At 39.1% G+C, this 134,757-nt stretch overlaps 2 protein-coding genes across 4 annotated transcripts; one reads left to right on the forward strand and one right to left on the reverse strand.

Moving 5' to 3' along the window:
* Positions 1-60,042: 60,042 nt before the first annotated feature.
* VWDE (von Willebrand factor D and EGF domains) lies at positions 60,043-104,771 on the forward strand. 2 transcript variants are annotated; one of them, XM_055806724.1, is made up of 31 exons: positions 60,043-60,175; positions 65,453-65,637; positions 68,463-68,694; positions 70,687-70,752; positions 71,462-71,721; positions 73,210-73,299; positions 74,630-74,774; positions 75,423-75,637; positions 75,968-76,041; positions 78,043-78,316; positions 79,726-79,934; positions 80,377-81,362; positions 82,571-82,707; positions 85,623-85,778; positions 86,372-86,476; positions 86,837-86,951; positions 90,582-90,832; positions 90,950-91,169; positions 91,712-91,849; positions 92,447-92,509; positions 94,028-94,708; positions 95,036-95,131; positions 95,230-95,325; positions 95,852-95,947; positions 98,100-98,195; positions 98,520-98,615; positions 99,052-99,147; positions 99,247-99,342; positions 100,613-100,708; positions 101,258-101,361; positions 102,887-104,771. In XM_055806724.1, the coding sequence occupies exons 1-31, from the start codon at positions 60,088-60,090 to the stop codon at positions 102,905-102,907; spliced, it is 5,583 nt and encodes a 1,860-aa protein (XP_055662699.1). In that variant the 5' UTR covers positions 60,043-60,087; the 3' UTR covers positions 102,908-104,771. The 2 variants fall into 2 exon arrangements, with proteins under 2 accessions (XP_055662699.1, XP_055662698.1); XM_055806723.1 differs by lacking the exons at positions 60,043-60,175; positions 65,453-65,637 and having other exon boundaries at positions 66,637-68,694.
* Positions 104,772-108,470: 3,699 nt separating this feature from the next.
* Positions 108,471-121,481, reverse strand: LOC101915474 (von Willebrand factor D and EGF domain-containing protein-like). Of its 2 annotated transcripts, none has more exons than XM_005228837.4 (5): positions 118,079-121,481; positions 114,417-114,512; positions 111,224-111,328; positions 110,723-110,818; positions 108,471-108,911 (listed from the first exon to the last, which is right to left on the reverse strand). In XM_005228837.4, the coding sequence occupies exons 1-5, from the start codon at positions 118,227-118,229 to the stop codon at positions 108,802-108,804; spliced, it is 558 nt and encodes a 185-aa protein (XP_005228894.1). In that variant the 5' UTR covers positions 118,230-121,481; the 3' UTR covers positions 108,471-108,801. The 2 variants fall into 2 exon arrangements, with proteins under 2 accessions (XP_005228894.1, XP_055662726.1); XM_055806751.1 differs by lacking the exon at positions 118,079-121,481 and adding an exon at positions 117,300-117,599.
* Between the last annotated feature and the right edge of the window lie 13,276 nt (positions 121,482-134,757).

The following is a 134,757-nucleotide window of genomic DNA, read 5'->3' on the forward strand; positions in this document are numbered from 1 at the left end:
TCAAGAGATCTACAGAAAGATCTATTTTAAATCAAAGCTTGGGACTAATTCCTGTTTCAAGACTGAGACATACTTACTGGAAAAGGACCCAAGCTCTGTTTTCTGATTAGCACTATGCATAGAAAGCATGGAGGTGCCCCAACATTGAAAGCTGTACTGCCAATGTAACATTTATTTCAAAGTTGATTTCATAAATCTGAGTGACAAGGAAAGATGCAGAGCAATATTTTGTTAGGGTTTTTTACCAATCATCAAGAGCAAGTTTTTTTTGTGAGTCTGTCTGAAGAACCCACATTTCATATCAACTGAAGTCTGATTAGCAAATCATATAACTCCCTCAGCCCTAGACTCCAAAGCAAAAATTAATCTTATGGGAGTCTAAGGTTTTTTAGTGTCTTTTTTTAAGGAGCCTATTATTCAGAGAAGGCATATCCTCAGGGACACAAGTGTATTATTATCTTTGCAGACCCTGTTCCCTTGACTCCTTTTCCAGTTTGTCTACTGACAAAGGGCAGATACCAGATAAAGTGTGAGGTAAAATGTATAATTGATGTGAGACAGCGAAGTGCACAGATTATTCACACACCCTCAAGCCCAGCTAGCATTAGGCATAGTTCCCAGAAAAATTAATCCTCTGACTGTAAAAAAAAAGAGCTACTTTCTCCAATATTTATCATCGCCTCATTTTCTTCATGTTGATAATAATGTATATACGTGTGCTCTCAAACAACTACAGCATTCACTCCTTCCAGAATAAAACAGTTGTACAGCTATAAAGCACCCTTTAGCTTCTCCCCCTAAATCAGTAGTTTAGGTACCTCTTTTGCCTGGGTCTCCAGTTTATCCTGCTAACATAAACTCCATCCCACCATCCTGGTGCTACGCTCTGAGGTCTCTGGCACTCTCCTGTCCCATGCTTCCAAGCCGTGCTCCTGAGCCTTCTTGACTAGATCTGACTAGAAGCCAAACAGAAATGTTATCTCTATCCCAACCATTCCCTCTTCCTATATGACTTCTGTGAGTTCATTTCCTAAATTTTTAACTTTAAAAATAAAATCCTGAACTGCACCACAAAAGACTGGGGGATGCCTGCTTTTACAGAACCTAAAATGTTGTGAAACTGATAAACTGTTTGGTGCCAGAAAAAAAAAAAAATCAAAACCCAAGAAACCCCCAGTGCAATAAAGTCAATACATTTATTTATAAATTTCATGCTCTTTTTTCTTCAAAGACACAGCAACACAGCACTATGTGCATGGACTGTGTGCTTGAAATTCCAGATCTGGAAGTGACTTAAGGCTTTGTCCAACTCTTCCTGTATTCAAGAGAAGCATTTTACTTGCTCAATGCAAGGTAGCCAACATTATGTGATTACACAGCCCCTGTGTGCTTGGGCTCATGTTTCACACAGGGCATGCCAGCCAGCTTTTAAAGACAAGATCAGAGGGAAGGGTGTATATTGATATATTATTTTAAAATATGCCAGGCCATTATATTCCCTTTCCTTCCTTGGCTTTTTCATAAGGTCAGAAGATTTCCACTATTGGAAAAAGAAAAATCCCTTTGGTATCCTTTGACTTTCTCTATTTCTAGCTATTTTCACTAGTAACAATGTTTGTTATTTACTTTAAAAGGTACATAACCATCAACAAGAACAATTAGCCTCTCAGGAAAACACGTACAGGAATACATCTGTTTATGGCTCCATGTTTCGACTTTCCACTGGCTGCCAGGTGATTGCTGTTTTCCTATCCATCTCTTCAGATGAATATTCAAGAAATATCATCACTACTTAGCAACTGTCTTCTTCAGCTGTGTAGGAAGCAAGTGGAAATAAACTGTTTCTCTTTACAAAGTACAAGATAGGTAGTCAGCTGAGGAACATGCTATTACAGATACATTTATTGTGCTAAGTATAATTTTAGTACGACCTACATGACAAGCACTTCCTTGTTTTATTTTTCCAACTAAGAAAAGGCCACTGTGGAGGAAAAGTAGCACTTCAATGTTTATAAAGCTTTATGTTTCGTACAGTTACAGAACAGACCTTGTGTGTTTCACACACTGCCTGTTGGTTTGTAACTTGAGGAAATCCCTTAGTACTAAAACTAAACTGACTCTTTATTAAAAGAGCCATGTACAGGCATTCTGCAGTGACAGCAGTCTTTCCAGCTGTATGCTTCCCACTGCCCCCTATGAAGCCCTCTCCTCATGGCTCCCCCTAACCCCCTTCTCTCTGGTCTCGCCTCTACTTTTGTCCTTTGCCATGGTGTGCACAAAATTCACCCGGAACATTTGCAGCACTTCCTGAGCTGTTACAGCAGTTGGTGGCAAACTAAAAGAGGGTATTAGTCTGATCTAAATGAAAAGAGGCATGCCAGAACATTTTTCATTTAGGCTTCACTCCTTTATCTAGTATGACACAGCTGTCCTAGGTGCCTTTGTGGATGCAATTAATGCCTTTTTAAAAAGTATCTTATTTAAAACAAACTATTATTTTTCTTCCTTACATGAGCTAAACAGCACAGTGCTAGCTAACTGCAGTTGTGTTATTAAGGTAATAAAATTACCCTACTGTTATCACCATAACATGATAAGGTATAATGAAATGCTCAAAGCAATGTTTAATGGAGCAGAGAAGTATCTGGCAGAAAATTATTCTTTAAATTTTTTCCAGTATGCTAATTTTAATTGTGGGCAATATGAGGTATTTTTTATTGCAAACAAATCTGTTCTCTTTACTAACTTTTGTAAATCAGGTCTCAGAAAGACCTTAATAAATTAATCGTAATTCTTTAAACTTTAGATTGCTAGTCTTTTTTTAGTCAGGTTGATTGTTTCATGTCTTTTTAATGATTGTGTTCCACAGGAAAGGCATGAAATTTGGTATTTCAAAGGCTTAGCGTGACAAGGATATTAACACTTTCAGCATGACCAGTATGATCCTGGGATCATTTACAGTCCCTAAAATTTCCTGACCAACTGAGTACTCCATGTGTATATGCTTTATATTTCAAATGTACAGGTTTGTGATGGAGGGAGGATATAGGGAAGTGTCTTTTAGTTGAACTTGCACATAAATTCATGGCAAATAAAATATTAAAAAAGTAATCGAAATGTTGACAGAGCTTAGATTAGAATTAGGAGTCCTGTGTATGATTCAAACACTGGTTTTAATCTGCGTCATTATCATTCACGTTAGTAGGATCTCAGTTCAAGAAATTACAGGACACATGGCTAAATCTAGCCCAAAGTACAGATAACATTGAGTTTGAAGTATATGGGGGAGTGGGAAAGCAAAGGAGATCCTAAACAGAGAGCTTGAAATCTTCCTGTCTGTTTTATAATAAAGATATGTAGGATAAGTTCTATACATATGCGAAACATTGGTATTAATAATTTTCAGAATCTAATGATTGTCTTCATAGAGTCGGTATGCATGGATGGCAGATCTGAATATACCTTTGTGTAACACTTGCATCTTCTGGTCATTTATGAGATCACAGTATTTACAGTTAACCTGTAAGCCTGCTTCTTTTACAGAAAGTATCCACATTCAGTCTCTGCATTTATATAAGCTGTAGAGGTTTTCATAAAGCAATTCTAAAGGAAAAACAGTGCTTCCTAAAACAAAAGAATTCATCTCTATAAGCCTTTCCCAAAGTATACCAAAGTCAATGGAAAAATACTGACTGACTGGAACAGATTTTAGATCAGTGTTGTTTTGGGTAACGGATACTGGTCATTTCTCATATGCTGGGCTAAGAGGTGTCCATGCCACAGTTGACTGTGTGCCCAATGGCTGACATAGCTGTCAGCAAGATTTACAGTGCATTTGTACCCCAACAATGAGAATGCAAAAGTAAAAAGGATGAAGAGATTTTGCATATATCTCCAACTGCTGAGGCATGATAACACCACTTTAGCTAGTCCTTGATACAAAAACCACACTCTGCCTTCTCTGAAGTTTAAGAGCTTTGTAAAGCATGTCATAGGAGATGGAGAACATCCTGAACAGCAAATATGTCTGAGGGGGAATCTCAGGCCCGTTGGATTCTGAAAGAACTCGAATGTGCAACAGAGGGACAAGGAGATACTAAGCTGGGGCCAGCATGAAAAGCTGCCACAGTACTCTGCCTGGGTGCTGTGCTTCTTCCATATTCACTTCCAAACATTGCCATGGGCAATGGTACACAGAGACACAACAAAAGGCCAGTGACACTGCACTTCTGCTGGGCTCTGCTGGATGCTGGAGTGCACCAAGCCAACATTGCAGCAGAGGCAGAACTGCTTTCCAGGGAGCACCTGTACCTCCATATTGTATGGCACCATCGCCAGCTCCTTCAGATTAAGCCACTGCATTGTACTGCTAAGCCTGGCAAGGTAACAGGGGCTTCTAGCTGCACAGCTGGCCAGCAGTGCTATGTCTACCTTTCACAAAACAGCTGGGTGTCACATCCCTGTGGGAATTTGGAAGGAAGATATCTGTCCTGTCAGTAGCAGTAATGCTCTTTAAGCTACTTCCTAGCAAGGCTGTAGTGTTGGAGAAAAAGAAAAGTTCATGCTTCTTCAAATTTTTCTTAACAGGAACAGTTTTTTCCTTACGTATATTTATTGCATATGGTATATGTATATAGTATATGTAACAATTATATCAAAGGAGGTGAACAAACTAAGCCAGCATTTTCAAGGAACTCTTACATTCACAACTCTTAGTTTAGATTCTTATGATATCTCTTACTGTGTACTTGGCAGTAAATCCATGCACAGATTTATTGCAGGTACCTTAGTTTCCTTAATAGCCTTTGTACCCCAGAGGTTTTAGCAACTTGCACTCTCCTCACTGCAGAGCAGCCTCGTGGCTTTTCCTTGGCTCCTCTAATGAAAGAGTGAAGTTGCCCAACCCAGGAAATGAGTGTCTGTAACATGCCTGTGTGTCTCACTTCCCACTGCAAGGAAGCACAAGGGGCTACCCCCATCATGTGGGTCAGAATAAAGATATACCTCTATCACCTACATTTTTAAAGATGAGGTGTCATGCTCAGAGGTTAAAGACAAGTTCATTTCTCTTTTCCTCAGGAACACTAAAAATGCTTCCACATATAAGAGATCAAGTTTACCTGTGGGAGTTTGCCTGAAACCAACTCTTCCCTCAGGCTTCTGGGGCAAATAATTTATCTGCTCTGTGCCTCTTTCTTCACATCTGTAAAAAGACAAAGTCAATATCTTTCCTTCAAAGGACTGCTGCGTGCATTACTTCATTACACCATCACCCCTATTACTATGGGAAGGCCCAGCTAAAATTTTATCATTATCCATTATTAGCATAGATACAATGCTATTATATTATGATTATGTCTAACAAAAACCAGTCCAGATCTTGACAACCTCTGAAACTGAATTTGTCCTGTCTTTCATTTGCCATGCACAGAGAAAGCATCATTTTCTGGGCTGGATTTGCCTGGCATTCAGAAAACTGGAAATTTCCGGGCAGACTTGGGACTTTATTCTTTCCAAACCCAAATTTGGGGAACCTCAAGTTTCAAACAAGTGTCTGGAGATGCAATTCAATTGCTCCCTGACTGGTAGGAAGCTCTCTTTAACAAAAAATACTACTTTTTTTAGTGTTAGCATCTTAGACACTTTTTCTTTTCACTAAGGGTTGCATTTGGGAAATCCTAGAGAAATGCTGAGCTCCACAGCAGTACACACTGAGCTATGAGATCATTGCGTAAGGCATTTTTACGAGTGTCCCAAGATTTCCACAGTGGTGTGTAGCTCACTGACTTTTGGAAAGGGCAAAACAATCCAATATGCAATTTTCTTATGCTAAATCACTATCTGGGGTGCATTTGTAATGCAGTTTACTTACAATTTAAATGTAGAGATTGGAGTTCAAATCTAGCTCTGGATATGCCTCCAAAGCCCTCAGCAATGCAGACTGTGACTAAAAAGTGCTGTTACACTCAGCACTCCCACTCACTGTTTCTAAAAGGAATTGAAACTACCTGACTGTGTTTGAGCTTTCAGCAGTGAATCCCTGGTAATTAGATTCAAGAACAAAGCAGCTGTTCCTATCAAAGGAAGAGGAAGTGTGAGAGGGTTCATATTGGCACAGTCTGCTGATCACCAGCTCTTGGATGGAGAAGACAGGGAGTTTCCAAAGTAAGCTCATGAAGACACTCAGCCTCTCTAGTTCCCAGGAGTGTGATGGACTATGCCATTTCTTTTACCTCCAGATGACTGAGGGGCTGGTTACAGAAAAGAATTAATGAATTGGAAGAGTCAGTGAGTAACTTTTAGCAATACACAGAGATACATATATATAGAGAGGAATTTGTTAATAGAAAGAGATAATAATGCTGTCTTCCATGTTATTTCAGCAATCAGGACCTCAGGGAAGGAGGTCAAATACTCACTAATAAACCAGACAAAGCACATTTAGTGTGTTTCTGTTCCATGCTGGTATTTACATTTAAAAAAAGGTATTTTGCTAAAATATTTGAACATCATTGATAAAGGGGGCTCTCTGTGCCAGGTTTCGTACTATTTGAAGGATCTAGGCCTTCATTGTTACAGTGGGCCAAGGCTCTGTGAAAGCTCATACCTGAACTTGCAGAATATACACAAGACATAGTTCAGGACCACTAGTGTCTTCCACACATGTGTCAATGAACACATTTCTTGGGACCAGAAGGCTGGTACATTAGTGTGGATAATAGTGTGGAGTTCCTATCACATTGCTTTCTCCTCAGCACCATGCTGTTTAGGCTGGGGTTTCTGTGAAAGGAAAAATATTGTCATTTAAATACAGTCATCATCCTATAAGGACACATCGGGCTAGTATCAAACATGATGGGAGAAAATGCAGTTTTATAGCAAACTGGTTTAATTAGTGAGAAGATCAAGATTTTCCCCCATGAGAAGTGTGTTCTAGACAAGATGGAAGCAGAAAATGGTGTACTTCATGGACTTTTTTATCTTCTTCCTGGGACTTTGGCAGCCAGGCATGGAAACTGTTGTAGGGCACTGTAAAGTGTCATCAGCCCAGTAACACTGAAGGATAGGCATGTGGGAAGCTTAAAAAATGGATCCCACAGTCCTACTTTCTACCTGCCTTAGAAAGCCACCCACCAGGACCCTGTGCTGAGAGGGGGTTGCTCCTCAAGAGTAATCTCTTTCAAGAGATTTGACAAGTGGAAATACAGATCCTGGCTGTAGCAGCAGAGGACTCTGCTCAGACGAGTGCGTTATTCCAAGAAGCACAAGCTATTCCAGCTAAGGTCGGTGTTGTTACCAGGACATTTTCATTGCTTCATCTCACTCAGATTATCAACACTGCAACTCAGACTCTGAGACAATACTACATTGTCTGCATGGATTCACTGGGCCCATGTAAGCCAGGGTCATCCTGGATGTTGCAAGGATCTCACCTGATAGTAACCTTTCACTAGTACAAGCTAGCATGAGGAAAGGCCAGCCAAGCCATCTGCATTTTTTTGTGCTGGACTCAAAGAAAGGCTTGGGTCTATTCAGTTTAATTGGGTTTCACTGTCCTCCTGACCCTCCCAAACCAATGGAATTACGGCTTCTGCCAGCACCTGTTCATACTTTCTCATCTAAGACCACAGGAAAGCACTCTGGATGAGACTAGATCCAGCGTCCCTCCTCTAGCAGAATGAACACTCATATCTCTGCCTGCATCTCCTTGTTGCAGCCGGCGCAGATTTCCCACCGCACGATCCAAGAATGCAGTGTGAGCACCATGCTGCCGTCTGTGCCTCTGAGAGCAGAGGAAGAAAGGTACATCAGAGCTACAAAATGAAACAGGAGTGGCTGTCATGAGAATGATCTTTGACAGGTTCATCAAAGAACTCATTCTCAGATGTGTTTCAGACTTGAATCAGAGCACAACATGTTGGAATGCCTAGAGGCATTTGTGTTCAGCCAATTCATGTGTTTTACAAATCTGCATATTGACTTGCCACTATTCAGTAGTTATGTTCACAACACGGAATCTGTCATCACCTACACCAGTTCCCTAAACAATTTCTTTTCCCCTCGACCCACTATTAGCTAATCTTCAGTTACATTAATGGGAGATGTTTAATAATGAAAATAGAAACATTCTCTTTTTGGAGATCTCTACATTTAAGTGTTTGTATGTGTGTGTATATATATGTATATATACATAAACCATCAAAGCATCCACCCAGTATCTGCACATTCTGAAATACTCTGTGTCTTCAAACAGTCTAATATAGACATCTCAATTCCTACAAATGAATTGCCATGTGCAGTGCTGTATAATTTTCTGCTAAAGGCTGAAATAAGAACATGTTCCCCAAAAGATTATCTTTCCAGATTCCATCAAAGTCAACAAGAACTGGAAAAAGAATTATATTCTTGAAAAGCTAAAGGAAATTGGTGGTCTATGTCCCTAGATCTCCAATACACTGACACTTCCCTTAGGACAGGCCAGCTGTCCCCTCATGTTCAGCTACTGCATGATCCAAAACACTGAAATCAATGTAATTCAGAAGTAGTAGTAGTAGTAGTAATAGTAGTGGCAACAATAATAATAATAATGTAATTGGTAAAAGCTTTTGATGCAGAGAAAGCAGGAAGTTGTCTTTTAATCTGACTAACTGTAAATGAAGCAGATTTAGGTGGCCAGGGATTCTTTGGCAGTAGCAGCTGTAGATCCTATTTGCTTTCACAAGGCTTGTGTGTAAGAAATCTGTCAGAGTCCTTTTGCTTTCCTTCCAGTGGTTCAAGTGCAGGATCTGAAAACATTAAGCAAAGAGTATTTACAAGTTATAGGAAAAACTGTTTGGACTCTAGGATGTGAAAAGCTATGTTTATTGTTAATCAGATAGGATTCAAAAAAGAAGCACCCAGACATACATGGTAAAGATTATAACCAAAAAAAATATTCTGCCCATGGCCTTACTGTGAATATAAAAAGAAAGTAGTGTTTTACCCTAGATGGTAGGTATGTGTGTGTGCTGTAACTAATGTGTAGTTTATTTTAAATAAGCTATCCTTATAAGAGGTGTAGCTATAGAAACCACACTAAAGGGCCGACATCCCACTGTGGACTATCCACCACAGTAGGAATGCAGATATGGACTATCGTATCCACAATGTGGAGAGCAGACATTGGACTTGATTCAGTTGCCTGGGAATAAACCACCATTACAAGGATGAAATTGCAGTCTTATCAGCAAATCTACATTGGCAAGCAGGTTTTTAAGATAATAATCCTGTTGGTGTCAGATATCCTTAAAACTGAGTGTCTTTGCATGAGTGAACTAGTGTATTTTCTGTGATCTGAGTCTCTTATTTAGAGCAGACTTTAGGAAGCAGACTTTCTCTGATACTGGTTAGGGGAAAACATTGCTGTTTGGTCTTCAAGCTTCATCTGAGGCCACTTAAGGAAGCTACATGGCAGGAGAGGGGTTCTATGCTCTTACTCCTGCTCTCTACTGTTCACGTACTGATTCCTAATTTCTTTAACAAAATGAACGTGCATGTTGTCAAGGATTTACCTATGTTTAAAAGTTGTAATTTTAACTTCAGATTTAAAGGGTCTCTGGAGTACCTTGTCACAGTTATTTGGTAAATTAACTTCATACTGCACTTAAAAAGGAAAATACATTGTAACATCAGATAAGCCATCCTGCCAAGAACCAAGAAGGTCGAACAGTAGAGTAAACTTTACATGTTGGATCTAGGTAAGGTAAAAAATATACTTGTAACATTGCTGTTCAAAAAAATGCAAGATTTAGGAGAGTTAATTGACTGTTATTTAACTCACTAACAAGTCAAGCTGTTGAGCTGACCGGTTACTGGTTTCCATTACCCTAAAGTTCTTTATTGACACAGCTCCTATCACCATAGTCCTGATCTCAAGGGAGTCCAGTGGCCTCCTGTTACAAGACAGATGACGAATAACAACAGAAACAGAACACTCTTCTAGAGAAAGGAGCCGTGATACTAAAAACACAGGGGACACATTTTTTTGCAAATAAATATGTTGCATACTTTGGAGTTATTTGCATTATTTTTCAAACCTTTCCAGTGACTTTAATTAATCATTAACATACCCTGCAGCCATCTGCATTACAATAAACTTAAGAGCTTTCTGTTGCTGGGGCACTTATGAGAGAGCTAAAAGGAAGGCTGAAACAAGGGGGTCATTTAACATTTATGACATTTTTAGATATGTATTGTCATTGTTCGGCAGCAAAAGTGATTTTGCATTCAAAGTGGATAGGATTATAAATAACTGGAAATGCTTTCTGCCAGTTGCAAAAAGAAATTGTGAGTTTGGCTGCTGGTAGTGCTGCTTTTCACCAAACCACATTTTGCAGAATCAGGTAAGTGTAGGACCAGATACAACACCATCACATTGGTCTTAAAATCTTTCTGAGACAAGGCGTCTTAAAAAAAGGGGTGAGTTTGTTCCATCAGCCTCTTGAAAAGCAATTTGCTGATTCATGTAGGTCACTTATTAGATTACATTGCTATGTACACAGATTCGACTGACAATTTTCCCTGGCCTTCACAGATTGAAATAGGTATCACAAAACAGTTGTTTTCTTGTGAGTTACAACGTAGGAAATTGATAGCCATGATGTTCTGGGAGGTATCAGTATCATCTGTATGAATAGGAAGATATATTTCTTTGATTAATTGAACAATATAAAATCAAAATTGTGGGATTATGCAGCAGGATGAGTACCCTCTGAAATCAGGGAACATAAATGGTGCATGAAATTACATACTGAAACTTGATGGTAATGCATGTTTAACTATGGATTGATGGGTATGATGCACATCAGCAGTGTATAGGACAGAATGCCAAAAGGAGAAGGAAACACTCTATGCTAGTAATTTACATATCTTACTTGTTGCCTTTCTCTTAATACACCCCTTTTTCTAATTTTTTTCTGACATGGTTCTGATTTCCATTTAAGGAAGCATTTCCCATTGGCCTGAATCATGAAAAAGGGACTCCACACCAAAGTGAATATAGGAATTGCCCCTTTTTCTGTGTGTAAGATCAAGTCTATACTTAAAGAATTTTGGACACTGAGCAGCTAGTCCTTCGGTACATTTTTTATTTAGAGATCTTGCACTGAGAATGCTCATTCCTTTTAAACTCCTGACAATATATCATTAACGGTTCTCCCCAGGGGACATTTTAGTGGAGAAAAAAAAAGAAAAATTAGTAAAATTCCATGTAGAGGCAAGCCCTTAGGTCTATTGAATTTGCATCACTGTACAGCCTACAGCCTGCTAGAACTAAGTAGCCTGAAGTTTCAGCTGGCTGAAAAGTCAATGATATGTCAAAGCAATTAGACAATATGCACTATTTTCCTCCAGACCTCAGAGTGAATATCCCTTCTACCTCTGGACCAAGTCCTGAACAGAGTCTGAGAACATTTTGTTGCTATCAGGAACTTAATCAGGAATTTTTGATTGCAACTTGCTTTTTTGCTTTTTCCTTATTTCTTTTCAGATATGCTGACTTGTAATTACTTGTTTCACTCAGGTAGAATTTCACCAAAGAAAGCTATTGGTCCTGAGATTAGAGCACTGACTGGTGACACAGAAGTTTCCAAAGTGCCTGATTCACAACAAGGACCTGAAATCTGATTTCACACTCATGGCTAAATACCTTGGTCATGTAGTTATCAGACATTCTGCAAGGAATTAGCTTTTGGAGCCAGTCAAATTATTAAAGCATAGTTTTTTTCCTGATATAGAATAGGGAAGGTTCCGAAACCTTGAGAACATTTCCTAAGATACAGACGCTATCGGTTATCTTGCTATAGTCAGGCCCTCTGAAGTGGTCACTTTAGACAGCACAACATTAGAGCTGCAGGACAAGCATGCTTTTTTTTTTTCCCCTTCCCCTTCCCCTGGTTTTGTAAATCTACATTGCTGGTCAAGACTTGAGAAAAAAATAAGATGCATTTACTTAAAGAGAAAGCTTTTGTTTAGCAAGTTTTAAGAGAAATTAGCATTTCATTACTATTATGGAAACCTGACCATCTTGAAATAAAGAATATTATTGGACAAATTTCTTCTGGCTGTAATAGCTAACTAGACATTTGCTTTTAATTACCTTAGGTAAACTCAAAAACAGGGAAGTTAAATTCCTGCTGTAGCAGCTTGGTAAATAAATGAAGACATGATTTATACTCTCATGAAAACAGAAGAAGGAAAAAAATATTGTTTTCCATGGAAAAGTAACATTGGCTATACACCATTTATGTGGTTCTTCAATAAACTACGTGTCTAGTTATGAATGTTTGCTTTACAGAACAGAAGGGGGTTTGTTTACTGTCTCAGTTTTGTTTCTTGTTTTCAAAATAGTAAGTTTGTTGAATTGTTCTTTGGACAAGATTCTTCAGAGTTCAGAGGAGAGGAGATAGGAAAATTTCTACTTAAAAATCAATTGAATATGGATATAATACTGAATCTTAATACAAGATTATTCTTCTCTCTGATTTTATGATATCTGATTTTAAAATATATTTAAAACAAACAAACATACTCACAAACAACCCCACCAAAAAAAACCAAACCAAAGAATGAGTCCCTGAAATAAAAACAAAAAAAAAAAATCAAAAAAAATCTGAACAAAATCAATTTAGAATTTCTCTTTCTTATTATTTTTAATGTTAAGCACACTGATTTTGGGGGAATGCACTGAGACCAGTTGAATCTTGGATTTCTTAATTTTCCTTGCAACTTTTTGTACATAATTTGCTTTTCAACTGTTGTGAAAAAAAGGGCAGTTTCTTGCTGTACATTATGAACAACAGCTAGCTAGCACCATGAGATGCTGGTCTCAGGGCTGCTAAGTGGAAAAATACTTCCATCCAGCATGTTCAAGCAATTCAGCTGCTAGCTATTAATCTGGGGAAAGCAAGAAGTACAGGCAGATGTGTCACAGAGAGCAGTGTAAAAATGAACTGATGAGCTCTGATGTCCTAACTTCAATCTGCTCTGCCAAAATGAAAACCATCTTGTCAGCAACAAAGCACATTAAAACACAGAGCTCCAAACTTGTACTCATCAGTATTCACTATGGAAATCTTTTTGGCAAATAATGCATGACTGCAACAGAGTTATCTATCAAAGTTAGATCCCAACTGTAGTACTAACTGCTTTTCCGGTTTTGGGGGATTTTTTTTTGGCTAGTGAGGCTGCCATCTAGTGGCTTCATTTACTGATCCCCAGGCATCCTCTATTTCAGCGTGTTTGCTTTATAAAGTGTGGGAGCCAGACGTTTTACCTGCCTATAATCATGAGGTTTAGGATCTTCATACACACCAGTCTTATAGCTGCCATTCTTCACAAACAGGATTTTTGAGCTGATCCGCGGAAAATGACTGACAAGCTGAGGCGAGACCTTTTTCTTTTCTGAGAGAGGAAGGAGGCTGGATCTAAGCCTGGAAAGGTGTTGCATGACTATGGACTCAGAGGTCGTTTTTGGCTTCAGTTCCCCTTTTCCCTTCCTTTGTGGTTTCTGAGACGGGTTGGACGATCTGTAGAGCCAGTAGCTAAAATCAGGAGGCAGCTTCAGCCATACATCTGTATCGGCCAGGAGAAAGACCAATCAAGGATCACAGAAAATTTGGTTTGACTTTGAAATAAAAATTGTCTCTTGTCTTGGTGGAGGGTGAACATAATGGTCTGATTTTTTCTTCTCAGGTATTGTAATTCCTGGCAAAAAGTAAAAGGAAAACACCCAACACACACACATAGACAACAGAACTTCCATTACTGATACTTGCAGTCTGGCTAGCCCTGTCTGTATAACCTAGTAAATTCATTGAAGATAAATGTGTATTTATATTTTAATGTTATTTTGTACCTGTGGTTAGATAAAGAACTATTGCTTCTTGATTCCCTCTTTCTCTCAGTTCTGTAAAGTAACTTCAAGAAGCAAACTCCTAACCCTAGAGAAGGCCCTTCTGAAGCCAAAAGCATGGATGTTCAGGAATCTACACAGCCTGCAGGAACAGGAGCTCTGACTTTTATTTTGCCTGAAATACCCATCACTAAATAGGAATATAAATGCATCCTCTCCACATTTTTATTCTTGTCTTATTAAACAGTATGTCCTTGAAGGGAGACTAAATCTGTGCACATGCAGCAACAGCACAGTGGGGATTTGGTGTTAGCTGGGCAGTGCTGGATGCACACTAGCCTCGCTTTGCACAAGTAAGAGTGACAAAGCAAAACTCAAATCAGGGAAACATTGAATCTCCAGTCTGTGCCGTTCCTAATGCATTTTCATGTTTCTTCACATTCCTGGGCCCACCCAGAGCTGCCCCATTGCCCAGGTGTTATGTCCTGCCATGGGCTATCTCATCAGTCAGTGCCACTCGAGCTTCACTTTTTTGCCCAGAGGCAGAGGGAGGCCCTTTCGTATACCCAAGGATGCCTCTGGGCAGGGTGAATGACCACTGGAGCAGCATTAACACCCTAACAGGCAGTAAAATATTTAGCTCTGTGCACGAGCTAGGTACTATGCTGTCTCTGTTCCGTCTCTTGCTGATCTTAAAGACACTCCCAGACTCTGTTACCTTTCTTCCACTAGATCTGTCACAGCAGCCTTAAAGAGCTCCTTATATGTCCTGCAAAATCCAAAAGATGTAGATCATAAGGGTATTGCAACAGGCCTCAACACAATACAAACCATTGTTTCCTACTTCCTTAAATATTCACCCCATAGGAAACCTTAAGGAAAGCTATAACCTTACAGCTTTCTCTTCTTTGTACTTATTCATTCTGAGAACAGGATGTTTTATTTCTAAGAGAAGATGGTGGTCCATTGAAGGATAAGGGCAAGTGAAAATATGTCCTTACCAAGAAAACTTTTTCTGAACGAGAATTTTACTGCAGATAAACTCTTTTTGGAAGGTCACATTTCTGTGCTCTCTTTTTCAGATAATTTTGCTTCCCAAGCCGTGCTCAGCTATGCTGTGCTGTCAAGCCAGGCTTCTTCCAGTCCAGGACCCCATTAGCTGGAGCACTCCCAGCTGCAGTAGGGCCCCGCTGCAGGACAGCCTCTAGGAAGAGGCCAAAACTCACAGTCTGCACTCCACGGATTATTCTCAGGCTATCCAAACACTGAAGCACAGCCTGGCCCTGTTCCTGCTTGGGAGGCGGTGTAAGGGTGGGCACTCAGCTTTTGTCCTCTAAGGCGGTCCAGGCTTCCTATCAAGTGTGTGTGCGGGAGGCAGTCTACAGGCAAGCCAGCTGTCCCACCACGATAAACTGCTGTGTTTATCTGATCATTTAATAAACTGGGGAGATTTTTTTTTGCTTATTTTTAAATTTAAAGCACCCTTTGCAATTAAACAGAGATACTGGCAGACTCACCAGGCCAACTTTAGGTATGGGTAAAATAGGGAGATGCCAAGGTCAGCTGGATAAATAGCAAAGGCACTTCTGCTTTTCTAGTCTGTGCCAAAACTGTAATAAATTAGACTTTGCATTGCTGCTGCTGTTGCCATGATGAAAAGACTACATATACACTTGCTCCTCCACAGGTGTCAGGAACAGAAATGTTCAGCTCTGAGGAGCTGTGCATCCTTCTCTGTCCCCCTCACTCTTCCTAGCACTCCTCCCTCTCCATGGCAATGTCAGTCCCACAGTCTGGAGGCAGCAAAATTCAGATTTTGCCTATATTGCCAAGTCTCAAAGCTGAGCAGTCCTTTTCAGACACTGTGTTGAAAGGGCAATTCTTCTCTGTTTCATATACTGGGTAACATACGCCACTAATTTACTAGCCATGTGAATACCAATTTCCTTATCTCTCAGGTTTCCATCTATTTTCTTCAGCTCCAGTTTTCTTCCTAAACCCGAGGTTTTGCATCCATAGGAAGTTTCTAAAGTGGTGCAATTCTATGATTCTCCATTAATTACACCAAAGCAAAAAGTCTGTGTATATTCAGACGTCCCACCTCTACCAGTTTTGTTACCATTGATTTTCCATGCATGTGTTTGTATCCTAGAAACTGAAACTCACTGATCCAAAGTACCTACAGATCCATATGCACAGTGATTAATAAGGACTGCAAAGAGATGCAGTAAACAGAAAAGAGAGAGATACTACTCACCACTCTGCAAAAACAGGGACGTCCTGACAATCCTGATTTGCTGTATCACAGAAGGCTTCTCTTCCCTCTCTTCTAGGGGAAGTTAAGCAAAAGGATGAACTTGCAGCACACTCTTATTCAGGGAATTGTTTATTCTTCCATTGTCAGAAAAGAGCTGGAATATACAGTCTACCCATCTGTGTTGCTAAGAAACAGGGCGCTGTTGCCTTGGGACTTGATTCAGAATTCAAACCCGAAAATAGTGTCTCAGTAGACTGCATAAATGCAGCTTGAAACCTAGCAACAGGGCCACAAGTTCAATGTGTTTCTCTTACATGTTAGAAAACAAGGGTATTAGAAGGAAAATACGACTGAAGAAAAGGAAACAGTAATCTGAAAACAAAACAGAGCTATTGTATCACCAATTATCCTAAGGGATGGAACTATCTTTTGCTAAACATACTTTTATGACCTGTAACATCTGATGCTTTGCTACCCTGTGCTTTAGGCAGGTTTATATTTACTATAACAAGTAAATGCAAAGCAGCATCAGTATTTACATCAGCATTTTCTGAATATTCAGCTTGTGCAGTATAAGTGACAACACAAGATTCAAGATAGCAGAATTAATTTCCAGTTTGTATTCGAGTTTTCAAGCACTCTGCCAACAGAAGAATTCAATAGTTGCTACACATGCCTTGAAATGATCAGTCTTAAAATGGCATGGATTGTATAACCGGCAGCATTTACTTAACCACACACGCTATACTTGTTTATGTGCAAATGAGGTATAAATAACAACACAGCACACATATAAAATTATAAATACATTACAGTGCCCTTCCACCTTAACAAACAGTCATTATGTGCTGTTGGAAATTACATTACTTCAATCAGCTATTTCATTGTAAAATCTCTTCCCCCTGGTTGCAGAACTTCATTACACAGCTGAAACTTTGGCTGGCTCTCCAGCAGAGGAGGCCAAGTTTGAACTGAGTTATAGATCTCAGCTGAGTAAACAGAGCTTAGTTGTTTGTTTTTTTGTCTTTTGATGTTTCGTCATAAAATCATAAAGAGGTATTCTTCAGCTATGTGATATGACTGTGTACATAGTAGCTTTAACTGGAGATGAGGGAGGAAGCAAAATTCAGTGGTGATGAATCACCTAGAGCCACCTGAACAGTTTTCACATCAATTTTTCCTTGTTTTTCTTTTTATAAGTATGCTACTTCCAAAACAAAGAAAAGAAAAAAAGCTTTCTACTTTAAATGTTTCTAACTTTGCAGCACCTCCGTGCAGTTCCTTCAACATTTATATTGTTGCAATTTCTCAAGAGTCAGGGCCAAAAGAGGTTCTGGGAAAATACCTTTGCTTTTTGTTTGTTTGGTTTTGATTGACATTCAGAACACTTTGAGAGGGTACACTGTACACCAATACAATACATTTTTCTGTATTTTTAAGCAAATTAACATTTCTTCAGGCTTTCAGCTGAAAAGGATGTTGGCGGTTGTAGCTGAGATTTGTAAAAGGACTTAGTGTTAGTTCAATTAAATTATAAGTAAATGATAAGACAAAATTAGATGATCCTTTGCAAATTTATGTTGCTGAGATACCTACAGTTTTACTGAAGAGAAAATATCATCAAACAAAATTCCATAAAACCACTTGAAGAAATAAAATAATTTTGCGTTGCCAGGAGATGGCAGCATGTTACTTACTTTACAACATAAATGTGTTTTAAACCCCAGGAAAGCTAAGGAGTAAGTCTTTTTGCTCTACTGCAGCGTAGCAAGAGAGCTTGAAAATTTCCTACACAAAGCCACCTCATGTTTTTAGCTAAATATAAGCCCTTTGTAGACTTAAATAAGATTATGGAGACCTTAAGAGTACAAGCTGGAAAAAGCAGCAAAGCTTGTCAGGATCCTAGTCTGAGCTGCAGAATCTTCTTAGGGAACAAGCAAGCACAGATGGAATATCACACCCAGACTGAACCTTGAAAACAGTAGCCAATGGTATCTATACTTTCTACCTTGAAAGAAGGTACTTCAGGGGAAAAAATAAAAAGAAAAAAAAATAAAAAGAAAACCTGCCCACTCATTATTTATAAATAGTAAAGAAGAGGGATGAAAAATATTTTCTTCAATCACCATATCATACAAAAGCATAATCAGTCAAAACCCAGACTATGAGAAAAACATATCATCTGGCAGGAATATTAGCATAACCTTTTGAGCATGTTGTCATGTTGTGTTCTTAGTATTTTTTAGGTTTTTTTTAATTTTTTCTATGCTGTATTGATACTGGAGAGTCAAAAAAAAAAAGAAAAAAAAAAGATTTATTTTTTATTTTGAAAACAGACAACGATTCTTATCACCAGTTTCCAGCTTCTGTTAGAAATAAAATCTTTCCTTTCCTTAGGCCCTCAGCTTTTTGGGATAGTGACCTTAGTTTTTCCTGTATTTTTGTGGCATCTAACCCAAATAGGTTCAAGGGTCTTAATTGGGGTATATCATAGCAATGTTCCATTGATAACTCAAGAAAATCAAGAAGTTGTCACTAGCTATTTGTAGTTCTGATGTAGTTCTGACATTTATGCAGAATCTGAGTATGTCCACTGAAGTCAGTGTAAAAGCAGTGTGAATCAGAATTAACTATTTTAAGCCATCGCTGAAGCAATGGAAAAAAAGATTAAATTATAGAAGTTTGCATTACTATGTAAAAGGCTGATCAGTATGTGATAACCAGGTAATCTTTAATTTTTCTTTAACTAGTTTATAGAGTGATGTTTGTGGGCAAATGGTGGCTTAGTGTTCCCTTGCTGTAACTCATGTAAGTAAGGAACAAGCCTACAGATTTCATAAGTTCACTTCTGAAATCATATTACAGACTGAGTAGAATGAATCCTGGTTTACACTAAAATAACTATTTAATTTCCCTTATGCTGGGTAGTTGTCCATCAAGCACAGGAATTAGAGGCATGTCTACCCCATGCAGTGCATCTCTGAAATATCCCAGCTAACTCCAGGATCAATGCCTACAGGTCCAGGTCAAGGTGACACATCCATTGCCACTAATTAGTCTTTGTATTCAGCCTCACATGAACAGAACTCTATTGCATTCAAGTGCTGGAGTTAAGAAATGAAAGCCAGCTCAGCTGTTTTAGGCTTCTCTGCACTACACAAGGAGTTTTGAGGATAATTCCTTATCATTGTTCCTTCCACAGAGGTGTAGAAAAAAAAGAGAACATCATCAAAGACTAGGTAGGGGCAATTCGTATTTCTTAATAATGCAATAGAGAGGAAAACCAACTGGGATACCTAGAATAACAAAACAAGCAAAACCCTAAGCTAAAACCTAAACCTAAACCATAAAACTAGCTCCCACACTTGTCAAATTTGAGCCCTTAAGAATGTCTCCTTTTATCCGTTATGCCTTCAAACACCTCCATTATACTTTAAGATATTGTATGACACAAAACTAAAAGCCTCACCTGTTTTACCTGTGAGAATTACCACAAAATTATGTTTAATGGAAATTTAGAAAGTGTCTGATTAAAAATAAAATCATAAGAAAAATTATTTTGTCTTTTCTCATCCATTCTGACAGCAGTCTTTCATTCTGCTGTTTCAAAACCAAATAGAACTGAAGAGAAGATAAACACACAACAAAGAGTAGTCATCAGCAGAAATTGTAGCACAAAGCTCTCTTATGATTTGCAATGTCTTTCTAAAGTAAAATTAAGCCAGATAGCAATTTTCTGCCCCTCATATGTCTTCTTTTCCAGTAAGACACAAATGTAAGTGTGCATACGTGTATAAAATCAGCTTGTAAATATTTGATATTCTTACACCTTAAAATAGTTATCACCCCATAGTCTCGATTTAAGCCAAGTTAAGGCCTTAGCCTTTATCACCAAGCTGTAAATCCCTCACTAACAGGATTTAATTTACCCAAATTGCTGACATAACTAAAACAGGGAATCTACATTGCTGTGGATTTGAGTCATTACATCAGTTGCTGAAGTAATGATGTTCTCTTTTCCATGTTTGAGTCCAGTGGGATTGGGTTCCCTGGATTTTCAACTAATCAAAACCTAGAAACTATAACAGATAGCCACAGTGGCCCAATCTATATAGATTACATTTATTTGGTTAAATGTTTCAACATTTCTCGTTGAAATGAGCTAGTGTCATGAACAAGTAATTTAGGTTAAGTCACTTAACGAATCACCATCAAAGATATGAGCAAAAATGTTTTAACTGGAATTTGTGGGAGTTTGACTTCACAAAGTTTGATAGCAAGGTTCACTCTATTACTTAGTCCACAGAAAAAATACACAAAGAAGAATCAAATTAAAATTACCCTGGAATGATCTACACAGAGACTAAAAATGTAAAAAGGTAAGGATATCTTCCCATTGAGTCACAAGGTTGAGAGTGGACCCCTTACTTTCTAAACTGTTGATAGACCTTAGGTGTGGCTAGATCCAGTCTTAGTCTTAGACTTGGTCAAAGGTTTATATCTAAAGAAATAGGAGTCAGGGATAATATTAATGAGGTTCAGAATGGACCCCCTTGCCTTCTAAATTCTAAATAGACTTTAGGTGTGGCTAGATCCAGTCTTAATCTCAGATTTGGTCAATGTCTAAAGGGTATAAGGAATATTCACAGTTTAAGGCTGATCATAAGATTTTAGCAGCACTTAATCATTGACTGCTTTGTCATCTACAAAGTGAAACAAATAGGATTTACTTGAATTATAAAAGTGGCTTAACTATGGAATAACTATAATACTTATACTACACTTATTATGAAACTACTGAAGCAATTCATACACACATACACACAGACACGAAGGAATAGAAGTATAGAGATATACGTACAAAGGTATATCTGTTAAAAGTTCCCCTCGAGTTCAGTGAAATGTGTCGAATGCCTTTGCATTTCTCAATGGGTGAAGTATTGAGTCTCGAGAAGTAGGAAAATCAGCCCAGGCCCCATTGTCAGCTTTCAGCAGTGGTCCCCTTAGTGTCGCAGACTTGGAAATTCAGGAGCTCTGAGAGGTGTCCCACTCAGAGGGAGATGCTGGTCACTGCCTGCTGTGGTCCAGGAGAGCTCGAAGAGCTCACTTAGGAACATTGTTTGTCGGTTCAGAGAAGATTGGCTTTAGTCATCAGTAATTTTCTGTCCTGGTAGCAATCCAAGTCAGTAACCAATGGAATTTTGAGAAAAATTCTATTGATGGTGGTATTGTACCACTCAGAGTTACAATAAAGAGCATTACCAGGCTTGTTAGGGATGTTACAGCCCAGTATAAGGAATGCTCCAAGGCTAGCAGGTGGTGGTGTTCAGATAAGGGATGCTTCTGGTACAGCCAGTGCAGTTCCCCACCTCAGCCATGCAAGAGTTGCTAGTACGGTCAAGGGACGCTTAACCTCCCAACTCATTACACAGAGGATAAGGCCTAATGGGGGTTCCTGAGATCGTAGAAGGGCCTGGGAGAAGAGGTGAGATGCACCACCACAGCTAGCTAACTTTATCATCGTACATTTGGGTTTTATTTGTCTGGTTCTACTCTTTAAAGAAAGTTTTTAGTTTTAGTCCTGCTTTTTCTGAAATCAGCCAGCCTTTGTCAGACATTTCCATGATCTCCATAAGGCTGGAAACCATCTACCCAAAGGTCTGGAAAACAACCACCAGAACTAGGCTCCTTACATCCTTGTAGATGATATAAGAGGAATAAAGTATCTCAGTTGAAGGCACTGACACATACGTTTGCTAAGGGAAATAAAGGAGATTCACAAATTATTTTCTAAATACCTTTACAAGGCTGTTTCTGTCATGAATGACAATTTTGAGTGGCTGTAATTCCATTTTATTACACTGATAATGTAGTTTGGAGTCAAAAAGTCATACAAATGATACCTAAAAAGAAACATTTACCATTAGCTGTTTATTGCTGTCTTGTTTAAACTATTTCAGGCTTCCAGCTGGGGTGCATAAATTCTGCCAACAAGGACATGCCTTTTTATTCTGTACTTGTACAGTTCCTACCAAAAAAAACCTGCTTCAGCACTGCAGCTTTTATGCTTTGCTACCTCACAGGCAAATACCTCTCTCGCACTAGCAGAGAAGTAGGAAACTGAAACATTTATAGTTACCTATCTGAAGTTACCAAGTCAGATTATTCAGTCAGTGGAAACCATCTGGAGATGGTTTTCATTAAAGAAGTGCTGGAAGAGTTCACTTAGGAAGAGATCTCGACTGAGGAAGAAGGTTTCACAGAGACACAGGAAGAAAACCCTGGAAATGGTTTCTTTCAGGAAAAGAAGAGGACTAAAGGTAAAATATTGCAATTTGTTCTTAATAGTGTGTCCTAGGAAAATTCATGCTGCTGTTTCTCACTTTTTCCCCCTCATGCCTTTGCCAGTCTGGTTTTTCTGCCCTCTCTTAAATATGCTTTCCCAGAGGCACCACCATCTGGGCTGAGGGGCTCAGGTGGGGTGGCTGCGGAACCGGCTGGAACCGGCTGTGCCCAGCACAGGGCGGCCCAGCCTCCGCTCAGTGAGGCCGCCCTACTGCCCCGCTGTCGGCGCCTGGCCACCAACACCCCGTACAGCTTCCTACGTAAAACCACTCATGTTCTAATGATCTCGGGCCTAACAGAAAAATGCACAATGTTATCCAGTACACCAACACACAAAAAGACTCTCTTGTAGGAATGCTAGTAACGTAGTGAGGTAATGCTAGCAAGCCATAAGCTGAACTCAGGTAGATAATTTTTGCATTAAGACAGCATAGAAAGTCTGTGCTCTGTCTCAGTCATACACTGCAGAGTATCTACCATAAATTAATCAGTACCATAAATTTTGGGTCCTGCAGTTTCCACATTTCTGTTCATAGAGGACCACTTGATGAATGAAAGATAAGGATTCAAGCTTCATTGCAACATTCATATGCAACAAATAGTTTAACAAGTTCAAGTACAACATATGAACTGTGTGTAAAACATGACAAATGCTCTGAAACCCTGCTACTCTATGAGGGTTATATGTTAATGAAAATCATAATGTCATTTTTCCCCCCAAACAAAGCAGAGGAAGGGTGGGAAATAACATACTTAAGTACACAGGAATACAAGGGCCTACCCTCTTTCCAGACTTTGGTTTCTTCAAACTTTACAGAAGTATATGTCTGTATCAGAGCTTTATGATTCAGGCCTACTTCTACTAATCAAGAGCAATGCTTTTCGACAATTCCATAACCTCATGGAAATATATCCAAGAATGGTATTTTCTTTACAAAGATGAAACAACACACCAGAAGAAACAAGGTAATCCTGTTTCTTGAATTAGGTGTTCATACAACCCACCGGTTGTTGTGCTAACTGAGTCCTGGGTATCTAAATCTCCTCATTCAATAAGCTCTATCTCAGTCTTGTGAATTACTTTTATAGCCAGGTACCTAACCTGGAGCCATTAGAGCGGCACGAGGCAATACAGTTCCTAAAATATTATTTTGGATACATCCTACTGACTCTTCAATATTCATAAAACATATATAATAGTATTTTTCTACATTACAAAGGTATGCAGTTTTGATAGAGGGGTATCTGAATACCAAGTCCGGTGGCAGGGACACACAACGGTGTCCTTACCAATATCTTTAACAGGCTGTAAACTGAGGAAAAGAAAGAGTGAATTGCAGGAGAAGGGAGGGAAGAGAAGGGAGACTAGTCCCAGAGAGCATCACAGGCATAGACATATGGTATAGAAGGAAGAACTGGGACCAGTCTTGATTAGCAGTGCAGTCAGACTTCTTGCAGATGGTGCACAAGAGAAAACATACTGTGTTCTGTCCACTGTGAATAAGTAGGGACCTAATAAATGTTCTCTGCAAATCGCCTTTCAAAGACAGTTTCAAATCATTAGCTTGTCCTCATTTGCTAAATACAGATGAAAGTAATTTTCTGCAGGATGTTTTCCCTAGGAGGAAAGTCATTTCTTAAACAGCAGACAAAATTTACTAGATTTCAATAATTGCTTAATAAAGACAATTCTTTAATTATATAATAAGTCCTTTCCTCTTTCAAATTAATTTTCCAGTAATCCCCGTATTTCTCTAACAGACAAGAATAATTATATTGACTCTGCTGAATAACCTTAAGCCATTACCTTCCTTTAGCTAACCATAGTTTTATGAAACAGCCAAATGGACACTGTCTTTGCAATGAAGAGCAGCAATCCTGAATGCTTTATAGTTTAAACACAAAATTCTACCATTAGAGGCTGGATATTATTTCAATGAGCCAAGATCCTTTCAGGTAAATTGACTAATCATATACTAACACAGTCAGTTGTAAACTGTACAATAAGGAGTTAAAAGTTCTGAATTCCCAAGATCCTTTGTTCAGTGTTTCAGAAGCCAAATCAAGGATAATTTGCATTACTACAAAGGTGCTAATAAATATACACTGCTTCCAAAGGCTTAATATCAACTCAAACAGACTGCGTATATGCGCAGCTCTAAATCACTGATTCATTTATAAATTGAAATCATTAATTCAACCACTAGATTACAATAATGTGTCACATTGTAGGATTTACAATATATTCACATGAAGGTGGATGGAGTTTGCTTTCATTATTCAATATGCTTACCCCCCAAAAATAAATGGAAAGCAATAATGAGTCAGATTGATGTAGGTAGATCAGTGCATGAAGAAGTCTGGCTTTTATTTATTCAGCAATAAAATAAATTTTAAAAGAAAATGCCTATGTAACAACACTCAAATGTTCTTTTTGTTCTCTTAAATATGTCTGCCTTATACTCACAATCTTTTTTCTTGTGAAAAGTGTTTGGTGAAAGCACCCTCACACTTATGAAGTAGACTTTTATATTGGAGTTCCCTTGTGACAGAACCGTGAAAACAGATAGCCTCTACCATCTGTTGCTGAGCCAGTTTTGACCTGTTTCTCTGTTCATTCTTTATGTTTTTCTTTCTCCTGTCTTAGTTTTAGGTCCTTGTTTTTTTCTCCTTTTAGTTTATCCTCTCCCACCACAGGGCTGGTAGGATGGCGTAGCATCTGTTGGTGGCTGTGCAGAGGTTAGGCACCTTTTATGTTGGCTAAGCTGAACGTTGAGAAATTAGATACACAGGTTTGTTCAGTGGACTGCTCCTCAGTGCATGTCTTTATGGCCCACTGTATGGGTCTATTGCAGATGTAGGAAGGGAAAACGAGTTTCAGGAAGCCATCCTTTATAACACATTTATACTTTGTCCTATTCAACACATTTTTTTCAACGGAAATCCCAGCTTCTACAATTGTCCCAAGTGAACTTTGTTCTCTGACTGAAACTATTTGATTCTGATCCTTTTTTGTATCATCTCAAAAGATGATGATGTCACATGGAACTGGTACATACTGCTTCATGCACAAAGCTGTGCACCTACTACACCTTCATGTTGCATTTCTGTCCTCATGATTTGCTTTTTCAAATGTCTCATGTTAGCTGCACAGTTCTCACCGAAAGGAGGTGCCACCTATTGGAATGATCTGCAATTTGATTGTAGCAGCAACACACTCAAAAACCTTTGTTACTATCCACTGTTTTATCTAAGGGTCATTCAGCAATTAATCATTAATTTGAGAAAGGAGATGTCAACCCACTTGCTTGGTGAAATGTAATCATGTATTTAAAACTTTCTATGAATAAATACAAGTTTAATTACATGGGTAAGAGCCTTACTGAATTGAGTTACTTGCCCTAAAACATGAACCTGCGTGGTACATGATTAAAACCAGTGCCAAATCTGATAAGAGCAATCTGTACATGGTAGCAGTACATGCTCTGGTTCTAAATAAACTCTTGTAATGGAAGTGTAACAACATACATCAGAGCTTGACTCTTAACCGTCTTGGCCAAAAGGTATGGAAAAATTCAGAAGAAAAAGCTATCCAGTGAACACCTTTATTGCTACAATTTTATGAAAGCCATTTAAATAAAAATAAACTAGGATATCATCTTTGGCACTCACAATACTGCATATTTATACTCCAAAAGGTGAAGTTCAAATTTTCCACTGCAAACTAAGTAGCGATACATGCTCATACTAATAGAGTCAAATAAAAGTCAATAATTTTTTGTAGCAAGAAGATTTAGATCTTCTACAGCTGACTGACAGACAAACTCCCTTTAATAAGGGCTGATGCAGAGGGTTAAATGTTAAAAGCCAGAGCAGCACAGCAGAGGTCAGTGAAAGCTTAGAGTGAAACACAGAGAGTAAGTCCTAGATACAAACTGGGATCTGTTATCTGGCAGGTGAGGCTTTTCCAGGTGTATATCCCTCACTAGACATAATTTGAGCTGCTGTTCTTTAAGTAAGAGATCAGCTACAAATATCCTTCTCTTTAAAAGGCAAACAATTCCTGTTCTGGGAGGCTTCAAATGATGTTGCCCAGTTAGAAGATATTCTGGAATATTTCCCCAATGCCACATCTTGAAAAAATAGATGGTAAAACTAGGAAAGGACAGAGTCACTACTTATCAATAATCATCTGGAAATTCGTGACAGGCTTTACGCAGAGCTTCTGTAACTGTGATTGGTATGGCAGAGCATGCTGCCCAAATCCTCCCTGAGTTCAAATTACTTTGAATCAGGACAGTTGAATCACAGAATGGTCAGGATTGGAAGGGACCTCTGGAGATCATCTAGTTCAGCCCCCTGCTAAAGCAGGTTCACCTATAGGTTGCAGCGTGCAGGCAGGTTTTGAATGTCTCCAGAGAAGGAGACTCCACAACCTCTCTGGGTAGCCTGGTCCAGTGATCGGTCTCCCTCAAAGTAAAGAAGTATTTCCTCACATTCAGGTGAACCTTCCTGGGTTGCAGTTTGTGCCTGTTGCCCCTTGTCCTGTCGCTGGGCACCACTGAAAAGAGTGAAAACACTCACTGAAATGGAATGGAAACACTCACTATCACCGTCAAAGTAAAAGACAGAGTCTAAGTTAGCAAAGGTTAAAGTGCTTTTTTATGAGCTGTGCTAAATTAAAAGTAAAAATGAGGCTTTCAGGTACTAATATTTGTTCTGTCAAAACTTATCCACATGGCCATATTCACAGCTTTTTTTAGCCAACTCTCTCTACAGACACACTGTGCAGATGAAGAGCAAATGCAGAATCCACCACAGAACTTTTGACACATGCTCTTCATTTGGAAGGGAGGGGAGAAGGGTAGAGCTGAAGCCACAGTTTCTAATTCTTAGAGAAGTGCTTCATGGGAAGGTAGCAGAAGAGCTCTTTTTTACTTCTCCTAGTGAAGCTGGACCACTGAGAAATCAGGAATGGAAGAACCGGGAATCAGAGAATGAACAAGTAGTGAGCTGACTCCATCACTTGCTGAAGGTGACTGTCCTGGGAGATGGAGTTGTGGATCCTCTTATGGAGACCATTTCTCCGTGTGAGTCATTGGCAACGTCTTTTTCCTATGCCTATTACTCAGCCTCACTTGAGGGCACAACTTCCCCCGTGCTCTTCCTGTTGTGCCTATCCCAACCAGGCATGCAAGTACAGTCAAAAGAACATGGGATAGGTAACTGAAGCTCTTTACAGGTTTGTGCTTAAGCAAACCCAGTTTTTTCCTGGCCCAAGGCTTAAGACTTTGTGTTACATCTAAGTCAAATATGCTTTCTCCATGATTACTTGGTGACAGACAGGAATCAAACAAGACAGTCCATCAGATCCCACAAACATCTCTGTTGACACAACTGAATAGACAGGAACATCTTAAGTCAGCATATCATGAAATTATGGTTTACCACATCCGGAAATAATAGGATTACTCTAAAAAAAGAGCACAACTTGTTTCCCGTCACACAGGTCTTGTAGTTTCCATTCTGTTGACTAATAAATCCAGAATTTCACACAGAATGTATTTCGGTTGAATACTCACATGGACAAGTTATATGCATACAGCTGGGTAGGACTACGCTCTTCAGTTATGTGGCAAAACTCAAATTTTGAAAGATATATTAAACAAGCTGGAAATCACAATACAATCCTTATGTTTCTTTTAAATTCACTACAGGGTTTACAGTATGTGGATTTAATTGAGAATTTTGAACTAGATCAACTATCTGTCCCCCATTCGAAGTTAGAAAGTTTTCTAGGTATATCATGATCACTGGGATATTCAAAGTTTCCCTATGTCAAGGACCTTACAATCAATTAATTTTGTTAAAAGATTTATGACAGGTCACTCATTCACAACTGACTTCAGTTCACAGCTGAATAGTTCCTGTTCTTGCATATCTGTGTACACAGCTGAAATCCACATAACTAAGCCTTGTGAACATCAGAAAGCTTTTTACAGCTCCATGGCAAAGGGCACTTCAAAAATTAGTTCTCAGTAACCAACAACCCTGCCTGTTCTGACCTGGAACACCTGTGAAAATGAACTTAGTTTGTAATGATAATGATGTATCTGTGATTTGCTTTTTCAACTTCCTGAGGCCACATTTTGATTTGTTAACCAAGTTAGTTGCAGACAGTATGCGAAGAAGAATACAGTTTAAGATATAAAATAGTCATACTTAGTTTTGTATAAAAGAATGAGTAATTTACAGGAAAATAGTCTTTGTTATATCCCTAATTTGATCTTAATTAAGTAGTGTAACAATATACTTTGCTTTTTCTAACGGCTGTTTTTCTAACTTTGTTTACAAGATTTATCCATGTGTGTATTTAACACAAGGAGAAGCCACTCTGATTTGACCTGTTACATAAATAGGTCTCAAGAACTTCTTTGTTTTCTTAACACCTGTTAAAGCTAAAGGTTAATAAAACTTTTAACACTGCTTGTAATTTTCTGTTAGAGAATTTTGGTGTTTACTATAAGGTGAGCTGCCTTAAAAAATGTAGTATCCACCTTTATAATAAAATAAATACAATACAGACTAACAAATTCATGTAGCAAGTCTGACAAAGAACAGGGAATTTTAAATTTAGTCTTCAAGATGAAAGCAGCTGTTTGCTTTTAAGAATAAATGGCACATTTTAGAGGGAGCGCAGGTGCCTGACTTACCAGCACAAATAGCCAGATTGAGCAGTGCATCACACTAATGCCACTGCAGGATTTCCAGAAGTAGACTCACTAGTTTTCAATTCTCTCTAGTATTTCAACACATAGACATTTCTAATGCCTCAGTAAGACATCTAATATCAAATGTTGTTGAGACTAAAATCTGCACTTTCTCACCAAAGCACATCTCAAGCAAAGCCTGGATCTCCATTAGCATAAAACCATAACAGCAGCCATATGCGGTCACTAATTCACTCTTTGGTGTTTCCATCTGTAGTGTCTGACTGTCTTACACCTTATTGTCATAAGGTGCCCCAGAGTCAGGGTATAACTGCCTACATTTTATGCAAAAGCATTTGAGACACAGAATGTCTTGGTCAGATAATGTAACTAGAAGCATACACTGAGGTTAAGCCTAAAGTGAGTTTTCAGCCAAACTAGGGGTATATGTAGAAAAGTCTTGTTTCTAGCAGGAATAAGAATTTGTATTAAAAAAATAAATTAAAAAAAAGTGAAAGAATGGTATAAGTCTATAGTTCCACTTTCCTTTAGTGTGTGGCCAAAGGAAGAAATGAAGATATTCTTGCACTTTCCTTTTTAGTTGATATGTGGATTATATGTATGCCACTGGACAAAAAATAGTACAAGGACCAGGGCAAGGACTAGGTGCTTTCAACTGAGTGTTCACATAAGCATCAGCAGTAAACCCAGGCTTGGACCTAATCCCTAGAATCATAAGATTTTCCAGATAAAGTCCGGTTTTCAGTGTTTCTCAGTGTCTCTAATGTCAATGCACTTCTCCCATGTAGAATAGTCAACATGCCTTTTTTTTATTTTAGGTACTTCGGGCACAGCTGCACAGTCAGCACTGTAACAGTATTCAGTTGCCAGGGCTACCTCTATCATTACTCCACTGATTTCCAGCAGTTTAGACTATACCTTCTCCCTGTATTCCAATATGAAAGGGAAACATTTCTGATGGAAGTAGAGACATTCCTGGGCAAACATTTGCTCTCCTGCTGGCATCACACTAAACAAAACACGAAACTAATACTGAACTGATAAGGGATAGAGATTGTCAGAGTTTCAAGGGGCTGTTTTTTATTAAATGTTCAAAAAAATGTTAAAAATCGCATTTCCATTTCAAATGTTTACATTTTGCATTGGATGAGCCTGGTTCAGTGGAACAAACACTGTCCATCTAACAGGATGGAGATTCCTTTTGTAAAGTGTTCTAGTAAAACAGACCCGTTATCTGAGTCTACTCATCTACTACATCCATCTACTCTGCTAATCCCTTGTTCTTTTGTCTTCAACCAAAGGGAATTCATTCAATGAGCCTTTTATTTGGGAGAGAGATTATACAAAAGGAAAAAACCCACCTTAATCCAAACCAAATATTTTTACTCCATCAAATTCCTTCCTGCCATTGGTGTCAATGGCTGTTTTCACGAAATAAAGATTAGATATCACTTATATAGGGTAAGTGCAGAACTGCAGAAATGTTTTCAATAAAGCCCATGTATTTGGCATCTCAGAAAAGAAACTTACTCTGCACCTTATTTCAGTACAATTTTTCCAACTAAACTGTTGGAGCTGAGGAGCTAAGCTGTGCTATATACCTGAGGCACTACCAAAACTCTTCAGTTTGTAGATAATATATACAATTTGTAGATCAGTTTTTCTTAAATGTGGGAGAACTGACAAATATTGCAGAAGCTTTAGAGAACTTACAGATCAGTACCAAACAACAAAGATTCAAAGATAAGGTGCTACAGGTCTAAAAGGAAACCAGTATATCTCTTTGACCAATCTTGACCTATAATCCTGGTGAGTGGAAAAAATGTGTATTTTCTTTCCTTAGTGGTGACAAAGAAGGTGCAGAGGGAGGTGCTGCTCCATTCTTGCTGACAAGAGGCCAGTGGTATATTATTTACCTCTGGAGGCTGAAGGCTGCAAATGTGTCTCATTACTTACTGCTTCTGCATGACTGTGATTCTCACTGCTTTACAGTCAGTGACACATCTTGTTCCACAATGTATCTCATTATAAAGATGGTGCATAAATGACATTATAGCTTCTCTGTGGTTACAGCTTGTGATGTCATAAGATTATGTTGCATTTCAAAAACTGAATATTAGCATGTATCAAGTAAATATATTGCACATTTATTAGCTATAGGAAAATATTGTCTGTTGGAAAAGAAAGCTGGACAATTAATGCTGCAGAAATCCAGCCATAAAGGAAATTATTCTAGGTTAGGCGTTTCTGACTCAGACAAGCAATTATTGAGTAACAGGCCTTAATCAGCTGCTATTCTGCAGTCAGAAAAGTCCACAGGTCAGCAGTGACCTGATACAGTAATTTGATGGGGTTTCTTTCCCATGTCTCTAGCCACCATCCTTACCACAGTACCTGCTTGCCACCTTGTCCCCTACCTTTATTTTCAAAAAAATACAATGGCCCCTACCTCCCTTCCCTGCAGCAGCAGCCTGGCTGCCCATTACCTCTCCATCTACAGAGGCCACCTAGCTCTGCAGTCTGTGTGTCATGCAGCATGAAGAGACAGAGCTGTGGCTGACTCAGCTGCTCTGCCATCAGCTGTGGCTGCCCATTGCAAGCTGCCAGGCTGAGCAGCAGTGCATTCCCTTGCCGGCCATTCCTGCCCACATTATCTGATCAGAGTGGCAGGTGAGAGAAAATGCTCAGCAGGACATATGAGGCCCATCTGCCATATACTCTACAGATATGTTCTAAAGGAATGTGTAAAACCTGTAAATTATGCATAAAACCAAAAAGACTTCCTCCTAGGCAGTTTTCCATAGTTCCACAATCCAGTCGCCTTTTGGTTGTTTTTTTTTTCTTGTCTCTGCAAGACAAAACTAGGAGTATAAGGACTTCAGAAATAGACTAAAATTTCCAGACAACCTCAAAAGCAATTTCTTAGTGGCAACTGCAAAGCTGAGGAAATGTCTTTATAATATTCCACATTTATACTGTAAATGAAATATTGTACCTCATGGTTTATTCTCCTTATATGAACAGATGTGTTAACAGTTTAAACACTACAGTAGGTCACTTAGGTGAATTAACATTTACTTGGAAAGAAAGAAGGAATATCATTCAATTTCTGTTTATAAATAGTGCCAATATACTATTAAACTGTATTTCTTTGTCTACACATACCCCCTTCCTGTAACTGTTATGAATTAATCTTATATTTTCTGAATCTTTGTAAAGAGGAATAAAAGGTGCAAAGCATCCACATATCCAACAGTATAGACCCATGTTCCAACACCTTTACTTAGATTTAGTAAGATCTTATTTTGGAAGAATGTACATTAAAAAAATAGCAGAACTTGGTTCTTCATGACTGACTAATCACACACAAGCATCATCTACAATTAAGTTACAAAGGAGTATGTGCAAAAGCATGAGAGAAAATGGACAACAAATACTCAAGGAAAAATTATAAAGTAAGTCCTCATGCCTCTCCAAAAAAAAAATAAATTGCTCTAGATGTATTTATTAAAAGATGATGACATGAAGCACAGGTCTTTCACAACATTACTGCCCTTTGGGTTTGCAACCTACATAAGATGCAATCCAAGAGGCTCGCGTGCTCCATGTACTTGTTCCATATACATGCTACATACCACTTCACTACTAGTTAGATACTTTCCACATACCTGCTATATAACCAATAAAAGATATAACAACTTCCAAGTCTGCTAGGCAGACATCAGTCTTTCCTCCTGCAACAGAGCCACTCCTCCCAGCAGTTGCATTCTTTGTTCCCAGACCAAATCACATCTTACTATTTTTCAGTCTTGTCTCTCCACATGTCAGAGACAGTCTCCATCTTGCATAGTCTAGAACACCCCACACTTGTAGGACTGTGTCCATGCAAGACCTACCATCCATTCAGAGCTTTTTTGTACATCCTTTTACCTCTGAAACCTTTCCTTCAGCTAACTAAGGACTTCCTCTGTCTGTCAGTAGGGATCTATTAAAATCTTGCAGAAGGTGTGAAAATGAAGACTTTTTTTAAAAAAACATTCATTCCTGGCCTGGCACTCAGTACTGTCCCTGCTGCAGTCTATGGTAAAAGTCACTTGGATTTTAACGCACTTAAATTTATATTGCCACAGTTTGAGAGACTTATAAGAAAGTAACAGGAGTGGCTGAAGTGATCCAAGATTTCAGAAAGCTGAGAAGTCATACAGATAAGGGTAAAGATATGGGGTACTGGAGCTGATGTTTTCCCTAAATATGAGCCCATCGCTGTGTGCAGCTGTGAATAACTAGGACTAGCAACTTCTCCCATGAATTTTAGAAAAGCCTTGCACTGTTTTTACTGTTGCTGCAAGAAACTTGCTAGCCAACAAAAGAGATTGTGACAGAAATCTTATGCTTAAAGAGATTACAGATGAAGTATTTAACATGCATAGCACCTGGGATCCCGTTAAATGAGGAATGTAGACTGCAAATGCTCGAGGGGATCTATTAGCAACAATGTCCTGCAGGGAGTGTACCCGGCAAGGTAACAAAATCATTTGTAATAAGGGTATTCCCTAGAAAAAATAAATCATTAATGTGTTCCTGCTGTGCTAGGAGTATTCATGACTTATGGAAAGACAGCAGTGGTAACTGGGCTGGGGGAGGAAAACAAGGGGTCCTTTTTACAAGATTGATGGTGTTATTTTATACCAACCAGGTACAGAGGGAGAGTAAAACCAATATGTGTAATGACAGCTCACTAGAGAGGTTATTTATGCTGTACCGAAAGATTTCAGATGCTGACTTTAAACAGCCACCCACCAAGGAAGTGTGGAGTAGAAGTTAAAAGGAGTAAGTTAAAAGACTTGAGACTTAGTTTAGTTTCTAGGCTAAAAAGATGTTTATTGATTTTATATACATAGTGAGATTTGATGGGTGTTTGATCTTTGAATTTCTGTCTTAACCAGTATCTGATCATAGTGTAAAGACCAGAGTTCAGCAAAGGCTTGGCACATGACCCAGAGACCTCAAAACTTTGAAAGGCCTTATAGTCGTTACTCCACTGTACATGACCAAGGCTGAGATTCCAGTGTTAGATTAAAAAAATTCCACCGCTTCTTATTGTATTACTCTTATTGTAACAGTTAGACCAAATTTCAGAACTCTTTCAAACATGGGAGTCAAGTCCCATGAAAATGAATAAGAGAATTCTTATCAAAACTAATGAGCACTTAATCAGAACCCAAAAGGAAAGGAAACTAACTGCATACATCAGCTCTTTCTCAAGTTATACTCTTTTGACAGTAACAGTCTGTGTAATCTGTGACTGACTTTCTTCTAACATACTCAATTTTTCATTGGCTTACTCTGGGATGCCCTTTGATAGCAGAGAGTTAATGGATTTCCTGGCACTTACAAGGCTTTTGAAAATTCTGACTATCTGCTTGACAGAGAATTACTTAAATACACCACTGTTTACTGAATGCTTTTGAATCCTCTGAAGGAAAGCTTTAGATAAGGCGGTAGTATTGTTGTTTTTCGTCTCTGATAGCTTAACTTGGGATTTGACTTGATGCTGAACAGAACATTCATGCATGTAGCTATAAAGCTTCCAGACTTTGGAAATATTCAGTCTTAATTCTTAAGGAACAGAGGGAAAAGAAAGTTGGCATTCATTATTTTTAACCCCCTGATTATACATACAGTTATAAAGGGTTTCATTTTTAAGTTCTGAGAAACCACACATTCAAATTTGACAGTTTCTCTCAATAGTGTTCTTTTAAATTTGTCCTGGAAGCGGGGAAAATTTATTATTGATCTGTTCCAGAAGCTCAGCATTTACATGAACAGGAAATACACCCCATGATGGTCTCTTATAAGGAACTACCTAGAGCCAGGAAACTGAATACATTACTTTATGCTTTTCAGCATGGACTTTAGGAATTTAGATAAAGAGTGATTCTCTTTACGGAAGAACGTGAAAATTTCTCATTTCCCATTCCTCTTGAAATTTTAGTTTCCTTTTTTCCCAGTGCACTAGTGTTGTTGTTTTTCCTGTTCATTCATTCTGTTATGTCAAAATATATTAGCATTCTTTTGAAAAATTATAAACAGAAGGAAAAGACAGATGCTTTCAGCATATGCCTTAACTAGTTGAATAACTCCATTTTATTCCTCTCTCAGGGTTTTGCTTCCTGGAGTACAGTAGGTTAGCCATTGTCTTCTCCTGCCAGCCACTGCATCTGGAAAAGGGAAAATATTGAGTAAAAAGATTGATTGAAATATTCCTTTTGCAGCACCACAACAGTAAAATATAATTTCTAAACCTTTCTGTTGCAAAGATGATCCAGACTGTCCAATGCAAATTTCTGATTTGCACTGATTACTCTTAAACAGTTATTTCACACTTTTTAAGAGTCGCTTTTGTGTAAGTTTTGAAGCCCTTGAAACCCACAGCTCTGGTACATTAATTTTGGTGGTCACACACGATCATTTTGAAAAGTTGCTTTGGAGCTTCTGTTGTATTTTCCTTCCTATATGCCTTCTAGTTATTAGTGATATAAAAATACAGTGTCCACTTCTGAGCTCCTCAATACAGGATAGACATGGATACGCTGGAGCAAGTCCTGTGAAGGGCTATGATGATTAAGGAACTGGAGCATCACTGATATGAGAAGAGGCTGAGAGCTGATCTGGGACTGTTTAGCCTAGAGAAGAAACTCAGGCAGATCTTACCAGCGTGTAGATGGTTTTCTCCATGCAGCTTCAGTATTTCTTGCATCAGGGCTTCAGGGCTGCTTGTGGCAGTTAAAAGGTAAATGTTTAATGCAGCTCTGAAGTTTCTAAAATAGTATCCCATCAACACCTTCTATTTTTTGCCTGTTCTGTGTTTAAGCCACTTCCATTCTGAAAAGTCCAAGACCCTGTGTCAGGGTAGTCACATTGAAAAATTTAATATAATCATTTAGCCACAAACAAACCAAGCTGTCTCCATGAGCCAATGTGTTGAGGAATGCCTGTGAGCTATGCTTGTAAAGTAACATTCTGCAAATCCCACAATAAGAGGTACAGTGGAGACAAATGTAATTGAACCATATAAACTGGGGAAAAAAAGAAAGACAGAAACAAACAAGAAGACTGCTTAAACTTTCATTTTCTGTCTTACAGATGCACTTCATTTTAGAGAAAACACAGTTGTCTTCCAGAGAGCTATATCTTTCTTACTGTTTTACAGGGACCTGGGATCAGATAAAAACCTGTAGGGTAAGTGTCTTCTTTTGTATGACACTTTTAGCAACCCACTTGTTTATAGCTGCATTTGCAATCATATTTCTACAGACCATTTTTTCCCTTCTGTAATTTGAATGCATGTTCAGGGACTTTAATGGGAATTCTGTTCATAAGCAATTGCAGAATTAAGTCCCAAATGATAAAGTTGGAACGCAGCTAGCAAAAACATTACAGTTATGTACAAAGCTGAGACTGAATTCTGGGCTGCCTTGTACTGTGTAAGGCATAAACCAGACAGCAACATAATGGAAATTTCAGAACCTGTCCAAGTTATCGGCTATTAGGTTTTCATCTGCTTTTGGTTTAATTCCTTAATCCTTTGGACCAGAAAGCTGTCTGATAATATACCTAAAAAATAAGTAAAAATCTATACTGTAACAGTTATAAAACAAATTAAAATTCTACATGGAATATTCTGCAAAGAATATAATTTATTAAAGTTTCAAAATTGCATCACAGGTACCACTGGAGAAACATGAATAAAAAGAAAATTGCAAAACGTTAGGAACAGGAAAAGAGGACTGAAAACAGCTGTGGAAACAAATACCATCTCTACAAATAATATTTTTAATGTCATCTTCCAATTCTTTTATGTATAGCAATGTCTGCTTGAGGCAGTGCAGAAGGGTGCAAATGAATATATCCTTAGCATGCCAGCTGTTGCTCTGCAGTTAGATATGTTATTTTATGTCAGGCAATATTTAAGTTTATAAGAAACCTCCACACATTGATTTGGAATAGGTGGCTCAATGGGATTCCATTGCCAGGAGCAGCAAGATCAAATGTACTATCTTGGATTACAATTACCAACTCATATTGCAGAAGCAGGAATTAAACCCACAGTCAAGAACATCAGGATGCAGAGGCAATAATCCCACCCTATGAAGCTACCCTGCTGGTTCTTCTTAAACAAAATTAAATGGGTAGATATTCATTAAACTGTTCAGAATGTGGTAAACTGCCAGGTCTGCTGACCACACTTGATTTGGGTGGGTGGGCACCTTGGTGAGAAATCTGATTAGTAGGAGATAGCTCAAAAGCCTCAATGAAATGTTTTGTGAAAAGAGACAGTCCTGCTGTGCAATATTGTTATATCTCAGCCATTCCCTGCTGGGATAACAAATAAAGCAGGAGTAGTTATAGCTATAAAAATTTACCATATGACTACAATGCAGCAAAAGGATTAAACTTCTTTTAGTGACAGCGCTCAACGTTAATTGTACCAACATAACCAGAAGGGGGAAAGTCTGCTGAACAGTGAAAAGAGCCATAGTTTTCACATAGCTTTCAACATGGCTACCAAATATGTGGCTCCACTCTGGAGTAACCAAGTTCTTGGCTGTTTTGAATTTTTTTATCTGGGAAATTATTTGTTGTGCTTGAAGAGTATAAACTTTTGAATAGACACACTACCATGCTGATGTAAAACTATGTCTCATGTACTTTCACCTGCAACATGCTTTTTTGTCCTAGGATAGGGTATATTAGGGCTGAACTTTAACTCATTTTGTAAAGTGCTTTGGCTTGATCTTTTTGAACAATGTCACTTGTACTCCTGCATTGTCAAACCTTAGTACTTTTGACACTAATTTTTGAAGAAAACACCACAAAAATACCTCTGTGAAAAGCTATTTTAAAAGCTAGTGTCCCTTAGTGTCCCTCCTCCTGCTGCTGCTATGTCAGTACAAAAGATAAAGGCATAACCAAGAAAGTGCTTTAAGCTCCTAAGACAAATTTTACCTGCCAACATGCAGCATCTGGGAACAGTTGTAACTCACTGGGCCCTGTCCGAGTCTCCCTCCTCCTTTAACTAGCAATGTAGTCTGACATTTACTCTCAAATTAGATCCAGACTAGATCCAGACTAGATAGGGCCAATTTTATATTAATTGCTTTGTTAGGATCATTCTGAAGGAAATCACAGCAGCATTGAAAGCTTGAGTGAACACTACTTTATTATTGAAATCCAAATAGCTGCATCAAGGCAAAAAACACAGCAACCCAAAAATACTCTTAGATATGTCTGTATTTCTCTATAGACAAAAGGGAATTTGTCATGCATTGAAGTGTTAGAGCTTTAATTGCCTCAGATTGCATGAGCAAAGCTGCTGCAAAAAATCTGGTTCCATATAAGTACTGTTGGAATTTGGCCCCTCCAAATGTCCCATTTAACAGCTTTTCTACATTATTTGTGAGATAGGACTCTAAACCTCAGGTCCTGAAGGTTAACTTTTTTGTCTCTAGTTTCTTTCTGCAGGAAATGAAATTTTTTTAGCAAGATACACAATACACTTGCAGACCTAGACACAGAGAAATGATAGAAATATCCTTAATAAGAAGTGGAAGGTGACCTTAAGATCTGGGAACTTATTTTCCTCCCGAAGAGCTAGAATAAATCAGCAATGAAGAAAAAGTCCAAGACTTTAATACCTAGGGAGACAGCCAAGTTTTCTTTATCTCTAGTTTGGCAACCTAATGAAGTATTTAAGCCACACTTTCTCTGCAGCTATTAGACCTGTAAGGGAACTCTGTCCTAAAGAAAGAAGCCCACTCTGTGAGCCCTAAAAGCCATGTGTTCTAAATACTGCAAGTCAGTAAGTCCTAACCAAAAAGGAACTCAGATGTATTTGGTTGAGGCACCAGTTGAAGTAATGTCCTCATTTCATATTTAATGTCCATAAAAAATGTTTTCATATTTCTTCAAACACCCAGAATTGATAATGTTATATCTATTATGTATGCAGTGAAAAAGAGGATATGGAATATTATATTAAAACCTACAGACATCCTCCTTTAGAACATGAAGTCCAGCCTGTTAAGAACCTTGTCTGGGAGACTCCATTCAGGACTAATTAATTCTGATGTGTTTACACCATATACATGTAGATGTAATGTTCGATTGGTAGAAGCCCTAGGCGTAAGTTAAAACCTGTCCCTTCTTCCTCCTAGCCACACTGCAGATGTCATACCCGGTGCTATCTAGCTGTTCCTGAGAACCCTCTCTTCCCTGTGTCTTGGGATTTGGTAGCTTGTTTCTAAATGCAGCCTCAGCTTTTGTGCATAAAATAAGATTGTTGTTTGCCACCAGGCTGGCACTTGGCAAAGTCAACAGGGAAACTGCTGTATCTTCTGTTTACCCCTTGGTTCTGCTCAGCTGTAGAGCTGGGCAACTTGAGAGCTTTGAATATAAGAACTGTAAACAGCAACATGTCACAGATTGAAGAGTATTAGAGCCATGAAAACACATTGTCTTCTCCATGCCAACACCTTCTTGGGACTCTGGAAATTCAAATATGTGCAACACAAGTTTCAGTAGAAGATTCAGCTGTACACACGGGCAATTCCTTGTAAAAGTGAGACCCTACTTTCCTCTTTCCTCCCTCTTTAATGTGTATGTGAGAAAGATAAGCCCTGATGCACAGCACTTTCCACAGAAAATATGCATGACATTAAATTACACAATAGTGAAGGAGGTATTTCTGTGTGGTGTGTTTCTTTCCTCCTCATTCAACAACAGGAACTGTACTGGCATCTATGACTAGTACACTAGAAGGATTAAAATACTTTTATAAAGCTTGAGGTAGACAGTCATCTTTCCACTTATGAGAGTGAAGAAGTAATTTTATTTTCCTTGAGGAGAATAACGCTGATACTGTTTATAGTGATGAAATAGCTGTTTTGTTCACCCAGTAAGGGATCTGAGGGATCATAATAAATGTCATTCTATGTATAATATTAGCTTATTTTTGTGATAGTACTTGTTTAAGTCTACTTCTCATGTTGTATTTTTTCTGTCAAGGTTAGTTCGTATGCTACTAATTATACTTATTAATTAAGTTAAAATTTTAACTGTGTCATCAATCAATTCTGAGAAATTTAATTTTCTGTAACAATGGCTTTAGGATACAGGTACCATCTACAGACAGAATAGCCATTAGCATATGTAAATGGAAAAACATGGAAAAGAAGATGAGACCTGTCTGTGGGCTCTAAAATTATCAATCTCCAAGACAAGATAAAAGAACAGCTTCCCTGTGGGAGATAATGACTTACTTCTTCATGATAGTTATTTAATGTCAATGTACTTTATTCAGATAATAAATAAGAGGAGTTCCCCTGAGCCTGATTGCTTGCATAATGTGTTCTCATATATAATTATAGAAAGAATGAAAAGCTAAGCTGGTGTATGAGGAAGCAAGCTAACTTCACCACCCACCAGCTCTTCCCATGTCGTTGGCTGCTCACCCGAGCAATTGGCAATGCGTCTGTAGTTGATACAGAGTTTTTAAGCTGCAGGCTGTATTTGTGACACTTGTGTGCACTTTATTTCCCTAACAAAAAAATCTTAAAAAAATAATAACCCATAAATTTGTTCCTGATAGAAGATGTTATTAGTACATACTTTAAAAGGGTGCAATAACCCCTAATTCAGGAAACTAAAAGAATCTTTAAGGACTGACCCTACAGGACAATTAACTACAAATTAGATGACCACCATTGCCTTCAGTAGATTTCAAGTGGGATTGATTCTGCTTTAAGATAAGAACACAATAATCTTAACATCCCAATGCTGAAAGCCACATAGTACCAGATGTTTTAAGACATACAAAACCAAACAAGATGCCAACAATCCCCAAAAGCTGTTTAAATTCCAGTGAACAGCCAGGTATTTATATTTTGCTAGAGATTCAAAATTTAAGAGTCTGGGCCACAGTCCACACTGTGCGAGTCAGTACAAAGCTAGTGCATCATTTAAGTTCTATTAAACCATCCATCTGTAACTTTAATGATGCACAAGCCTCATCATGCTGACTTCTGCAGAAATTACTCTCATGCTGCATTCCTCCTCTTTCTACACTACCAAGTTATGCAGGTACACAGCAAATATGCATAAAAGTGTTTTGGAAACTCAGGCAGGGGGAAAACAGCGAATAGCAAACAACATCTAAATCTAAAAGCTGTACATATAGGATCCTTTTCCTAACTTCTCCCTTCTTTGAGAAACATGCATGAGGAGGAGAAGTTATGACTGACAAACAGGCAGTTTGCAAATATGAAACCTTTACTGTCTGTGAGCAGTCAGCACTTCCTAGCGAAAAATGGGCAAACTGGCAAAAGCGTTTTGATGTAATACCCTAGCGTTTTCCTAGGAAGTGATGTTAGTACAGAGCAAAAATATTCTGTCTCCCCTAGAAAACAGCTACAACTGACACAGCATTGTTTTGTGGAATGCAGGGCCACTTCTTAAAAAACTTATTGTGTGGGGGCTCATCGGGATGGGGTTGATTTTCTTCATAACAGCCCATATGGTGCTATGTCTTAGATTTGTGATCAAGACAGAGTTGTTAACACCTCAGTGTTTTGGCTGTTGCTGAACATTGCTTGCATAGCATCAAAGCTCTCTCTCCAACTACCTCACCAAAGGCCAGTAGGCTGGGGGTGGGCAAGAGGTTCGGGGTGGACACAGCTGGGACAGCTGACCCCAGCCGGCCAGAGGGTCAATGTAATGGCATGTTTAGCAGTTAAACTTGCGGGGAGTTTTTCCAAAGTAGCCTTCACTTCACTTCACTTCACTTCACAGAGACTGTCTGGACATCACTCAGCTAGTGGTGAGAGACTGCTTATGCATCACTTGCTTTTTTCCCCCTTTTTCCCCTTTGCTTATTAAACTGTCTTTATCTTGACCCACGAGTTTTCTTGCTTTTGCTTTTCTGATTCTCTCCCCCATCCCACTGAGGGAGGACTGAGTGAACAAATGGGTGGGAGTTTAGCTGCCAGCTGGGGCCAACTCACAACTTCGCTAAAATTCTTCCGTACTTCTAGCTTCCCTGTTTTATTGTTCAAAATTCTCAGCCTCGGAAGAAGTCATGCTGAAGCTGGCAGGCGCCACAGACTTGTGAAACCTGGGAAACGTGGTCTTGCAAGCAGCCTGCCAAGCAAAGAACCAGATTATTGCTTCACTAAAATTTCACAGGAATTAAGGTATTTTTCATCAGGACAAACTGTTTTGTTGGAAGTTTTGCCAACCTTCTCTAATTTGGACTAGATTCTTCTTGTGCCATGCATTCACAGACCTCCTGGTAGGAAAAGGAAGGAGCTGAAAACAGTCACAGCTGGGGACCTAATTACAGCATAATTGCAGACCTGTTCGTGTTGATATTTTGGGGAGCCTTAAAATGAATACAACATAGTTATCTGTACCACACTGGAATTTTATGTCATTCCCTCAGAATATTTCATCTGGATTTTTGGCCAATAATATCCTGAGCCCACTGCCATCCTGGCCACACCAGATATGAAGGAGCACACAGTGATGTTCTGTGGTCTGATTTTTACCCTTCCATATATTTCTGGATCTGAAAGGTAATAACAGTTCCAACAGAGGACTCACTACATATTATGCATCTCCTCATGAATCACATACAATTAATGTGATTGCATTTAATGAAGCTCCTTTTCAAACAGAAATGCACATAAGAATATGCATTCATTACTAATGAACACGGCAATAGATGCATGTTTAAGATGATCAAGTGGAATTAAAATATGTATATCCAAAGTTGAAGTCAGGGATATAACCAAAAGATTTCACAGACAGAGGAGTATACAGCTATCTACAAACAAAGGTAACAAATCAGGTTTCCATAAAGATATTTTATTCTACCATGCAACTCAAAATCAGAGAGAGAAGTTATGACTGAGCAGAGGCAACAGAAAACTTGACAGTGGCTTCTAGCCCCAAAGTACTCCAGATGCAGTAATACTCATTGGAAGATCTGAGCTTTGTTCTTAGATCTGCTAGATGTGCTATCTCATAGGTACAACCCCTAGCAACAATAACCATGGGGGGACCATGAATTAGAGACCAATAACCAAGGGACCATGACCTCAAGGTCTGCTGGAGAGATAAACTCTTGTGATAATGTTTGTGAAAAACTCATAACAGTGTGGTTTAGTACTAATATTTTTCAAAAGGTAAAAATCTGTTCTTGTTCTCATCAAAGGTAATACCAAAGTTACCATTAATCTTAACATAGACAGAAGACTATTTTTAAGTAATGGAGAAGTCAGTGGTACATTCACAGTATTGCCTAACCAAGACACTACAAAAATAATCAATTCGAAAAAGAAGTAAGAGTTTACAAATCTTGAATCCTCTTAAAAATTTGTTGTTAAATTTAAAATAATTCCTTCACAAACGAGAGTATGTCAAAGTAGATATAAAAGTGTATAAGCCTGTAAGATTAGGATATAGTTTTCTTCGTCTAGAAGAGCCCTTTGAAATCTTTTTTTCTGCCTTTCATCCAACAACTGGGGAATTGCAAATATTTTATATAATATCAAAGCATTTTAAAATTTTCACACTTAATTGTGAGGTTTTAACCAATGTTTTAGATTTTCTCTGGAAGTCCAACTTAAATACAACACAAAACTTCCACAATGAAACTGTTCTTTGTGGCATATTAACAAGTTAAAAGATAATACATGGAGTCAGTCAATCCTGGCTGAAAGATATCTATGTTAGCTAGCTGTGCATTTTATCCCAAAGGGACAGTAAGCCCTACAGCTATTTTCAGTTTCCCCTCAAAGCTATTTTTTTGCATATATAAAAGTGTGAAGATGTATTTTGTACAACTTTGTCTTTTCTTATATGTATGTGTCTGTGTGCTTCTGCCTCATCTTGTATATAAAGCTATTCTTAGACTCATATAGCAGATAAAGGACGCAACTTGACCATTGATATTTCCAGGGTTTTATTTGCTGCAGTATTCAAATCAAGCCTATCATGTCCATAAAAGGCACAACAGGAGAACAATTTTCTTTTATAAGGGACTCCATAAAAGGTAGAGGCAAACATCACTACAATGTGTAGAATCCTTTTAGAGGGGCACCAGAAGCTGAACAAAATTTTGTCCCCGGAAAATTCAGTTGCTGCTGGTGGTGTCCTAAAGTCGAGCAGTGACTAGGATATGCATTTCCTTTTGAATAATAAGAGCTGAACAGCAAGATACGCTGTGAAGTATCACATTGCTTTATTTAGTAAGCAGGTTTACCCATTTGCTGAGCCCTGTGTTAGAATCCTTCATCCACACACTTTTTCATCAGTACTGGAAGCAAACCAACACTCAGTCTGTTTGTGCTCATGGCTGAAAGAAAAGATGATTAGGAAAACATGTACCCTGGAGCAACATTCTGCATTTGACTTGGTCAAGAAAACAAGCCAGTTTCAAAGCCATTGTTATTGTCTAAAGATTATCATTAAAGCTGTTTTCTAAATTGCATCCTTCACAAGAAGCGACTTGTGCTCCAAATCCTTACCACATTCTTCATGCTTTCTACATTTCTCCTTAGTCCAATTTTTAGAAAGGCTTTTTGAGATATGTGAAACTTGTCATAGAACTTTGATTATTTTTAAGTATAAGGTCCTCAACTAGTTAAAGACTGACATCTTAGTAAAAGAATGCTATAATATGTAAGAAATGGTTTTCACATCTACCCAGTAATCAGACTTTCATTAAAGTCAATTCCAATTATAGCAATTCAGTATATTACATTTTTGTTTTCTAGGAAAATGAAATAACTATATGGGGTGACCTCTACGTCCAGTCATTGCTTTCACCTAGATCTAGTTTAGAAAGTCACACAAAATTAGAGTTATTCCTATACATATGACAAAAGAGATCTTGTCTGAGTGACTTTAAAAAACCTGTCTTTAAATGGAGTCATAAAATTAAAAAAAGTTAATGTGTTGTCTCACATCTCATATTACATGTGGCATTTTTATTTAATGGGATTCATAGTCTTCAAGATTCTTTCAAATATACCATTCTTTAAATGATGGCAATACTTTACTCCGTAATTGCTTATAGTGAAATAATCTAAAGATGCATGTGTGAAACGTGTTGCTAATGTTCCAGGTTTGCGGCAGCTCTTTAAAGAGCCTGAGGATCCTCCAAGAGATGCTGTTTAGAAGGGAGGAAGAATTATTTCATGGTGGGATGCTGCTGCATCTCTGTACACATGATTTATATGAAATGGAAAGTTTGTAATCAAAATGTTTGATCTTACGTTTTTGTAGAATTTGGGCCTAAAGCACTCTGCCTACTTGAGAAAACATGACAGAATTTGTCCTTGAGATATTTTGTTTCCAACTTCTTCAAGAGACAACTAACCTTTCTGTCTGAAAGGTTCTCTTGTCTTCTACATTTTTACAGAGGAATATACATAAGAGACCAACATTTTAATAGGGGGAAATCCCTGTCCTGCTAATAACAAAAATGTGGCTTTTACTTCATTATACTGTTATGAGCCATGGCATACATTCAGTTTTTTGTTTCTATTGTTTTGGTTTGGTTTCTGGAGTTTATGTTTGAAAAACCAATGATAGCAGACCTTCATAAAAAATAAACAGATGTTTTTATTTTCTAGTGTAAATGAGTCCCAGTGGCTTACAGATATCTCATTTAGGTTTTTTTAAATGGCTTTAATGTTAATTCAGTAAGCTTTTATGAAACTCTTTTTACTGAAAACTACTATTAGAACTACCACTGAAATAACCACAAACATGCATACATCCACACATGCAACCCTCAATCCTGCAGAGTTATAGTGTGGGGCATGCTACAGAGTGTAAGGTTAATGCAGAGCGAAGATGAGAGAGCAAGTACGTCCTCATACTGAACTGCTGACAAAACATGCTGTTCCTAAGCAGCTGAAAAATACGTCTCTAAATAGTACTGGTGATTTCTATTAATCACTTGACTCCTCTAGAACCTGTAAGTTACAGTTACAAAAACTTCATGAGAAGGTAGAACAGTATATTCTTTGTGGCTGTATTAGTGAAAATCTATAAAACTGTTCCACCGATTTATGATCAGTTTATTGAAAAACAAGCACTTTGCAGGTATATTCCAGTACTTTGTCTCCATTCACGGAGCTATGCCTGGACATTTATTGCTATTCTGCAAGCTTTAAGAAAAAATGATCAATTTTATAAACATTGTAAAAACTAATGAATTTACACTTACACATTAAGTTCACAATAAACTGTAAGTAATTTCTTCTGTTCATTGAAAGATGCTAATTTTGCCATGGAACAAGACACAAGGTCTCATATGTGAAACCTGATTATTTTATCTACACAGAACAATGTTTTTCACCATTTTAATTCACTAACATGCCCTATTAGACTGGCAATATCTTTTCAACTACATTTTATTTTTACTTAGATAAATTTCAAGATCTATTAGATTGGAAAAGCAGCCTTAATGTTTACTGTACACTGGGAGAAATAATCCCATGCAGGGGATGCAGGGTGGGGACAACTGGCTGAAAAGCAGCTTTGCAGCAAGGACCTGGAGGGTCCTGATGGACAAAAAGTTGGACATGAGCCAGCAATGTGCCCATGCCGCAAAAGCAGCCAACAGCCTCTGGGCCACATTAGGTGAAGTCTTACCAGCATGTTGAGGGAGGTGATCTTTCCCTGCTACTTAGAACCAGTGAGACACATCTGGAGTGCTGGGTCCAGTTCTGGGTTTGCTGGTGCAACAGAGATGTGGGCATACCGCATTGAGTCCGGTGAAAGGACAGGAAGGTGATTAAGGGATAATTAGTGCATCTGACATATGAGGAGAGGCTGGGAGAGCTCGGACAGTTCAGCTGGGAGAAGGGAAAGCTCAGGGAGGATCTCCATGTGTAGAGATACCTGCTGGTGGGGAGTAAAGACAACAGAACCAGACTCTTTTCAATGGTGCTCATTTAAAGGACAAGAAGTAATGGGCACAAACTGACGTACAGGACGCTGACAGTGGTCAAACACTGAAACAGTACTGAAAGACCTATTTCTCTCCTTTGCTCAGTGTGGCCACTTCAGAAGGCCTTTGCTTTCTGCTGAGGCATTCAGCTGAGCATTATCCCCTTCAGACCCAAGGATCTGGGAATCTTTCCAGAGCAGACAACCTGCAGGACTGCAGATAGTAAGGAGAGGAAGACCGAACTGGTTCCATGGTGCTATCTCTGTTCTGTAATACGGGTGAGGTCTGAGATGCTGGACAATAACTCCAGAGCCATCAATGTAACCTTTTGGTGATTCCACAAAGGCTACACAGAGAAAAAACCTGCAATTTTCTTATGCAGGGCTTAAAAGATCTTTGTAAAGAAATGATAGTATCAGATGATTTATGTCATGAACTCAAAAAAACCCCCAACCCTATATATTAAATTTTGCTATCTCTAATGGGACTTACACTGAACACAAAATTGCATGGCATCATGCGGTAGAAATTGTGCATAGATGCTTTAGGCAGTTTTACAGTTTAAACCATCAGACAAAACAATAATCCTCTTATATCCACCAAGATCTTTATGTATCCTTTATATGTGAAAGGCACATGTGTATGTTTTTACGCACTCACACAGAGACACACACATGTATATTCTTCATATGCATCTATAAACATATATGTGTATATACACATACATATAAACATATAAACATATAAACATACACACACACGCACACAGAGGTTATGATGAACTGCTTCAGACCAGCACTGAAGGGAGGCCCTGAGAAGCAGAGATGAAATTTAATATGAGAAGAAAAAAGGAAAAGGAATATTCAGTGGGTTTAACTGTTGTGTAGTTTGTACACTAAATGCTAGTCAATGGTCTAGAATATTGAAAATTACTCTGTGTTTTGCTAGGCAGACAGAATACAGGGAAGCAGTGGATAATTTACAGAGCTGGCCAGAAACCAAAATATTTTAAAATTTCCACAGAATCGGGGGAAATGTTCTAAGGATTATGTTTGCAATTCCTTCCTCTGCTTGCTGCTTGCTTTTTCCCCTCAGCAAGCTTGTTCTGGTCATTACCATGTCTACATATTTAAGTGCATGAGTACGCACATACGCAATAAGGAGATTAGATCACTCAAACAAGATGAGAAATCCCAGAGGCAAACCATGGATATTCTCCATTTATAAGTAAAAGACAACTCCTTAAGGAATCTCACCACTCTTCATTTGCAAAACATTTGATGGTGCAGAGAAGATGTGGATCTTGATCCTGCAAACATTAAAACATGTGCTGCAGTGCAAGCTGTTAAATAGTCCAAAGAAGTCAAGTGTGTAAAGTACATAATTTAGTTGCAAATTGAAGGTCTTAAAATTCTGCAGAACGAATTGCTTTTAAAACTTCCAGTATGTTTTTTCCTTAGCAATACCACACAAAGCAGGAAGAGATAACCACAGCTTGAAAATCTTTTGGCAGAATCCTCGTAAAACCAAAGATTACACTCAGAAAGGGCAACTGTCATAACCATTATGTTCACAGATGCTGAAAAGGTGCTGGTGGTCTAGGGATTATTTTCAAATACACAATGCTAAGGCTCCAGTCAAACAGTAGGACGTCTGTTCTTAATGTAGCAGCACATCTAGAAACAGAGAGGTAAGAGTATCACAAAGAGTCACAGATCTATAGAAGGGGAATTTCTAGTTTTACAGATCAGCAAATTCAGTATCTCTAGATTAAATGTGTATCATCAAAGAGGAAAGATGTGAAATAAGGTCTGACTGATTATATTGCCTTTGCAGAGGGCTTAAAGACTGAATGTTTTAACTTCAGTAAACCTGTTTTTAATGGGTTGTGGAGTTTAAAATGACCCTTCATCCTTCAAAATACAGATGAGCTGGCTTCTACATATGGGGGGTACTTTAAAAAGAGAAGCCAAGGAGGTTATCAAGGACTGCGAAGGAAAGAAATGCTACAGAGGATATCTGCTGATTAAAAACAAGGTTTTAGTTCTAAGGCTGTCATTATACACAAGGCAAATATTCATCTTTTTCCTCCCCTACATTATTTTTCTTATTCTTCATTGACAGTCCCTTTTCCTATGAACAAGCCTATATTACTACATAGACAAAAATTAACAGATTTTAAACAGCCTGTTCCTTTGTAATATATGTAAACTCAGACTAGTCTAAATAGAGCTGAATGAAAGAAAGGAAATGTTTAATTGTATTAATTACCATTACTTCTAAATATCTTCACTTCAGAGCAATAATCACTTTAGGTTAGTAACTAAACAGAACACATTTCAACAGTTAAAGAACAGCATTGACCAGGATAATTATTCTTTTAATCTGAATGCAGAGGACATCAGCATGGAATAGTCCTAGTGGGACACAGTAGATGTGCTTGAGATACATGTTATCTGTCAATCCGTATGTGCAGTTTTAAACTGTCATATCTTACATTTTCACAAGGGACTCATAAACATTAATCTCTATTACATTTCAGGGAAGGTTACAAAACAAATATTTAACAGGTGTTTGAGGACTATTGAAGAGTTTTATTACCCAGTGTTTTTCATTAGCTCTGGTTCTGATTTTACATTTGTGGACTGCGTTTTGAATTCATGACAGTAGATCCTGCAAAAGTATTATATGAAAGGGAAAACTGAAAACACACAGGCAGGACTGAAAGAAAACCCACTTAAATGCAAAGCCTTTGCTCCCTAATTACTGGAACTATATTAAAATAATATGAACCCTATGACTAACATTTACCAGCACAAAGTCATGTTATTCAGCAGGGCCCCACCAGTGTAACTGGCTCTATTACAACATCCAACATTTTCTATTCTTCAGATCGTTTCTCTCCCAACGTGCATTCAGACATTGCTGTAGTATAACAGTATAATTTGGCTCTGCTTTTTACATTTTTATCTGGTATCTTTTACGTCGATTTCATCTGATACTTTCAGCAATGTTCTGCTGAAAGCATTCTCCAAGCCCATGGCTGGCCTCCTCTGAACGATACAACAAAGGATTTGAAAACTGAATAGTCTTAAAGACCAATAGGCCTAACAGGAGTTTATTAATAATAAGATACATTTACTCTGTTTTTCCGTTTTCTTACATCAGGCTCATAAAGAAGAACACTTAGAATTCCAGTAGTAGTAGGATGCTCTACTACTGACAGTAGCAAGTATTCCGTAGTTCTTAACACCCAGCAGCTCAGAGCTCTTCCAGCTGATGAATTTCACTTAAATGAAAATTGAGATACAGCAAGGAAATAGCACTGTGTTTTACCAGCACTAGCCTTTCTGCTGCTGACAGAAAAGACAGGGAGGTTCATGGCTTCATTCTGTTCACCTATCAAAACCTTCAGGTATTTGTCAAAATCACATTTTTTCATCAGAAAGAGCATAAGCTGCTGACACATCTTCTGAATATTTTCAAGTTTAAAGGAGAGTTTATATTACTAAGTAGATGAGGACTTGACATTGGTAATTATGCCAAGGACATCCATACTGTAAAATAAAGTATTACAGTTCTAGCAGTGACACTCAATTTTCTCTTTATCAGTTGTATTTCTACACATGTATATTGTTTAATAAATTCATTTATTTATGATTAGTTTTATTTAATACTTGGCTATTTCTAGATGGAAAACAGAGGGGTTTATATCCCTATAAAATATCTGGTGTATGAACATCTATGAAGTCACATTAAAGATAATAACTTCTTTACTGCAAAGGAGATAAATTGCCCCAATAGGTTAGAATAATAAATCTTTCCTTAAGGAACGCAAAGAAGGAGTTAACTCTTAACTCACCACCTTACCTGTTTCCTCAAACACAAATAATACCCTACTAAATGTAACAAGTTAGTCATGATTTCCCTTTGTCAGGACCGTAGATATAAACATAGCAGCTCTGACGCCAGACAGCTGTGATACAGAGAGGGTGCATTTTTAACGGGAGAAAATAAGAAATTATGTTATAATCATGGGGTTTGGGGAAGGATTAAGGCAGAGACAAATGTCTACAGATAGTCTGTGTAGGAGAGGCAACTTGGAGGAAGCTGACACACTACAGTGTTGTGCTAGCTGGAGACATGAAGTAGCTGGTTGGTTGGTTTTTTTAACCAGCAGTACTATCTCTGTCTAAATTTTATTGCTGAAGTTATTTTATTCATTCTTGACCTACATAGTCATTGGAACAAAACATGTCATAAATAAAGATGCTACAAGGATTTATTTTTTCCCCACTGACCATCTGGCTTTAATTCTCAGATCTACTTACGATCTATTTCTAAAATGACAGAACCGAGACAATTAACAGCATTAGAAGTCAGAATACAGAAGTTACATTTTATTTAATCCAACTGAAGGCTCTGCCTCCATATCTCATGATCTCATACAATTTATATCAAAATTCCTAACCACAGAGGAAGAGAGGTCATGGAGCCAAAACTCCATTCAGTAAAACTGAAAGTACTTCAATCAACATTATGCCAGAAAGACATTCAATTAAAAAAATTACACAGCATTTACTGCAGTTCCTTATGCTACCAATAAAATAAGAATGAATATTGTAAACAGATCTAACTGAGTTAGATTATTTTATCCCTTCTCTTTCCAATTGTCACCTGTAGGTAACTGAAGCTTACATATCTGCATTGTTATCAATACACGTGCTATTGTGTGTAGGTTTAAGATTTGATCCATTAACTATAAAGCAGATCGCCTTCTGGCTCTTAATTCATACAAATGTTGACACCTCATTAAGAAAAGCTACCTTTTAAAATTTTCTTTATAAATTTATTTATAAAATTTTACATCATATAGGGAAACCATACTATCTCTTTTTTTTCTCCAAAATAAGATTTTCCTTGCAACAGATTCCTGAGTGCAGTTTCAGATACTTATTTAAATTACTTTTTCACACTTTTTCTAGATTTTTTTTGCCCTCCCTTTCAGAACCTCTCTATAGAGCTTTCCTTTCTCAAGATTTCTATTTCTTCCTACTGTTAGATTCAAAACCTGAGGTTCTTTTGAAATGTTAAATGCACATTGACAATTCAGATCTACTCACTTCAGTTGTTGAAATAGGTGTGCAAAAAATAAAGCCACTGTCCTGAACAAACTTGCTGACAGGAAGATCAGGCAACCATGAAAGAGGTCCAGAGGGATCCACTAAGCACTCAAGGGACTGTTTTCAATCCCTGCTAACAAGCTTACGATCTGTAGTGACAGCCAAAACTATCCACAGGAAGGTATGAGGAGATAATGAATCAGACAGAAACCAAACCAAACCAAACCAAACCAAATGAAAGCAGTTAATAATTTCCTTGCAGCAGGGAACCGGTTGAGACCATTGCTCGCTCGCTCTCTATTTTGTGGGTCATGTCTGTACTGCAGGGTATCTCATTAACAATGGGACTTGAAGAAAAATCTTTCCTCACCTCAAATATTGTGGTTTAACATTGAAAGTATGAGGAAAACACCACAACCTAGATCTCAGAGATAGCAGTACCACCTTGCCTCTTTATCGTCAGTTTCTACAGAGATTCTAGTAAATAAAGTTTCTGTGCAGAGTGTTTACGGAATCTATATGTTGTAATTTATTATTATTATTATTATTATCATTATTATTATTTATTATTATTATTATTATTAGTTTTGTTTAGGAAACACTTTACACTGATAAACTTGTCCACTTCAGTCAGAAAATGTGGGAAAGGAAATAAAGTATAAATCTGATAAACCTGTAAAATGATTAACAGACCTGATGCTGGAAGCTTTGCTGTGATTTCAGTGCCTGGCAGTTGAATGGTCCTCCTTTCCTTGGATACAGAAGTGTGTCCAGGGGCACTGAAACAAGCCATAGGAACTACATATGTTGATCCCAACCTGCATTGGTGTGATTGGATATGTTGTTAGTAGCTTGGCTTTTTCTCCCTTCAGATGCCCATGACTGATCTGATTCAGAAATACTAATCTGAAATTTTCAGGCTGACTCCCACTTTAGTTGATGTTGGCTTGCAACTTATCTCCATTTCCCCCCTGTACTGCTTCCTAGAATTACCTGGGCAGAATTCTTTTCCCATACTATTTACATCTCAGCTTCTCTCAGCCTTGCACTTACTCCACCTTTTCATTTTAGGATGCATTTTTACAACTCCAAAGTTGTAAGGGTCCATAAGCCCATTTAATCTTAAATTCAGTGTCTGCCAGAAGTCAATTAAATTATTTATCAACTAAGCCATCAATTTCTTACAAGATAAGGGCAACAAGAGAGAGAAAAGGTATGGATTCACAAGCCATCTGAAGTTTCCCATGTAAATCTGGCAATGGTTAGGTAGCTGCTTGCCTTGTTATTTTATGTATCCCTTTTTCTATACTTTCACCACTTGCTGAAGATTAAGAACATAAGAAAACTCAAACCATATGGCTCAGTACCAGTGCCTGAGAGTGACCAATACCATATTGGTTAAAGAAACAGAACACACAATTTAAATGATTCCTTGTCTTGTTCTCAATTTTCTCCAGGCTGATATTTAGGGCTTCCTGAGCCAGACAATGCATCATGTTTAACACTTCTTGAAATTAATAGCCCTCAGAATAATTCAGTGTAATTAATTTAGCACCAGGTTTTTAAATCTGGTGTTATACTGAAATAATATTGTAGTGGATTTTCACATTGTTTGTTTTTTTAGAAATCCAACTAGCAATGCTATCTTGCATAATTTTGTAAAATAGTTTTTGAACATTTTGTTTATTACTACTTCAAAAGGAGGTCTGTGCCTTTTTTCTGTGTCAATAGATTTCTGTCAGATCAAGTCATGATCTGTTCTTTTAAGTATTATAAAACCCAATGGTGTTAACCTAAAAATTCAGATGGCCAAACCCTCACCCAAAGAGTGAGAAGTTAACAGGGCACCAGGCAGAGATTGTCCTCCCAGTTTCTTCAAATTACAGATGATAAAAAACATTTTCATAATTTGCTGTGCCAAGAAAGTGCTATCTGCAGTGAGTTATCCTACTCCTATCCAAGAAAAAGATACAATTTTATCTGGGGAACAGATAGGAAACTTATTTTCCATTGGTGTGAGGCAGGGGGAATCCGTATTCCTCTAAATACTTGTTTAAAGCATCAACAAAGCCCAATGGAAAAATGGAGAGGAGGGGAAAAATCACATTGCTGTCTGTGAGGACACTTCTCAGTTTCTTCTTTTGTATAAAAATACACATGAAAACAGGAATTCTGGGTGAAAGCCTCAGCAAAAATCAGTGCAACTCCACCCAGCTAAAGCTAATTGATGATCTGTGCTTCTGCTTCTTTAGAGTACATCTTGCTTTTACCACCCCACCCTTTATCAAATAAACAAATATTTCCTTTCTCTACAGTGCAGGCAAAGGCTTAAGGAAAGACACAGCCTAACTTAGCGCAGGGGTAAAAGCCCAAGAAACACTATTTACGTGCTTCCCTCCTATTATGAATCTCAGCTGTGAACTCTCCTTGAGTCAAGGACCAGACTTTTTCATAAAACAAAGCCAAAGAATGTGCTTTTTCTGCTTTGGTGAATGCATCCTTTTTTTGCAAAGCTAGCCACAGTTTATCTATTTGTATATTCAGTGTTATCAGATAGCTACTGAATATGGATAGACTGTACCTCTTATCAGGGGTGCCATGTCTGTCCAAATGGACACAGCCAGATTTGGCTGCTCAGTGATCTTACTGACTCGCGACCCGGTAAACTGGTCCCACATATAGGGTAAAAGCAAGGAGGAGAAATAATAGGCCCAGAAAGAAAGAACATAGTTCTCAGCACTAGGGTGTGGAAGGTTTGATCGTAAATCCCATTTCTTCTTGAGGTATTTCACTAAAACACATTTTAGTCTTTACATGACCAAAAGCTTTGATGCTAACAAAGGTAATCGGAGAATTTGAGAAAAAAATTCCATTGTTTTTCATCATCTGAATAAGTTATATATTTTAAGAATGTATTTTCTCATCTGCATTTTAGAAGAGCACATAATTTGGTCAAGACTTTCACTTAGTAATGTTAATTTTTATTTCACAAATATAAAAAAATAGCAGTGCAAATACAAATAGGCTAATGTCAGTAAGACTAAGAGTATGAAGTACATGGTTACCCATAAGATCAGTGCTTTGGACCTTACTCAAGTAGCATTTATTCTATATAGGCTAAAGAATGAAGTCTATATTTTCCTACTTTTTAGAATTGCCACTAAGCAAGCTGTACACACACAAAGGGAAACAGCATGGGAGACAGAACAAATAATAGTTGAGAGCTGTAGCACAGGCAACTGAGCAATGTAATTACGTGTCAGTGCCACAGTTCAGTATGGTAAAACAAAGATTATTCCATCAATATTCCACTAGCCAAGGGACTTTCCAGACTTCAAAATATTCTGAGTAAATACAGCTGATAGACCTTTGAGTTAAGTTTCAAGTCACAATGTAATACAGAGAATCATAAGAGAGTAAGGGGTTGATCCAAAGACAATTGAAGGTAATGGAAAGCCTACCACTGATTTTATTTGGCTGTTAATAACTCCTGGAGATAGATTTCCTACGATTTATATTAAAATTCATGCTGCTTATCCAAGCCAAATTACATTAGGTTTTTACACTGAAGTCCTTTACCACATAAGTCAAATATAGTATATACAAGAGGTCAATTATGAAAGAGAATTAGGAGCTAAAACATACTCAAGATGTCATTACTTCTGAAAGCTAAACAGACTGTCAACGCTGAGTACATTTACATGGCAGTTTAAAAAATACCCTCTACAAATTTTAAAAGCATTGTGCAAAACAAATGCCACTCAAAAGCCATGCAGTTTTCAGAAAAAGCCACCAGTATAATAAACACGAGTAAATTTAACCTCTTGTAATGCTGTAATGTTGGCCACAGAATGACTGAAATAAATAAATGCATATGATCATTACTAGTTCTTTGTTTCTATATATTTGGTGTCAAAGATAGGAATGGGGGATAGAATCAAATATCTCACTCTGAACTGGAACTAGCAATGTGTCTTAGAGTATCTTCCTAGTGATGTTTCAGGATATTCGTTTCAGAGCTGTTAAACCATGTTTTTAAATCAAATGAACCTTAGCTAAGTTAAAAGTCACACAACCCGCAATTTGAAAGGAAGATTGGAATTTGACTTTAAGGACAGAATTGATTAGATTAGACAAAGAATGTTAACAATTTATTGTTTCAAAAAGGAGTTCACTTACCATTCACATACATGAACAGGCACAATAGAAAAGAAATTATTTACACAAACAGAAAGAACTAAAAACATTAAAAGGCAAGTGCCAGAGAACTCATCCATCTCTGATGCTTTTGGATCTGCCCAGAGCCGTGGGCTCTCTCTCAGCCATCTGCTCCTTACAGGAAGGGTGTTATCTGCTGAAGGCAACTCTTTCCAAGGATTCAGCACTTGGCATTACTACAATAACCCTTTGAAGCTTTGCAGGGAAATTTCTCCCAGCTTCCAAGTTCTGCTCGCAGCTTTATTTGGAGTTATCATCCGTGTTCTGTCTCTGCACAGATAACAAATACAGCAACATAGGTTTAAAGGGCTTATTCAGATTTCCCTTGCCTACAATACAGAGAGGCTTAATGGTACAACACAGAGGATTCAGCTAAAGAAATAATTATTCATACTCTTAGCTACACAGTTTGCAAGAAAAGGCATATAATAAATCGGATATTTTGGGCAAATTTAGCTTAATCAGAATCGTCTCTAAATGTTTGGTTTACAAAATATTGCTAAGAACCTCTAACTGTCGGAGCTAGGGATTCATTGTTCAGGACAGCATCCACCCACCCAGCTGCTGCTCTCAGCCCTCAACCCCTGCTTCCTCTCTCGTGAGCCAGCATTCACACTAATTACTTGTTATTCAAAGTAACCTACCACAAGCACTGCCTTTTCTCTAGGTGATCCCCTTATTTACCTTTATGTTTAGGGCTTGGATACAACTACAAAAAACATTCATGGCTTTGTCTGAAGCCAAATACTTCTAAAACTCAAAGGTGATTTCTCATTTCCAGTTCATACCTGAAGAGCGACACACACATATTTGTTAATGTACACATTTTGGCAAACACTGCAGATTGCTCCTCCTGACTCAGTTACCTAAAATACATAAGGCTATATTACACCTTTGTCTTTAATCAGCCTGCTATCCACTTGCCTGCTGCCCACTCTAGACTCTTCCCCCAAATGTAATTTAACACCACCTTGTTAAATACTGTATAAGACATGTATTTAATATATATAATAAGTCCATGGTATAAGGTGCACTGTTACAGGGATCACACTAGCATGCTGGCAATAGAAGTGACAGACAAAGTAAGAAGTTGCTACATTGGCTGTGCTCCTGAAAGTTCCCTTTCCTCTCTTTCACATTTTTCCTGGCATTCCTGTTAAACACACACTAGAACTGCACAGTCACAAACTTAAGCAGATAACCATTAAACCAGAACAAGCTAGCTGCAGCACCAAGCAGAGCCACCTTTACTTTTACCTGAATTTTTAAACTTCTGCAATTACCCTATTTTCAGCATTGCCCAAATCCCTGTTCCTTGTCATCCAACACGTCTGTTTTCTCTGAGTTATCACTATGCTCTTCCCTCCCTAATAAGTCAGTTCTGAGTCAGCAAAAGCACTTCTACTTAGGCTTTGTTCAAAAAACCCCATTTAGATAATTCATAGACAAAATTTAAGAATCCATCTTAAAATATTTAAAAGCTTTACTGAACAGACTGAGATTACTAAACTGGAAGTTAGCCTTGCAATAATTTTCAAAATGAAACTTGCATCTGTCTTTCTTCACTGTTATTCATAAAATCCACTCTGGGAAATTCTGCTCTGTGCTGCAATGTCTAGTACTGAAAACAATGTTCCCTGTGTCATGTTTTTAGTTGAACTTTAAACTAGTCACAAAGTGATGACTTAAACTTCGTAATCATTTACAGTACCTTAAATTCTTCCTCCATTTGAGAGTCTTGTTTTTTTCTCCCAAGCATCCTGCTACTTAATAATATGCACATACAAAATTGTAGTTTGACTTCATATTCCATCGTAAGTGAATGAGGTGTTTTCAGTAGTGCAAACGGATTTTACATAGCCTATGATTTACTTAATTAAAACTATGTAAATTACTGTCTAACACTTTCTGAAAAGGAACATGATGGAAAGACCTGTACTTCTACTATAAGCATGAGGCTACCCTAGAATTACTTTCATTTTTCATAAATCCACTCTTGCTGACACAACTCTGTCACCGTGAGCACTGAGTACTACTTTTGGCAAGCTGGCAGCTCTTTTAACCACAAGATGCTCTTGCTCTGCTGGCACCGTAAGAGGCTACAAGGCTGATAGTAGCAGAGGGAGCTGGTAGAGGAGAACCAGTGCAGAAAAGATGAAAAGTATCTCTACTCCAACAGCTGTTATTGCCACCTCTTTCAGCCTCCTGCATGATCCATGATGAAAGGTGTTAATCCTGCTGTAAATACCACTCCATCATGACTAGCAGGGGTCAAAGAAGTAGCTTGGTGTTTAAATTTTGTCAAAGCTTCTCACATCCCTCTTTCTAGGGCCTTATTTTGTAACTTGTTTTGTAAAATACCTCTTTCTTTTTGTCTTCTTTATAAACACTCAAGCTGTGCCAGCAATTCCTTTTAAAAACTGTCATCATGGAGCTGAACTACTTGCAATAAAGAAGCTGGGGGTGTGTGAGCAAAAGAGGGCTGAGGTCACCCGCACAAGGCTGCTGTGTCTCTGCCTTGACTCCAAGCCCTGATACCTCCTTCTGCAGGGAAACCTGCTCTGCAAAGAGCCGCCCAGGGCAGTACCTCCTGGAAGCAGGCCTCACTGAACATTTTACCCTTGCAGCTGTTCAGTGGATGGCAGTAGGCTGTGTTTTAGTGTCTGCAACTTTCATTTTTTTTATTTCGGTCTACAGATCCTACAGAGAATGTGAAACATTTCTGTGGACCGATGTACACCTTAGTGTGTGCGAAGGTCAGCGTGTGCACAACCTCAGGCCTACAAATAAAATTACCGGCACTACCAAATTGTAAATACTGTGGTTTTACCTCTTTGTCCTCTGCTAGATACTTCTGGAGAGGAGCATCTCCCAGCAAGCCTTGAAAACTGCGTACTTGAAACTCTTTTTAAGTATTTGCTAAGCTCCTTCTGCATTAATTGTATCAAACATGGCAGGCTGCAATTGTTTCTAAAGCTGAAGTATAAAATGCTCTTGGTGATCTAAGGAAATGACCAAAGGATTCACAGCAAACAATGTGAAACTATTTGAATCTGCATTTTACCGCACATTAGAAAATAAATACAATCCAGGGCCAGAGGACAGAAGGGCATTGCTCTTCCACCACACGGGACAGATCTGGGTCCGTCAGGGGCACCGAAAAGCATCCTCTTCACCGAGGCAAGAACCACCGAGCGTGTCGTTCGCTTTCTTGCAGAACGCCTCCCCGGCGGAGCAGCGGGGCGGGGGGTGCCCGGGGCCCAAGCCCCTCTCGCCGTGCGCGGGCACATGCCGCAGCCGCCGACCAAGCGCCATGCGCCGGGCGCGGAGCCCCCACCGCGACCCCCGGCGGGGCCGGGCCGGGGCCGGCAGGGAGGCGGGCGGAGGGCGGAGGGCCGGGCCCCGGCGAGGACCCCCGAGGGAGGGGCTGCACTAAGGCGCGGGTGGGCGCCCGGAGCCGCCAGAGGGGCGCGGAGCCAGCGGAGCGGCGCGGCGGGGCCATGCCGGGGGCCGCCCCCGGAGCCCGCCGCCTCTGGCTCTGCGCGGCCGTGCTGGCGTGCCTGGCGGCGGCGAGGCCCCGCCAGCGAGGTAAGCGGCGCCGGGCCGGCACCGGGGGGAGAGCGGCTGCGGGCGGGGGATCGCCGCCGGCCGGTGAGGGGAGGGCGCGGGGGCGGGCGGCTGGCTGCTCCGGGCGGGCGGCGCAGGGAGGGCAGCGCTCGCCCCCAGTCTCGCCGGGGGCTGGCGCAGGCCCCGGGCCGGCAGCGCTCGCCGGGTCGGATGCTGGGCAGCGGCTCGGGGCCGGTCCCGCCCCGGTGCCCCCGGCTTTCCAGCCCGGTCGTTACACGGAGCTGTTCCCCCCGGAAGAGGCTTCGCTGCCTGCACGGGCAGCGCTGCGGCTGTGGCGGCACCTGCGGGGGGAGCCGCGCGGTGCGCAGCGCAGGGCGGGTGGCGCGCCCGCTGCCCCGGCTGGGAGGGAGTGCGTGCGTGAGTGCCCCGGCTGGGAGGGAGTGCGTGCGTGAGTGCCCCGGCTGGGAGGGAGTGCGTGCGTGAGTGCCCCGGCTGGGAGTGCGTGCGTGCGTGAGTGCCCCGGCTGGGAGGGAGTGCGTGCGTGCGTGCCCCGGCTGGGAGGGAGTGCGTGCGTGAGTGCCCCGGCTGGGAGGGAGTGCGTGCGTGAGTGCCCCGGCTGGGAGGGAGTGCGTGCCCCGGCTGGGAGTGCCCCGGCTGGGAGTGCCCCGGCTGGGAGTGCCCCGGCGCCCCTCGCCGGGCAGCGCTGCCAAACGCTGTGCAGAACCTCCGCAAAAGCCGTGTCTGCGTCGTTTCCGATTTCTGAGAGAAGTAACACATAAGGAGTCGGTAACAGCGTATTATATTGACAACTACTAGAAAATTTTCTATAAGCATCTATTTTACGGGTTTTTAAAGGTTACGCAGCTATTTACTGCCTTTACAAATCACCCCTGAGGGTGTGGACGTGAGTGGTTAAAAAACTATTTTAAGACCTGCTCAGATAAGGTTTGTAATAAAGACTTCTTAGTGTGTGCATGTTGATTTTGTTTTCTTCGTTGCGCCGTGTGTAGGAGTGTTCATGTGTCCAATTGCACTGCAATGCTGTCGTCACTACGCTCGTGATCGTGTTCTTTTATATGTCTCATCCAAGTAAATGGTATCTTTTAGGCAAATAGTTGCAGTAATTTTTTGCATTTTGCTTTAAAAGTGTTACCCTAAATAATTATTTCAGGATAGCTTCTTCCAAAAAGTGAACTTCTTTATGTTTCAGTATTTTGGAAGAATTTAAATCCACAGATGCACCTGAGCACTTCTATTAAATGCAGCCCTAGTTCTAATTTCTGCCTTGGGATGTTCATACGCCGCATCCTTGGCAGTCAGTAGATGCAAGAAAAAGCACGTTCAGGATCAGAGTGGGCGCTGACTGATGGCACTATTTGTTTATCTGTAGTCATTTGCCAGACCTTGGCCTTTGGGCAGCCGGAGATACAAATGGATAAGCTCTTGGTACTTGAGGAACTGAGCTGCCTGCCCTGCCACTCGGCCCTTGCCCACCTGTATTCTGCGAGTGGCTCCTTTTCCCGTCTCTACTCAGGGTTGCACCCAGCAGTCCTCAGTCCCTGACTGCTCCATAGTGCTGGAAACACTATGGACAGGTGGAAAATTATCGACTTCTCTCTGCCCATGGATTGGAACAGAGATGTGAACAGGGAATTGAAAAGTCCTTCCTTTGTGGAACTTGTTTTCCACCTTGGTGACTCTGAGGCAGTCGTCAGGAGCCACTTCAATATCTCTTTGTGGAAAATGACCTCCTGTGTTGATTTCAAGAAACTCGTTGACTTTTGGTTAAGGTGTGGTGTTCAGAGTACTTGTTACCTGACCTACTTTGTGGTAGTCATGATACAAATCCCAATGTGTTGGCAGAGATTTTTTTTGTCTTTATCTCTCCCAGAAGGCTTGTCTTCTGGCAGAGAGCTATCCTTGTGTTTAAGATGTTGCAGAAGTCCAATTGTTTTCTGGCTTAGGATCACATTTCTCACTCTCTGGCAGGACCAAATAGGTCTTAGATGGATCCAGGCAAAGCTCACTGCATTAATCCCGAAGACGTTCAGGAAAAAGCAAATACAGCATCAAATTCTTCCTGGCATGTAGAGAGCCATATACAGTATATAGGGTGTCTGTGGAAGGAAGCACAGAATGTGATAAGTAAACTCAAATTCTAGAGAAACACCTGCGTATTTTCCCAAGACAGATTGCTTTTTCAGCAGACAGTATGTAGTGTCTGGACCTCCAAATAAAATGGGAGAGTTTCACTTTTTAGAAATAAGTCTCTCCTCATAGCCTGTCGTGTGTGTTTCCGCTAAGTTAAACCAGTGGTGCACTATCTACAAAGGAGGCTGAATTTCATGGTCTTAATTCTCAAGTATTCACTTGTGTATTATTTACTTAGAATTTTAGTATTCTAAGTATTTTAAATTGAAGTTATTAAATCACTAATACATTTGAAGGTCCAAAAAGAAGTAATTAAAAAGAATACTCCCATATATATGGAAAAAATTCTATCAAGAGTAATCATGCTTAAATGATAAATTCTGTTAAAACTAGCATGTTTTTTCCATTTTGTGTCAGAACATGTCAGAATATTTTGAGACTGTGGATGAAGTCAAGTCAACAGTAGCACATACATCTTCCCATACTTTAATGTTCCTGTTATACTAGGCAGAGTTGTTGGGTAAGCTTGCTCTATAGGTAAGCCTCCTTAGCACTTTCAAGTTATTAGACCCTGTTTTCAGTTCCTGATTTGACTGAATTGACTCATTGGGTTGAAAATTGCTGGGTATTAGACACAGGCAAAGCTTATCTGAAGCATTACGGCAAAACTGGTATTTGTCATTCTGCGAATGAAGTTTGAAAGAATGCTTATATCAACGTTGGTTTTTTAATACATTTTGAATAAGGATATAATGATTTCAGGGGAAGATTTAGCCAACAACTCCCCTCTTAAATGCCTGTGATTTGATCACATCTGGTCTGCAGGAGTAACTTTTTCACAGAGAACACAACATTCATTTCTTGTGTATGTGCCCATAAATATGACAGTTCTATTTGTTTCTGGTGTTGCTAGAGTTAGTCAGCACATCAGTTACACTCAGATGTGTAATAAAATATTTTAATTTGTGTTATTGATGATGGCAGTTATTTTCAGTAGTCTTGCAGAATGGGTAAGGAAAAGAAAAAAAATAATCAACCAGTGTTACGCAACATGAGGTTTTAGCATACTTCTGAAAAGGAAGAAAGAATACACAAAGAGCTGGGTGACATTTTAAAGTGATGTGCGTAATAGTAAGAAACTTATAATTTGATCTTTAGTAGGTTTTATAACCCTATTACAAGTGAGTACAGTCAGCTGTTTTAAAGATCTGTCAAATGATGATCTAAATAAACTGTGAAGGAAAAGAAAATAAAGATTTGTTTCATGTCTGCCTTGATTTATTAATGGAAAAGGAAACAGATATTAATAGTTTCAGGAATGATTTAGTTACAGTAGAGAAAACTGACAAGGGTGCTCTATGAAAGGGAGAATTCCAATAAAAAATAGAAGACAGGAGGAAACTTTTACCATGGTTCATAAACTGCTTGTGGTGTAGCTTGCTTAGAAAACATTTCAATAACACACATGGCTGACTTGTGATTCTTCAAGGGCTTTTCTTCAAATTCCAATGAAGGATAAATTCTCAATAAGGTCAACTTGTAGGGACACGAATAGCCTACAGGCTACTACTACAAGCAACTCAGAAGCACAGCGGTGGCACAGTCAATCACATTGACTTCCATCTGCCCTTAGAGGATAGAAGATAAAGGTATTGTTACCCGCCTGGGTAGCCTAAAGCCATATCAGATTAAATCTTGCGGTTTTGAAAGACTGCAGGATTCTTACACAGTGCTTGAAAGAGAGGAGGTCTATTCTTTCACTGGGGCATCTTCTCCATTTAAAGGAGGGCAGTTACCTGATTTTGAAACTGTTTTATAATTGTGGTAATTTGGACAATGACATTAAAAATGTGGAATATGGTGCATTATTGCAGGTTTTGAACCAATATATGTTTTTATAAGTGACATAATTACACCAGGCAAAATAACAGGACAAAAAACCTGGGAGCGAAACCTGAATATCGGAGTATTAATATTCAAAATGTAAGATTATAGAGCTTTGCTTACAGCTGCATTTTTAAAATTCATTAGTAGCATAGTAGAGGCAAGCATTAACTGTGTCATTTAATATAACCTGAAATTCTGTTCACAGTCAGCATCAGCTGGTATCCATTTTTAAAAGCAAGGTAGATGGATAGATACATTTTAAATGCCATTTATTTATAAACATTCTCCTACTTTTATTTTCCCCTACTTTCACTTCCCAAGCATTTTCCTGAGCAAGAAAATACTGAAGTATTTCAGTATTTCACTACGTTGCACGCAAATATGCCATCAGCCAGAACTTCTATTGTCACTGTCTTTGACAGGAGTCATTTCAGTTGCCAGATCAGACTCAGAAATACTGGTATTTGCTACTTTATTTCTGAATGAGTCTCCATTTTTTTTTAAAAAAAAAAAGTCATAAAGACCTCTTCAGATTCTGATCCTTTGTTTTATCTATCATCCGTTTTGAGATTTATTTTCTTTTGAGGCCACATAGTCACCTAGATGTCCAAAAATGTGTTTGATAATTTGTATTTACTTTATTAAAATTTAGCATCTGAGTCCTGCAAATTGACTTAAAATGTGTAACTAAATACCTACCCATTTCCGGACACACTTTTGCTGTGATCTGCACATATACATGCAAACTGTACGCAGTTACTTCTCATCTGTTTGAGGGTTTTCTTAATCTCACGCATAGGAACCCTGTAAAGTGGTAGCCTATTTACAAAAGGCCTTTGGATAATACTTACTTCTTTTGTGGTAAGATTTTGATCCTCTCATATATCTGACACCCCATTTTTAATCAGGTTGTTAGGTTTCATAAACATCAGTAGAACTAGAAAGTCAAAATCTGGAGAGAAAGTATAAACATATTCCTTGCCACTGTTTTTAGATCTAGAGTAAATGCCTGATGTGGTTATTACTTTGCATTTTTTGTCCACTTTAAGAAGTGGAAGTTTCCACATGATGAAGTCTTTTAAATTTAGAGTGTTAATATACCTATTTGTTGTTGCTAAGACTTCGGTATTTTTTTCAGTAAAAGTAGCTTCACATCATATTGCGATACATCCTTATTTTCCTATTAAAAATTCTCAACATCTTTTCTAACATACTTGTTAGGCATTCCATCTTGATACTCACAATACTCTTGTTCCACAGTTCTTGAATGCTCTCCTGGTGGACATCAGATCCTGCAGAGCCCTTACCGAAGCACTGAGTTTGATTCATCCCACCTCCAACAATCAGCTATTCAGGATTTAATATGTGACCATTCCCTAACACCAGGATGGTATCGCTTTTTGATTTTTGATAAGCCTGCTGAGATGCCAACCAAGTGTGTGGAGGTATTGTTACAACTAATTTTATTATGAGAAATACATATTTTTCTTCAGAATTTTTCAGTAGGATAGGTATAAAAAAAGAATACCGTTAGGGAGACTGATGTGGAGGAATACTGAGTACCTATTCTCTCTAAATACTTGAGTATATTAAAATGTGTTAGCTGGATAATTAAGTCTTAAGCATTGAAAATTGTATGCTGAGTGGGCAATAGGAGAGGATGATAAATTACATCCCTTTTAGAGTACTACCGTGTGTAGTCACTGTGCTAAAGAAGATTTTCCCAGTGGCAGTGTAGCAGGGATATAGTGTTGTAAAGCTGCAACTTTGTGACTGTCAGTCTGTTAGGAAGGCCATGTGAAAAAGGTATAAAGTCTTGCAGCCACATGCATCCAGTAATTGTGGAGCTTTTAAAGTGATTTCTGTTTGAGGGAAGAGATTACTTCAAAAATTACTTCAACTAACAGAGCTGACGATTAGTTGCCTTGTCATCTGCAGGTCCCCTAGGACACAAGAGTTACCTGCAAAATTTATACCTTAGACTTGTAATGCTTTATTTTGGAGTGCACCAGTATTGCTGTAATTGTAATATTCTAAGGAGATACAGCACTGTAGTTTCCCATTTTAAGACATATCCTTGGTTTCAAAAAAAAAAAAAAAGTAATGAGAATATTTTACCCGTGATTTTTCTAATGAATTGAAATTGCCTGGTCACAGTCTCTTTAAAAAGGAAAAAGAAAAGAAAAGCCCAACGACAAAACACTTTTAAAATAATACAAACAGTTAAAACATACTAATCAAGTGAAATTGAGTTTATAGCAGCCACTCTTGTTTTTAAAATTATTTATTTTATTTTTTATTAAATCTTTATAGCAGTGTAAAGTCACCGAAATACCTTTAATGTGCAGCTGAGTCAAAGGCTCACTGCAGGCTGTACTGCAGAGGCTACTGTTATCCAGGCTTTTATACTGCAAAAACCTAGCAAAATGTATGATTCCCAAAGAACTTGCTTTTCATTAGATTTAATACAAACAAATGAATTAACTAGTTGTATTTTTTTCGAAATGGATAATTTAATGCAAAGAACCAGCATGATAAACCAGGGGCGGGGGAAGTTTTTCAGAACAGAGGTTAGACAGGTTAGACTAGCAAAATACCCCCTCAGATTATCTAGGAAGCTTTTAGAAATCTGACAGAAGTTCCCGGTGCTTAGTAAATATTTGGTAAAAATAGGCTACCATCCTAACACAGAAGAGTTCAGGTGATTACAGTTGGAAAGAGATTGAATCAAAACTTCAGCAAATGAAACTTACGCAGTGACATATGCTTCTTTGCATCTGTTGACAAAACAGAGACATTTATTTTGAAATCTCAAAGTCAGAACATTAAAAGCAAACTAAAATGGATGTCTTCTTGTTTGGGAAGTTTCCTCCTTTCTTTCCCTTTAGGAGAACTTTTATTATAGCTATTTAATCCTTGTCAAAGATTCAGACTATCAAACAATCCATCTCGTTTCTGTCTACTTCTCATTAATTCTTTCTGGTGTATTGGTGGTGGGCTCAAGTATTCTAGATTAAGAGAGAAAAGTGTATTTTTGAGAAGAGTAATTGCTCAATAAGTCCGCAGTAGTCTTTAGACCTCTTGGTATACTTGTTTCACTATCAAGTTAAAGAAAGGAATACTTCAGGCGATGTATGAAGGAGAAGAGGTTCTCAAAATCTCACAATTTCCAATTTGTAATTTCATGTAAGTATTTTCTGAATGCTTGCTTTAACACACTGTGTTCTGTTCTTTCTCTTCAGTTTGCTTTCTGCAGCACGTGAAAGACAGGAGGTGATCTTTAACTCATTCTGGTAACCCATGAACCAGATTCCTTCTCTGTCTTCTTTTCTCAGGATTCATTTTTCTGTATCCAACTGGTAAATCTGGTGTCTACTAAATCAGACTTACACTTCGGTTACCACGATTGGTACTACTGTTGAGTTGTGACCTGTATGGCAGCGTTGTTTACCTGAAGACCTCACATAGGCACAGTGATGAGGGGTGAATGACTGTTCCCACTCCATAAGGAAAAGCACTGAACAAGGCTTTTGTTTGCCAGAGAGGGTACAACAGTCCTCTTAAATCACCCGTTGAATCAGCATGTCAATTACAGACGTTGTGAAACCCACTGCTTTGTGAACACCAAATGATTTAGGGTTGCTGTGTTTGTTACAGGGGATGCTACAAGCCTATCTATTTCTAAAGGTGGGGAATTGAAAGGCAGGGCTTTTCAGGTGTCTTGCATTTTCAGCTAGGGCTGCAAGTCGGTAACCTTGCATCATCTGGCCACATCTCAGAAGAAATCCAGGAGGTTAGATGAGCCTTCAGTCCATGTCAAAGGGCAAATAAAACGCGTCAGCTTTAGCACCTTTAGTTGATATTCCGTGTATGTATGTTCTGTGCTGTATTTGCTGTGCTCTGATAGCATTCACACAGTTACTGTAGGTTAATGGGTGTAGAGTAACTCACTAAGCCATAACAAAACTGTTAGCTTTTTGGGGCAAAACACTCAGGTGTGGCTCCCGGTTAAGCTCTTCAGGCACTAAATGATAGCCTGTCTTTAGAAACACAAATTCATTAGACTCAAAGAAGGATTTAGTCTCTTTTGTGTGTATTTGTATTCAACCTTGAGGAGGAAAGTAGGCAAGCCCTCAATTATACTATCTAAACTTGGCTAAAAGCTCATGCAGGAAGTTAATTGAATACATACCTACCTCCTGGCATTAAAGCACAGCAACAATTTGACATAGCATTAACCATTTTCTGATGTTTTTCTCTGGTGCTGAAGATGAATCATTGTGGTACTCAAGCCCCTGTCTGGTTGTCTCTGAGAGAGTCAGAATCCATGCCTCGACCTGGTGAGATGAAACAGTTAACAGCTTGTGCTACATGGCAGTTTTTCTTCAGCACTTCAAAAGACTGCTGTCTTTTCCGAATCCCTGTCAGTGTGAGGAACTGCGGAGATTTCTTTGTTTACTTACTGCAGCCCACCCAAGGATGCATGGGGTATTGTGCAGAAGGTGAGAAAATGTGTGCTCTAACTCATCTGTGTGTGTTTACAAGTGTGTTTCCCTGGTATTTGGCTGGGTGGAAATGCCTGGAAATAGTTACACAAGCTACAATTTCTTGCAGTCCTTACTTCTAATATTGATATGATAGAAAAATGGTTTGGTACGGTAAGGTGGGTTCCCACCACCCCTTTGTAACTTACATTTAGCGCTCAGCTGTTGTTCAGAGCCCAGAAACTTAAGAATTGGATTTTTCCATATAAAGAGGTGGGTATATAAGACACTTCTAGAAGTCAAAATTCAGAGTACCTGCAATGGCAGTTATACTCTCAGATACCCATTACTGAATATGCATAGAATTATGTCAGAGAAAATTTTCTTTAAGAACTTGACCAAAATATATTTATGTCATTAGGAATATTTTTCTCACTGTATCTCTTCTATCATTTTTCTGGAGAGTATACACATCGTTGCTAGAAGAATATTCAACATAGAAATGCTCTACTGATACACACTTTATTAGTGTTACAAGAACTGGAGTCCTTTTGCAGTGTCTGCTGTTGTCTTGGACCCTTGTGCTGCAAAAATGTGCTGGTGTTCACAGCTCAGAACTTCAGTACTTCATTGTTCATGCCAGATGTTTTAGATAAGTTGAGGAAGGCATGGTTAAATCCTTACAGTTATAAATACTGTGAAGTAATGACAAATTACTGTACTAAGAAATTCTTCTTAGCTCATGTACTGCACCACTACTAGCAATATTTTTCTACATCATCTACTGTATTATATGTACTATCATATTCTCTATTACTGACTGCTTTCAAAGCAAAACTGTCAGTGGGTTTTCTGGTGCTTTATTGGCCCATGATTATACCGTTAGGTACAATTGTTAAGACATATTTTCCAAAGACTTACTGAAAGAAGAAAAATGCCAAAAATGGGACATTTCAGCATGTATGTGACTGAAGCAATGAAGAGCTCTTGCACTGTAGGACTTTGTATTTACTTTGGATGATGGTTCATGAAGAAAATAAAAATGAAGGATTAAAAAAACTTATGTGGGGAGCTGGCATATTTTACTGCCTCAAAACAATGTAGACAAGAAACTTGTCTGGTTTGGCTCTGCTAAATACTGTGAATCTGAAGCATGTTTTAAGTTTAAAAGCCCTCTTTCAAGGTGGTGTTTACCTGCAAAGTGCACTGTACTCTTGTGCTGCTTTTTGTATCCAGGTTACCACATGTACTATGATTTTTTCATTAACACTTGATAGCTGTTAACATGTGATGCATATTTTCAAACAGTCTGTCTATGTGCTAAGGAGTTAAATGTATCACTGAAGTATGGAACATCAAAATCTGCTCTTCATCATTTTTGGTGAATGGGGTTTTCAGGGTTGCTGCTGCCTTTTTGACTTCATTTGAGTGGAGTGGCTAACCTCTTTCTACTCATGTTACAAATGCACTGGTATTTTCTTGTTTAATCACAGTTCCACATTTTTTTTTAACACTAAAAGTACCAAACAATAGCAGTACACAAGCACTTTTTCTTAGGTCCCTGTAGGAAAGATGATTTTTTTCAAAGCTGATCCACACTGAATTTTGGCTGTCCAGGGTTACAGTTAATGAATAAGCATGCATGTGTGGATTTGGGGAGTCAAATATATATATTCAAGAGAATAATTACTTTTCATTCACTAACAACATCTATAAATATTTGCTGGGTACATCTGCATAAAAGATGTAGAGGTGGCCAAATGTTTTATACCTTTTCTCCTAGGTATAGCACCTACCTGTGATTTCCAACAGAAGGCTTTGTACGGACTACTACCATAATTGTATATGGATCAGATTACAAGATTGTGTCTGTTCTGCTAATTTACACTTCAATTAACGTCTTCTGATATTTGGTGTATTTTTAATATAAGGGCAGTAATCTAAGACCATTGGTCTCTGTGTGAGATACTCTGTCTCTTTGTGAAAATACAAATTAAGAACAATTTATAGTTGTTTCAGATGGAAAGCCAGAGACCTGTGATCCTGAGGGAATGGAAATTCAAGGTGTCTGTAGCAGTGAGTATTTTGGTTTTGATTTTCAAGATTTTCTGTGCATCTGTGACCCAGTAATGTCAACATTTAGTCATATTCTGTTTTGAATAAAAACATGTTCATATGATCAACATTATTGCATGGTCTGTTGCAAAATTAGCAGTTTGGAGGGAATTTCAGGGCTTGAATTACAAGAGTACTTTCTAAGCGTAATGTTCAGAATAAGTACCAAAATGTTAAGGAGTAATTTTAATAATGCAGATGTACAGATTACTTTGATTCTTTGGGAGCAAAATATTAGATGAATCTACAAATCATACCGTTGCTTATTCTAGTCCTTCCCCCCCCCCCCCCCCCCCCCCCTTTACCCCTTTCTTTATAAGTAAATAAAATATTCTTCTGTCAGGCAAATTCCTTTGCATGTTGCTCTCTCCTGTTGGTAAAATAATTAATTGTGTTTTATTCCCTTGGTTTTGGTTCCCGCCCTCTCCCTTCAGCACCTTCCTATTGGTTAGAATATAATCAAAGGCTGATAAAGAGTTTTTTCTCTTTTTAGTAATTAATAAAAAGAACATACACATTTTCTCTAATTTTGTAAGCAATAATGTAATATTTCTACAAAAAAGATAAATATTATTAGTGTATTAATTGGAAAAATATGTGTCAATGTAAGTCCATCTGATACTGGTTTTGCACAGAATAAAAAGCAAAACCCACACTTCTGTTTGGCTAGGTAACCTGACTCCTACACCATCTCCATCTGTGTCACCACCACTACCAGCTGTTCCTGAAGTTGTAGCAGAGTTAATCAAAGGCAGCATTTACCTGAGGTGTACCTTTGGCGTTCCTTTTGCAAACAACTCAGTCGGATTCATTGTAACTTGGTCAAGACTTTCTCCTGAAGGTATCAAAGAAGAACTGAAACATGAAACAGCAGTTCGTATGTTCTCACTTCTAGAACTAGATGGGATAAACGTCAGACTTGGAGACAGAGTATGTTAAAACTTAATTGTAATCTCTGTATCTTTGTAAACATCACTCAGTAGACACTAGCAGTTGTTAGAGACGGGGTTCCCGCACTTTGTTGTATAATTTTTCTTGGCAGAAGCATACTGCCTTTGTTGTTTACACCAACAGTACCCATAAGAATGTGGACATACCACAGAGTATATCAGTAATTATCATTGCCTTTAAGGTTTTGAGACTGTTTGTTTCAGTACAGTATAGTGTGCCTCCAGAAGATAAGTGTTTATTCAGTTGCATCTTCTTCATCCTCTACTGTGATTTTGTTTGATATAGTAAATTTAAGAGGATTTTTGGATGCAGCTGCATCTAAGTGAGAGGCTGTAAGAACCAGAGGTTTTGAGAAGCTGTGTTGTTGTTTCATTAGATTTCTTTTCCCTGATTCAATAATAAGCTGCTGCTTGATGGTTTTGTCACTAAGATTGAATTTAAATGGTTTGATTTCCTCAAAATCAGAAGCAGTGAGAGTACCTGCATTAACTTCCATGGTAGCAGAGTCAAGATGTAGGCTTTTACGGTAACTTTCATAAGATTAAGCATTGGAAAACCAATACATTTTCTACCTGCATATACCAAAATACAGGTTAATTTTTCCTGGTCAGAATAAAAAAACCCAAAAAAGCACATGGCTGGTGTGCATGTGCATGTGTGTTCAAGCCAAAGCCAGACTGCTGGAATGGCTTATGGACAACAGCAATTGCTAATCCTCAAAAATCCTTTGGGGACTTTGTGAATAGTTGCCTGACAGTGTTTGCTCACAGTCAAAAGGAAAGGCACAGTAATAAACTACCTGCAGCTGCTATGAATCCTAGGTTTTCTCAGGATCTGAAATACTGCATGTGTGGTCAACACATCTCAAAAGGAAACTAAACAAAGGAAAAATACAAAACAAAGGCAAAACCACAGTGTCTAGTAGCATGGAGCTCGTTCAGTGGAGGGAAATCACAGTAAATTCTTCAGCTTGAAAACAAATATCCAGGCCCATAATACCAGGAAAAAAGTATAGTAAGAAGAAGAGGAGGAGGAGAAGGGGACAGTTGTTCTGCATAATCTGAGATCTAATGGTCACTCAACAAAATTAAAAGGCAAAAAATGTGAAATGGACAAATAGAAGTAAATAACATGTAATAAAGTATAGAATGCTTTTCCACAAGATGTTGTGGGGTGCAGAAATGCTGCAGATGGGATTTTTTAAATCCATGGAGGCTTAGGTGCTTGTTAAACGTTGGCCTTGAAGTCTCTGCACCACTGGTGGAGTATGCTAGGAAAAGGTCATAGGAGGCTCCATCTGGTTTTATGTTTTTCTTAAGCAGCACCACTGGCAACTGGTAACTTCTGGTGCAAACAGAAGTCTGGGTGTGATGAATCCATCAAACTGACCTATGATGGCTGGGTTTTGTCTTCACACAACCACTTCATATCAAGAACGTGTTGTATTATGCTGGTTTTGCCCTACAGGTCTACTGTAGCAGTTCTGCTTTTTTCATGGAGAAGCCAGATATACAAAGCTCTTCCATTGAGAGCAAGGAATTTTTTGCTGGCATCAAGGTAAATTTGAAAGAAAACTTATGTTTTACTTTACATTGTGGTAGGAATCTTTCTGAGTATCACTGCAATAGTCAGTCCTCTGACTGGAAGGCACTCAAAATGTATTAGCTGTGGACAAATAGACCGTGTTGTTGGCTGCAGTGAAGTTTAATTTGCCAAAATGCAGAAGAGTCAAAGTTGTTTCTGTGCTCCCTGTGTACTTTGGGTGCAGGAAGGCTGAATCGGCAGCTGACACACAGAGTGGAAGCCTCGGTTTCCAGCAGCTAGCGTCAGCTCTGACTGGTGTGTGTAAACTGGGAGGGCCGCGGCTCAGACCTGAGCCCTGGCGCCATTGTCCATTGTGTTTAATTGCTGCTGCCTCATTTGACAGGATTTTGGTCTGTACCAGCAGGGTCTCCCAGCGTGTGGCTCAGCTGGTGGCCGGGCTAGGGTCTCTTCCCAGCTGGCCGTGGGGATGAGGGAAGGGTGAGACCAACCGGGTCTGGTCTTAAAGAGGGAAACCAGGACATGGAGGCCAAGCTCCAAACCCATTTTAATTCCTGCTGTGGGTATAGCTATAGGGACCCATTTGCTGGCCAGAAAATGGACCCCAATACCGGAAAGACATACCGCATGTTATTACATGTTGGGAATAGTCCTGTTGACTTCAGGATTTGTCCTTCATGAAGTTAAGCCTGTGCTTATGTTTCTGCAGGGTCAGGGCCCAGATTTATCTCATGCAAGTGCCAGTCTGTAGCGTATGCTGCAAAATGTGAATGCATTATTTTTTGTTTTCCTGCGAGGCTGCACTCAGGATTTTCCCCAACGTACAGTGCTTGGTTGTAGGCCTCTGTTACTGATCTCTAGTTGCACTTTTGATTATGCATCTGTGGTGAGCTGTGTTGTAAGTTTACAGGGAGGAATCCCAGGAGAAATATGGTGCTTCTGAATTCTTTTGGGACATTGTTGTCTGTAAGGTAGCCTCCCCCTCCATTCCCCCCAGACAATACACCAAGCTGTTTGTATTTTAGCTTCTAGAAGTTACCCAGAGGATACATTTTTGTGGTGTTAATGTGGTTTGCTAATTCTTACCTTTCTAGCTAGCCTTTACTCTTGCCTTTTCCTTATCCTTGCCACTTTTTCCCACCTTTTCAAGACTTGCTATTATATCACCTCTCCAGTATGCTGCTGCTCTTCAGACCATCTAAATAAGCCTGATCAAGCAGAGCAGGCCATGCACCGTGCCATTCCATCTCTTCAGCTTTCTATACGGTACTCCTAGCTGGTTAGTAAGCAGTGCTGTAGTTTACTCATAAAGCTTGCATTTTAAATACAATTTCTTCTGTGGTAGATACTTCCAGAAACATATGATATATCAGAAGATGGGAAGGAATACAGACTGGCAATAGAAAGTAGCATTCCTATTCCTTGTCCTGAGTTTAGCCAGCTTGAAAGTGACTGCAAAATCTCACTAACATTAAATAGTGTTGATGAGGGTAAGTATGATCCTGAATTTTGTTGCATTTTGTATGTTTAATGTGCTTTTCTAAACGTTCCTGCTGGTTTCCTTTGGAGAAGCTGTTATGTTGTAAAATGCTTTCTAAAATGTTAAACCAAAATACTTATAGGCTGTATGTACTGCTGCTGAAAGTATGGAAGAATGTGTCCATAAACCATTGCTTGTTGAAGTTAGGAGGTGTTTTTGACATCTATGGATAATAGACAGAATACTGTAATACTTGCCAGATTTATATTTCAGTTCATTTTGTTGACCTGTTGTGTTGCAAGTATCGTATATGCCATCACAAAGTCCTTATTTTTTACTGTTATTACTGTTTTCTGTAGTACTTTGTCAAGCACAAATCCTGTGAAACCCAGGAGGAGCCTTGCCTAGGCAGACAACCATTTTTATGTCACATTAGCAAGCCTATTATGTCTATCAAACTGGAAAATTCAAAACCATTTTCTTGGGGGTGTGTATGAAGATGTAGAGAGGGGGTTTTGCATGACCAAACACAAGAAAAAAATGCATAATTAATTTATGGCAACGTTTGTGGATAAGTTAGTATCTATATTAACAGTAGTACACAAGATGTGACTTACTTAGAGGAAAACTCACTAATGATTTGTTTTCATTGAAACAGGTAAAGAGCAGTTAGGTTTAAACTTGGCTCTTTCTTCTTGTCATGTGGATCTTCTCCAGAAACCCTGCAATAACGGGATCTGTAGTCAAGCTGTAATTTATTTCACTGCTGTGACAGACTTTGTGCAGGATGGAGACAGAATTACCAGAATTGCAGTCGAACCTATATCCAGTGAGAATTTCCTGTGGAATGGCTATGTTCCAGAAAGTGCACAGGTCGAAAATCTTCATGTTAACCTCTGTAAACTGACCAGAAATATGGCTGATGTTAATGAAGCTTCTGTTTCAGTTGTGACACGCTGACTCATGCCAGGATTTCTAAGTGGTCAATTTTCCATTGTTTGCTTTTCATTGAAATGCCGTGTTTTCATTTGAATTATTTTTTTTTTTTACATTTTAATATTGATATAACTACTCAGATTGATTAAAAGTATAATGTAATATATTTATTAGAATACAAACTAGTATCATAAGATAAATAATATGCCTGATTCTGTTTATTTGCTAATCTGATACGGTTTTACTATGTGCTTCTTTGTTTTGAAGATTACAGTAAAGGATCTGCCCACTGCTTACTGCTACTCATTTACTGACCCTCATATAATTACATTTGATGGAAGGTAATTACTGGATTGCTGCTCTTAACTGGGACCTTTTGTGGGTGTTTTTTGGGTGGCTGTTCTTAGTTAGTTAGTTAAAATCTGTGCTGGTGATAGAAGTTACCTCTAGTTTTCCACAGCTGCACTCTGTATTTTACATTCTTTCTTGGACAGTAAGGATAAACGTGTTTTAGTTAGTAAAAGCTTGCCAGTCATGATGATGTTTGTGGTATTTGTATTTCTAAATGCAGGTTTTGGGGTTGTGGCAAAACAGCGAAGCAAATGGACTGTTTTCCTGTTTAGGGAAGTGGTTGCTGTACAATCTGTTGACCATGAGAAATAGAAAAGTTATTAAATATGAACAGTGATAAAGATTGATTAGCAAAACTCCTACAATGCAAAGGTGTTTCCAATATACAGCATAGTTTCCCTATTTCTGGGTATCAGTATCTGAATTCTTGTAAGGATCAAGTTGCTAGAACCTGTCTGTGTAACATTGTGCTGAGTTCATTAATGGCATTGAAAGTACCTCACTGCTGTCACTTGCACATTACTGTCTGAAGTGAAGACAGCTTCCTTGGCCACAGTTGGCATGTTTTTGGTGTGCTTCTGTCGTTCAAAGTGTTTGCAATTCATGGAAGGTGTCAAAACATGCACAGGTTCCACACCTGGGACTTTTATATTCTCTGCTCAGTAGAAACACATTTCTTCAAGTGGAAGGGTAGGAAGAAGAGGATATGTTGCCTCCAAATAAGGATGTTCAGCCCACAACCCGACTCTTCTTGTTAACTTGATAACGGAAATTAAAAGACAAGTTGTGATTGCTTCTCTGATAGCACTGGGGCTAGTAATAATAATAAAGTCACTGGGGTTATCCTGAGCTTGCAGTTCCCCCTTCTGTGGAAGTTGTAGGGGTAGCGTCACTGGGCATTTTAACCATTGATGCATTGTGATCTGGTCGTCTTATGAAGTAATGATTTACTGTGATACAGTCTGGCTGGAAGCATGGTGCTGTGGGGAAAGAACTTTCTTTTTAAGGGTAAAGTCTGTTGCTACTTCTATTTTACAAATTGAGGAAACAAACCGGAAAGGAACTGTCCTTACTGAATCACAGGGTAATCCTGTGCAGTCCTGGTAGGGTAACCAGCTGCAGTTTGTCTGCTGGCCCATTATACACACAGCAAATCAATACTCTGCAATTAACTGTCAAATGCCATTCATAGCCAAGAGGTGATTAAACTTGCAGCTAAAGTTTAGGGCGTTTTCTTTCTTTTTTTTCTCCCCTGCCCCCCTCTTACCACTGAATCATTAAATTGGCTATTTTAACCTTGCTTCAGGGAACCCTAAGGAAAAAAATAAAAAGGAATTCGTTATTTATGGGTTTTGTCTTAAATAATTTTCATATTACTTCAGAGTTTTCAAATCTTTGGGAATAAGCACTCCCCATCTCTATCTTAACAAAGCAGACCTTTTAAAAGTACATGACTTTAGAAATCATTTTGTCAAGGGAAATTACACAGTTTTTAGGAGCTGCCCCCGACATGCACGCTGCTATGCATCTTATTGCTCTTGCTGCATAGGCGTACTGCTGTGGAAACACAAAGGTTAAGAAGTACCCTCCAGTTCCCTGTCATAAGCACCATTAAAAAAAGACATCAAAGAATGGCAGTGGCTTCATGGTTATGTTACCATTCACAACCATTGTCTACATATACCCCACTTGTGATCCTTCTTTTATTCTGCATTTTTCTGCTATAAAACGGGTGTGGGTTGGGTTGGTTTTTTTGTTGGGTTTTTTTTTCATTTAGAGCTGCACAGAGGAAGATATGATGGTGTTTATTCAGAACAGAGTTGTGTGTTGGTTTGTGGGTTGTACTTTTGGTGTTTCCAATGCAGGAAAATGAGTTGCAGTATCAAAGTTCATGAAATATTAGAAGTCTGTTTTAAGATAAAATTGCTGAAATGTGGCGATACAGTTATTTATAACCAAAGTGATATCACATGCTATTCCTTTGATTTCAGACTTTATGACAATTTTAAAACAGGAACATTTGTTCTCTATAAGAGTACGTCTCGAGATTTTGAAGTACATGTTCGCCAGTGGGACTGTGGAAGTCTTCACTATCCAGCATCCTGTAACTGTGGCTTTGTTGCCAAAGAAGGAAGTGATATAATTGCATTTGACATGTGCAGTGGTCAGCCAGATGAGTCACAGCCACACTTATCTGTAATAAATAGAGACACAACAGGAAGCAATGTCAGAATCACTGAATCCTACCTAGGAAGAAAAGTAACAGTAAGTAGTAAATAATTGCTTGTGGACATAATGGTTATCTCAGCCATTATTTTTATCAATTCATATCAACTTCAGAACTAAACCATGTATTTTCTGCAGTTAAGCAATAGCATAATGTTGATTTTACAGTATAGTCCTTTGGCCAGTGTTTTGCTTGTATAAGTGAAGGATGTTGTCCTCAAAACCAAGGATGTGTCAACATGCATACCTTTCTGGAACAGTGTTGTCAATTGCAGTATACAACACTTGCGTGAACGGTGCAGTTTTCGGATTCAATATGCATTTATTTAGCAGCCCTAATGTTCCAAATCGAGGTCTCTGTGTGCTCTGTTTCACTCTTGCCACTGTCATATAGGTAGGCTGTGCATGCAGATAATTAAGTATGTCAGGTGACATGCACAGAATCAGAAGTGTAGATGGTTTCTCTGGAGAATGGAAGCCTCAGATAAAACATTCACATTTGCTTTTGTTATTTTCTGTAGCTTTTCTTTTGTAGATAAGAGTTGCTGTAGGACTCCACTGAACTTCAAATGAAGCAGAATGTAAAATGAAGCCCTCAACTGCTCTTTAATCACTCGGTTGGTCTGGAAGACAAGCTATGAAAACAGATACACTTTTTCAACTTGGATTGCTATTCATATAACACTATTTTAAATATTTAACTTTTATGTGAAGCGCTTCATCTGAAGACCTCAGATAGGAAATATTAAGATGACATTAGGTAGTAGAGAAATTAATAGGATACTGAGGAACCAGAAAAATTAAAGTGACTTGCTCAGATTTGTACAACAACTTAATTATAGAAACTGTATTTGAACTTGCAGTGGATTTTGTTCTTGAGACTTCAGGTATTTCTTCCAAGAGATTGTAAAGTTACCTAAAATTAAATAGTAAATACTTGACGCTATTCTGAGCTACCTAGAACATGTAGGATCAGATTTGCAGGTAGAAAGTGACTCTATATTAAGCTACTAACACAAGGAAACACGTAGCTGAGAAAAAGGAAACTGAGGAAGGTGCTGCCAAAGAATCTATACATATTACCAGAATTATCCTTTTCCATATGTTAGCATGCGAAGAGTGAGCAGCCCGGCTGACCTTTGATTCTGTGTGGCTGTCCAGTCACTGAGCTTCCACAATGTACTTGCTAATGATGGATGAAGTTTATGGACCTATAGTGCACCATCTAGCTCCTGCTAAGGTTGAGGTGTATAGGGTTTTTATTTACAGGGCTTCATGAGAAGAATAAATGAAATTTGTCTAATTCAGAATAGCTAGAGCAAGAATTTAATGCGATGTCTTTATATTTCTGGCCTTTTCCAATTGTTCCTTGCCAACAAACATACCTGTTTTTTTTAGGTAAAATAAAAATCATATTTCTCACGATAATACCGTCAATCTCTTTTCAGGTTTTGTTTTCTTCTGGAGCTTTTGTTCGTGCTGATGTGAGTGAATGGGGAATGAGCATAACACTTAGGGCACCCAGTTCAGATTACAGACATACAGTGGGACTCTGTGGCACCTTTGATGGAATTGCAGAGAATGACTATCACACTGCAAGCGGGGTGGAAATCCCAAACCAAGCTAATGTTCCTTTTTCTTTTATTAAGGAATGGAGGTAACAAAATATTTCTGTTTCAATCAAATGTCATTATTTTTGGTTCAGCCTTTCCTTCACACTCAAAAACTTCTTAAAATAATAATAATAAAAACCTTTCTAAATTTTTAAGTTGTTAGAATGCCATAATGACATTACAAAATTAATTTCAGAGAAAAATAAAAATGAAGTGCCAAATTAGTATTTAAATAGTGTGATTTAAGATTAGTTTGAGTAGGTTTTGAACAAAGTATCAGGGTATACATAAAGTATCCACTCCTCTCAGTTCTTCTGTTAAAAATTGCTCTCATGGTTTTATGATTTAACCAGTCTCTAATTATAGCTGTATGCTGCAGATCTGTGCTGTAGAAGTACAAAACAACAACAAGCAAAACAAACATTAATGCTTTACTAAAACAATGAAAATAGTTCCGATACAGTTTAATCTTTTTTCCTTCTCTAGAATTTCACCAGGAGATAGCTTGTTTGACAAGACACCTGCTTCTTTAACATCTTCTAGAAAAATAGCCTTCTGTGACTGCGCACTTGAAGATGCTGGATTACATGGATCAGTGAATAAATTAGAGATAGCTCCTCAGTCAGAGCTTCCTCTATCTTGTAAAGAAAGTAAAAATGGTAGATTTCTTTCTTTGATACCGGGACTGGACATCACTGCTGAGTATCTTGGTCCTATTGATCTTGTCAGAGGCTTAAAGAAACGTTCGTCTGCACTTGAAACGGATTCATCTACACTTCTGCAGAGGAAGGATAATCAAACCAAACTTCACCAAACATCACTAGTAAACACACGTGTCTCTGCAACCTCAGTGGGAAATACTGGTAGAGAAAGAGAAGGAACTTCAAGCTCAGACATTAAAAGAAATTTTCACCCTTATAGTAGGCATCTTCACAAAAGTCAATCTGTTACAAGTAGGAGGAAGCGTCAAAATTACTACGAATACCATCCAGTATTTCTGTTCCAAAGTCTTAGTCAAACAGACTTAGAGGGTTATAGTTATTTTTTCCCAGAGGACCATACCACTGACACAGACCAGAAGTTTCTTCCTTCTTGGCCCACACCTTCTGGCCTCACCAAGTCTGATGCTTTTTTACTATGCCAGCAGGCAATAGCTAATTCCAGTATAGGAAGATCTTGTGGTGGCTTTCTTGGCCGGCGAATAGAGGATGCAATCAATATGTGTGTTAAAGATTTGCTGCTGAAAGATGACCTCAGTTGGGCAGAAGCTTCCTTAGCCCTTCTAGAGAATGAATGTGAGAAAAGAGTTTTAGAAGAAATAAATTACAACCAACAGGAATTTGAAGGGTTGGTTGAGAGTCTGCTTGCTGCACTGAAGTGTCCCAGTCTCTGCAGTGGCAACGGGGAATGTACAGAATGGGGCTGTGCATGTTTTCAAGGCTACAGCTCATATGACTGCAGCATGCTGTCTGGTAAGTGGGGGGGAAAAATAAGATCTAATTAAGTAATGTTCTCAATGTTTGTGCAACATACGTTTATTTTGCTGCCTTTCTCTTCTGCTTTTGTGTGCTGTCGAGGGTTCCCTGTGGCGGCCCTGTTCGTTATCCAGCAGTTTAGTTTCAGTTTAATACAGCCATAATTGTTTTCTATTCAGCCACCTTGTTTCCAAAAGACAAAACATGGGCTTAGTTTCTGGTATATCAGATTTAAAAAATTTACCACTCGGTGAGTCTGCCATCCAGCGCATTGCCCCAGGTGATTAGCAATGTTTCCACATGCTGCCTTCTTCAGGGAGCATCTGCCACATCTATCTATCCCCTAATTTTTTATAGTCTATGAGATCCTGTTTATTAACTGTAAGTGGGATGGTTTTGGTGATACTGCATTCTGTAAGCTAACTGTTAGATGTGGTGGGATCACAATTGATGGTGAAGAAAAAAAGAGGTATAGAAAATAGAGCTGGGCAGGGTTGGTGGTTTTTTTCAGTAAATAAGAAAGACATTCACTAAAAATTTGGTTAAGGAGGTACACTGGAAATATACAAAAAGTACTACAAAAGTTAAAACCTTTTCAAAACAAAACCTGTCAATATTGTGTTTTGTGATAGTGTTTTTGTTACCTGTTTAAAAGCAAATAGAGAAAAGAGGTAAGAGAATAATAAGAAATATTTTATTCCTCTTTGAAGTCAAAATACTGATTTTACTTCATAAAAACTATTTTGGGGTCTTACAATGCGTGTCAGTTTATTTCCTGAAATCACTTCCACCTGACATGCTTTTGTTTAGTCTTGAAACAAAAAATTTCCCATTATAAATTATTGCATAACTGTAACCTTTCCAGTTCCTATTACTAGGGCTGGAATTTCATTTAGATTTTATTCTGCAGCTGTGATACGAAGAACCGTGGATGAGAAAGAAATACACATCTCCACAAATGTTGGTTATCGGATAAATATTTTCTCTGCTTCATAATATCCAAGTTCCAACTGAAGACAAAAGTGTAATTTAAAGTTAAGATTCATTTTAACAATAAAAATTGTTTCTATTTATGCCTTTCTTCAGCTGGGTCCAGATTTTGTTGTTTGCATATTTTTCATAGTTAGATAGAGAAATAAACATATTGCTTTATGTCAGTGCATATGAATGAGTTTGACGTTCATTGTCTAATATGTACTTCAAAGATCAGGCTCCAGAAATTACAGAGCTAGAGAATGCTGGGCTCTGCAATATTCGACAGTACGACTGCGCATCAGTGAGAGCTTTTGGACGTGGCTTCAGGGAGTCATTGAATCTGAAATGTGAAATTACCAGATTACAGGTAGGTCTCCCTGAATAGTAACAGTTACATTTTAAACTTCTCAGAGAATAAGGGAAAAATTGTCCATCATATTATTCATTGATGTGGGTACAACCCCATGCTGTAGTGGAAGCTGAAAGCAAAGGCGCTCAGCACTTTACAGCAGACACTCAAGTCTTTGCAAGATCGCAATTTCCTCCATGATAAGAGAAGTACAAAACATAATGGGAATGTTCAGCAGCCGAGAGGGAGATAACAGCATAGAGCAGCTATCCATCAGAAAAGGGCAAGGGCAGCCCTATTAGTAACAAGCAGTACATCGTTGTTCGTTTTAAGTGCTTATGTAGAGGAGTTCAAGTACCACTTCTTTGAGAAAGGACAGCAAGGTTAAAGGCATTACTAGATTTTTTTTCCTCCAGCCTAATGCTTGAAATAGCCCTTTTATAAACATAATAAATCTCTTCTGAAAAGAGAATTTTTGACGTGTTGTCCATTTCCCTGAGGTGGAATACCATGGCAATTTAATGATATGTCAGCTCTATACCTCAGGTTTGAACAGGAGATTAAAAATGTTGCACGGTAAACTAAGAGGAATCTGCATAGAGAGACTGTTGTAACTCAGACCCACAATTTGCTCAAGGCAAGTTTACAAGCAGTTTACAAGTCTTAGCCTGGCATAAACAATCAGCAATTACAAGTTTTTGTGTAGTATCAGATACAAAAATAAAAAAGGCTTCAAAGTAACATTGAGTTTCATTGATGTGACGATGCTGGTGGCAGGCAAGGTGGTGAAAGGAGAACTATTCAATGAGAAAATTTTATTTTTCAGGCAAAAGTTTTCCGTAGCTAGTTTCAGTAGATGCTGAAATTATTTTGATAGATTAAGCAATGGTGGCTATAGATTTTTCTTAAACACAGCATGTATCCACTCATCTGCAAGTTGGCTTGAAATGATAGAAGTCAAGAATAAGTTTACAGTCCATTAGGTTAAAAGACTTTTAGACCAAGCTCACAGTGAGACAATTATTGGGAGTTCACTTATCACAGTTTGAAATGTCTCAGTTTTAACTCATGACAAGGTATTCTGATATAATACTCTTTGTGGTTTTGTATTTGGCTCCCAACTACAAAAGCTTTCTATTTAATCATTTTTATTGGTGATCTTCTCACTGACAAGAGATGGGTTACAAAACGAACACTATTGCTGTTATCTGCAGTTAATGAGGAAGCTAAGAATTTTCTCCTTGAATATATAAAAGAAAGGTTGTTTGTTTCTTTAGTTCAGTTTATTTAATTTTCAGACCAGAGTAATAGTGACTATTCAAATGTCAGTGGACTTGAAACAGTATAGAACTCCATGTATTTTGAGGTTAAACTGAAGTGATCAAAATATCATAGAAGAGGCATTTTGACAGAATTTTGAGCTAATACACACTGAGTTTCTTATATTTTATATTTTCACTTTTGAAAGGTTAAATCAAATCCATTGTCCATGGCTGTCCCACCATATTAGGAAGGGTGTAGGTCTTGCGCATGATGCTGAAAGAGGTGATTCAGGGAATTCTGTATTAAAGTACCTCACAGATGCAGGATTACTGCACATCTCTTGATAGAGAGGGTAGGACATGGCCAAGGAACCTATGATTACACAGATTCAGAATTTACTAAGATTTTTGCAGAGGATGAGAGTGTGTTTAACTTCCCCAAAATGAAAAATAAAGTTTTAGTTCCTTCTTATTTACATTGAATTGCAGAAGTTAGTTTTTTGATGAACTTAACCAGCTAGAATGCTAGTAGATCTGAAGGGTTTTTTAATTGGTTTTTGAAAGGTTAGTGCGTTTCTGAAAAGATTATCTGAACTTGCCTCCAGCTAGTAACGAAAGGTTTCTGGAGAAATAGACTGCATCACATTTCAAGGGTTATGGTACTAAATGCACTCAAAATGTCATATTTAGAAATATTTAGCTGTTACACTTTTACTCACTGTGAATTCCTTAACTGAGTATAGGGTGAAAGAAAAACAAAATGGTTGATCGGAGCAAAAATAATTCGTATGTCTTTTCAGCAGAAGTTTTTTATTTTTCTGTTACTTTTCTGTTATTTTTCTGTTGTTTTTTTTTTAAAAAAAAATATGCAAGGCTTTATCAACAGATTGCTCCCTATGTCAGGACTGGCATTGAATAAGTGTCTTGATTGGCTCCCATAACTGAAAAAAATGCACCAGCTCAGTAAAGCCTAGTCACGCTCAAAATTATTTTGGTCTTGCTGTTCTCTTGATTCTGAGTATGTTTGGATTCTTACTTCCATCTAACTTTATTTTCAGTGTGCTTATCCATGTTTCCACATGCTTCAGTCAGATAGTATTATCATCCCTATTCTGTTACCTTGATCCCTCAAGATAGATCTTTGGGTGACTTGTCCTCACTGCAGTTTAGAAGAAAAGTCTATAGGGTTAATGGTGTAATCTATTGGCTTGTGCAAGGGCCTGATGGCCAGCAGCCAGTATTCCCCCAGCACCCAGAATGATACCTGAGCTCTGCCAAAAACCTCATCTGTTCGACTAAAGCTTGTCCTCTCTTTGGGGCAGAGGTGGAGAGGGACAGAGGTGCTTATATATCAGATCAGTGCTGTTAGAGGATCACCCAGTGCTTAACCCTCCCGTTACTCTGCAGCTGGAAGAACTGTGGCCTTGGCAACGCAATGCCAAAGGGCCTTATGGCAGGAAAAACTTCTGTGCCTTTTCATAGTAGCATATCATAGTAGCAGGCTTAGGTAGAAATGTGTGTGTGCAGATAATGGCATTTAGTATTTCCCACTGCATTCTAATCCAGAGACACTAGACTTGTTCAAACGTGGTGCAATACATTTTTTAATTTGATAAAAATATTTTCGTTATGTATTTCACTGAAAAACAGATTTTCTGTTTTAACATTTAGTATATTGATAGACAATGGATTCCTGGAGAACCTCTAACTATACCAGCTGCCTTCCAAAATGCCAGGACTGTCGACTGCCAGTTACCAAATGATGGCCAGCAGTCTGATGTCATGGATCTAGTTGATGATAAACCCATTGCCAGGTGGCAAATAAAGGTACTCACAGAAATTACAAATACTCACAGATATTCCTATAAAATGAAAATGTGTTACGTAGATACTATGATTTTTTTTTAATGGTACACTAGAAGTGGAACTCGGCTTGCTTAACTTGAGGTCTCAGTTTCATCACCTAAGCTGAAGTGTTGAGTGCCATTCGGGCGTGTTCTCCTGCAAGGGGACTGGTAGATCTGACCTGGGACCTACAGAGACACATTGTTCAAGACTAGAAGTTAAAGGCCGGGCAGTTACCCTAGAGCATTTCAAATGACATTAGACACATTTATGGGCAGATTGAGCCCAGTCTACATGTACGAATCCCTGTGTGAGGTAGACATGTGAGCTGTCATACAGACTGAGTCAATAAGGTCAATAGACCCTACACAGTATTCAATTTACTGTGAAATAGACACCTACATGTGGCTAGCCAAGTATTTGCCTAGACTTATTGGCAGGATTGACTAGACTTCTGATGGCTATTACGGGAGTTTAAACAGCTAAATGCAGGTGTCTGTCAATGAGTTGAAGTCCACACTGGTGATATGTTGATACCTGGATGTGTTAATCCATTTTTACTGTACATCCTGCAGATTTCTAATGACGGAATCATTTATAGCAACTCTAAAACAATGATTTTATATGATGGAGCCTGTCAGACATGTGAACCACAAGAATCTGGGTTATGTATATTAAAGGTATGTATTTCATTACTCTCTATGTTCATTATGAATATATTTATATTTTCAGGCAGACAAAAATCCAGAAAAATCAGCAGGGTGTACCCTGTTCTTTTTTCTTACAGGGACTTGTCATGCACAGGAATTATAAGCACAGAAAGAGAAGCTGGGATGAGGCAATTTTAATTTAAAAAATCAAACCAAAAGCACTTCATATAATTACCACATCAAACCAAACATGCTGTCATTGTTTAGATTTAAAAACAACCTTAGTTGTTTAGTGGAAGTGCAGAATTTTATTTGATACTTTACAAAGTCATCCATATTTACTGTTTGATAACCAAAAATTAATTAATGACATTGTCATTTCTCTAAAAGGAGAAAACATGCAACATAGATGGACTCTGTTATGGTGAAGGTGACACAAATCCAACCAGCCCTTGCTTACTCTGCAGACCTGACATATCAAAGTTAACTTGGTCAGTTGTTGAAAGTAAGTTCTAAGTTTTGTTTGTTTGTTTGTTTTTTAACAGCAAGAAGTTGAAAATCTGCTAAGTTTTCAAACTGTTGGAAATAGTGAAGTTTTAAGTTTAACTGTTTCATTTAAGGCCTAGTACTCACTACTTTAGTTTGTAATTTGATCTTGGATTTCATCTGATATTTCTCCTATTTTTGAAAATGTTATTTTGTTTTCCAGACCACACATGTAAAAGTCAGGCTGGGGTGCTCTTTTTTTTTTCTTGCCCTGCCCCACCACAGTAGCCATTACAAATAACTAAAAATTAACAACTCTCAGCCTAATTGGCACTTTGAAGTCTTTTGATATTTTGCACAGCTACATCCACAAATGTTTGTCTTCAGCATTAAGGAATAAAAGATATTTTCCAACAAATTACTCTTGATACCAAATAGGAGGAAAACACACAATGAATTAAATGGCTTGTCGTACTTATTAGCTACTCAATATTTGTTTATTATACCTAATATTTATTCCGTCGATGGAATAAAAAAGGAGTTGAAGGGGTTTGGTCACATTTTATTCACATGGATGCAGAAACTGTCAGTTTCGGGGATCTGCTCAGATGTTTTATGATACAAAGCTTGTCCTTTTTTTATCCTTTATTGGTGGTATTTGTTGTTCAGCTGGGAAGGGTCTGGACTTGTTAGGCTGAGTGGTAGGCAATACTTTAAGCTTCTTAGCCTTAGACTGTGCTGCGCTTCTCAAACTTTTTATTACTGCTTTCTAAGGAAATGCAGCTTAGGCAGTTACTGCCTGATCTCTAATACTGCAGCCTGCTAGGTTTGGTCAGACTTCTCTGAGATTGAGAGGACTGGAATATAAAAATACATTTTTGAATGAAGGGTAAGGATAAGGAGAGCCTGCAAAAGAGACTCTGCTAATTTGGCTCTGTATTGCAGAAACCGGTCAGCTGTACAAACCTCCTGCAGAGCATATTGCTTCTGGCCTAGCATTGGGGCAGCAGTGTGAGAGATGGATGGATGTTGTGTGGGTGAATTTACAACTTCAATTAGCCGAAAACTAGTTTTGGTGGTTATAGATGATTTTATTCTTCTAAAACTTCTGAGAGCCAAACACACAGACTGGTGTTCTTGTAAATTCCTTTCCTGCTTTCTTACCTGAAAGTAATGCCTGTAGGAGGAAGCTCTTCTCAGTTTTTCTCCATCCTTCTCCAAGGTACCCCTTTTATTAAGGAGAAATCATGTTCAATCTCCATTGTTATATTTGGAACTTTTATTTAATGTGGTCTTGGGTAAGTGAAAGAGTCTTTCTTGATCATGTAGTATAATAAAAGCTGCCATTTTGGCTCCCCTTGCCTAGGACAGTTTTGTTGATCTAAAACTTCCTGAAGGCCAGCTGTAAGAATAGGCAAACTAAGTGATTACCTAGAAGTAAAGGAGAAAAGACACCAGGGTTATTGAGAGCAGCAAGACATCTATAGCCCTTCTGCCTCTGCTGCAGCCACTGAAACCCAGGCTTGCTGCTGCTGCCTTTGCTGCTGCTGCCTCTGCTGCTGAAGTCTGGTTTGATGTGCTATGGAAGAAGGGTGTATTTTATGCATCTTACTTGTGCTTCAGGAACAGCAGAGTTGTTGATGCTAGCTCCTCAGCTTTCTGTTAGCAGGGCAATCTTGGCCCTGGCCAGGTCTCAGACCCCACAGACTCCTGTCGGTATTGCTTCAGTTGCCTAATGCATCCATTAATGTAGGATCTTCTCTGTCTTGCTGCTGGGCAATAGTTCAGCTGTTTGTGTGCTGGATGCCAGAATGCTTTAAAAAAACAAGCAAACCGTGAACTACCAAAGGTATTTTGGCAGTTGGTAGCTGAAATGGGAAGCAGTGGAGATTCCAGAGCACAAAGGATCTCTGCTTTGGGTGGCTGAGGGAACTGGGGTTCTTTAGCCTGGGGAAGAGGAGGCTGAGGGAAGACCTCATTGCTCTCTGCAACTACCTGAAAGGAGATTGTAGTGAGGAGGTTTAGATTGGATATTAGGAAAAAAATCCTCATGGAAGGGGTTGTCAAGCATTGGAACAGGCTGCCCAGGAAAGTGCTTGAGCCACCATCCCTTGAGGTCTTTAAAAGACGTGTAGATATGGCACTTAGGGACATGGGTTATCAGTGGGCTTGGCAGTGTTAGTTTTACAGTTGGACTAGATGATCTTAAGGGTCTTTTCCAGCCTAAATGGTTCCATGATTCAAAGATACACGGCCTAAACAAATACTTGAAAGTATATCCAAGGCTGTTATACTCCAGTCCACTCAGAAACCACATTATGAAAAGAAGACCCACATCTAGGTCCTTAATTTTCCTTCTCCATAGTACAAAGTTCTAGCCTAGAAGTCATAGTTCTTTTAGCTCAGATCTTAGTCTTTGGATATACAAATCATATTGGTCCCTTGACCAAATGGGACATCTCTTGGGGCTTTACTAGTAGCCATCCAGTCTGCCCTATCAACTGAAGTCCATAACATCTCAAGTACAAGTGTTGCATCACTGTTCCCATGGGTGAATGTGCTGGCAAAACTGCCTGGATTAGGAAGTCCTGTATGAGTGGGACTTCTGGTGCCTGTCTTGCTGAATCTTCTCCTGGTTCAGATGTGTGCTGAAGGCCAAGGTAGCTATACATATTCCAAAAAGCCGAAACCTGAACGAAATAAAATTCATCCAGCAGTCAGGGAATCGAGGGATTTCCATGTTACAGCCACAGACTGGAATTCAAAATTGCCAAAGTCAGAAGTGAGAGAAGAATGTAAGCCAGAGGCAGTTCTCCAAAACCAGGGAGCAAAACCTCTTTTCTGGAGGGGATGACATTACAAACAGGGTGTCACAATCTAACTGCTGAGACACTGATATCAGCTTCTTCTCCCTTCATGACACAGTAGTGGGTTCCTGCTTGGAGTGGTCAGTTCACTGCAATTCAAAACTTAGCAATCTTCATCACCTTCCTATGTACCAACTTCAAAATCTACACTCTCCCCAGGGCTTCTGCTTCTCTCTTTCACAGAACTTGGACTGGTGCTGGGGTTTTGTTTGTTTCTCTTCACCCCGTGTCTCTAGAAATCTAGTTACTCCTGCCAATAGGTTAGAGCTCAACAGTGCAGGATAGACTTAAGACTTACCAGTTGTTGTGTGGTTAAAACCCTTCCTAGGAACAATGAGTGAATAACTTATTCTGTCACCTCACGCTCGGTTTTGCAGAGATAGTCACTGCAGCCCATTCCCAAGTATTGCTTAGCAATGCCTGATAATTTGTTAAAGGAAACAGCAATCAGTTCCGAGTTTTATGGCTTCCTGTACTTTCATCTGCAAACTGTCTCTACATAGTTAAAGTATAGTGGTTAAATTTGATAAATTCTGAGCTCTTTGTATGTATAGATGCACTGCATCTTTACAAGCTCTTGCATAGCATTAATAATTTCTTGGTTATGTTGTTAACAGTTATAATGAAAATATCTAGTGTTTTTCCTGTGCCCTTCAAATGACATTAGAATTTAAGAGAAATAATTACATGTGACTTCCTTAATAGAAGGATATGCTCCTTTTAATTTTTATAAGTATATTGCAACTTTTGCTTTAAAGAGGAAAATATCTCCTTTGTTACAGACAACCAGCCTCCAGTGCTTGAAACTTTCCAGGGTGCGCTACAGACTTTTTATGGAGAAGATTTTGTGTATCAGTTTTTGGCTTCAGATCCAGAGGGCTCTGCTATTCATTTCACATTGGATTCTGGTCCAGAAGGTGCCAGTCTTTCCCCATCGGGTCTCCTTTTGTGGAAAGCTACATCAATGAATCTCCATAAATTAACATTTTCTTTGACAGATGACTGCAATGCAAAGACTAAGGTAGAAATAGAGGTAATGAATATTACAGTAAGATGACACCTACTAGTAAGATGTTTAAGATATGTAATTACAAAACTCATTGCTAGTTCATTAAAAAAAGAAAACTGTCTTATTGGGCATGTCTTGTAGGTCAGCGTAAAATCATGTGATTGCCTAAATAATGGCTCATGTGTGACAAACATTAATTTCCCACCTGGAAGTGGAAGATATCTTTGTGTGTGTGTGGCTGGATTTGAAGGTGATCTCTGTCAAGTGAATACTGATGACTGTAAACTTAACCATTGCGGTACTGGCAGATGTGTGGATGGAATAAACAGCTATTACTGTGAATGTCCACCTGAACTTCAAGGTAAATTGCTAGTTAATTTAGATATTTATTATGTTTAGTGAAAAATAGGAGTTTCTAATTTTATGTCTGCATTTTTTTTTTAATTTTGACTGTAAATAGCTTACTATTAGAGCATGAGGAAATTTTCATGGTCTCATGATAGTTATATATTTCAAGATTTTTCTTGTATGAATACAATGGTGGTTTATATTATGAAAGCAAATTTCCATTGTTTTCCTCTGCAGAGGTAAACTCAGCAACATGGTGAAACATAAGATGAGTAATGAGTTTATTTACAGTGTGATTCCTCCTATGCCTGCAGATAAACATGTAGTCCCCATAGCCCATCTTCTCCATATTCCGCAAAAAGTAAATACTTGGTAAAAGATGAAAAAATGTGAATAGCAAACCTGGTCAGCTGTACTTATTATATGTACTGAAATACTTTCTTGAATTTGATAGATGCCCCTTTTTTTTTCCACATTCTGCTTTTATTTTTTATAAACACACTGTCAAAGTCTAGTGACACAATATCATTAAAAAACCGGCATATTTCAATGCAGGTAAAAATTGTCAAGATGATGTAGATGAATGTGTATCCAATCCTTGCTTCCCTGGAGTATTTTGCTTCAATACTTTTGGTTCTTACTATTGTGGTCCATGCCCAAATAATCTTCAAGGAGATGGGAAGTCATGTTACGGTAAAATGGTTTCTTTTTCAGAAGAATGGTATTATCTTATTGTCATGGCAGATAAAGTATCTTTGGTTGTGCTTCATGTTTCTAACAGTAACTTAGAACTTTTTTCAGTAGACAGCAAAACAGGACTGTGTCTGTGGCTGTTGATGGCTGGGACAGAATCTCAGCGGATGATAACATCAGACTGCATAGGGTCATGTAGTTGTAAAACATTTTTTGAGGTGACTATTAAAAAATACCCCAATTCTTTACTATCTAAGTAAAAGACAATGAAATGTATTTTTTTCTCTGCATTATTTTCATAATATGAGCAATTATTGACAAAATATTTTTCTGTTACATTGCTTAACATAGAACTATTTACCCAAGTCAAAGCACTTGCCAAACAAATAAGGTGCCCAAACAATTATTTACAATGCAATTACTGAATAACTTGTGTTTTAAAAATACTCTATTGAAAACTTCTAAGAAACAATTTTTACTCTTTATCTGCTTTCTGAATTTTTAGCTATTTTAATGTACTAAAACTTTAACTCTGTAATTTATTTGCAATAGAAACAAAAGTAACTACTAATGTGCCTTCATATCTTTTGTTTTTAGAAAGCTTTGAAAACACCAATGTTGAAAGAAAGGATTCCACAGGAGAAATTGGAGGGAATAAAGGTGATTTTTCTGAAGAAAATGGAATTTCTGATTCACATACTGATAAGAATATAGCTGGCAAATAAAGGTTCTAGTCAGTTTTATGTTATTCACTTTAATTTTTCAGTGTGACTTAATTTAATTCATTACTGCGATTGTATTCTGATCTGAAAAATGAGACTGAAATGTTGATATCAACAAATCCCTTAGGTCAGTCAAGTCATTTTATTGACAGTGTGGTATATGGCAATCTTATTGTTGCCTTTTGTTTTTGTGACTAACCACTGACACAAAATAGGTAACATGGGGATAGGGACATCTGTTATATGAGGTAAGCAAAAGTTTATGGCATTATGTTGAATGCCATTTTACTACTTTAACTCAAAGGAAAGGTGAAGGATATGGCAAGTGAATGTCTTAATTCCAAAACTCTGTAAACAGTGTTGCTGGCATTTCCAGCTCTGTGCCTGCTGGGGCTTGATTTGCAGGAAATTCTCATGTGTCTTTTCCCTTTATCTCTGAGTTATTAGTGGGGGAGGAGGAAAACGCTCTCTCTCAGCTACCAAGTGCTGGATAATTCTTCATGAGCTGCAAAACAGTTTGCTTTTCAGCAATGGGAGACAGCTTTTTTTAATAAGATTCAGTGAAGTTTAACCTTTTGTACACTGTTTTCTAGTACTGTTCTACACAGGGTTAGGGACAGAGCTTAAGATAGGTTGGATAATCTCCTCCAGTTTCATTCCTCCTCTGCCCCATAATGCTAAAAGCCCATATATGGCATTTTGCTATTCTAGGATTACAATGCCATACTCCTTTCCACAACCTACCAGACCACCTGCTTTCCTGGGCAGACTATGATGAACTTTTCGTTCATTTTGCACTCCTTACAACAAGGAGGCTTGAGTCAGTCCCTGTTTATAAAACACCCCACTAACAAAGCCCATGCAGACACTTTAAGAAAGTCAATAAAAAAGTTTGGAGGTAAAACATGGTAATACTTTTGCTGCAAGGTGATGGATTATTCACCTAAAATACTGTCCATGGTGCATCAGTAAGTATAAGTATGCGCATGTGATTAAATATCTGCTTCTTAGACTCTAGGCTTATTACTAGCCCTTAAACAGATGAACCATAAGCAGTATCTTTTCTTTAAGCTCTGTTTCAGTTACCTAGTTGGAAGCAGTATATAGAGCTGGTAATTTGCTCTGACAGTAAAGCTGTTTATTGACCCAGTAAGGGAAATTCTCTGCTGTCCACCTCATATATATGGTGCTTTGTCCTTATCTTCCAGCCAAAAAATAGCCATGGTGAGGGTGGGAAAGAATGTAGCCAGAATACCTTGATCTTCAGTTCTGCCAGTTAGGAGTTAGATTCTACTGCGTACATACATGATGATGTAGCACATGGAGAGACTTCCTGAAGCGCAGAATGAATGGGCTGTATGTTTTTCTGTTCAGAAGACATTCCCCACCCTCAGAAGGAAGAATAAGTCAAAATATTCCTGTACTTTTCCCCCCCTTTCTTTCTAACATGCTGTAGGTTTTCAGCAATCATCCATTGAGAAGTTTTTAAGCATCTCAGGCTATATTCCAAGTTCTACAGATGTCCCCGAGAGATTTAGTTCTACAGAAATGGTCAGTGGCAGCACTCTACCAGTCTCCATGGTAAAAACAGTCACTGCTTGGAAGTCACCTTATTCTCAGGGAAGTGCTTCTGTACAGCATGTTGTTACTGCAAACATTGCCCATGCTCTCAGCACCATCAGTGGTCACCTTGCTAACACAGAAGAGAGTTCTTCAGTACATGCTGTGGTGACTGCATCTTCAAGGAGCCATGCTGTACCACCTGAGAAGAAAACAAGGGCACAAGTTGTGGCATCCAGTTATTTTGAGACCAGCAGGAAGACTTCTGCTGGCAGCAGAAAAAATACAAGGAAAGGGCTTTCTTTGCCAAGGAAAGTATTCAAAGGTGGAAATGCTCACAGGGTTCAGCATCAATTAGCCAAGCATAAAACAAGTCCTTTACCTTTTGTCCTTGTTGAAGTTACTGTCGCACCAAAAATGCTTCCTGAAGAACTGAGTAAAATGGTGATTCCTAAAGCAGTAACCTGTACTGATTTACCCTGTTTTCCTGGTGTACCTTGTGAGTCAAGTCAGGATGGAAGCATCAAGTGTGGTCATTGTCCTTATGGTTATTACGGAGATGGCTTCACTTGCAGAGGTATTACAAATAACTGCACTAAATGCTTTGCAGAAAAGAATCTTGTGAAATCTTTGTAACCTGAAAGTACACTGTCACTGCGTGATCGGTGAAATGCATAGAGTATTGAATTTTCTTATTTTTGTTGTTAATAGTGGCATGGTCTACAGGCTTTTAGTTACGGATGCACTTAATATTTTTTCTGATGTGTCTCGGGCTCCCCACTTATGGGCAGGGACCTAATGGGTTCTATGTGATCCATCTATTATGTTAGGCAAGACACAGTTGTGCTGAAATGCCACTTTGATTTTCCTTCCTCCCTTCTTTGTTTTCTTCATTGCCCTTCAGCAAGATGTAGACAAACATGTGGCAAAAACATGGAGTGTGTGGCACCTAATATTTGCAAATGCAAACCTGGTTATGCTGGTTATAACTGTGAGGCTGGTGAGTATGGCATTTCGGTTTAGCCTGTGGTAACTCGTATGCACAAATTAATGATTTGAAGATTAATGATTTGAAGACACTGTTGATTTTTTGCACAGCTCTATGCAGGCCTGATTGCAAAAACCATGGGAAGTGCATTAAGCCCAATGTCTGTGAATGTCTACCAGGATACAGTGGCTCCACTTGTGAGGAAGGTAAACAGTATTTTTCACTTTCGCATCCATAAAAACCCAAAGGATGCTGTAAATAACTTCCATGACAGTTCATTCTGACAGCAAAGAGGTGTTTTGATTTTACTGTTACTACTTTAACAGAACTCTTTGAGTAGCATGTTAGTATATACCCTACTTTTTTTGATACACTCTGTAAGTGTTGCTTGTGATTGGGTATTCCTAAATTTAGCTTTCACAGTAAGTAGAGGAGTTCACCAGTGAATGTAGATGGCTCTAAGCAAAACAGTCTCAGAGAGTGGGAATTCCTGTCTGGAAATTGTCTCAGATTTCTTTTCATCAGGGTGACCACCACTGTTGAGACTCTGTGTACTCTGTTGGAATTAAGTTCCTGTTACTTATTCTTGTCAAAAACCATTGCATACATCTTATTTTATTTCCAGTTCTTTGTTCACTGTCAGTTATTAATATTTCCCTTTTTCTAAAGCATAACCAATCCATGCATCTTTTTAGAGGTGATTTCTTGAACAACATAATTCTATATCTGCAGCACATTGTAAACCACCCTGTCAAAATGGAGGCACGTGCTTGGCCAGAAATCTCTGCACCTGTCCATATGGTTTTGTGGGACCAAGATGTGATACAAGTAAGCAAAAATTATAAGGGAAGAATACAGAACGTTTGTCCTGTTCTTCAGGAGCAGGAAGGCAAATTATGGTTTAAATTTTTGATGCACTCTCTCCAGTGATAGCAAATGACATAATACTGTTCTTTGAAGGCTTCCATACTTGGCCTGTTTGAAGATTAGTTAGATAATATTTGCACGTAATTCTGAAAACATGACATACTGTAAAAATTGCAAATAGTTTATTATTGATGGTTCCTGAATGTGGAAACATCGCACATGTGATACTACCTTCAGGGCAAACACAGATATTTACTATGTCCTTACGGCTTTTTAAACGCTGGGGTACATTCAGAAGTTTGTATCAGCGAATGACAGGTCAGAAAAAACTGAGGTACAGGGAAACTGAAATCAGAACCATGTTATGGGTTTGGTTTTGGTTTTTTTTTTTTAACCTGGCATGAAAATTGGAAAATTTGGAGTGATCATAGCTGAAAATTTGGAGTGATCATAGCTGAAAATTTGGAGTGATCATAGCTGAAAATTTGGAGTGATCATAGCTGAAAATTTGGAGTGATCATAGCTGAAAATTTGGAGTGATCATAGCTGAAAATTTGGAGTGATCATAGCTGAAAATTTGGAGTGATCATAGCTGAAAATTTGGAGTGATCATAGCTGAAAATTTGGAGTGATCATAGCTGAAAATTTGGAGTGATCATAGCTGAAAATTTGGAGTGATCATAGCTGAAAATTTGGAGTGATCATAGCTGAAAATTTGGAGTGATCATAGCTGAAAATTTGGAGTGATCATAGCTGAAAATTTGGAGTGATCATAGCTGAAAATTTGGAGTGATCATAGCTGAAAATTTGGAGTGATCATAGCTGAAAATTTGGAGTGATCATAGCTGAAAATTTGGAGTGATCATAGCTGAAAATTTGGAGTGATCATAGCTGAAAATTTGGAGTGATCATAGCTGAAAATTTGGAGTGATCATAGCTGAAAATTTGGAGTGATCATAGCTGAAAATTTGGAGTGATCATAGCTGAAAATTTGGAGTGATCATAGCTGAAAATTTGGAGTGATCATAGCTGAAAATTTGGAGTGATCATAGCTGAAAATTTGGAGTGATCATAGCTGAAAATTTGGAGTGATCATAGCTGAAAATTTGGAGTGATCATAGCTGAAAATTTGGAGTGATCATAGCTGAAAATTTGGAGTGATCATAGCTGAAAATTTGGAGTGATCATAGCTGAAAATTTGGAGTGATCATAGCTGAAAATTTGGAGTGATCATAGCTGAAAATTTGGAGTGATCATAGCTGAAAATTTGGAGTGATCATAGCTGAAAATTTGGAGTGATCATAGCTGAAAATTTGGAGTGATCATAGCTGAAAATTTGGAATTAGTCTCGCATAAATTGTCTTTTACATATTGAATTCTATACGCTGCAATTTGGCAACTCCAAATTTTGTGTAGGTTTCATACTGGTAATTTTTATTATTCAGAGGGATCAAATTTAGACATGCTGTTTATATATCATTCATCTGAATATGCCACTGCATTATTGACCCCAAATTGAGAAAGTCTTTGTCTCCTCCTCAAATCCCAGGACTCTTCGTTCTCAGTTTTTCTTGTTCAATTGTGACACACAAAAAAAAATAAATTCTACTCTTTGTTGAGCAATGCTAAAGAGGTTGAGATGTTGGCCTGAAGAAGTGATTCATGGTTTTCCACAGCCATGATATTTTAGTATCTTTGTTAGTCTCATGTCACTTGTAACTTTATGCATGCAGCTGCACTTGCTGAAGTGATGGAGGACACTTAAGTGAACTTGCTTGGAGCCCATCAAATCCATTATGTAACATAGTTCATTTGTCTCTTAGTATTGAAATTCCCATGTTTTTTAAGAATTTATTTGAAATTTTCTAGATTTTTAACGCTGACCATGGATAATTACATGGAAAGACATTTTATTTACCTGTGTAGCCTGGTGCTAGCTTTTTATGGCTTTGAGACTGGATTCAGCATTTCCTCTTCAACTAATGGAATTGTGTGTTATTTCCAGTGTTAATATTTGGGAAAGAACTGAAAAATGGATGGAGCATAATTTGTAATGTATCTCTTTCTCTCTCTCTCCTCCCCCTTTGTTTTTGCCCAACTTCTTGGTTGGTAGTGGTTTGCAACAGACACTGTGAAAATGGTGGTGAGTGTCTTACTCCAGACATCTGCCAGTGTAAACCTGGGTGGTATGGACCTACATGCAGTACAGGTAACACTCTGGCAACTTCCATGTTCCTGGGAGAGTGTCCGTAGGACCTTCCGTAGTTTGAAATTTGGAATCACATGGCTCAGGCAACAGCAATGTGTGGCTGCCCCTGCCCTCCCTTTTGTCTCCGCATGTTGGTTCTTCTGCCAGCAGCCCCTCTAGGAAGTCTAATACTGATCCTAAAATTCTGGGTAGAGATTTTATGTGAATGGTGCGGTTTAGCCACAGTTATCTTAGGTGTTTTCCTGTCCTCACAACAGAAGCATGTATTTTACAGACTTTATTTGGATGTCATTCTTCCCACTGTTCCTGACTCTGTTTCTGCAGCAATGTGTGACCCTGTGTGTCTCAATGGTGGTTCCTGCACTAAGCCAGATGTTTGCCTCTGTCCACATGGATTCTTTGGTGCCCAGTGTCAGAATGGTAATTTTTTTTCTTCCCACCCCAGCTGCCATTATGAGGAAATCTGTGAGAAAACATTGTTATCTTAAGCCACAAAATTCACAATCAAGTCATGTACCTGAGAAGTGGTGCAAAACAGAGAGTCCAAGGAGAAGGGAGACTCAAAATTTGGCTTGTCTTCCATTCAACGTTTGAGCAGTGTTCAGCCACTTACATTGTATACTGTGTAGCCTGGATACTTGTGTACACATACAGTTGCTAACCTTGACCCCTTTTTAGCTGATTTTGTCTTTTACTATTGATGCAGGCACCAATGATTTTTATGAGAAAGGCCTGATAGTGCTGAATGTGTATATAAGCTGTCAGAATTTTAGTGTTGCACTCGTTTCCTCTGAGTATATTGCTAAGTCAAACAGAATGCAAACTACAGCCTTTTCCTCCTGTTTGTATCTTTTAGCTGTCTGCAGCCCCCCATGTAAGAATGGTGGTCATTGCATGAGAAATAATGTCTGCGCTTGTCGTGATGGGTACACAGGCAGAAGATGTGAAAAAAGTAAGCCAGTGTTAAAATCCCTCTAGCATCAGAAAGTAAGCAATAAATTATTCTGTAATCAGTTAAATGTATTAAATAGCAGATGTTTTTGATTTTAAGGTATCTGTGAGCCAAGGTGCATGAATGGAGGAAGGTGCGTAGGGCCAAATGTTTGCTCTTGTCCTTCAGGATGGAGAGGAAAAAGATGTAACACTCGTAAGTATCTTGTAGTTAACAGGAGAACCATACCTTAGAAGTAAAACGTGAGTAAACAACAACTCTGTCCACACAAGTAATACGACATTAGTGCCAAAAACCTCAAGAATATACACACATTTAAAAAATAATGGTCTATAACTTGGCAGCAAAATTCAGGATGGAGAACTAATACCATGCATTTCTTAGACTAAATAATGAGGCCAAAATATTTTAAATTCTTGTGTAGCAAATAGTACTTGTTTCTTTCTTAATTCTTGTCTAAATAAGAAACATCTATTTCTGCAAAGAGCTGAGTCAATGAAGTGAAAAAGTTTCAATTTGTGCTGTAGGACATAAAAGCAGATATAATAGAAAAAGAAGTACAGTGAAGGACTGGAAAACTGGAAAGAGTGGGAAATGATCGGACTAGAAGATGCAATGTGCACAAGCTCTTTAGGAAAGGTAGAGATAGGACTGATGGTAGCACAGCTGTGGGTCACACTATCTTAATGAAGATATTGATGGTACATAAATAAAATGTGGCAGCATGGATGAAAGCACAGTCTGCATGAAAATCAGCATGAGGATGGGTGGTAGAAATCCAATAGACAAAGTGTTAGTGTCTGTCATAGTACCCACCCGAGGCTCAGATACTGATATGGCAAATCAGCTCTCTAATGGCACAGAGGAAAAACAATTTTCTCTGTATTAGTTTCTGTAATTATTGGAAAGTTTTATTGAAAAAAAAATCACCCATATTGACAGGGTGAGATATTTTTGGACACTGTTGAAGAGAGATTTCATTATCATAGTCAGTTAACCAATGAGAAATAATAGCGATTTAGATTATGGCTTAATAAGCAGGGAGAAATGTGCAGAAAAGTGGGTCATAGAAATTAACTTTGGATTAAATACTCATGAGTTGATTTACCATGTGTTAAGTTGCATGACAGACAAAAGTTCTCTCACTAAGGTATGGGTTTTAGAAAGGTAAATTTGGAAAAAAAAAAAAGATTTTAGCGGAGCTATTTAGTGGTGCTGACTTATTTCAGTGTTTCAGGCTTCTGTAGCAATCTGCAGTGCATCAGATCTGTGTTGGCTGTAGGGTTTTTTGTTTCTAGTTGCCTCTCTTCTTTAATACCCTGTTGATCTTAGATGGATTTTCAGTGAAAATGATGTGACCCGTGTATGGAAAGCACTCAGCCTCTCATGGGCATCCTGAAATGTAAATACTAAGTAAAAGTAATCCCTTGGGATATAACCAAACTTGGTAATGACGTTTGTGCAGCAATCTGTCTGCAGGAATGTAAGAATGGTGGGGAGTGTATTGGACCAAGTACGTGCCATTGTCCTCCGCAGTGGGAAGGAATCCAGTGCCAAACACGTAAGAATGATGTGACCTGAAACCTCTTGCTTCAGCACAGTTAAGAATGCTTCAGCCGTGCATAATGCCTAGAAGTCCTATACTTGGTTGTATTTTAACCTAAATCTACGTCAAAAGCAGGATAAAAGAGCAGGGATTGTTCTGCCTGTCCTGAAGCCCTGCAGAATACAAGAGTAGTCTGGGCCCACGGCCATGTGCAGTGGCTTGCTGTAGCACCACATGTTGCTGCAAAAGTCCTGAGAGGCCATAGCAGTAGCTCGAAATAGTACAGTGAGTTAAAAACCACCTCGCTCCTGTCCCTTGCTCAGTCTCATTCATGCCCTCGGCATGTTCCCCTGTTAAAACCACGTCAAAGAGGGATGGGATAGGCGTAAGAACAGCATTGGTTCCACGTGACTGAAGTCCCCTTAGACAGAGGGCTGTTGCCCTGCGAAAATACCTAACAAGTTCTCAGCTCTTATAAGCAAGAAGAAGTATATAGAGATAGCCACTTTTCCTTCACCAGGTTGTTCTCATGAATAAAGCCGCATTGTTCCTTTCTTGTTTTAGCGGTGTGCAACCAGAAGTGCCTGTTTGGAGGCAAGTGTGTATCGCCTAACATATGCTCTTGTCGTCCTGGTTATACTGGAGTCCTCTGTGGGAAGAAAATTCAGGTACACGTAAAGTCAAGACACCATCACAGATACAGCGATTTGGGACTCATTATCTAGTCCACTCTTGTCCAATGAAGCAGCATGAAATAACCAAATGCGTTTGTCCAATTTCTTCATTTCAGCCTTCAGCGTGGGAAAATTCATAAAATTCCTAAGAGCTATTCTAGCAATTTACAGGCTGTGATACTTATAGAATTGTTCTCAACACCTAATGTAAATTTCCTTTGTTTCAGATTAAGCTCATTATTCTCTTGCTGTTCCCTAAGTAGCAGCAGCAGGAGTTAATAACTATACTTTTCATAACATCCACTGTTCTCCAGCATCTGGACCCATTTTAGGGAAGCGTATCCCACTGCTGACTTTTTTAGCTTGCATTGAGCCAAGCCCTGATTTTTTTCAACTAACTACAGTTGTCATTCAGTTCATCCCTGTTGCATACAAACGTTCTGTATCCCCAAGTTTAACTTTGGGAGTAGCTTTGCTTTTTTGCATTATAGTGAATGCTGGCCATTTCTCTGTTTTGTCAGTAATCTGCTGTATTCCTTTGCTTGAGTGCTGGCGGTCACTCACTGAAGTGATCTAATTCAACATTTCATTGCAACTAACTTTTTTGTGATGGCTGAGGTAGAAAGCATTCTGCTCTTCTCGCATCATCTGTGATGTTTCTCATCTTTTAATGTCAACATATTTAGACGCTTTTCTTGTGCCAGCAGAATTTCTTTGGTGGAGTTGGGGTGTAGCCTAGCTGATTTTAGTACTGCATGGTGGTGCTGTTCCTTTACATTCGTCTTCAATTACACGCCACTGTTTACACCTGTGCTGTGCTTTCTTTTAAAAACAATTTAGTTATTTGGTCTCCTGCTGCAGCCAAACTAGTGTATTCTGTCCATCTCATCTTTCCTTTCTTTTTAGTACTTTGCCACGTTATGTATAATGTAAAACCTATAATGTGACTGCTAGACGTGCAGGCATTTTTAGTGAGAAATGGGTCAAAACCAGGGAAGACAGCAATAGTTGAAAAGTGCTCGGAGTTCCGATCTTTTTTCTAGTTTAGCAAGTCCTATATACAATGCTGATACTATTTGTGGTCAGAGAGCAGATAACTTGCTAGAGATAGAGCAGTATGTTTAAGAAATTGAAATAATAAATCTCATACACATTTTGAAAATATAAAACTACATATCCTGTGATGGTAGGACTATAATGTTTGCAATATGGATTTCCAAAATGCAGTCTAAAGAAAGGAAATTATTTTATTCAAATGTTTACAAAATATCCCACAAAAGTATTACTGTATTTTTAATCTAGAAAATATATTGTTGATCAGTTAGGCAGTGGTGTATCATACACTGAACAAAATGGCTCATTTTCTTAAATAAACAAGCTATATGTACAAGCTCAACTTAATACTGTGTTTCTGCATATCAGGAAAGCAGAGATTCAATAAAATTGTTTCTTAAACTTTATCATAAAAACAGGCTGCATCATTAAAGTCTGTTTTTACATATTTTTTTTTTCCTCCAAGGTACAAAGGCATCATGGTTGAAGAAGAGAAGTGTATCAATTAATCTGCAGTGCTGCATGGACGTATGAGACTTGAAAATCGCAGAAGGGTTGAAGGCAATTACAGAGTTTATTTAAATGAAAGGAATATCCAGAAGCATTATTTTAAAAGATGTGTATTACAGCCATGAATTTTGATGGGCTTCAAAACTACAGTCTTGTAGTCATTAAAATGTATGTATATTTTTGTAATTTTTTGCTACCTCATGCACAAGCCCCACAGCTTCTGGTACTTCACGGAGCTCAGAGATTTGATGAATGATGCAAACTCAGAATTCTGCAGTTTGTTGATGTAGTCAGCTGGACTATGAGATTTCCTTTGTGGGAACAAGACTGTAATAGCTGCCAAGTGGCTAGGAGAGAAGGCAGCATTTGTGAATAGTACCTTCTGTTTTTAAACATTTAAACATTGGCTGCATACAGAAGAAAAAGCAGAACTTTTTTTCTTCTTTGTCTTTGCATCGGTCTGTTCTAATGACAAGTTATGAGTGAGGAAGGAGGGGAACCTAAACCAAGGCTTGGCTACTACCAACGGAGGCAAGGTCGCACGTCCTGTTAACGGTCACCCAGGTGCAGAATAATTCAGGTTTATCCATGGCAAACCGTAGTAGCCTGGAGCCAGATACCGACTCCCCTGTTCAGAGTTCCCCATTACTTACGCTCACTTAGCTGAGTCACCAGCTACTGAACGATTCCTGTGTCTGTAAGACTTTTATGCCCCTCTTCTGATATGGCATTCAGTAATATGAGGACATTTTGTCCCTGAGTCTCTTAGAGAAATTTAGAAATGCTTTTAACCGTGCTGAATCTTAAAATAGGAACTAATAAGAGGAGGAATTTGCTGTACATCATGCCATCTGTATATATCAAATCAGAAAGTATTTGTAGAAGTGTCATAGGAGTTTTTTTCTGTTACCTATTGCTCCAGTGAACTGTTAGCACATACCAGCTGCCAGATAGTTTTTGAACAAATAAAATTCCAGTTTTTCTGAAATTTCCTACAGAGCACCACCATCTTCTTCCCCTAGAGCTGCAAAAGACATTTCAGTTCCTGCTGCAACCAGCTGAGCTCTGGTAATAGATAGAAATGTCTCTTTAGCTAACCCATTGAAGTTTACTATTTTGTTTTGGTTTTTTTAAAACCAAAAATAAACGTCATGACTTTCTGTTCTCCTGAGCAATATTCAATTTGCATACACTGATTCCAAATGGGAAGAAAACAGAGCTCATTTTACCATTTGCTGCCACTGTGGGGATGCTGATTGCCAAATCATAGCTGCTAGCAGCTCTGTGCCTATATTCTGCCTCACCTTTTGATAGCCCTTTTAAGCTATTTTGCCAAGTTAGCTGGCATTTTGAGAGCTCAGCATCATTCCAGAATGATGGATTTAAAAACTGTAAAAAATGTTTTCAATTTTCTGCTTGCATTTTAAGTTTCCGTGTTTCTATAGTTTCTTTCAATCAAGTATCAAAGTGGCTGATAGAACAGTTCCCAGAAGATAAGGCTGTTATTTAAAACCTATTCCACTTGGAACAGTTTCCTTTCTCACAACTCTGAAAAGATCTCTGTGAACAAAACCTGACTAGCTATTGGAATGGATGCCTCAGGATGATGTTTTGAATACAGAAGGTTCTGAAAATGGCTTTAAAGTGCAAACACCCCGGTATCTGAATCTCAGACTGTTGTAACCCCCCTTCCGCTTGTCAGTTACAGAGGTATTGTGCCAGAGGAGAGGTGACATCTGCCAGGAACACTGTTAATAGTACTTTGGTTAATGAGTTTGTGCAACCCTCCATTCACAAAATTGAATCAATATACATGTGCCTTTCTAGGATTTCAGGCTGAATAAAGGGGTTTTTTTTAATCGTTGTTTCCCATTTACTTTCAGTGGCTATAAAGGCAGAAATCGTTTCTTTTATATTTTCCAAACAGAAGTTTTGCAAACAAAGGCATTGCCACAGTTCTGCTACAGTAGTTAAAAATGCTCTAAGCTGTGCTATTTTTCAGCAAACAGGTGAAGCAGAAAAATTACTAGCACACGCATAAACACAGGCAGGTACTTCAGAACTGCCCAGTAATTATGTGATCAGGTGAAACTATTTTGTTACTAGATTGTCCATCATACACATGAAACAGTTCACTGTAATTAGAAAGCACATTGCAACAATGCAGTAAAATCGCTCAGTTTAACTAGAGGCAGAAGCATATAGTAGAAGCATAGAGGCTTGTGCACACAGGTTAAGGAAGCTATTCTCAAATTGCAATCTGAAATTAGGGCCAAAAGAGTGAGGGGATTTGGAAGGGGGGGAAGGGTTGCATACTGCAGGAGTTGCCATGGTTCCACTCTGATGGAACAAAGGGCAACTTGTGCCAAACTGAAGATCTTACAGTGATTCTTAGCATGTTATACAGGATACAGGTATCCTCACTGAATTTTCTTGCATGATTTCTTGAAATACTAAACAGTCCTGGAAGGTATGTATGTACATCATCCATTTATTACCTGCTTGCACTAAAGCTGTTCTGCAGGCCAGCAGAAATCCTCCCAAGTGCAGACTGATGTTTGCCCATGATCTCAAAAAGCTCTCTGAAACACAGTTGAATGTTTTCAGAAGGAAGGACTCCTATCGCAGAAGATGCCACAGATTTTTGCAAGGATTCAGTTTCCTACATTTACATCCACATTAGCTGTGATTTAAAAAAAGAAAACACCACACAACAAAACAGTGGGCCTCCTGTGCAAGGCTTTTTTTTTTACAGAAGTTAATTATATATTCTCATAGCTGATAATAGAAAGCAGGTTAACATTTCCATCTACCAAAAGCAAACCCACGAAGAAGAATCAGTGCAAGCCCTAAAGTAAATCTGTATAAAAGCTTAAGCTACTCGACAAATTAGCTATATCCGTTCCATTACTTGCCCAAATGGGACAATCCAAAGTTTCAATTCTCTATAAGACAGCACCTGGGTACGTATATAAAACCAAATGTAGCGGTTAGAAAGTGTTACTAATGGCTAAAGATGTTTGCGTTGTTTCTCTTGTATAAAGGTATCGTATGACAATGTCAGGTCATTTAACTCAGCTTCCACCCACAGCTCACTTTAGCTAATACAGGATATTTTACAGATAAACCAAGTAACTGAAGAGAAAATATAAATGATAAAATGTGCATATAGGTAAATTAAAAAGAAGAAACACTCCTCACCTTTCCACACATGCTCTAAAAAGATGGAATATCAAACACACAACCAGTGCGCGACACCTACAATTTTTCCAGTTGTTTTTAGTGAAGATCAGAGTTAGCTCTAACAAATAAGGGAGGTAACCTGTTCCGTAGTGTTTTTCTTGACCTTTAACTAGCTTGTCACAGGAAGGCAGCTCCAGAAATTGCAAGCTATAACTGGTACATTCAATCCTCCAGTAAGTGGGAAACACAAAGGACAAGGAATACTGACAGATCTTTTAGTAAATATATGTGGAACTGTTCAAGCAGTAATTTGGGGAACTGGATTGTCATTAGTAACACATTCTGAGACTGTTCTATTTTAAAATAACTACTAGAAAATGCACTTTTAAACTCACTTATAATATTGCAGAGATTTAAATGGTATTTCTTAAAAACAAGAAACCCCAACAAAAAACCCTGTAGCCAGTAGATGGTGCCACATTCAAGCAGTATTTCTAAAATAGCCTTCACATTCTGTGTGCCCTCAAATTACTGCTTGCTTACTTCAATCATTTCTAAACAGAGAACTATTTAAATTAGCATTTGTTCTGGCCTTCTCAAAACCACCAATTACAGGTCTCTCTCACTGACTACTCCTGGTCTCATGCTCCTAACCGCTAATATCTCTTTTGGCTTCTAATCACCGTTATTGTCACTTTTGGCTTTATTAGTAGAAGTCAGGCTTTTCAGGAACAGAGATATTATGCCTCTTTGCATTTACATAATTCTGCTCATTTACTCTGAAATCTTGGGTCTGAGGCAATTAATTATTTTCCATTTGCTTTCCTGCAACGAGTATGTAATCTAAAGCATTCAACTTAACTCCTGAATTTCTAAATTATGGCACGATTATTGTAGTGAGCTGTGACACAGAATGCCATCATAACAAAGCCTACTCTGGAACTGTTGAAGAAATCTTGTTCCATGCATGCAAACCACATTTTTCACCAGCATGCCTGAAATACCCCGTGTATCACAGCAAAAGCAGCACAAAACGCAGACATGCTTCTCACTCAGTCCCCCACCCCTAGCAACAAAACCTGCACACCACCTATCCATAGCAGGTTCCATCTGAACCAAAGTGCAATAGCCCTCCAAAGCAAGGGCAGAGGAAGGCTTCTCAGCCTCACAGGGCAACAACTGCTCGTAACAGAAAATGGGACTCTCCTGTACTATATACTACTTGTCATCTTTTGCCCCCTGTATGCTTGGGTTCTCTCTTCTAGAGAAGGTTGATAACTGAGAAGACCCCATTTCTTTGCTGCTTGTCAATGCTTGGTGGTTTGTAATCCCTGGAGAAATGTGTCCGTGTGAGTCACTGCCTGTGAAAGCTGCGTGTTCTGGTAAGGGAGCTCACACACGCATACAATGTTACTCCATCAAACGGACTAAAATAACGCATTAGCAAACAGATTAAAGTAATGCATAGTTAAAATTTTCCCACCAAAATTTCCAGTACCACCAAGAATACAATTAATATCCATCTCTCAAAAAAATTGATCTGAGCATCATTCAGAAAGTTGACTGATTGAACTTCCATGTTTTGGCAAAACCTTCCTCAACTATAGCATTCCAGAAACAGCATAAACGAGACATGGAACAATGAGCGTAGGAGTCTCAGTCCAATCTGCAAAAGGCTGCAAAACCTAAACGAGGCCAAACTGGAACATGCCCAGAAGACAAGCCTCAGCATCCTCCACACAGGTGATTTGTGACAGGCACGGCTTTTCCTCACTGCCAGCCTGTAGCCTCCCATTATATTGCTCCTGTAACAACACAACCTTGTATAGGAATGAATCATCAAGGTCTCCATCTCCAGAAGGGACATAAACACATTTCCCTATCTTACTGGGGTAAGAAAAAGAAATAACTGGAAGCTGATAGATGATCGGATGATACAATTGCAGAAGTAGTCAAGATAAGGACTCTCTTGAGTATCACTATGGATTAAGATTTTAGAAAGTAACAGCAGAACTGTCTGAACAAGTACTGTGTGGTTTGGTTGTTTTTTAATATTGCTTAACTGATCGCAATCCAAATCTGATTGGGGGGGAGGGGCAGGAAGCATGCATAAAGCAATAACCAGGATTTTAATAAGACACTTTGTAGTTTGCTGATGTTCCAGAAAGATGCAAACGCTGCAAGTTTCCTCTTGCAAGTGTGTAATCTTCTTGAAGGCACACTATACTTGAGCCAACATCCACTTCTGATGATCTGAATTAAGGATGTTTTGTTTCATGTGCTTTTTAAAAACACATAATTGATATAGCACAGTAATTCTAGTCAAAGGGGGAAAAAAAAATCAAAAAGAGCACAGATCTATTCTGAAGTACTTTATTTGAAGAGCAAATTTCACTTCAAGGTCAGCTGTATCAACCAAGACATAACACTTCTGCTTACAGAGAAAAGAAAATGCTAACAGAAGAAAATGTGCCATACACTACACATACTTGGACACTTACAACAGCTGTGTTATCAGCAATACTTTTCTTCAATACAGAAAAACATTTACTTAATATACTGAAAACAAAAAGCTATCTGAAATCAATTAGTTACCATGTTTGTTTTAAGGTTCCCCACAGCTGCAAACTTCATCTCTGTAGGAAGAGCTACATGAAGCAAAAGCAGCTTATCTTTGCGGAAGTTGCTTCATTCCTTCCTTTTCTTTGTACACTGTACACCAGAGTACGGCAGTCGACATCTGCACACGTTTGGAGCTATGCATTTTCCTCCATGTTGACAAGGTAGTTTACATACAGCTGAAATGAGAGACCAGATACATGCTATGTCTGCAGCACAACACAGGCTCATTTTTCTTCTTTGTCTCACTGTGCTAGCAGAATTGTTCCCTGGTGACCACACTGGGACGGTATAAATAAAAGCATAATGGAAGAACTGAAAAGCAATGCCTCTCAATTTATGGCATCGTGGCCTTCACTGGAATACAGCCACAGCATGTCTAGTCTTATTCATGCTTCATTCCCCTTTTAAAATACTATCATTTCTGTTGTTGTTTAAGGCACAGGCTGTTTTTGAGATGGATGTCTCAATGAAAGTGAGGGAACAATAAAAATTCCTGCTGAAACTTACTCCAGACGGCTCTTGGATCCATATCCATGAGGAAACAGCTACCAAACACTAGCTATTGTTCACACAGTGCCCTTCCGCTCCCCCACAAGAAGGGCAGAGGAGTGGGCACAGCTTTAGTTGTCCCCTAGCTACATACCAGTTCAGTTAACAAGCCAGGGCCTGCAATTTGCTCATGAGCATCTGCACCAAGAGAAGTCAAACTGGACGCAGATCTAGTTAATTCAGTAACAGTGATTATTTTGACACTAAGAACCTGAACACTTCTACCATTATTGCTAGTGCAGGGAATGAAGCTAAGCATTTTTAAGTTCCTCTGCATCTCCCACACTTACCTTTTAATACCACCCTCTATCTCAATACACCGATGAACACAAAAGGTAAGCATTTTGCTGGTCAAATAGGAATGCTAAAAGTACAAGGGGCAACAGGCACAAACTGTAACACAGCAACTTCCGTCTGAATGTGAGGAAAAACTTTTTAGTTTGAGGGTGACAAAGCACTGGACAGGCTGCAAAAAGAAGTTGTGGAGTCTCCTCTGGAGACATTCAAAACCCACTTGGATGTGATCCACGCAACCTGCTCTAGGAGAACCTGCTTTAGCAGGGGGTTGGACTAGATTGTCTCCAGAGGTCCCTTCCAACTCTGACCATTCTGTGATTATTTGTTATTCTTTGCTTGACCATATATATTGCAGAAGAACTAACACCAGCTGATCTAGATTCCCACAGCCACATAAAATTTTCAAATGCACAGGACTTCACCCACGATATCCCATTCACAAACAATGTTTAAATGAGCTTTCTCTCAGTCTCCCAGAAAGCAAACAAAAACCTTCTCTTTTTACAGTTTTAGGATTATTGCTTTAGGACCAGGGCAGTGCTGTTTGAGCATACAGGGACCTGCCAGAGAAGGGTACCTTACAGTTTTTGTATGTAATCATCATCTGCTTTTGTGAATCAAAATTTGGGAAAATGCATGTGGTTGTTCAGCAAGAGTGTCAGTCAGTACTAATCCTGACTATAGCCAGTTTCCTCTTACTCTTTTAAGAGCACCTGGAGTTGATTCTGCCAACTTATCCCCAAAGTGAGAAGCAAGTTTCAGTCTCCCATGCCCATAAAATTTAATGAAGCTTGTAACCCACGTAAGAAGTGATAGTGTTTCTGTAATGGCCATTTTCAGGTGTTTATACCAGGGTGTTGATTTATAGAAAATATTTCACAAGACATACCAAGTAATGAATTTGGTGACAACCAAAATCTGAATTTATCTGAAGTGGACAAGTTCTGTCTTTCTGACCAAATTGAAAAGCCACCTACTACTTACGCATACTTGTAAGACCCTCAGTATGCAGAAGCAGCTCTCTTTATTATTCTAAGATACTTGCCTAGCAGCTTTGTTAGGCACCGAAGATCTGAACGCTGTACTGGTAAATCAAACAACTAGAGAACAGGATAAACAAAAAATGTCAGAAGTCATTTACCTAAGTGACATGCTCCACCGACCCATCCAGCTGGACAGCTACAAATCCCAGGAGCCACACAAGCTCCATTATTCCGGCAACCTTGAGGACAAATTGCTAGAAGAAAAGAATGGGTAAGTCAGCAGGATTTATAAAACTGATATTAAAGAATCCTGACAGAATGAAAGATTCAGGATGATACAAATTAAAATGGCAAAACACATTTTCTTCCAGGTTAGATACTCAACTGGTATAACTCTGAAGGCATTTCCAGGGCCATGGAAATGGAAAAAAATAACTGTGTACTGTTAAGAATTTTGGTTTAAATGTTAACAGATGTACAGTTTAATGCAAAATAATTTCACAGTATTTTATCTGAGTGTTTACCAATAATGTATTACTACAGAAACGAAGGACCTACAATGACTTTTCCGTAGTTATTAGCCTCTTAATACTTTTAAAATGTTTTTGTAACTTAAGTTATATTTTTTAATCAATATTTTCATGAATGTAGATACCCACCTTCTTGGCATCTTGATCCCGTCCAGCCAGAAGCACAAAGGCACTTCACAACTCCATTGACAGAGATGCATTCCCCACCATTTTGACAGCCTCCTTCACAGCTTACTGCGGAAGAACAGCATACGCAGCACATTTCAGAAGCAGCATAGGATATCAAATAATTATCTTTAAACAGCTGGTCTACCATCAACTACTTGTTCTATCACATCTGCAAAGACTAAAATTTCAACTATTCAGAGCAAGGCACAGTTCTGTAAGGAGCGAGCGAGGATGACAAAACCGTGTCTGCAAATGCCAACTCAAAATGCAGTTAAGATTAAAGATCTTAACTTTTTGAGCATTTAGCCTGAGAGTACCAACAAACAAACATAATTATCACTATGGCATAGCTCCTCCCCTCCCCAACTGTGAACCAACTGTTCAACAGCCGCACCACAGTAACTACTAACATACATATTCTTATCAATCTTGCCAAATCATAGCTGGTGAGCCAGTAACGTGGTCAAGGATTCATGCAGTTCCTTACCTGACAGGACCTACACATAACAAGAGGAAGAAGAGAAGGGGATATTGCCTTGACAAACAAACCCATAACTACAGCCAGGTTGAGTGGTGTCTTCCCCCAAAGGCCAACTACGTAAGTCAGCCTCCTCATTCCAGAATTGTTCTATGCATTGAAGCCCTGAAGGACTCATTAACAAAGCATTATTTATACCAGACATATGATTGGTATTCAACCGTGGTGCACACCATCTTTGAAACATGGCATAATCACTGTTCTGTACAATCAAACGCATCCTTTCACAAGCATGAATGTAAATGTACACACTACCTTCACCGCACTGAAGAGAAACAACTATCCTTCATTAGAATGATGGACAGTTGGGATGTCTGCTTGATACTTGGTAGAAAAAAGTCCAAATCTCTGTTCTACCACAGTCTTTGAATATGATTTCAGCTCATGATTCAGCTGAGGATTTGACACAAATGCTGAACTTGCAAGGACACGCAAGTGAACTCCAGTACAGCTAGAAAAGCTCTTCAAAGCCTGTTGGCATATTTCTTTGTCACATGGTATAACTTAATGTGTTTAATATTGATTATATTGCATCGATTGTGGTGACAGGGGGAAGTGCCTGAAGACTGAAGGGAAGCAAATATCACTCCAATCTTCAGGAAGGGCAAGGAGGAGCCGGGGAACTACAGATCAGCCAGCCTCACCTCAATCTCTGGTAAGGTAATGGAACAAGTGGTCCTGGAAACCATTTCCAGGCATACTAAGGACAAGAAAATCATCAGGAATAGTCAGCATGGCTTCACAGTGAGGGTGACCAAACACAGGTTGGCCTGGGAAGTTGTGGAGTCTCCATCCTTGGAGATATTCAAAAGCTGTCTGGACACGGACCATGGCAACTGGCTCTAGCTAGCCCAGCTTGAGCAAAGGGATTGGACAAGATGACCTCCAGAGGTCCCTTCCAGCTTCACCCATTCTGTGATTCTGTGCGATTCTGCAATAGCATATTGCACCATGCTGCAATTTTGTATATCCAGGCTCCACACGCCACGGTAGTCCACCTTAAAGGTCAGCACAAGCACATCCTTTGCCTTACAGGGACAACATGGTAAAAAGCACAAGTCGGATTTTTACTCAGATACAAATCCAAGTCTAGACTGTAGTATTTGCGTAAACTGAATCCTCGCTCTGCTTTTTCTATTTAAGTAGTACTTCTCGCCTTACTTCTGATTCAGGCTCTTCTCAGAACGTCAAGCTCCCTGTCAAGACCCCAGAAACCTACACTTTCAGATGGCCTTTAAGAGATTAAAAAAAAATAAATAATCCTTTTTCTGGAAAATGATGCTGACCCATGCTCCAGTTTACCTCACTGCTGTCAACACTGTTATGCCTACTCAAAATGCATAGTTATTTCCCAAGGCATTACACAACAGTACTGTGTTATACAGATCTTCATTAGAAGACACTTCCTCATCTTTTTTATTCCTTTATAATGTTAGCAATATCGATATCAAATTGTTATCACTGGCAGCTGAATTCCCATTCAGTCCAGTTAATAAGCCAGAGATACAGTTTAAGTTTCTGCAGACTTAGACAGATGTTACCATGTTACATTCTTTCTTCCTAAAACACCAAATACAGCTTTATTAAAAAAATGAAACAAATAAAGAAACAAAAAAACCCTGCCAAACACCAGACAACCTAACAACAAGACTCCAGGGAGCTGCAGAAGGTAGCCGAGTTCCTTCCCCAAGTACTCATTAAGTTACACTCCAAGTAAACTCTTGTAGCTATTTCATATTTGAAGGAAATAAAGAAAATGCCTGCAGAATAAACACCAAGAATAAACAGAGAATTCTGTGAGATGATGTTGGCTGCTGTGACCAGTCAGACTGAATGCTTATTAGGTTCTTAGTACACTGACGACTGCCCGACTAATTTACCAACATCTTTTCAAAAAGAACTTCTAGAATTTTTTAAGTGCAAGGCTTTTCTTCTGAAACAAAAGCAATGCTTTATTTTCCTTCACTCTCTGAGGATATCTTGCCTACCCAAGGATATCGTTTTCCCCCAAAACTATTTCAAGTTTTCTTCTTTTATCCCAGAACTCAAGTTATCATCAGTAGCCTGATCAGTTCATAACAATGTAACGTTTTCTTAGATTGTCTCTTCCAGTCCATGCATATATTCAATACACTTCATAAAACCATAAGAATTGGTGCCACTTCTCATCTCCATCTCCCATTACCTATCAACAATACATTGCCACGCTTATCTTTAGCGACTTGCCCTCAATATCACCATCTTGCAAATACTACACAAGTTCCAAACACTTAATGTAGAAATACGTCTCTATAAAATTAATGTCATTAAATTATCTTAAGTGTTTGTTATAGAGCTAAACAGAATATTTATGTAACATAAACAAGGTATTTTACAAGGGACAGAATTCTCTAGATTCTCACAACACATTTCAGTACATATACTTCACCCCATTCTCCTGCAAGTATGCAGATCCTCCAGGCCATGCATTTTTTGACAGCAAGATCAGAGGTCTAAGGATTTAAGGTCATTATTTCAAACTGCATTAGATCTTGGACTTGAGAAGTTCCAAATTAATTTTGCCTGTTTTCAAACTCCTTGTCTTTCCAAGCTATCATTTGTTTGGGTCTTACTCACCTTTATGACAGTATCTACCCCCATAGCCAGGTGGACATCTGCATTTCCCAGGTCTGAGGCACTCCCCACCGTTTTTGCATTTTGGATAACATGTTGCTGTTAAGACAGAAAACAAACAAAGTTTGGATCAATATTGGTGAAGCTTAACAAAATTACTACTTAAGTACATAAGAAATTCACGTTATGTTAGTCTCCGAGTACTCAGTTTGTCTTCACATTTCCTAAGATGTATCTGCCCTGCCATCCTACATCACCAGTCAGGTGAAAAGGTTTGTTTCCCTGCACAGAGAGTGCTCCACTATTTTAAGCTTTTAACCACTCAAAACTAAGGAAGCTTTTGGACCCCAGATGGAACAAGCAGCAAAGCGAGTCATATTAAAAAAGAACAAAGGAAGAAAGCTGGACTGCCAAAGAAGTTTTTGATAACAAGTCAAGAAATGACAGGTGAGGAAAGAAGTGATAAGAAGAAACAATTTAATAAAAAAATGTTGCAACTCGAGGGGTATCTTCTATTCTTAAGATGAAATACTAGACTTCACGCTCTACTGGATTCCTGCATACGTCTCCAGTAAAACTAAATGCTCATTTCCTCATATCGCTTCTCTAAAATGTCTCCAGAAGTCAGTCACCACCTCCTTCTCCTCCACCCTCTTTTTTTTGTCTCATCTGCCCTCTCAGATTATTTATTCTGAAATATTATTTATTCTGAAATAAACAGTGTTTGTTCAGAAACCATCTAAGATAATTGTAACTTTTGTCATAACTGTAATTATCTGTTGGGAGAAAAGCACCTATGATCATCACAGATTCTGCAACTTTTTCATTACTGACAGCCTGGACAGGTTGGATAAGGCACAAATAAAAATCTTCATTTTGCAAAATTCTGGGTAAGTTCAGTCAGATTGGTAATAAATAGACCTCCTTGCCACTCATAAGTAATTCCTGAATCACCCCTGGTGTCTTTTGTTTATTTGCATACAGATTTTAGAGACCCACGTGTTTCAGAGCCTCATCTGAACTAACTGCAGATACGAGATGCGTTCTCTCACCACATTGCTTATCGTTGACTGGATGGGTAAGAAGTCTGAAACAGGGAAGAAAAGGGAAAAGACGAGCAGTGAGGAACACTGATTTTGCCCTCCTAATCTTACAGCACTCTCAAACAACCCAACTGAAGAACAGAGGATTTTTCACATTAGTATCTGGAGAATGAGTATTTGCATGCAAATACAGGACACAGATGTATGAAAGAACCATTCAGCACTCAGCTCTGCATAACTGTTTTACCAGATGCTTTCAGTTCATTGGAAATGCCATACGAGAGCTCTCAATTTAAGAAAAACTGTTACTTCACATAGTCTCCAGTTCAGTTTTCTTGACAGAACAAGGGATGAAACTTCATCTACCCAAATCTTTTTCTACATTGATGACCTTATCAGAGCGAGCATTCAGCGGTTCCCTTAACAATTCCAGACAGTTCACCTCTCTAATTCAAAAATGGATCTGCATCTCCAACAGTCTTTCACATCTCCCCTAAGCCCCAAAATGTCTAGGATCCAACAGTTGTTTGGAACAGTGCATACAGCAGTTACTCATCCCCAATGCACAGCACATTAGCTACACATCATTTGTCACCACCTGCTAGCCTTAGCTTCTAAATAAAACAATACTCCATGAATGATTACAGTGCTGAATGAAATTTTCAGCATCCCATTTCAGAGTTTAAAAAAATAAATCACATTTTAAATGAAAGGCATTGAAAACTAGAACAAATATTGTACAGATTATATCACCTCTTCGCACAGGACAACATGTCAAGCAAAAGAACTCCTGATATTGAGTGAATTTTAGCAATTAATAGCCACAATAGCCACTTCTGAAAAAAAGGAATTAGAAATCAGACATGTTACATTAAACAGTGTTTAAACCTAAACTCTTCTCCCCAGTGTTTACTTCTGCATATTGGGATACTTTCAAAAATACTTTGTCTCTCGTTGAACATTACCAGGAAGAGATTTCAGTTCCCTACCTTTACGCCTCCTACCATGGAAATGGGATGTACAGATGACTCTGTGGGTCAGGTAGGAAGTAAATTCCAGTATTTTTACAAGCACAATGTACTCCAACAAAAGATCCAGAAAATAACCTACTTTATACACACTTTTTTGATCTTTTCATTAGCACTATTCTCACTAATAGCACCTAGAAAATACCAGTTTAACATTGCTGAGGCTTGGAAAGCTGTCAAGCCTCTCAAAGCACCATTCCTCACTCAGGCAAGTATTTAAACGTGCACAGGAAAAATTATACAAGGAAGTGGATGCAAAAGCCTGTCCAACAAGCTGACATTTACCCCACCCTCAACTGGTAAAGCGCTGTATCTACTGACACCGCGGCCACTTCCAACGGCTGGGGCAACCCACCTACGTGAGTGTCTTCATGAAGGAGATGTGTGCGCTACCAGTTTGCTGCCATTGCCTCGCCAGAACCTGGGTGTCTTTATCCCCTTTCTCCCACCGCACCTTATTTACGTCCTGCCAGGCACCCAGCCACTCCCCTCTCTCACTGCTCCCGACCCCAGCCCCTCAGACCTCCCAGAGGGAGCACTCGCAGGAAGGCTGGCACAGCATGGCGCCCACGCCTGCTCAGGCACAGACGCGACCCCAGGGGCCACCGGAGCGCAGAGACCCCCACAGCCGCGGGCAGGCGACGCCGGGCAGGGCGCTCCCCGCCTGTCCCCCGCGGCGAGGCGAGGCGAGGCGAGGCGCGGAGCGGCCGCCCCTGGCCCGCCACCGCCCCGCCGGGGGGATGCCACCGCAACCCGCCCCCGCCTTCCCGCCCACTGGCACCGCCTGGCGCCGCGGTGCGAGGCCGGGCCGTTACCGTGCTGGCAGAGCTCGCCCTCGTAGCCCTTGGAGCAGAGGCAGGTGCCGTTGCCGAGGCAGAGGCCGCCGTGCTGGCAGCGCGGGCTGCAGGCCGCCGGCGGGGCCGCGCCGAAGGGCCGGGGCGCCCCGCGGGCGGGCAGGGCGCCAGCCTGGGCGCCGCGCAACAGCCCGCACAGCGCCAGGCAGAGCAGCAGGCGGGGCAGCCCGCCGCCGTCCCGCCGCGCCATGGCCCGGCCGCCTCACCCGCTGGCTCGGGCAGCTCGCCGCCGCCCCGCTCCGCTCCCCGCCGCCGCCTCCTCTCCGCGCACTCCCCTTTCACCCCCCGCTCCTTCACGCCCCCCGCGCTTTTCCCCTCTCGGTGCTCTTCCACTCCTCCTCCACCCCCGCTGCGGCGCGGCCTCCCCCCGCCTCGCCTCGCCGCCCCCCGCGCCCTGCGGTCACGGCGGGTTGAAGCCCCTCCCGGGTGTCCGTGACAGCCAGCGGGTTACCCGGGTGCGGGCAGGGACCCGGCCGCCCGCAGCGCCTGAACCGAACGGGGCCCGGGGGCTCTGAAGGGCGCAGCCCGGCCCGGAGCCTGCGGCAGGCGGAGGACCCGCCACCAGCCGGGCACGGACCGGGGCCGGACCGGGCCTAGGCCCAGGTGGCTGCCGTGGGTGCAGCCGAGCTGTGGGCCCTGCCGCCCGAGGGCCCTGCCACCCGCTGCCTGGGCTGCAGGGCTCTGGCCCTGTAGCTGCCCGCTCTCCCTCCCTGCGACCTCACAAACTGAGTCCAATTCACCTTCATCTTTGAAGTCACCACGCGATGTCAATATCTTGACAGTGTTGGAAGGGTGATGCGAGAGTGAGGTGATGTGAACCCACTGCAGCTTTGCAGATGGGCAAACGGGAGGAGTATGGATTTCATGCTGCCACCTCGTCCAGCATGCCATCGCTGGGAATGGCCTCAATCCAATTCTGTGGCAAATAAAACAGCAATATATTTCAGTTCGATTGTGAAAATATAATCAGTTGCAAGAACACAAACATAGAGGATCAGAAAACACGAAAACACCTTTCCCCTCATTATTTCCCATCTTTCAAAAGCATTTCCTATAATTTTAAATGTTTCCCAGAGAAAACACACACTTCCCATGCCAAGGCTGAGCCCCAGGGAATTTTTTCAGGTGTGCTTGATTGACCAGTAGTGACAAAAGGGTAATATAAATACCTATACAAAGTGTCTGCAGAAAAGTGAAGTAAACCTCATGCCTTTTGAAAAACTAAGGAAAAAACAAAGCTGTCTTCAATGGTGAGAGCTGACTTTGAATTAATTTTACAAATGGCACGAAACAGTTTGATTTGTTGTCTAGGTAGTATGATCTGGTAACTGCATTCACTTTGACTGGAAATTAAAATTTGTGTAATTGCCTGATAGAATAAAAGGCAAAAGTACTTCTGTTGGAAAACTGGCTTTGATCCCTTTTCACACCTACCGAGGTGCTGTCTGGCTTCTTGCAAAGGTGTGCACATAATGTGATCCTTTCAAGGTCTTTAGCCTTTGGAGGAGCACAGCAACATGTTAAATGGTTAAACAAGAGAAGCCTAGAAGTGCAATACTAAACAATTGCCTGCAATGGGCACAATTCCCCTCTTGCTTGTGCCTAGGTACAAAGCCGCTTTCAGATGATACATACATACAATTACATTCATTCTGTGCAAACCCATGTTGCAAATATCCTTTCATGTAATACTGATGCTGCAAAAAAAGCAGTGATCTAGTTACTCATATATAGGTTGCCATAGTCTGTTAATTTGCTATCTAGAGTAAAAACATCCAAGCCCTGTTGCAGTTCTATTTGTGGCAGGGAGAACAGGGTCTCCTGTTTTCGTGTACAGTATTCCCCGCTGCAAGCACGAGGGTAATTGGATTGAGCAGTGAGAGCACTCATGGTAGAACTGCTTGCCAGAAATATATTGGGGAATAAATTCTTTTCAAAAGGAATAGCTTCCTTTATGCTAACCCCACAAGAGCAAAAGGAGAGAAGAAAAGAACTGAGATGCTGACTCTGGGCTGTATTTTTCTCTGGGTGTATCATAATTTTACACTTCCTTGACTTCTGCCAATAATTTTCACTGTATTGAGTTAGTCTCAGAATTATTTTTTTCTATTTTTGTCTTTTCTCCACCAGACAGTTTAATGTGTAAGCGTGCCTTTGATATTAATGCCTAGCAACAATTCATTCATACAGAATTCTTTTCAGGTTTTAGCAGCTCTTCTTCATTATTCATGTAGAGAGCCTGATTTTTAAAGTACTATTTATTTTCAGTCCCATATCTCAGCTTCCCTATTCCAAAAAGATGACTTCTGGTGGCTCAGGTTAATTAAGAGCCCTTTTTTTATTTCTCACCAGGTTTCCTTTGAGGATCTTAAAATAATTAATACAAAAGAAAATAATCATATTTTGAAATATGGCAAGTACCCCTCAGCAGAGATAATTAAATGCAAAGACTATATTAAATAAGCTTGTTCAGGTGTTTCATTGAATGAAATAAATTTGTTTAAACATTATCTTCTGTAGGAAGGATTAGGCTGCTTCACCATCTTTGTGCATCTAAATTCATCTCAGGGCTTATCAAATTCGCTGAGTGCATGTCTGCATTTTAAAGGGGTTGTGTCATGTTAACAGAGGTTCTCACTGAAAACAGAAATGCTTCCAGGCATCCGACATGCTTTAGCCTTAGAAGTGTAATCTGATTTAAAAAAAAAAAAAAAAAGACAGCAGTTAATGGAGTTGCTAAGTAGAGAGACAGAATTCACATCATTCATTCATTCATGTCATAATGGTTATATTTGATACTTAGTTTCAAACTAAACCCAAAACAATGCAGACATGATTAGGTTCATTTTTTCTTCTTGAAACAGTAGAGGAAGGAGTGCCAACATCCTTCTGCCATACTGTCTAGCTGTATCATAGACAGCAATATGCAATAGCCTCTTGAGGGGGACCGCTGTCTAGTTCAGAGAAGACAGGAATGAAATGAAACCTGCATTATAATCAGAGCTAAGGTACTTGGTGTTATATTGTGGGAGTAAGGATACTCACCTGGAGTCTGGACTTCTGCTCCATGTAAGAAAGCAGGTGCAAGGAGTGGCTCTCCCACAACCCTATGGGAATACCCCATGGCTGGCCATCCTAGAGCATGTGCATGTGTCTCTTGCCTATTTCAAAGACATTTCATTACAGTGTGAAAAACATGCAAGAAGTACAAGCTCAGATCTTCACATGCCATGGGATTTTATGAGCCAGCCAGCGTAATACAGCACAACCTGCTCTGAAAAGTAGTGACTTCAAGAAAATAATAAGCCTAGAAATTTGGATATGAAATTTTAGAGGGTGCTTGTGCAGTGGTGATGCACAATAATCTAATAAAATGTCAGTATGTCATTAATCAAGTAGATTTACTGGGGTAGGGGGTAATGTTAGGAGGTGTATAGAGCTAACTTCTTTCCTAGCACTGTGCAGCATGTGCGGTTCCAAGCTCTGACACAACCATAGCTGCACTCTTAGAGCTGGACTCGGTGCTGTGCTTAAGTACCTCTAATAACATGTGATCCAGAGCTGAAGTTTTGTGATGCTACACTGATAAACAATAGCACACACATTTATGAGTACTTTTCAGCATAATTTTATTTCCATTCTACCATGTGTAGATGAACCATCAGGTAATGATAGTTAAATGGTATTCATCAAAAGTGATCCCAACTTAAGTCCATGTCAAATCTTTCAGATAATAGGGACTTATGACCAACATCAGTCTTCTTTGTTGACAGCTTGAATACTGATTTGTCTTCCAGTGCAATTGGGCTATGGTGGCATTTGAGAAATATGTATGAAAATCACTATCATTCTGCTAAAAGAAGGAAAATGATATATGGGTTTATATTCAAACGTGCCTATGTGTGAATTAGGTGAGCAGAGATATGTATGTACAGGCTGTGTACATACATTCATCCACAACTGCCATGTGCATCTCTTGGCGTTGTCCAAAATTAAGGGCCTCTATGGACTGCATGTAGAGATTGTCTCCATTAGTACACCTAGCCCTGATTTCATAACATAAAACCACATTTTAATTTATCTGAGGCAAACGTATTCATCTGAAGAATACCAGCCCTGTATGCAGCTTTCAAAACCATTATTCCAATAAGTAAACTTCTTTACATAACAGCAAATGCAAAATGTGATGTTTAGTCAGCAAGACTGATATGCACTGAAGTCCTTGTTCACACATTTTTCTTGCTGACTAAATAGAAACATGAACATGGTATATATTAGTGAGATACTTCAGGATTAACACATTAATAATTGCAATTAGCTGTAAGTCTCTCAGACCACCACCTTTCCTAGACATTTCCAATTAGGGTGCAGAATAAATCTGTGCCTGGGGATTGTGGGTACCTCAAAACAATACAAGAGTATTGTCAAAAGACCAGCCAGGCTCACTAGAAACAGTTTAGCTCTGAAGCTCTGTTTAGTGCAAGCCAAGGTCACTACTATCTCCTTTGAATGTTGTATGTAAATTACCTGACAGGAAAAGAAATGCTGTTCCTTTGGCCCATTAAAAGATTACTGAGCAAAAAGATCAAGGCTTGTCTTATTCCCTGGTAAACAGCTCAGCTTTCAGCTGAAACCCTAATTCCTTGTTGAATCTGATTCTGTCTTTCAGGAATGTTTGGTAATGTCTAAGCTAAGAAACCTTGCATTTCTACAAAGCGGGTAGGCCAGTGATCCTTTATCTGATTTCACAAAAATAAAGTGTTTTATAAAATTGAGACTCTGAAGTAACAAGGCCCTAATCTTCCACTGCAGATCACCTCAGTTAGTTGCTGCAACAAGGAGGGACCAAATATTTACACAGATATTGCCCAATTTTATTTTGAAAGCAGAGGCCAGTCTCACTACAACTAAGGAACTTTCTGCTCATGCTATAGGTCTTAAGATCAGCCCCATTATGTAGGTGCACTGTCTAAAAGATGCTGAGCAGGTACATATCAGTGGAAACTGTGATTTATACACAGAAATGGCTCTTAAGGATCTTAAGGATCAAAGTCCAGATAAAGCAAGACTGTGAGACACTTAAATACCACATCCAGCTTCCTTTAGAGACATCTGCAAACCTCCTTGTTTTCTTCAGCACTGTAGTATCAGGCCCTACATCCCAGCAAATAAATGGCATGACATTGCCAGGCGACTGGCACCCTGAATTTTTATTTGGCCTGGAGTTCAAAGTAATTTAGGGCTCAGTATCTCACAATGCCATCAAAGTCAAACTGAAATAGTCCTCTTCCCATTCTCTTTCTTTCTGCACTGTACTTTGCTGAGTTGCTGAAGTGGGCTTGCAAGCAAAGGAAGAGAATTTGATTTCCTTACTACTCGTGGGCTCTCAACCATGTCCCTCATAAATAAATGATTTTTTTGGTCACTGAATCTTATATTTTGCCCTCAAAGATATTTGCCATAATATCCAATGAAAAGAGTAATTGAATAGCACTTGGTATAACTATTGACTATAACTCAGATACCACACCACTGCACACAGTATAAATACTAGGGGCCTAATGTTCTGTAAATTAATTGAAGTGGAAAGTCTGTAGTCACATTCATCCTGATGAAGTCAAGGGAAAACACCCAAGAGGGTAAATAGTAACTCCAAGATAGGGGTTTTTTTTCAGTATTGAGTAGTGAATTTTATATTGTTCTAGTACTTAAATCTCTGCCTCACAGGATTCATCTTTACATCCATCAAGTGTCCACAGTATCAAATATTATTAACCATTCAATATTTATATAGTTATTATTGTACCATAATCCTTACATACACTTATGCTGCTGTAAGCCAAAGCAACACTACTCAGACTGCCCCGGAGCAAAACCAGTGTCTGTGGAAGCATCCAGAGAATCATCTTTGAGACATAAAGATGTCACTTTGTCTGCCACAAAAATGCTGCCAACTTTAGGATGAATGTGGCTACTGTTCAACAGGGCACAGCAACACAACTCAGTAATGTGGAACAGGAAATGAATAAAAAAAGAGCACATCTAATTGATATTTAGATATGGTAGGATGTAATTACTTGTCCTGGAATTCATTGAAAGCATCAGTGCTCTGAATGCTCCTTTATATATATATATATAAAAAAAAACAAAAAAACAAACAAACAAACCAACAAAACCCGTACAATCAGTTCTTTACTGTCCACCAACCAAGATGACTTTAGTTTGGCAGCTGATGGTTAAAAAAATGGTGTAATACGTATTTCTATGTTTTGTATGTCATTGTTATGTTTGTTAAGTTATATTACCTCAAATCTACCTCTGAACAAAGAAAGTGTAGTTCACGTAAATAGTACTTAGAAGTTTAGGAGCACTTTACAAGTTTGAAGTTCCTTATGAATGTTGCCTGCTTGTGCTAATTTTCACAACACTCTTGAGAGAAAAGTAAATAGAAGAACCACTTTACAAATGGTGAGGCAAAAGAAAGTTGTTAGGCAACTCACATGTAAAGCTAATAGCAAAGCTGGAGTATAGACAGTACTATTTGTTTAGTCCACATCTCAAATCATGACAGCATGTCTAATGCAAACATGCCTTCATGTGATCTGTGCAGGTCTGCTCAGGAAAGGAATATGTAAAAAGAAGGAAGTAACAGTTTGTTTCTAAAGAACTGTCATTCATCTGAAAACCACCTGTAGGCATTATCTTTCCTAACTGCACAGGTATGATCACACCTCTGTTTTGAATAGAGCTGGAATCTGGGACCAAGAAATTTAAAAAGTAAGAGTTGCTAACTTAAATCCTTAATGACAACAGAGCAAACAGGTTGATGCTGAATTAAATTCATGCCAGCCAAGAAAGTAAAAGTGAAAATGATCACTAGTGTCAATGAAAATATCTCAAATCTACCTCTGACTCATGTATGTGTGGGTAACAGGTGGAGGAAATTTGTAGAAAAAAAACCCCAGCATGTCAATGACACCTGCCTCTCTCTAAACGTCCCATTAAATAGGCTATGTCCAGTGGATCAGCTCAGGTCTCTCTGCCCCTTATGGGCTGTGCTCCCATTTAAATTCAGCCCCTTGATGGACCTTAACTCTGATGGATGCTTTCATATACTCCAGCTCCATGTATAATCCATGTGTAACAGAATACCGACTGTGAAGCTTTTCATGTTGTATTTAGTAGTAGCTGTCATATTTGTGTATTGACAGCGTTGCCAATTGTGAAGGGGTTTCACAGTTTGTGGGATTGTTTTGTTGGTGGGGTTTTTTTCCCCTCCCCTAAATCTTCAGATTCTGGAATCCCATTAGTAGTTTTACTCCTCAGTTTTAATTTTAAAAGCTGTGAAAAGAGCTAAGAATGTGATCCTAGAAAACTCAAGCAGATAAACTTCTTTAAAAATATTATTTTTAAGAAGTTGGATGAAATTAACTAGTATTTTTGTGTGCCTGTCTTTTGTGTGTCTAGCTCCTAGGGTGAATACTACTGTCCTTAATTTCACTTTTAAAAATGCAAAATGGCAACTCTGTACATACATGCACACCTCAGAACACATGTTCATGAGAATAGAGCCTGAAGTGGCCTGACATCTAGCACAGTCCTAGCCCAAAAATCTGGAAAATCAGACTTCCAAGACATAAGATTCTCTATTTGCTAGTTTAGACATCACATCTGCATGCATTAATAATGCAATCCCTGGCATTACCTTAAGTGAGTTCGACATTTGACTCTTTTTAATCCAATTTCTTAGGCTGTGGCTCTTCTGGAAACCTTCCTTCTCCTTGTAACAGAACAACAATTACAAGTTATATTTGAATCGTAAGTGTGGATAGAGGACATTCACGCTTTCTCATTTTATCACCTAATTATTCCAAGCTGGTTTAAATCCAGCACCAACAAGATGGCATTTATCAAAGTCTAGTGTCCTGACCACGATAACTGGTAATTCAATGTAAATAAAAGAGGTATCTTTCTGCACCTAACTGTCAACCATTGGGAGACTTCAAACTCAGAGGTCCTTGGATGAAGTGTGCCCCACAGGCACAAAATTATCACATCAACTCATATATGCTGATTGCTATCTATAGCTGTATAATGGAAGTTGTACCACATATACAGGACTCAGATGCTGAAAAGAGGAGTGCGGAGCTTCTGCAAACACCACTCTGGCTTGAAACGTGCTAGGAATATGCTCAGCAAAATGTTTTAGACAACTGAAAACAAAACATTTACTGTATAAATTTAACCGAATATACTTGAAGAAGATCGGCATAATAAAAATCCAGCTGTTTAGCACTTCAGACTTTCAGCTCACACTGCTTATGTGTAAGATTATTTTGCTTCCAAATTGAATGTTGCTGGCTGGAGATGTATAGGTAGACTGGACATATGCACTATGTCTTATTTTATGAGAAAAGAATAACAAAAGTTTTTAAAAAAAGTCTGAAAACCAGCCTTAATAATGCAAACATCGTAGGACAGCCCCTTCATCTCTGCAATGGTTGATATTGATGTTGAAACCTTTCATTTTTACTGATTTCAGTGATGAAACAGTTCAGTACTGCATTACTTAACCTCTCCCGTGCTTTAAAGAAGGCACTCTGACAATGCCAGAACAGACCTTCCCCTTTTTAACATAGCCTTTTTTGTCAAACTTTCATTAAGAGTCTTAGCAATTTTTCTAAGGCAAAATGGAATTAAACAGCATAAATACAATTTAGTTAATACTGTCAGATTATAATATCTCCATCCTCTTTTTAGAATTATGCCCAGTGGCAGCAGTTTCCATTTCTAAAAATAATTTATAATCCATACTTTTATTTCCCCACCGTGACACCTAGTAACAAACATGCCACTGATAATACTTACCAGCAAAATCTTTGAGAAGGTATCATATCTGCATAAACAATTGTGTGACATTCTTCTATGTATTTGCTCATTTTCGGAGACATGCATTTCCATTTTAAGACCCTATAATGGCCTGTTAATGTGGATCGGAGAGTTTGTTTTAAGACAAGTCATTGTTAGAAGGTGCTTGACTTAATTTTTCCAGGGCTGATGGCTGGTCATCATTTTGTATCAGGGCTGATATTTTCGTGCTTTCTACTGTAATAGTTATGGGCTAGAACAAACTGCATGGTTTATGAAGTAAAGGACAAAACTTTTGTTTTCTGCTGTATCCTAGAACTTCTAAAGTTGCTTGCTTTGGCAAACTTTGTATTCTACTCCCCTAACACCTTAAAAAAAGCCTGCCCTGCAAGTGCAAATCAATATGTATTTGCAAGGAAGAAGGTGACAAAACAGTCGTGCTCTTTCCTATAAATCATACATCCTCCATTTTGCTTCCTTTTTAATGGCACTCAGAGGAGCAGATGGGCTGAAGATCACAGATGCAGGGCCATCGCTTCCCTTCTCAGCCAGCCTAGGGGTGGCATTCAAGCGTTCCAGGTGCAATTCATACTGACCTTTACACTCAGTAATCAATATGAAACCTCAGTAATATTTGACTCACCATTGAAAGTGTTATTTTTGTTATGCCACTGAAGGAAGATGAGGCTGATGGGAATCGGCACTATCCCAATGACTTTAAGGACACCTGGTCCCTGCACACCTCCTTAGCACCCTAAGCCACATAGCACCAACACCCTGCACAAACTAGAAGTCCTAACGCAGAAAAAGTGAAATAGAAGTGTGTTGTTCCTCAGAAAGAAGGCAAAAGGTATGAAAGAGATTGCCAAAGCTTTATTCATTTAAATCTCTGTGGAATTTTCTTAGTGAAAACTTAGATAAGACAAATAACCCTAAGAAGGAAACATTTCCCATTGTAAAAAAATACTCTACCGGTGGCTCCTCGCCAGCTCAGTCTGTGAGAAGGAAGGACACCAGCTCCTCTTGAGCAGCACAGTCAAACCCAGGTAGCAATTGTTCTGCCTACAGAAAAGTCATTCCACTGGAGTCTACCCAGTGCAAAACCAGCATTATTGTCTAGGTACTGGCCAACAGCAGGCCAAGGCTACTGTTCCTGAGTATACTTCTGGATATCATTTTTGCGAGTTATTTTCATTGCTGCAAAGGCAATGAGGCTAATCACAGAAGATACGTGGGATATAGTCGAAGCCAAGCAAGACTGATTTTGAAGTAGTACCAAACAATGGAAGTTACTAAAATTACAGTTGTAAAAGCTTGGGCTATATTTCTGTTTTATTATAAGAATAACAATAATCTAATAGCGGTCTGGAAAAAGTTTTATTTCCTATTTTCAGTGCTAAGAACACCCGTGGAATAACACCATATTCATAGCTATTTTTCCTCTACCACTATGACCCGTGAACTGACATGGAAGTCAACACACAACACAGTGTAGTGCAGTGAACAGAGTTATTATGAGACTGTAAGAACTTCTGTCTCCTTTGCAACCCTCGCATTCATTATTGGCCATTATAGATTTTCAGTAGAAGGAGATGACCCAGCAATCTCCACAACCCATATAGTACATCACATTGTCTTGCTGGGACCTGGTGAGTTTTCACATCTAAGCTGTTCACAGTTTATGTATACAGCAGAGCTATAACAGAGTGTAAATACCTTAGTGTCTTCCTTGCATATGTCACTCCTGAGCAGTAGTTCTCCATCTGTAGAATATTGTCCAAGCTACTATACATACATCTGTTAAAATGTGTCATGATTTTTAGCCGACTGTGGCGCTTTGACATGTCCCGTCAAATAGCCAATAATGATGTATTTTTTGGCATTCCTAAAACTGCTTCCCATGTCACTCAATTACTTGCCCCCAGCAGAATGGCTGCAGTTATTAGCTTGTTCTTCACTGTGTCATTTGTGTTATTCCAGTTCCATATGAAGTATGACTTCCTGCCATTTATTTGCTTACGGCAACTAGCTGCCTTTCCACCCCCGAGGTTTTTTTTCCCCTCCAAAATGTACTAAATTATTCGCTGGGCAGAAGCATAATTATTCTTCATTGTCAGTACATTCCTCAGTTTCTTTAGGTTCTGCTCACATCGAGCAAGATAGGTACTAGAATTACTTAGCAACAACTAAACTTCTAGAGTGTATTTAGGAAGTATTTTCTAATTAGATTAGGAAGTACCAAATCCAAATGGCTTATAATGTACAATCTGTCATGGACAAAAAATACAACCTAGAAAAATACCATGGGACTTATGGGTTTGTTTTTTTGGTTGTTTTGTTTTTTTGTCTGTGATCATCTTGGATTGGAGTCTTTAATTCTGAAATAAAATTCCATAGTAACATACACACAGTAATGATGCAAACAGCCTGGACAGAGGTTTTTTAATTTGATTTTGTGAAGAAGAATGAATGTTTAATTTAATATGCTTGGAATCAGCCAAAACTAAAGTCCACTGAAGTTTACTCCCCTCTGTGTTATTTCCAGTTGCCAGAAGAAAAATCACAATTTTGTAGATTTGCTTATTCAACCTCCATTTTAACAAAAAAATCTTTTTCTGCATTTCTGGGCATCACAGATTCCTAACCTGCAGTTTGCTGATGAGCTGCTGGTGGGGGATTGTAAACCTCTAGCAAGGAATAAAACCAAAAAAACCCCAAGCAAACAGGAAAACCATAAAAAAAAAAAAAAGAAAAAGAAAAAAAAAAGCTGAAGTCAGGATAGAAGGCTGTCAAAGCATGGAGGCAAGACAAGAGTGTCTATCCTATATAATCCCATGTTCTGGCCTACTCCATTATTCCTTTTACTGGTTTCTGTAGGCTGTATTTCCAAACTGTGCAATTAGAGGATGCTCTGGCACTGTTTCCTAACTGTGTATATTATAGGTGGGAATTTAGTATCCTAGTATTTCCTGGTGTCTTCAAACAACCAAGTGTGCCCAGCCCTCTCAGTGTTCAGCTTCAAATCCCTCTGACCAGCCAGCCTTCCCCTCCGTACTCTACTTGGGAAAGGGGCGCCTTTAATCGTTCAAATCCCAAACGGGTCAGACAAGATGAATTTGGGATCTGGTGAATGAAGTCTACAGCTAAACAGCAAGAACTGGTATGAAACCAGCACGAAAATCATGCTAACCATGTAGTTCTGCATTCTATAGTGCCTGGGACTGTTACTGGGAAACTGACAATTCTGTGTTGGTAAACTGTTCATGTGATCTGTCCTGCTTTTGGCCATACCAGCCAGCACCCTCCCAGGCCACCCCTAAGGACACTTAACAGAGTTTGAACTCCTCGAGGACCATTCCCAGCAGGCAGTTTGTGCCTAGCCGTGTTGTTTTGTAGGGTGAGACAGTTTACACAGGCAGGGTACATCATACCTATTGGTTTCTTTACCAGCAAACAGAACTGGATACTCTTAATATCCTTACCTAGATGTAGCTTTACAGCCCTAGCATCTCCTAATGCACCATAGGGGTATCTGCCCTATGACCTACGCCAAGCAGAGTCACTGTTATGCAGTATGTCATCATATAAAGTTTTGGAAAATCTCAACTGTGATCCATCTTTGACCAAACAAGCCTTTTACTTCAGTGGAATAGCAGCCAGCAGTTTAATTATATGTCAAATGCTATTATATTTCTATCTTATACACACAAGCACAGTACTGGGTTAGACATATAAAGTACTAAGTCCACATTATGTTGTCAAGGAAGAATTGCTCAGCATTCAGATAGCAAAGTATTTGACACAATATTAAAGTTAAAAGGTTAATGATGAGAACTGTGAAAGAAAGTGCTATAAACAGATTAATAGAGAACTGTTTAGCATGATTTGTGTTAAGTGTAGCATCCATATGGGTATTTGCTTTAATACCATTGCAGGCAATATCCTCCTCCCATACTTTTTAAGCTAAAAATAGTCTGGCTTCTTCCTCGTCTGTCTATTTCACACCAGGAAGTAGGAAAAATGTTCAAAGTACATTTTCTTTATTACTATGACAACTTTGAGAGGGATTCCATGGTTTGACATGATTTGGGAAAAAGAATGCATCCACAATAAAGCTTGTGGAAGAATGAGGGACCTGTGATTTACCAGCTATTAGCTTGATAATAGAGGCAGGAGGAAAGCACCATTGGACTGTCTATCATAGCTTTTTAATTTCCAGTCTATCCTCACGGTGACACATATTCTACTTGTGCTTTGCTCCTAAGATGAGGTTTACAGTCTGCAGTCTAACACATAAACAACACAGATATAGTTGCAACCTTTACAAAAGAACACAAATTACTACTCGGAACATTAATCAGCTGTCCTATGTTTTACTGGGATAAAAGTAATCATCAGTGTAGACAATAATCATTAAAAAAAGAAAACAAATCTGTCTCTCCAGCAGGTTCAGTATCACTAAAAAGTGCAGAAACGAGAAAACAAAACCAAATGTTGTGACAACTGTTTACAACCAAGAGCACTGGGAAAAAACCAAGCAATTTGAATAAATTCTGGAGTCAGTAAATGTCCCTTCAAATTGTGTGCATCTGAGGGTTCACATGTACATCCAATTCACACGGAAATTGATGTAAAGCCCTAACTATACTTTCTATTGCTCAGCAACTCAGAGAACCCCAGGACAAGACTCACAGAAAACAGACACAGGCTACTACATTTTTCCTCAGAGCCTGTAATTTAATGTAGACTGTAAAGAAAATTGATATATTTTAAAATGTTTTCTTATTTGTTCCAACAAAATCTGAAGAGAAAATGTTGTCAACCTCAATTTGAGTTCAGTCCTGCTAAATGTTAAGAAAGAAATTCTGGTGTCACCTCTAATAAAGAGTAAAACAATCATCATCAACAAGAAACCTCCCATCAACAGTGCTTACCTTACTGTTTCCAGGGTAAGGCCACGTAAGTCCTCTGAAGCAAACACAGCAACACCTGGCTTTGCTTTTAACACACATGGCAAGTACAAGCTATGGAACAAAATTCACCCTCCTGATCTGTAGGTGGGTGGTTTGGTCCCACTTACACCCAGAGCGAGCCCCAGAGCTTCGAGCATTTCCATGTAATGCTGCCAAGGGAATAGCTGCGGGTAAGTGCTTCTGAATGAGCACCTCTGACTGAAGCCTGCAGAAGCTAATTATAAGCCATACTAAATGAAGAGGATCGGATGGTAAAGTGAGGAGAGGTTAAGTCACTTTAAAGCTGTGATGGTAGGTTTTCCCATTTCCTAAAAAGTTCCGATCTATAATGCTGCAAGGGGTGGAAAAATCTTTTCTCTTGGCAAATTATTTCAGCTGCTGATTAACATCATCAGTAAAACTTTGCACCTTACCTTTACTGTGGGTTTTTAGAGTCTTAAATATCTTCTTGTGAGAAGATGCTTTTGGAGTAATTTTTTGCAGCTAGAATAAAGCCAAACAAAATCTGATTGTATATTGATACAGGGCTTGAAACTATCCCTGGGCAACCCCCCTACTTAGTTACACAGGTGGTATACATGTAGTCTTTAAAGTCAGGACACTTGGCTGCCAGGATAGCTTCTGTGTCTAAAAGATACACTGTTAATTAAACAAAAGATTTAGGGCTGGGCACAACATAACGCAAGAGCTAGAAACTCCCTGGCATAGCCCTGTTGCAAACAGCCTTCCATACAGTGAAGTTTCAGCCAGGGAAACGTACCATTTTGGTGCGCAGTACGAGGGAAGCGTAATAGGAACTAGCTGAGAGCTGCCCCCGGACTGATGAGTAAAGCACTTCTCTGCTGCCTAGGAGGCTAGAAGAACTTGAGATGTTAACCCTGAACATCGACAGTGTCTGTGGAAACGGCTACAGCTTCTTGCCTGCGCAGAGCAGGACTCTTATCCCAATACATAATAGGATGCAATCGGCAAGTCAGCGCAGACCGCAACACACACATTGTCCTTATTAATGCTCTTTGGGCACGATATAATGGAAGGGCCGTGCAAACATGAAAGGAAGATTAGGAAACAAGTTTCCCAGCTTTAGCTGCATCAGAACAGGATTTATACTGCCTGCCACTAGCTTTTCAACTTATTGCTCCTGTGGCTTTGATAAGGCTTTGAGATGGTTATGCATGACAATCTCACTGGGAGGTGAGGGAAACGTGCTGGCAGACACGAGGCTGCTAAAGAGTGAGGGCAAAACTGGCAAGAGACACCCTGAGCCCTTTCCAAGAGCTCTCTGGCAAAGCGAGAGGACATTTTGCAGAGGGTTCATCAGCACTATAGCCCATAGGTCTGTACCTTAACTTGTAGAAGCATTTGTCTTACCCTGAGGGGACTCAGCTATCATAAAAAAATGTGCAAGTCAGTCATACACATGAAAGTTGGTGAAACAGTGCAATTTTGTGTGTCCGGTTGAATTTTAAATAAATAAATGTATAATGTTTTTGTGTTGTGTGGCTTGGATGATGTAGTTTATGGCTACCAGCACATTCAGCAGCTCCTGAGACCACAGAAACTGTCCTTGTAATTCTATAGCAGTGTCCAAGTGACAGCGGGTGACAGCAAGCAGAGCATATTTTAGAAGCCTGGTTATGCTCCACTTGGTACTGATGACTGCTTCAGCCTCTAGCACAGTACAGACCTGGAAAAGCATGGCTATGCCTTAAAGCTATCTTAGTCCATGTTGCCTTGAATATCACCCACACGTCCCAAGGAATCTAGTTAGTGCTTCCTCTCAATATTAAAATTAGGATAAGACCTGATTAACCTGCTCCTGGTGGATATTCCCCTCATTTCTGTGAATTAAAACAAGTCCAGCAGCTGACTTGCACAGGGAGAAGGAAGCAGGCAGTATCTTTCATGTTTAAGGGAGACTGTAGGTTTGTTCTTCTGAAGCAGCTGGTATTTCTGAACTTAAAAATAAAATGTGACGCCATGAAAAATGTGCATGTCCCACATTACTTGGTAGCTTTTCCATGACTATAGGAAACACTTTCAGCCCATTTACACCTTTATGGCTCAGTAATGAAAGTCTATGGGAAGAGGAAAAAAATTTAAAAAAAAAAGCCTAAAAGAGTTAAGCCTAGAAGCTAGTCATTACTCTTCTTGTCAGTGGCTGTATCTCAGTGAACTTTATACGTAATTCATGATATTCCTTTCCCCGCACACACTCCCACCCCCTTACTCTGTAGCATAGTGGGACTATCCATTGAGACTGTGATTCCTTGTTGGGCTTCACAAAGAGTCGATGGTTGACCAAGAAGGGACAAAGGAGGTTTGTGAGTCTGTGTGGAACTGAGGAGCAATTACATTTTTAGCTAAGTTTGGGAGCATTAAAACGTCATCTGGAAACAAAAGGAGCATACTCAATCCATATGTCAAAGCCTAATAAATCCTGTCTTTGGTTTTGTGATTGTGAATGGATGTTACATTCCTGAATGAACCCTTGTATTTTTTATCTGTTTGTGGCACGAACACGCTTTCCTGAGTGGGAACTAGGGGTTCAGGAAACAATGGGCTCTTGAACCCACTTTCATTTCCTTTTCCCAAAAAGTCCAAGTCTGAAATAGTCTTCAGATGAAACCAGTAATTAGGACTCTAGGCTTCAGCAAAGCAATAAATGAAGCCTCTCTACAACAGTTGCACATCTGGCTAAATTATAAAAAATTTAGACAAAAGCTTTTCATTTGGAGCATTTCATGAGAGCATATCTGAGAGGTAAGGGCACTTCAGAAGGTGAGGACCATCTCTTTTCTCTCTCTACAAGCCATAATTCTTCTGTAGAATATGGAAAATTGGCCAGGTACATTATTTTCCTTCCCACCCTTGGGAAGGTAATAGCCACAAAGCCAGGAAACACAGGTGAAGCCAAACATTGAAAAAGTGCCTGCAGCTCCATTTTACCTTTACAGTTACACCATAAACTGAACAGTCACAAAGGCCAGAGGAGATGAGCATGCCAGGACCAACATGATTTCCACTTCACATTATCAATATAGAAGAGCAGGCTTCAACTGCTGCAGTGCTGTCCAGCAGAGACGTGTTTAATGGAAACCAAGCTGGGAAAAAGAAAGGAAAAGCAGAGGGCATTACAGTGAGGTTCTGCTGAGATGCCCAGCACCATGAGCCGGCAAGCTGGGTGCTCTGCCCTGGCGGTTGCCCTGCGTCAGAAGGTGTGCACAGCAGGTCAGGGAGCTCTGCTTTTCTGAAATCCATTGGGAGTGCAGCGATCTCCAAAGAAATATGTTAAGGACAGTAGCCATGCTGGCACCATCACAGTTTCTCCCTCATCTCCAGGGCTGATAACACATCTCAAAGGCAGAGGTTTCAGTTCCTGCCACTTGTTGACCCTCTGCCTTCCACCTTCCTCCCCTAGACTGGCAAAACATCAGCTACCTCCTCCGCATCCAAGAGCTAAAATTGGTACAGTACAAGGATACTTAGACGCTGCAGGGACAAACACATATGAAGTTAACATTAATTTTGCTTATTTGTGTGACTGTCTGGTTGCCTATGTGATGGCATTAACAACA

Source organism: Falco peregrinus, chromosome 5 (assembly GCF_023634155.1).
Source record: "Falco peregrinus isolate bFalPer1 chromosome 5, bFalPer1.pri, whole genome shotgun sequence".
NCBI lineage: Eukaryota > Metazoa > Chordata > Aves > Falconiformes > Falconidae > Falco > Falco peregrinus.

What these genes read in the sequence shown, in the direction of transcription:
- VWDE (XM_055806724.1), top strand. Translation starts at nt 60,088, where the DNA reads ATGCCGGGGGCCGCCCCCGGAGCCCGCCGCCTCTGGCTCTGCGCGGCC. An exon ending in ACCTAGGAAGAAAAGTAACA is followed by an intron (nt 78,317 to 79,725) that starts GTAAGTAGTAAA and finishes ATCTCTTTTCAG; the next exon opens with GTTTTGTTTTCTTCTGGAGC. An exon ending in TGGCTCCACTTGTGAGGAAG is followed by an intron (nt 95,326 to 95,851) that starts GTAAACAGTATT and finishes CTATATCTGCAG; the next exon opens with CACATTGTAAACCACCCTGT.
- LOC101915474 (XM_055806751.1), bottom strand. Translation starts at nt 117,528, where the DNA reads ATGGCGCGGCGGGACGGCGGCGGGCTGCCCCGCCTGCTGCTCTGCCTG. An exon ending in GGGCGAGCTCTGCCAGCACG is followed by an intron (nt 114,513 to 117,299) that starts GTAACGGCCCGG and finishes CTGTCTTAACAG; the next exon opens with CAACATGTTATCCAAAATGC. An exon ending in GGGATCAAGATGCCAAGAAG is followed by an intron (nt 110,819 to 111,223) that starts GTGGGTATCTAC and finishes CTTTTCTTCTAG; the next exon opens with CAATTTGTCCTCAAGGTTGC.